Source organism: Cherax quadricarinatus, chromosome 35, assembly GCF_038502225.1.
Source record: "Cherax quadricarinatus isolate ZL_2023a chromosome 35, ASM3850222v1, whole genome shotgun sequence".
Taxonomy (NCBI): Eukaryota; Metazoa; Arthropoda; class Malacostraca; order Decapoda; family Parastacidae; genus Cherax; species Cherax quadricarinatus.
Genome location: NC_091326.1, coordinates 31820371 through 31964549, shown reverse-complemented (window position 1 = coordinate 31964549; position 144179 = coordinate 31820371). Strand labels below are relative to the sequence as shown.

General features: G+C 42.4%; 1 protein-coding gene across 3 annotated transcripts; it reads right to left on the bottom strand.

Annotated features, from left to right (window-relative positions):
* Positions 1–37343: 37343 nt before the first annotated feature.
* rogdi (rogdi atypical leucine zipper) lies at positions 37344–93129 on the bottom strand. 3 transcript variants are annotated; one of them, XM_070091488.1, is made up of 7 exons: positions 92973–93129; positions 85305–85376; positions 68824–68970; positions 58278–58435; positions 51732–51852; positions 47953–48162; positions 37344–38865 (listed from the first exon to the last, which is right to left on the bottom strand). In XM_070091488.1, exons 1-7 carry the CDS (start codon positions 93006–93008, stop codon positions 38695–38697), a joined length of 915 nt encoding a protein of 304 aa, XP_069947589.1. In that variant the 5' UTR covers positions 93009–93129; the 3' UTR covers positions 37344–38694. The 3 variants fall into 3 exon arrangements, with proteins under 3 accessions (XP_069947589.1, XP_069947590.1, XP_069947591.1); XM_070091490.1 differs by lacking the exon at positions 37344–38865 and adding an exon at positions 44500–44738 and having other exon boundaries at positions 92973–93125; XM_070091489.1 differs by lacking the exon at positions 85305–85376 and having other exon boundaries at positions 92973–93069.
* Between the last annotated feature and the right edge of the window lie 51050 nt (positions 93130–144179).

Below are 144179 nucleotides of genomic sequence, written 5' to 3'. Positions count from 1 at the left end.
AAACATGAGGAAATTAAATCTTCATCAGAGTACAAAACAAATTCTGGCCACAAAATAGAGCGAAACACCAACGTCAAAGACCTGGGAGTGATTATGTCGGAGGATCTCACCTTCAAGGACCATAACATTGTATCAATCGCATCTGCTAGAAAAATGACAGGATGGATAATGAGAACCTTCAAAACTAGGGAGGCCAAGCCCATGATGACACTCTTCAGGTCACTTGTTCTATCTAGGCTGGAATATTGCTGCACTCTAACAGCACCTTTCAAGGCAGGTGAAATTGCCGACCTAGAAAATGTACAGAGAACTTTCACGGCGCGCATAACGGAGATAAAACACCTCAATTACTGGGAGCGCTTGAGGTTTCTAAACCTGTATTCCCTGGAACGCAGGAGGGAGAGATACATGATTATATACACCTGGAAAATCCTAGAGGGACTAGTACCGAACTTGCACACGAAAATCACTCACTACGAAAGCAAAAGACTTGGCAGACGATGCACCATCCCCCCAATGAAAAGCAGGGGTGTCACTAGCACGTTAAGAGACCATACAATAAGTGTCAGGGGACCGAGACTGTTCAACTGCCTCCCAGCACACATAAGGGGGATTACCAACAGACCCCTGGCAGTCTTCAAGCTGGCACTGGACAAGCACCTAAAGGCAGTTCCTGATCAGCCGGGCTGTGGCTCGTACGTTGGTTTGCGTGCAGCCAGCAGCAACAGCCTGGTTGATCAGGCGCTGATCCACCAGGAGGCCTGGTCACAGACCGGGCCGCGGGGGCGTTGACCCCCGAAACTCTCTCCAGGTAAACTCCAGGTAAACTACATCCCACTGACACAGCTAACAAGATAAACGACTTCTTCTCAACCATAGGATCTAATCTCGCCAGTAAAATCCCACATACCAATGCCCATGCCGGGGACTACCTAGATGGGAATTTCCCTAATTCCTTCTATCTTGCACCAACTGAGCCCACGGAAGTCACTGAGATTATAAAGTCACTTAAAAATAACTCGGGGAATCTGTCTCATGTCCAACCATTACTGTACAAGCGAGCGGCCCATGTCCTCTCGCATGCTATTTCATTACTTTTTAGCAAGTCACTAGAGACTAGCACCTTCCCGAAACTACTCAAGATGGCAAGGGTTACACCAATACATAAAGGTGGTGACCCTACAGACTTAAACAACTATAGGCCAATATCTAACTTACCATTGCTATCCAAAATCTTTGAGAAACTCGTGCACAGGAGACTGTATTCATTTATAACGGCTCAAAACATACTCAACCCCTGCCAATTTGGATTCAGGAAAAATAAAAGCACTAATGATGCAATCATAAAAATGCTAGATCTGCTTTACACAGCATTGGAAAATAAGGAATATCCACTAGGAATTTTTATTGACCTAAGAAAAGCTTTTGACACAGTAGACCACGACATCCTACTCCACAAACTTGATCATTACGGTATAAGAGGCCACACGCTTGCTTATTTCAAATCTTACATTACTAATAGGTATCAGTACGTCACCATTAAAGACACAGCATCAGCAACACGGCCACTTGATACTGGAGTTCCGCAGGGAAGTGTCCTTGGTCCCCTGCTCTTCCTCATATACATCAATGACCTTCCAAACGTATCCCAACACCTGAAATCCATTCTCTTTGCTGATGACACGACTTATGTCATCTCTCACCCTAATCTTGCCACCCTCAACACCATTGTGAATGAGGAGCTGATTAAAATATCGACTTGGATGACAGCCAATAAACTTACGCTTAACACTGACAAAACCTACTATATTATGTTTGGTAGCAGAGCAGGAGATGCACAAATTAACATTAAGATTGACAACACTCTAATTACCAGAAATAATGGGGGCAAATTCCTAGGCTTATACCTTGACAACAACCTGAATTTCAGCACCCATATCCAGCATATAACCAAAAAAGTATCCAAAACGGTTGGGATCCTCTCCAAGATACGATACTACGTGCCGCAAAATGCCCTTCTCACACTATACCACTCACTTATTTATCCATACCTCACCTATGCTATTTGTGCTTGGGGATCAACTGCAGCAACACACCTAAAGCCAATAATAACCCTACAAAAAGCTGCAGTAAGAATAATCACTAAATCCCATCCCTGGCAACACACCCCCCCCCACTCTTCATAGACCTAAACTTACTCCCAGTTCAGTACATCCACACTTACTACTGTGCAATCTACATCTACAGGGCCTTAAACTCTAATATCAACCTTGACCTAAAACGCTTTCTTGATAGTTGTGACAGAACCCACAGGCATAACACCAGACACAAACATCTCTACGACATTCCCCGTGTCCGACTAAACCTTTACAAAAATTCAATGTATGTCAAAGGCCCTAAAATCTGGAATACCCTACCTGAGAACTCTAGAACTGCAGACACATTCATCACCTTCAAAACTACCATTAGAAAACATCTTATCTCCCTGATACATCCCATCAACTAACTACACGAATACCACCTGGTGGTTCACACTTACACTCACTCACTCATTTGACCATAAACAGAAATATTAATCTCAATCTTAAAATAATGAATCCTGTGATACTCCAATACTGAAACTATGTACTGTGCCAAAACAAAAGCATTCACATTGCTAAACTCACAAACTAGTATTTAGTCACTTAGCCATAATACCAACTTACCTCATAATTTGTAATATTTTACAATTAAGAATAAAACTATGTCTGCCCGAAATGCCTAGCCATGCTAAGCATTCTAGTGGTACACTCTGTAATCACAATTTTACTACATGTAAACCACACAATAACTAAATTTCTGTAAACTCAGCATTGTAATCCTTAAAGAGAATAAACTTTGAATTTGAATTTGACTTTGAATTTGAATGGAAAGATTCCTGTGAGAGTGGTGAAAAATAAGAAGGGGCAGAAGGTGGCACACCAGTGTCCGCCAAGGGTTTAGTCGGAGATAGCATCAAGTATCTCAGCAGACAAGGAAGATGCCGATACCATGACTTCATAGACAGGTGAGGTAGGGCAAGTAGAGATCGGGGAGACTATGGAGGGAACCAAAATGGGCTGAGAGGAGAGGGGAATATAAACCTGGGGAGATGCGCCAGTGGGGACAGAAGAGTCCTGTGGTGGAACAGGAAAGGATGGAGGCTGGAAGGGGACTGGGGGAGAAGTCTGGGGATGGGGGCACAGGAGAAGAGGAAACCACATGAGGGGGGGGTGAATCTCCACCTTCGTGTGAGAGTTAGAAAGGAAGTGAGAACTAGGCACCAAGGCCGAAAAGGAAAACTGCTGGGGAATTGTAAGCACAGGAGGAATGTGAAGAGACTTGGGCTTAGGAGACAGGTTCAACTTTGCAGGTGATAGGCACGAGGAAGATGCAGGTGTGAGTGGCCTCGCAGACTGAGAAACTAGTGGGTGAGAAGATGAAGTGTAGGTAGGAACAGGTAAGGAGGTGGGGGTTTCAGGGGGCAAAACCGCAAAAGAATTAGAGATGGGGGTGACTCCAGAAGGCACTGCACCGAAGAAGCTGGTAGGCGGGGACCCCGGCAAGGTTAGGGGGTCTCCTAGCTACTCGAGAATAAGGAACACGGGAAAGATTCCCTTGAAGGTGGAGTCGAGAAACAGCCATAGCATAGGTAAAGCCTTCGCTCTCCTTCAGACAACAGATTTCATGTTCATTAAGATAGACCAGACATCGGTGGGAAAAAGAAGGACAAGTTTGTAGGGACCACTTTGCGGACCTCTGGGCGATGTCCTGCGATATAAACAGAGGACAGCTCACGACAAAGGTTAAGCAGGCGATGTTACTGGGAAAACGCCTCTGCCCACAAGCGGGCAGGACACATGTATCCACTCTGAGAATTTGAAGGTCCTAAAGAGCTAATTGCTCTATAATATACACTTGGAAAATCCTAGAGGGATTGGTACCAAACTTACACACGAAAATCACTCCCTATGAAAGCAAAATACTCGGCAGGAGATGTAACATTTTACCAATGAAAAGCAGGGGTGCCACGACTACACTGAGAGACATCACAGCAAGTGTCAGGGGCCCAAGACTGTTCAACTGCAACCCAGCATACATTAGGGGGATTACCAATAGACCCCTGGCTGTCTTCAAGAAGGCACTGGACAGGCACCTAAAGTCAGTACCTGACCAGCCGGGCTGTGGTTCGTATGTCAGTTTGCGTGTGGCCAGCAATAACAGCTTGATTGATCAGACCCTGATCTACCACGAGGCCTGGTCTCAAATCGAGCCACCTGAGGTTGATCTCTGCTGAGAAAACGAAGATACTTAACAGGCGTCCTCCTCCACAGAGGCGCAGTCGGCAGGATCAATTGCATGAGAGGTCTCGGTTACGTTATATAACCTGACACAGGTATCTAGGCTTGGAAGTCCCACTATCTGGATTTGTTGTAACAAGGTTAGGTTAGGTAAGGTTTGTCAGGAAACAGAACAAGCGTTTCCTGGCGTGGGTCATAGTCATATGATGACCTGCCACTGGAGTTTTTGGTCATCTGACCGAGGCCTTCCATTGGCTTACCAGTCCACCCCTTTAAAAAAATTGTTGTAACAAGAATTTCACCAATACATAGAAAGGCTGCGAGCAGGTTTTCAACCCAGGCATGGTCCTTCTGTTAAAATTGTGAATTATTGTTACTATAATCAAAAAGAAGTGCTAAGCCACAAGGGCTATACAGCAGCAGTAGTAATAGTAGTATTATGGGGAGCGCTAAACCCGTAGGGATTATACAGCACCTGTTGGGGGATGAAAGGCATTTAGGCTTAATTCAGGGAATTGGAGAACAGATCCAATTCCCTAGATCAAGAGCCCCTCACCAGCATCAAGGAACCTCCCCTGGAGGGATTTGGCTAATATTAAATCATTGGTTATTATGCCGTGCCATTACCTGCTCTTGTGTCAGACTGGAAACTTGGAGGGCTGAAATACTGCAGGACCAAGTAATAAGGATCATTTTTGGATGCCCTCCTACTGCCAAAATTCTAAACATGCAGGAAAAAACTTGATATCCTAAGCATTAGAGATCGTGTCACTGAAAGAAATGTCCTCCTTGGAGTCAGTATGGTCAGGAAGTCCATTCAGACACTTGCACAGAAGACCTCCAAACCTTCTTCAGCACTGGTGTGGAAATTTATTTGGTCCCTAAAGTTCCACAGGACAGATCCAGCATGGCCGTGATGGAACGACTAAGCTGGATGGCCCTTATACCCCACCCAAACATAAAAGCATTCTCTCGAGTTGGCGGGGATTGTTGGTAAGCTTATTTAATTTATAGATTTACTCTTCAGGGAAGGAGTAGGTAGTTTTACTGTTAGTATATTAATATTAGGTTTACTAAGGCAACTGTAGATAATAATAATGTAGACCTAAGACCTTAACATAGGTAGTAATAGGCCGATAATGTAGGCAAACACTAGGATAAGTTAGCTAGGGAGAACTGGCAGCCCTAGTTTGAACGATGAGACGAGGGTATGGAAGAGAGACCAGCTCGTTCTTCTTAAGACAGACACCAACTGGACAAGACGTGCCGTGATCAGCAGACGGCGCCCCCTCCCCCCACGTGTCTTCACATTTGAGACCTGGGGAAATCTGGTAGAGGCACCTTGATGTACCGTAGATGACCTCCATCAGGCCCATACAGTAAGACAAGACCTCCACTTTATCTCATAGATTTCTGTCCAGTGTCTGGGAAGATTGTGAGTGAGTTGATCTGTGGGCCCAGTGTGCAACAGGCAGTGCATGCCCAGTAAGTACCAGTGTCTCAGGGCAGTCTGGAAGCTAGTGTCTGTGTCTGCATAGTTATACTAGGGGATACATACCCTCTTGGATATAGGAATTTCTGAGGTGCAGGCAGGACACTAATAACGATTGAATATTGCAGGAATTAAGGCTCCCGGTTGCACGTGGTTTCTGAGGGGAAGTCCAAAGGGGCTAAGGCTAAGCTTAGGGAAGTTGAAGATCAGGATATATGCTGCAACACCAAGTAAGTTAGTCCTTTATACGTGCGTGCAGGCGAGTTTTCTTGCAACATCAATCATTTGTGAAAATCTGTCCTATAAGCCACTTGTGAGGCTGAGGTACAAACCTCAGAGCTCGGTGTCAACAGAGTTTGCCAGGGTAGGTGACTCACTTGGAGGCAGTCCACACAAATTTTCACAACTGATCACCACTCCACCAGATGGATTATAAAAATTGGAACTGATCTCTACATGAACCAGATAATAATAATAATAATAATAATAATAATAATAATAATAATAATAATAATAATAATAATAATAATAATAAATAATAATTTAATTTCTACAAGTACATGTACAAGGTATACAGGCGTAGCTGACATCAATGATATTCTACTACTAGAAAGCCGCTTGTTATGGAAAACATTTCTGGCAAATTAGGTCAGTTTTGTCCCAGGATGCGACCCACACCAGTCCACTAACACCCAGGTACCCATTTTACTGATATATGATATACATTAAGTAAGGCAACAGTGATATTTCCTCGCTCCATGGAAAATTACTCCATTACAAACCACTTTCCATACTTTCCTTCCCCCCTTCCCCCCCCCAAAAAAAAAATGTTAAATCACAACAAAATTAAATCACAAGAAAAGCTTCGCCTTAAAGCAAGTAGGCTGCCCTAACGTTGCCGATGCCTTCGTCACTGCACACTTTCTCATAAATTATATATGTTGATGATTCTGCTCACCAATCCAATGGTGTAGCTGGTAGTGCTGCTGTTGTCACACACAGTAATTTCTCTCATAAAGAAATTGGAGCAGGCATCAATATTATTATAATCAAAACTAGCTGTTAAACCCACCAAGGTCACACAGCGCTGCACACATCAATAACTGCGCCTCTACCCTTGAAACTGAATTGTTTACCATACTCCTTGCACTTAAATGCGTCCATGTTGACACTGATTATAACTGATTTTTTCTCATCCTAGGGCTGTAGACAGTGGAGTCACATACACCATCTATGGATTCCATCTCACACTGGTTTTCAGATGCTTGACAGAAATGATGAATTGGCAAAGTCATATTATGCCTTCAGAGAGGGAGTAGATTACAATCTTGGGCTGTCAGCAAGCAGTATGAGAACTCCAGCTGATTATTATTATAATCAAAAAGAAGCGCTAAGCCACAAGGGCTATACAGCGCTGCAGGGTAGGGAAGGAAGCAAGGGAATTGGATGGCAGGAGGGAGGGGGGATGATCAGCAGGTTACAGAAAACAGCGGGGCAGGGGATAGTACGGGGGTAGAGGGTAGCAAGAGATACAAGTAGAAAGGGCTGAAAGTATCAGAATTTGTGAAGTAAGTCAGTCGTTGTCAAAAAGTCAATAAGAGAGTCCGGATGAAAGGTGGGTCCATCAGCGAGAAGGGAAGGTAAAGAGAGAGCAGCGGGGCGAAGACGACGACAGAGGTAAATTCTGCGTGCTCGTTGATAAAGTGGGCAGTCCAACAGAATGTGGCTGACTGATAATGGAGCTTGGCAATTCTCACAGAGAGGAGCAAGACGCCTCTCCATGAGATATCCATGAGTAAGACGAGTATGGCCAATGCGAAGACGGGAGAGAGTAGTCTCCCAACCTCGACACTGGTGATAAGAAGACGGCCAGTAACCTATACTCGGTTTAATAGACTGAAGTTTGTTGCCGAGCATAGTAGACCAACGTTGTTGCCAACGGGTGTGAAGGTGGGAAGATATTACAGCAAAATAGTCCGTACATGGAATACCTCTGTAAGAAACTGGTAGGTCATGTACTGCTGACCGCGCAGCAGTGTCTGCCTGTTCATTGCCCTGTACGTCAACATGACCAGGGACCCAACAAAAAACAATATCTTTATGCTTAGTAAAGATGCGGCGTAGCCAAAGTTGGATACGGAGGACTAAGGGGTGAGGTGTATCAAATTTTTGTATAGCCTGTAAAGCACTAAGGGAGTCTGAGACAACCACAAATGATGACACAGGCATAGATGCAATACGGATAAGTGCTGTAAGGATGGCATATAATTCAGCAGTAAAAATACTAGCTGAAGATAGTAAATGCCCTTGTACGACGCTGTCCGGAAACACTGCTGCGAATCCTACGCCGTCAGAAGACTTAGAGCCATCTGTGTACACAGCAATGGCATGAGAATGAGAGTGAAAGTGGTCAAGAAAAAGAGAGCGGGAAGCGACCGTAGACAGTTGGGCTTTCGAGCAAGGGAGGGAGAAAGAACAGACTCGAACAGCTGGGACCTCCCAGGGGGGTAGGGAAAAGTGAGATGCTACATGTACATAGAAAGGTGGTAGTTGAAGAGAAGACAAGAGCGAATGAAGGCGAAGAGAGAAGGGACGGAGTAAGCAGGGGCGGCGAACAAATAAAGAATGTCTACTAATATCAGTGACCATTCTATAAATGGAAGGATTGCGGAGATCATGAGAGCGTACATAGTAGCGCAGGCAATGGGCATCACGGCGATCGGATAAGGATGGAACGTTCGCTTCTGCATAGAGGCTTTCGACAGGGGAAGAGCGAAAAGCACCAAGGCATAAACGTAATCCTTGGTGATGAATGGGGTTAAGGCTAGAGAGAGTAGCAGGAGATGCCGCTGAATAGATCTGGTCACCATAATCAAGTTTCGATAAAATAAGGGTGGAATGTAGGTGAAGGAGGGTTCGACGATCAGCTCCCCACGAAAGATGAGCAAGGGTTTTAAGAAGGTTCAGCCGGCTGTGACAAGTTGCCTTCAGAGAGGTAATGTGAGGTTTCCAGGATAACCTACGATCAAAGAGGAGGCCCAGAAACTTGACTGTATCACGTTCAGGGATACGTGAGCCATAGAGGTACAAAGGATGATCAGAGATGACAGAGCGTCTAGTGAAAGTGATTTGGTGGGTTTTAGTGCTGGAAAATTTAAACCCATGTGTGGTGGCCCAATTGGAAACACGGTCGACTGCATGCTGGAGAGAAACTGTAAGGAGGTGACAGTCAGCGCCTGCACAGGCAATAGCAAAGTCATCAACATAGAGTGATGACCAAATATTTGATGGAAGACTAGAGGCCAAATCATTAATAGCAAGGAGAAAAAGTGTTGTGCTCAGAACACATCCCTGGGGGACACCTTCAGCTTGGACAAAGTCCGGGGAGAGCACATTATTAACCCGAACACGGAAATGCCTGTCAGTTAAAAAGTTCTTAAGGAAGGATGGTAGATTGCCTCGAAGGCCTAAGGAGTGGGCTTGGGCTAAAATATTATACCTCCAAGTTGTGTCATATGCCTTCTCAAGGTCAAAAAATATGGCAATAACTGAGTGGTTATTCGCAAAGGCATTACGAACATACGTATCCAAGCGCAGTAAGGGGTCTATGGTAGAACGTCCCTTACGAAAGCCATATTGACGAGTGGAGAGACTGTTGTGTGTCTCTAAATACCACACTAAACGTCTATTTACTAGACGTTCCATTACTTTGCAAACTGCACTGGTAAGAGCAATGGGACGATAGTGGGAGGTTTCATGTCCCGTAGTGCCTGGTTTGCGGAAAGGGAGAACAATGGCGGATTTCCACAGCTGTGGAAGAACTCCTTGTGACCAAATAAGATTGTAAAGGTGTAATAGGACTGCAAGGGCTGACTGATGTAAATGTTGTAGCATACGAATATGAATGTCGTCGGGCCCAGCTGCCGATGATCGACAAGCTGAGAGTGTTGCCTCCAGTTCTTGAAGTGTAAAAGGCACATTATACTGTTCTTCTCTGAGAGAAGAAAAGTCCAAGGGTGCTAACTCTCTGGCAGACTTTGAGGAAAGAAATGAGGGGCATAGATGGAGTCCCTGAGAAATACGGACCAGATGATTGCCAATTTCATTGGCAACATCTAGTGGGTTTGCTATATCAACACCGGCAACCCGCAGAACAGGAGCCGGGTCAGGAGAATATTTACCACTCAGTTTTCGTACTTTTTTCCAGACTGCACTCATAGAGGAAGCAGAGGTGATGGTGGAGACATAATCTCGCCAGCAAGTGCGTTTAGCGTCACGGATGACACGGCGAGCGATCGCACGCTTCTGTTTAAAATCAAGGAGTCGCTCTGTGGTTCTATTGTACCGGTACCTGCCCCATGCAGCGCGTTTCAAACGTACTGCACGAGCACAAGCAGGAGACCACCAAGGCACGCATTTCTGAGAATGCCTGCCCGAAGTTTGGGGTATAGAATGAGAAGCTGCGGTGAAAACGGAGGACGAGAAGAGGTGTAAAAGCTCATCGATGGAGGACGAAGAAGGAACCTCTTTAAAAACAGTCAGGTGTGAGTAAAGGTTCCAATTTGCCCGATTAAATTGCCAGCGTGGGGTGCGAAGAGGTGGCGAATATGAAGGGGAAGTAAGAATGATTGGGAAATGATCACTGTCATGTAAGTCCGGGAGAACAGACCAAGTAAAGTCTAATGCGGCGGAGGAAGAGCAAACTGAGAGATCGATGCAAGAGAGAGTATGAGTCCGAGGATCAAAATGGGTGTGAGTACCTGTATTTAAAACATGGAGGGGGTGGGTGGCAAGAAAAGCCTCTAACTGAATTCCACGGGAATCACAGTGAGACCCTCCCCAGAGGAAATGGTGGGCATTAAAATCACCAAGTAACAGAATCGGTGGCGGTAATGACGAAACAAGGAAGGCAAAATCCGGAATAGATAATGCCCGAGAAGGAGAGAGATATAAAGAACAGAGCGTATACCACCTATGTAAGTGGATACGGGCTGCTGTGTAATGCAGCGAAGTATGAACAAATAGCTGATGGTACGGAATATCAGTGCGGAGAAGAAGGGCACTTTCATTAAAGGTCCCATCAGGAAAAGGATCTGAAGAATACAATAAATTATAGCCTGAGATGTGAGAAATAACAGCAGAGTGTAATTTTGGTTCCTGTAAGCAAACACCAACAGGGGCAAACTGGGAGAGTAACATCTGAAGCTCACCCCGATTACCCCTGAGGCCGCGTATATTCCACTGTAAAAAGGCCATGATTGGCAATGATAAAGATACTTGAAATCCGCAGGTAAGGGTTCCTACGGACTAGAAGGGTTAGAAAAGTCCACATGCGGAGGCAGTGGAAAATGTTCAAGCAGCGAAGGAACGGTGCGCTGTGAAGAAAGGAGTTGCGCAGATGGAGCAGAGGAGAGAGGAAGAGCGGAAGGTGGATCAGTGTCCATTGATGGTTTGGTCTCTGCAATATATTCAGAGATTGCTTCAAGTGTTTCGGAATTCAGAGATGTCGTATGGGAGACAATATTGGGAATGGTAGGGGGAGGATGAGTAAAGATTGGAACTGTATTGGACTGTACCAAGGTAGGGGGGGGGCGAAAGGGTGGAGGGAACTGGAGAAGCGTGGCAGGGGACAGAAGAGACAGGAACCTGGGAGGTGGCAGAAGAGGAAGAAACTTGGGAGGGAACAGGGGAGGAAGGTACATTACGAGGAGGAGGGTGAACCTCTGCACTTGTAACTGAGCCAGTGAGAGGGGAAGAACTAGGGACAGAGACAGGGAGGGTAAAATGAGGAGGTGGAAGATGGGTAGGAGGTGTTACCGGACCTTTTTTTGACTTTTGAGAAGTAGAGGGACGATTGGGAAGAGGTGTCGTACGAGGTCTCGTCGATACTGAGGCTTGTAAGAGAGAACTCGAAGAAGCGAGATTAGACTGAGGCGTTGAAGTAGGGACGTCTGAGCCGAGGACAGCAAAAGGATTAGATACAGGAGTGATTATGGGAGAGGTAACCACAGAGGTGGGTGTAGAAGATGGGATACCAGAAGTGGGGGGACGTTTTGAAACACGGGAATAAGAAACACGTGGGAGTCTCCCTTGGAGGCGGAGATGAGAAACTGCCATGGCATAAGGGAGACCTTCTGTCTCTTTGAGGTAACGGATTTCCCGCTCGTTTAAATAGACCTGACAACGGCGAGAGTACGAAGGGTGAGCCTCATGACAGTTAAGGCAAGAGGGAGATCGATTGCAAGACGTATTAGAATGGTCATCGGCACCACAGACTGGGCATTCGGCGATAGATCTGCAATATTTCGCTGGATGGCCAAATCGCCAGCAATTTCTACACTGTTGTGGTGTAGGGATCACCTTTCGAACTTGTAACCGATGTCCTGCTATATAAACGGAGGATGGGAGTTCTCGGCTGTCAAAAGTTAAACGAGCCACATTGCTAGGGTATCGTCTCCGCCCACGGGCAGGAAGAACGTAAGTGTCTACCTTGAGGATTGGGAGATCTTGGAGTTCCAGCTGTTCTAGAATGTCGGTGCCACATGTCTGGAAATTTTGTTGAACTATGGTATGGGGCAGAATAACGGTACCACTACAAGAATTGAGGGAATGATGTTTTTCAAGGGTGACAGGAACAGTATCTATATGGGTAAGACGAGAGAGCTCACGAGCCTGGGTAGCATTCTGTACGGTAATGATGCGCGTACCGCTCTTAAGAGCATGAAAAGAAATATCTTTACCAACATGGCGTAGGAGTGCCTTGCCAATACTATGGTCAGAAAGATAGGCAGTAGAGGAAGTTGGTCGTAAAGTGAAGAATTTAGTCCACTGTTCAGTCTGAAACTGAGCGTGGAAAGGTAGTGAAGGACGTGTCGATCGTTTCTGAGAAGAACGAGAAGGTGAAGGTGGAGAAGTATCATCAGCAGGTAATTGTCGTTGACGTTTAGGCGTGGGACCAGAGTTGGTCCGACGTGGAACGGGTCGGCGATTTGAAAATTGCCGCACCGTAGAGGGAGAGGCCGGAAGCATAGTCAGAGGAGAGCGAAGGTCTGATAAATCGAAGGAGTCAGTCGAGGCCTCAGTACCTGAAGCGGGTGAGGAAACAGCACCGGCAATAGGTACAGAGGCATGAGGAATGTCTGAAGAGTGGTCCAAAGACGAGGCGGGGTCAGAACGGGGTGCGGTATCAAGAAGGGGCCCGGGGGTACCAGGTTCATGGACTAGGGCTGCCATGGTTAGGTTACTTCTTTCTTTTTGTTTTTAAGAAAAAAAAAGAAAGAAGAAAAGAAAATAAAAATAAAAAAAAGAAAAAAAAAGGGGGGACCGGGGAGGGATAGTTCCTAGGAGGGATGAAAGGGCCAGAAATCTCCCTCCGCGCCCAAGAGGACTCGACACCGCTAGTAGCGCAGATGCAGCATGGAACCCGTGCCATACCCTACCCTTCATGCCAGTAAACCAGCAATCTGGGATAGCAACCTCACATCTGCCGAGCTACCTCGGTGGACAAAAGAGAGGGCGGCCGGATATCCGCCACAAAGCATACCTCCTTCAGCCACCACCCCCGGAATCCGAAAGGTGGCTTCCAGAGCTACACCCGTCGCCCAAAAGACACCCAAAGCTACTCCGGGATACCGGAGAGGGATCGGGACATCCCTAGGCAATCCAGATTCCACGGCAAACTACGCCACCGCCAAGAAACCTCAACGGAATGGGATGGACCCCGGTGTCCTTTCTCCTACCTAGGAACTAGCGCGCCTGTGGGAGAAATCCCAAAGGACAAAAAGAGGAAGGGCAAAAGGGAGGAGTGGGGAGGAGGAGGAGGAAAGGAAAAAGGGGAGGATGGGGAGGATGGGATAGGGGAGGGGAGATTGGGGGGTAATTAGGTTCGGTCTGAGGAAGAAGACCGATAGGTCTAATTCCTCAGACCAAGAGCCTCTTCACCACGCCAAGGAGCCCCCCTTGAAGAGGAACTCCAGCTGAACTTCACTGACTTGAGACTGAGAGACACTTACATCAGTCAGCCCATCTATCATCATTCTATGATGCTGGAGCCACATGTCCATTATGCAACCAACAAATTATTATTATTATTATTATAATCAAGGGGGAAGCGCTAAACCCGGAGGATTATACAGTGCCTGGGGGGGGGGATGTGGAAGGCATTCAGGCTTAATTCGGGGAACTGGAGCACAGATCCAATTCCCTAAATCAAGAGCCCCTCACCAACATCAAGGAACCTTCCTTGAGGGGTATGCAACCAACAAAATAAGCAGACTTTTGGATGTCACTACCGCCCGGCTCTGGTTGGGTGTAGACCAAAGTAACTGTAAACTTTGCCATTTGGACAACTGTCACCCTTTGCATTACTGTGTGCTAGAATGCGATAAAATTAATGAATTCAGAGACAACTCACTCGGAAATGTTCAAGAAATGTTAAAATATTTGATCCACAGTGGTATATTTAAAACCAATCTGGATAAATACCCCGACTTGGCTCACTGTAAATAACGCATAACCTTCATTTTACAAGCGTTCCTTCCTAAAACATAAGGTAATATTTTTATAATATTTGTGATCTAATTCACATTTGCATAAATAAATCACTACGATTGTAACCAAATATAAACATGTAAATAGTTCATTACCACTGTACTATTATTATAATAAAAAAAAGCTCTAAACCATAAGGGCTATACAGCACTGCAGGGCAGGGAAGGAAGTGAGGGTATCGGGCGGCAGAAGGGGAGAGGGATGATTAGTAGGTTACAGAAAACAGCGGGGCAGGGGATAGTGCAGGGGTAGAGGGTAGCAAGAGATTGAGGTAGAAAGGGCTGAGGGGAGTGCTAAAGGTATCATCATCAGAATTTGTGGAGTAAATCAGTTGTTGTCAAAAAATCAATGAGAGAGTCCGGATTAAAGGTGGGTCCATCAGCAAGAAGGGAAGGTAAAGAGAGAGCAGCAGAGCGAAGACGACGACGGAGGTAAATTCTGCGTGCTTGTTGATAGAGTGGGCAGTCTAACAGAATGTGGCTGACCGATACTGGAACCTGACAATTCTCACAGAGAGGAGCAGGGCACCTCTCCACGAGATATCCATGAGTAAGACGAGTGTGGCCAATGTGAAGGCAGGAGAGAGTAGTCTCCCAACCTCAACACTGATGACAAGAAGACAGCCAGTAACCAACACTTGGTTTAATAGAACAAAGTTTGTTATTGAGCAAAGCAGACCAACGTTGTTGCCAACGGGTGTGAAGGTGGATAGCCATAACAGCAAAATAGTCCGTGAATGGAACACCTCTATATGAAACTGGAAGGTCGTGTACTGCTGACCGTGCAGCAGTGTCTGCCTGTTCATTGCCCTGTATGTCAACATGACCAGGGACCCAACAAAAAACAATATCTTTATGTTTGGTAGAGATACAGCGTAACCAAAGTTGGATACGGAGAACTAGGGGGTGAGGTGTATCAAATTTTTGTATAGCCTGTAAAGCACTAAGGGAGTCTGAGACAACCACAAATGATGACACAGGCAAAGATGCAATACGGATAAGTGCTGCAAGAATGGCATACAATTCAGCAGTAAAAATGCTAGCCAAAGACAATAAATGCCCTCGCACGATGCTGTCTGGAAACACTGCTGCGAATCCGACACGATCAGAGGACTTAGAGCCATCTGTGTACACTGCGATGGCATGAGAATGAGAGTGGAAGTGATCAAGAAAAAGAGAGCGGGAAGCTACCATAGGTAGTTGGGCTTTTGAGCAAGGGAGTGAGAAAGAACAGACTCAAACAGCTGGAACTTCCCAGGGGAGTAGGGAAAAGTGAGATGCTACATAAACATAGAAAGGTGGCAACTGAAGGGAAGACAAGAGTGAATGTAGGCAAAATGAAAAGGGATGGAGCAAACGGGGGTGGCGAACAAATAATGTCTACTAAAATCGGTGACTATTCTATAAATGGAAGGATTGTGGAGATCATGAGAGCATACATAGTAGCGAAGGCAATAGGCAATGGGCATAACGGCAATCGGACAAGGATGGAACATTCGTTTCTGCAAAGAGGCTCTCAACAGGGTAAGAGCGAAAAGCACCAAGGCATAAACATAATCCCTGATGATGGATGGAATTAAGGCTAGAGAGAGTAGCAGGAAAGGCCACTGAATAGATCTGGTCACCATAATCGAGTTCCGATAAAATGAGGACTGAATGTAGGCGAAGGAGAGTTCGACGATCAGCTCCCCATGAAAGATGAGCAAGGGTTTTAAGAAGGTTCAGCTGGCTGTGAAAAGTTGCCTTTAGAGAGGTAATGTGGGGTTTCCAGGATAACCTACAGTCAAAGAGAAGGCCTAGAAACCTGAGTGTATCACGTTCAGGGATACGTGTGCCACAAAGGTACAAAGGACGATCGGAAATGACAGAGTGTCTAGTGAAAGTAATTTGGCGAGTTTTGGTAATGGAAAATTTAAACCCATGTGTGGTGGCCCAATTAGAAACACGGTTGACCACATGCTGGAGAGAAACCGTAATGAGGTGACAGCGCCTGCACAAGCAATAGCGAAGTCATCAACATAGAGTGACAACTAGATATTGGATGGAAGATTAGAGGCCAAATCATTTATAGCAAGGAGAAAAAGTGTTGTCCTCAGAACACGTCCCTGGGGGACACCTTCAGCTTGGACAAAGTCCAGAGAGAGCACATTATTAACCCGAACATAGAAATGTCTGTCAGTTAAAAAGTTCTTAAGGAAGGATGGTAGATTGCCTCAGAGGCCTAAGGAGTGGGCTTGGGCCAAAATATTATACCTCCAAGTTGTGTCATATGCCTTCTCAAGGTCAAAAAACATGGCAATAACTGAGTGGTTATTCGCAAAGGCATTACGAACATACGTATCTAAGCGTAGTAAGGGGTCTATGGTAGAATGGCTCTTACAAAAGCCATGTTGACTAGTGGATAGACTGTGTGTCTCTAAATACCACATTAAACATTCCATCACTTTGCAAACTGCACTGGTAAGAGCAATGGGACAGTAGTGGGAGGCATCATGTCCCGTAGTACCCAGTTTGCAGAATGGGAGAACAATGGCAGATTTCCACGGCTGGGGAAGAACTCCTTGTGACCAAATAAGATTGAAAAGGTGTAAGAGGACTGCAAGTGCTGACTTATGTAAATGTTGTAATATCCAAATATGAATGTCGTCAGGCCCAGCTGCGGGCGATCGGCAAGTGGAGAGCGTCGCCTCCAGTTCCTGAAGTGTAAAAGGCACATTATACAGTTCTTCAATGTGAGAAGAAAAGTCCAAGGGTGCTAACTCTCTGGCAGACTTTGAGGAAAGAAACGAGGGGCATAGATGGAGCCCCTGAGAAATACGGACCAGATGATTGCCAATTTCAATGGCAACATCAAGAGGGTTTGCTATATAAACACCAGCAACCTGCAAAACAGGAGCCGGGTCAGGAGAGTATTTACCACTCAGTTTCCGTACTTTTTTCCAGACTGCACTTATAGAGGAAGCCGAGGTGATGGTGGAAACATAATCTCGCCAGCAAGTGTGTTTAGTGTCACGGATGACACGGCGAGCAACCGCTCACTTCTGCTTAAAATCAAGAAGTCTCTCTGTGGTTCTATTGTATTGGTACCTGCCCCATGCAGCGCATTTCAAATGTACTGGCCGAGCACAGGCAGGAGACCACCATGGCACACACTTCTGAGAATGCCTGCCTGAGGTTTGGGGGATAGAATGAGAAGCTGCGGTTAAAAGTGATGTCGAGAAGAGGTGTAAAAGTTCATCAATGGAGGATGAAGAAGGAACTTCACTAAAAGCAGTTAGTTGCGAGTAAAGGTCCCAATTTGCTCGATCAAATTGATAGCGAGGGCTACGAAAAGGTGGTGAATATGAAGGAGAAGTAAGAATGATTGGAAAGTGATCGCTGTCATGTAAGTCCAGTAGAACAGACCAGGCGAAGTCTAATGCAGTGGAGGAAGAGCAGACCGAGAGATCGATGCAAGAGAGAGTGTGAGTACGAGGATCAAAATGGGTGGGAGTACTTATATTTAAAACATGGAGGGGGTGAGAGGCGAGAAAAGCCTCCAACTGAATGCCATGTGAGTCACTATGAGACCCCCCAGAGGAAATGGTGGGCATTAAAATCGCCAAGTAACAGAAGTGGTGGTGGCAAGGATGAAACAAGAAAGGCAAAATCTGGGATAGATAATGAGAGAGATATAAAGAACATATTGTAAACCACTTATTCACGTGGATATGGGCTGCAGTGTAATGCAGTGAGGTATGGACAAATAGTTGACAGTATGGAATATCATTGTGTAGAAGAAGGGCACTTTCATTAAAGGTCCCATCTGAGAAAGGATCCGAAGAATACAATAAATTATAGCCTAAGATGGGTTGGAAAACAGCTGAGTGTAATTTTGGTTCCTGTAAGCAAACACCTACAGGGGAAAACCTGGAAAGCAACATCTGAAACTCACCCCGATTACCCCTGAGGCCGCAGATATTCCACTGTAAATAGGCCATGATTGGCAACGAGGAAAATACCAGGAATCCGCAGTTAAGGGCACCTACGGACTAGAGGGGTCAGAAAAGTCTACGTGCTGTGGCATCGGAAAACGTTCAAGCAGTGATGGAACGGAGCGTTGTGAAGAATAGAGTTGTGGAGATGGAGGAGAGGGAAGAGAAGGAACAGGAGGTGGATCAGTGTCCATTAAAGGTTTAGTCCCTGCAATATATTCTGAAATAGCGTCAAGTGTTTCTGAATTCAAAGACGCTGTATGGGAGACAATATTGGAGATAGAAGGAGGAGGATGAGTAAAGATTGGGACAGTAATGGACTGTACTAAAGTAGGGGGGGACAAAGGTGTGTTGGGAACCAGAGAAGTGTGGGAGGAGACAGAAGAGGCAGAAACCTGGGAGGCGGCAGAAGAGGGAAAGACTTGGGAGGGGACAGGGGAGGAAAGCACAGAACAAGGAGGGTGAACCTCCACACTTGTAATAGAGCCAGTGAGAGGGGAAGAACCAGGTACAGAGACTGGAAAGGTAAAAAGTGGGGGGCGGAAGAAGGGAAGGAGGAGGCAAAGAAGATTTGAGCAAAGAGGATTTTTTGGACTTCTGAGAAGTAGAGGGGTGATTGGTAGGTGTCGTATGAGATTTTGTCGATACCAGGGCTTGTGAGGGAGAACACAAAGATGTCAGAACAGACTGAGGTGTTGAAGTAGGGACGTCTGAGCCCAGTACAGCAAAAGAATTAGATACAAGATTGACTATGGGAGGGGTAACGACAAAGAAGGCTGCAGAAGATGGGACCCTAGAAGTGGGGGGACGTTTTGAAACACAAGAATAAGAAACATGGGGTAGTCTCCCTTGGAGGCTGAGATGAGAAACTGCCATAGCATAAGGGAGACCTTCTGCCTCTTTGAGGCAATGGATTTCACGCTCATTTAAGTAGACCTGGCAACGGCGAGAATATGAAGGGTGAGCCTCATGACAATTAAGGCAAGAGGGAAGTTGACTGCAAGACGTATTAGAATGGTCGTCGGCACCACAGACTGGGCATTCGGCTATAGATCTGCAATATTTCCCTGGGTGACCAAATCGCCAGCAATTTCTATGCTATTGCGGTGTAAGGATCACCTTTTGAACCTGTAACCGATGTCCTGCTACATAAACAGAGGATGGGAGTTCACGGCTGTCGAAAGTTAATCGAGCCACATTGCAAGGGTATTGTCTCCACCCGCGGGCAGGAAGGACATAAGTGTCTACCTTGAGAATTGGGAGATCTTGGAGTTTCAGCTGTTCAAGAATGTCATTGCCACATGCCTGAAAATTCTGTTGGACTATGGTATGGGGCAGAATGACAGTACCACTACAAGAATTGAGGGAATGATGTTTATCGATAGCGACAGGAATAGTATCGATATGTGAAAGAAGAGAAAGATCATGAGCTTGGGTAGCATTCTGAACAGTGATGATGCACATACTGTTCTTCAGAGCATGGAAGAAAATATCTCTACCAACATAGCGGAGGAGCGCCTTGCCAATACTATGGTCGGAAAGATAGGCAATAGAGGAAGTCTGTTGTAAAGAATTTAGTCCATTGTGCATTCTGAAACTGAGCATGGAAAGGGAGTGCTTGATGTGTTGATCTTTACTGAGAAGAACGTGGTGGTGGTGAAGCATCATCATCAGGCAATTGTCGTTGGCGTTTAGGAGTGGGACCGGAGTTGGTCTGACATGAAATGGGCTGGCGATTCAAAAATTGCCGCACCATAGAGGGAGAGGCCGGAAGCATAGTCAAAGGAGAGCAGAGGTCAGACAAATCGAAGGAGTCAGTCAAAACCCTGGTACCTGAAGCGGGTGAGGAAACAGCACCAGCAAGAGGTACAGGAGCAGCAGGAGTGTCCGAAGAGTGGTCAAAAAACGAGGCAGGGTCAGAATGAGGTGCAGTATCAAGAAGGGGCCTGGGGGTAGTAGGTTCATGGACTAGGTTCTCCATGGTTAGGTTACTTCTTTTCTTTTTGTTTTTAAGAAAAAACAGAAAGAAGAAAATAAAAATAAAAATAGAATAAAAAAAGGGGGAGCGGGGAGGAATAGTTTCTAGGAGGAATGAAATGGCCAGAAATCTCCCTCCGCACCCAAGAGGACCTCAGCACCGCAAGTAGCGCAGATGTAGCATGGAACCCGTGCCATACCCTACCCTTCATGCCAGTAAACCAGCAATCCGGGATAGCAACCTCACATCTGCCGAGCTACCTCGGTGGACAAGAGAGGGTGGCCGGATATCTGCCACAAAGCATACCTCCTTCGGCACCGCCCCTGGAATCTGAAAGGTCACCCGAAAGACACCCAAAGCCACCCTCCGGGATACCGGAGAGGGATCGGGACATCCCCAGGCGATCCAGATTCCACAGCAAACTACACCACAGCTAAGAACCTCAACAGAATGGGATGGACCCTGGTACCCTTTCCCCTACCCAGGAACTAGCGTGCCTGTGGGAAAAATCCCAAAGGCCAAAAAGAGGAAGGGCAAAAGGGAGGGGTGGGGAGGAGGAGGAGGAAAGGAAAAAGGGGAGGATGGGATAGGGAAGGGGGGATTGGGGGGTAATCAGGTTCGGTCTGAGGAAGGAGACCAACAGGTTTTATTCCTCAGACCAAGAGCCTCTTCACCGCGCTAAGGAGCCCCCCTTGAAGAGGTCATTACCACTGTAACTTGTTCAGCTATCAAAACTTTGTGTCCCAGTCCCTGGGACCCATTATGTACCTCTGTAATCTTTTGACTACTGCCTATAGGGTGGATATGTGGTGCATAATAAAGACATTGATGATTATTATTATAATCAAGGGGAAGAGCTAAACCCATAGGATTATACAGTGCCTGAGGGGGGGGGGAAATGTGGAAGGTATTCAGGTTTAATTCAGGGAACTGGAGGACAGATCCAATTTCCTAGATCAAGAGCCCCTCACCAGCATCAAAGAACCTTCCTTTAAGGGATAAAGACATTAAATTAACTGGTGTGAATGCGAGCACAGGATCCCTTATATAGGTCCTGGGTAAGGCTTTTCAACACATGTTAATGGTTTATGGTAAAGCTCCTCTGCCTGGGTATCAGACCAGCAACTCCGAGAACAGTAAAGTGGAAGGACAAAGAAGAGGCTTGAGGCAGCCATCACTTTTGCACATGTAGATGATTTAAACTTTGTGGCATTACTTTATTTTTATTTAGATAAGCCTGTATTGCTAGAAAAAATAGCCAGTCAATTACACAAAGGGTCATTAAAGGTATTCTTTAGGGGATATCTAATTAGGTATTTCCGAAGAGAGATATTTAAATAGTTGCCTTATTTTTTTTTCTCCCCTCCAACTTTTCGTTATTTTGCTCATGACTCGAGACCTTATTCGATCCGCTTCAGATTTTCATTGCATATGTATGGTAATTTGGGCGAGATTCTTTGAAAAACTGGAAGGTGAATGTACTCACCTAATTGTGGCTTCTGATGTCGAGACTCAGCTCCCGGCCCCGCCTCTTTACTGAGTGCTACTAGTTCCTCTCCCTCTCTGCTTCCTGAGCTTTGTCATACCTCGTTTTAAAGCTATGTATGGTTCCTGCCTCCACTACGTCACTTGCTAGGCTATTCCACTTCCTGACTACTCTATGACTGAAGAAATACTTCAGTGCTCTATGACCAGAGATGCTGAACCCATTCCCAGCATCCTGGAATGGCTTTGATAACTTTCCAAACCCTCAGGGACATTCATAAAAGTGCCTCCTAATTTGAAGATGGTGGGAGGAGAAACTCAAGCGTGTGGTGATTTTTTAAAAAGGGTAAATAAATTTCGTTGAAAATAAGAAAAAGTTTTGGAGTGAGATTAACAAGTTAAGGAAGCCTAGAGAACAAATGGATTTGTCAGTTAAAAATAGAAGAGGAGATTTATTAAATGGAGAGTTAGAGGTATTGGGAAGATGGAGGGAATATTTTGAGGAATTGTTAAATGTTGATGACGATAGGGAAGCTGTGATTTCGTGTATAGGGCAAGGAGGAATAACATCTTGTAGGAGTGAGGAAGAGCCAGTTGTGAGTGTGGGGGAAGTTCGTGAGGCAGTAGGTAAAATGAAAGGGGGTAAGGCAGCCAGGATTGATGGGATAAAGATAGAAATGTTAAAAGCAGATGTGGATATAGTTTTGGAGCGGTTGGTGCAATTATTTAATAAATGTATGGAAGAGGGTAAGGTACCTAGGGATTGGCAGAGAGCATGCATAGTTCCTTTGTATAGAGACAAAGGGGACAAAAGAGAGTGCAAAAATTATAGGGGGATAAGTCTGTTGAGTATACATGGTAAAGTGTATGGTAGAGTTATTATTGAAAGAATTAAGAGTAAGACGGAGAATAGGATAGCAGATGAACAAGGAGGCTTTAGGAAAGGTAGGGGGTGTGTGGACCAGGTGTTTACAGTGAAACATATAAGTGAACAGTATTTAGATAAGGCTAAAGAGGTCTTTGTGGCATTTATGGATTTGAAAAAGGCGTATGACAGGGTGGATAGGGGGGCAATGTGGCAGATGTTGCAGGTGTATGGTGTAGGAGGTAGGTTACTGAAAGCAGTGAAGAGTTTTTACGAGGATAGTGAGGCTCAAGTTAGAGTATGTAGGAAAGAGGGAAATTATTTCCAAGTAAAAGTAGGCCTTAGACAAGGATGTGTTATGTCACCATGGTTGTTTAATATATTTATAGATGGGGTTGTAAGAGAAGTAAATGCGAGGGTCTTGGCAAGAGGCGTGGAGTTAAAAGATAAAGAATCACACATAAAGTGGGAGTTGTCACAGTTGCTCTTTGCTGATGACACTGTGCTCTTGGGAGATTCTGAAGAGAAGCTGCAGAGATTGGTGGATGAATTTGGTAGGGTGTGCAAAAGAAGAAAATTAAAAGTGAATACAGGAAAGAGTAAGGTTATGAGGATAACAAAAAGATTAGGTGATGAAAGATTGGATATCAGATTGGAGGGAGAGAGTATGGAGGAGGTGAATGTATTCAGATATTTGGGAGTGGACGTGTCAGCGGATGGGTCTATGAAAGATGAGGTGAATCATAGAATTGATGAGGGGAAAAGGGTGAGTGGTGCACTTAGGAGTCTGTGGAGACAAAGAACTTTGTCATTGGAGGCAAAGAGGGGAATGTATGAGAGTATAGTTTTACCAACGCTCTTATATGGGTGTGAAGCATGGGTGATGAATGTTGCAGCGAGGAGAAGGCTGGAGGCAGTGGAGATGTCATGTCTGAGGGCAATGTGTGCTGTGAATATAATGCAGAGAATTCGTAGTTTGGAAGTTAGGAGGAGGTGCGGGATTACCAAAACTGTTGTCCAGAGGGCTGAGGAAGGGTTGTTGAGGTGGTTCGGACATGTAGAGAGAATGGAGCGAAACAGAGTGACTTCAAGAGTGTATCAGTCTGTAGTGGAAGGAAGGCGGGGTAGGGGTCGGCTTAGGAAAGGTTGGAGGGAGGGGGTAAAGGAGGTTTTGTGTGCGAGGGGCTTGGACTTCCAGCAGGCATGCGTGAGCATGTTTGATAGGAGTGAATGGAGACAAATGGTTTTTAATACTTGACGTGCTGTTGGAGTGTGAGCAAAGTAACATTTATGAAGGGGTTCAGGGAAACCGGCAGGCCGGACTTGAGTCCTGGAGATGGGAAGTACAGTGCCTGCACTCTGAAGGAGGGGTGTTAATGTTGCAGTTTAAAAACTGTAGTGTAAAGCACCCTTCTGGCAAGACAGTGATGGAGTGAATGATGGTGAAAGTTTTTCTTTTTCGGGCCACCCTGCCTTGGTGGGAATCGGCCAGTGTGATAATAAATAATAAAAAAAAAATTAGTTTACCTCCTTTGAACAGCTTCAATATTTAATGACTACTGCATCTTATAGCCAGGATAATGCCCATTTTCTGTCCTGCAGAAGCAAATTTGTTAATGTAGTGCAACAATTATAAGAAACCTAGAATCACTGGAATCTGTGCAAGTCCCAATTTATAAATAACAAAAAAGGCACAATACCGTGACTGGAACGATACACAAATAACCCGCACATAAAAGAGAGAAGCTTATGACAATGTTTTGGTCCGACTTGGACCATTTACAAAGTCACAATAACCAGAAGTGGAGCAGGACGGCTATATATAGGCAGGAAGAGGTGGTGGTAGTAGTAGTAGCAGTAGTACAAGAATGGTATATAACACCGACAAGATGAAATTAAGACACATACGCAACACCCGGGCATCTCCATCGTAGACGCTTTGCCATCCAGCCAGCCACTGGATGGCGAAACGTCCACAACAAAGACACCCAGACGCTGCACATGTGTCTCAATTTCATCAGAAGTAGTAGTAGTAGTAGTAGTAGTAGAAGAGGTAGTAGTAGTAGAAGAGGTAGTAGTAGTAGAAGAGGTAGTAGTAGTGGTAGTGGTAGTAGTGGGGAATAAGGAGGACGAGCCAGTCAAATACAAAGGAAGGGGAGCACTGCAAGGGAGCTAGGTGCCCGCAGAGGGAGAGCAAGCGCACAGAGGTGCGTGAAAGGGGAAGTGGTGAAATAAATGAAGAAGGAACAGAAACACGAGACAGAAGAGAGAAAGACAACCCAGAGGAGAAAAAGGAAAGAGGAAAGGGGAAGAGGGAGAAGAAGAAAAAGAAAAAGAAAAAATGAGGAGTCAGGTTAAGTCACAGGTGTTCTGAAGTTTGGAGCATTTTACAATGTAGTGGGAGAGGAAGGCATCTACAGAGACGAAGCCAGGGCTAAGATTCATACAAGGAAAGTTGTGTATTAGAGAGGATTCAACTAGACGGCGACTGTTCAAGTTGGAAGTAGGGAAGACAGTTTTAGCAGAAGACCAGTCAATAGGATGGCTATGATCTCTGACGTGACAGAAAAGAGCATTGTTAGTGTCAGCAAGCCTAACACTATTTTTGTGCTCCCTAAGTCTGTCAGAAAGAGATTGACCAGTTTCTCCAAAGTATTGAAGAGGACAGGAGGAGCAAGAAATAGAGTAGACACCAGGAACATCTGAAGAGGGAGGAGAGGTATGAACGAGATTAGTGCGAAGAGTGTTAGTCTGGCGGAAGGTAAGCTTGATGTCTAAGGGAAGGAGAGAATTGTTGAGATTAGAAAGACCGGAAATGTAGGGAAGGCAGAGGATAGAAGAGTTCCCATGAGTAGAGAGTTTGGGAGAGAAGAAATTACGTTTAGCACGTGAGAGGGCAGAGTCTATGAAATGGGAAGGGTAAGCAAGACGGGAAAACGAATTATGAAGAGTGGAAATTTCTGCTGGAAGGAACTGAGGATCACAGATGCGGAGGGCACGGAGAAAGAGGAAGATAAGAACACTTTCTTTGACAGGGGAAGCATGATAGGAAAAGTAGTGAATGTACATGCCACTGTGCATAGGTTTTCAGTAAACAGAAAAGGATAAACCTGTATCTGAGCGGTGGACATGGACATCAAGGAAAGGAAGTAAGGAATTAGATTCCCATTCAGCTTTGAACTTAATGGAAGGGGCAAGATTATTAAGAGCTTCAAGAAAAGGTTGGAAGAGACTGGAGTCATTAGGCCACAGAGCAAAGATGTCATCCACATAGCGGAGCCAAAGTGAAGGTTGCATATTGAGGGTAGGATGAAGAACAGTCTCAAAGTATTCCGTGTAAAGATTAGCAAGGACAGGAGAGAGAGGAGAGCCCATAGCAACACTGAAGATTTGAGAATAATATTTCCCTTGGAAGGAAAAAGAATTAGAGTCCACACAGAGGTGGATAAGATCAAGAAAGACATCAGTAGGTATAGGGAGATGTAGAAGCCCTTCATGGGCCTTCTCTCTAAGGAAATCAAGGACATCATCAAGAGGGACATTGGTGAAGAGGGACTCAACGTCAAGACTAAGCATCTTACAGGTTGGGAGAGAGCGAACCAAGAAAGTACCAAGAAAGGGAGTGAGGGTTTTGGCCAGACAAGAAGCAAGAGATTAAGAGACAGAACCTCTAGAGGATATGATAGGACGAAGAGGAATATCAGGTTTATGAGTTTTGGGAAGGCCATAGAAATAGGGAAGAGAGGGACAGATGACATGAAACCGTTGAACAAGGTCAAAGTCAGGAGGACAGAGGTCGGAGAGAGTCCTTAGTTTCTTGTTGAAAGTTCTCTTGATGCGATCAAGAGGGTTGGAAACGATTACGGGAGCGAGATTGACGAAAGGAATCAAAAGAGCTAATCAGGGCAATACCAGCACAAGGAGTAGGCGAAGTGGCAAAGGAAAGGCCAAAACCAAGAAGTTCAAGCTCATACTGAGAGAGTGAGACAGAAGACAGGTTAGTAACACAGTCAGTGAGGGAGAATTTAGACCAAGGGCTAGCTGAGATGAGACGTTGAAGTTTATTCTGTAGTTTGGAAGAATGAATTTGTGTATTCAGGCAAGCAGTGTCAAAGGCAATGATAGAGAGAAGGTTACAGAGATCCTGTGGTAGAGCCTCAAAGAGAGCACGTTGACGTTGACGGAAAGTAAAGAAGGCATCTTCAACCTGTGATTTAGCAGAAAGAATGAGCTGTTGAAGTAGGAGACGGGCATGATCAGGAAAGGGAGTGCCCAGTGGGTTGGTTTTCAGGAAGTGGGAGAAGGAAGGGGGCAGAATTTGTTCAGCAAGACAGTCACGTAGGAAGTGAAGCTGATTCTTACGATGCCTGGCAGCAATAAGAGCAGCCTCATAAGATCGAAAGAGGGGTTTAAAAGAGGGAAGAACATTAAAAAAGTTGGAGAGAATATGACGCTTAACTGCAGGGTCCATAAATAACAAAAAAGGCACAATACCGTGACTGGAACGATACACAAATAATCCGCACATAAAAAAAAAAATAAAAGAGAGAAGCTTACGACGACGTTTCGGTCTGACTTGGACCATTTACAAAGTCACACTAACCAGAAGTGGAGCAGGACGGCTATATATAGGCAGGAAGAGGTGGTGGTGGTAGTAGTGGTAGTAGTACAAGAATGGTATATAATACTGACAAGATGAAATTAAGACACATGCGCAACACCCGGGCATCGCCATCGTAGACGCTTCGCCACCCAGGGATGGCGAAACGTCCACAACAAAGACACCCAGATGCCGCACATGTGTCTCAATTTCATCAGAAGTAGAAGTAGTAGTAGTAGTAGTAGTAGTAGTAGTAGTAGTAGTAGTAGTAGTAGTAGTAGTAGTAGTAGTAGTAGTAGTATAGTAGTAGTATAGTAGTAGTATAGTAGTAGTAGTAGTAGTAGTAGTAGTAGTAGTATAGTAGTATAGTAGTAGTAGTATAGTAGTAGTATAGTAGTAGTATAGTAGTAGTAGTAGTAGTATAGTAGTAGTAGTAGTAGTATAGTAGTAGTAGTAGTATAGTAGTAGTAGTAGTAGTAGTGTAGACAGCCTGTACTGTCTGCACAGACAGCCCATGCTGTCTGCCAGCTTAGTTCATATTTCGCGCTATGCTGGTGCTGCCACCTAGGCCTTGCCACTTCAGTATGCCCAGACTTGCCTCGCCCTCACTCACACAGCGGCCTGGCATCAACACACAAGTACTCCCAGCTCTCTCTCGTGGCATGGCCCTGCCCGGGCCATGGGCACAAACACACAAGCCTGTGTAACCCACAACGACTTAACAATAAAGTAAGAAGCCTCTGAAGACGTTTATCATTTAACTACCCGCTCTACAGCTACCAAACAAGTCGTTTATATTGGTACCAGCGGTGGTCGCAGCGTTGTGTTTACCCTGGAGAGAGGAAGGAGAGGTATGAAGTCACCTTCACTTCATCACCCTACATAAGAAGCATCCGTCTCTCAACGAGTTATCCTGATGTCGTGTCTGCACGTTTGAGCATCCAGACACAGGTACAAGCAGGATCCAGCCGAAATTTGCCGAATTTCTTCGAGAATTGTGAGTGGCGTCACAGTGACCCCACGCTACAGCGTCCCAGTGACTCCACGCCACAGCGTCCCACGCTGTTTCTCAAGTCACGTGTTCAGCGTCACTTGTATGTTGCTGTTGTTGTTCAGCTCAGCACAGCTGTTTCAGCAAGCCAGAGGTGAGTTTTGTGGTGATTTCTGCGTCCAGTGTGAGCTTCTCCACGTGTTTGTGGGTGGAGGAGGAGGAGGAATGGCTAGATGCTCGCCCTGCCATACACTCACCCACGCTCCTCGCCACCACACTACCATACACTCACCACTGCCTACTCCCTCTGCTGTTTTTCGTGTGAATTCTTTGCCAGTGCTGTGTATCCGAGTGCCCAAGGCCACTCGAAGCTACGTGGATTACGACGTCACGTGGGTGTGGGCGATCACGTAGACCTACAAAGCCACGTGAGTTACCAGATATCCCAGGCCTCATGCTGTGGTCTGCTGCCCGCATCACATCGACGCCACCCACGATGCTGCCCGACTTCATGACGTCACGATGTCTGCTGACGTCACCTCGAGATGTCTGCTGACGTCACCCACGATGCTGCCCGACTTCATGACGTCACGATGTCTGCCTGACGTCACCTCGAGATGTCTGCCTGACGTCACCTCACGATGTCTGCCTGACGTCACCTCACGATGTCTGCTGACGTCACCTCACGATGTCTGCTGACGTCACGTCACGATGTCTGTTGACGTCACCTCACGATGTCTGCCTGACGTCACCTCGAGATGTCTGTTGACGTCACTGCTGCTGACGTCACCTTGCGACATCACGCCTGACATCACATGATGTCACATCGAGTGTTCTAGTAATTATTTCAGTACAGTGGACCCCCGGTTAACGATTTTAATCCGTGCAAGAGGGCTCATCGTTATGCGAAATAATCGTTATGCGAATCAATTTTCCCCATAAGAAATAATGGAAATAAAATTAATCCGTGCAAGACGCCCAAAAGTATGAAAAAAAATTTTTTTTACCACATGAAATGTTAATTTTAATACACACAAACTGAAAAAGGCATGCACAATTAAATGACACTTACTTTTATTGAAGATCTGGTGATGATTGATGGGATGGGAGGAGGGGAGAGCAATATCTTCTTACTGTTTAGAAGGGGAATCCCCTTCCATTAGGACTTGAGGTAGTAAGTCCTTTTCTGGGGTTACTTCCCTTCTTCTTTTAATGCCACTAGGACCAGCTTCAGAGTCACTGGACTTCTTTCGCACAAGATATCTGTCCATAGTGGCCTGTACCTCTCGTTCCTTTATGACTTGCCTAAAGTGTTTCACAACATTGTCAGTGTAATAATCACCAGCACGGCTTGCAATAGCTGTGTGAGGGTGATTTTCATCCATGAAGGTTTGCACTTCAAGCCACTTAGCACAGATTTCCTTAATCTTTGAAGTAGGCAACTTCTTCAATTTCTCTCTCCCCTCCTCCGAAGCAATTTCCTCAGGTGTGGCCTCTTGCTGTTGAAGTTGATCTAGCAGCTCATCAGTGGTTAGTTCTTCATTGTCCTCCTCCACCAACTCTTCCACATCCTCCCCACTAACCTCCAACCCCAAGGACTTTCCCAATGCCACAATGGATTCCTCAACTGGCACAGGATTCTCAGGGTTAGCCTCAAACCCTTCAAAATCCCTTTTGTCTACACATTCTGGCCACAGTTTCTTCCAAGCAGAGTTCAAGGTCCTCTTTGTCACTTCCTCCCAAGCCTTACCTATAAGGTTTACACAATTGAGGATGTTAAAGTGATCTCTCCAAAACTCTCTTAGAGTCAGTTGAGTTTCTGAGGTCATTACAAAGCACCTTTCAAACAGAGCTTTTGTGTACAGTTTCTTGAAGTTGGAAATAACCTGCTGGTCCATGGGCTGCAGGAGAGGAGTGGTATTAGGAGGCAAAAACTTCACCTTAATGAAGCTCATGTCCCCATAAAGTCGCTCTGACACGTCTGTAGGATGACCAGGGGCATTGTCTAACACCAGGAGGCACTTAAGTTCTAATTTCTTTTCAGTTAGGTAATTTTTCACATTGGGGGCAAATGCATGGTGTAACCAGTTATAGAAAAATTCCCTAGTGACCCATGCCTTACTGTTTGCCCTCCACAGCACACACAAATTATCCTTGAGGACATTCTTTTGCCTGAACGCTCTGGGAGTTTCAGAGTGATACACTAATAAAGGCTTCACTTTGCAATCACCAGTAGCATTGGCACACATCAACAAAGTAAGCCTGTCTTTCATAGGCTTATGTCCTGGGAGTGCCTTTTCCTCCTGAGTAATGTAGGTCCTGCTTGGCATTTTCTTCCAGAACAGGCCTGTTTCATCACAATTAAACACTTGTTCAGGTTTCAGTCCTTCAGTTTCTATGTACTCCTTGAATTCCTGCACATATTTTTCAGCCGCTTTGTGGTCCGAACTGGCAGCCTCACCATGCCTTATCACACTATGGATGCCACTACGCTTCTTAAATCTCTCAAACCAACCTTTGCTGGCCTTAAATTCACTCACATCATCACTAGTTGCAGGCATTTTTTTAATTAAATCGTCATGCAACTTCCTAGCCTTTTCACATATGATCGCTTGAGAGACGCTATCTCCTGCTATCTGTTTTTCATTTATCCACACCAATAAGAGTCTCTCAACATCTTCCATCAATTGCGATCTTTGTTTCGAAAACACAGTTGAACCTTTGGCAAGAACAGCTTCCTTGATTGTCTTTCTGGTGCCCACAATAGTAGCGATGGTTGATTGGGGTTTCTTGTACAGCTTGACTAGGTCGGCTATACGCACTCCACTTTCATACTTATCAATTATCTCTTTCTTCATCTCTATAGTAATTCTTACCCTTTGAGGTGTAGGGTTGGCACTAGAAGCTTTCTTGGGGCCCATGGTCACTTATTTTCCAGAAACAGCACCGAAAATACTGTAATAATACGAAATATTCCGAGTGTATGCTTGGATGTTACCGCGGAGGCTGGCTGGTAAACAATGGGACGGAGCGGCACATGTGAGGCTGGCTGAGGGCACATTGGACGCGTCTCGGACGAAAATCGGTATGCGGGTTTTTAATCGGTATGCGGGGCAAAAATTTTCCGATAAAAGTAATCGTTATGCGGAAAAATCGCTATGCGATGCCATCGTTATGCGGGGGTCCACTGTATTGTCGAGAAGATTGAGAGAAGATATATGTCGTGTGTTAATTAATTCCTCTCAGTCAGTGTTCTCACATTTTAATATGTCTTAGTGTCAGTTTTATGCACAGAAAAGCATCTTTTGCTAGTTCAAGCCATGTTGTACCGTATGTATAGCGGTGTGTTTGTAAGTTTTCCGTGTGTCCAGTGAGGTCTGTGGTCAGACCCTTGAGTTGCACCAGTGCTGTCACCCGCGTGACCAGTGTGTTTGACAGCTGATTACTCAGCCCTGAGCGTACGAGCCCTCTTGTACAGAAAGCTTTTATGCTCGTCGCTCGTGATGTTCTGTAGAATCGTACCTGCTACGATTCCCATCGAGATTTGTTTCACTTCACCTCCAGACCTTCAGAGTGCAGTTATATGTAGAGAAACAAGTCTGGGGACGCTTAGACTAACATCTGCTATAACTCCACCTGTCGAGAGATGATACTCGTCAAGCCGCAGCCAGGCCTGTCGGCAGGCGCTGTGTCAGCCTCGTGTCACAAGCTTCAGTGAGCAGCCTGCACAAAGATGTCGTCACTTTGACTGCTAGCTCTCACTGCAGTCTGGTGTATGATACGACTCCCAGATGTTTCGCCCAGTCGTCTCTGCCACGACTCGCTCCACGCTCGCCGGCAGTGACAGCCCAGCGACAGTACCAGTCGAGAAGTGTCCTCCTGAGTCGCTTGCCAGAAGTCCTGCCCAGTTGCCGAGTTTTGTCGACGCCTCACTCGAGGGCACCAGCATGTCGTGCCCCAGGTTGAGTGAAAACCTGCAGCGACTCCTACGATGTCTGCTTCACCGTTCCAGAGGAGACCGTACCCTGTTACGTCACAGCTCAGCCGCAGCGATGTCTCCCGTGTTGCAGTATCTGTCCAGACGCAGGAAGGCGTGCAGTGATGCACTTCGATGCTCACTGCCTATGACCACGATGTTTAGCACACCACACATGTTTTTTCTTTCCTCCCTGTAGGAAGTTTTTTTTTCTATGTCCATATGTATATATATGTTTTTATTTTGTGTTCTGTGCCCTGTTCCTACGAAAGAGAGAGACCGAGTTTCTTTTACTACCAGTATTGTCGCGTCGGGACGACGCGCGGTAGGTGGCCGAGCGTATGTAGACAGCCTGTACTGTCTGCACAGACAGCCCATGCTGTCTGCCAGCTTAGTTCATATTTCGCGCTATGCTGGTGCTGCCACCTAGGCCTTGCCACTTCAGTATGCCCAGACTTGCCTCGCCCTCACTCACACAGCGGCCTGGCATCAACACACAAGTACTCCCAGCTCTCTCTCGTGGCATGGCCCTGCCCGGGCCATGGGCACAAACACACAAGCCTGTGTAACCCACAACGACTTAACAATAAAGTAAGAAGCCTCTGAAGACGTTTATCATTTAACTACCCGCTCTACAGCTACCAAACAAGTCGTTTATAGTAGTAGTATAGTAGTAGTAGTAGTAGTAGTAGTGGAAGAGGTAGTAGTAGTGGAAGAGGTAGTAGTAGTGGAAGAGGTAGTAGTAGTGGAAGAGGTAGTAGTAGTGGAAGAGGTAGTAGTAGTGGAAGAGGTAGTAGTAGTGGTCCCCTTATTCCCCACTACTACCACTACCACTACTACTACCTCTTCTACTACTACTACTACTTCTGATGAAATTGAGACACATGTGCAGCGTCTGGGTGTCTTTGTTGTGGACGCTTCGCCATCCAGTGGCTGGCTGGGTGGCGAAGCGTCTACGATGGTGATGCCCGGGTGTTGCGCATGTGTCTTAATTTCATCTTGTCGGTATTATATACCATTCTTGTACTACTACTACTACTACTACCACCACCTCTTCCTGCCTATATATAGCCGTCCTGCTCCACTTCTGGTTAGTGTGACTTTGTAAATGGTCCAAGTCGAACCGAAACGTCGTCGTAAGCTTCTCTCTTTTATGTGCGGATTATTTGTGCAAAGTCCCAATTTGCTAATTTCATTGAATGGTGATTTACATTTATATTTAAAAACTATTGAATGTTTCCAATCGGCTTCAGAATTTCCTAATTGTATTAAACTAATTGTTTCCCATGTAATAACTAGAGAATGAATCCTCTGATCAGCTTCAAACTCTAATCACTAGTGCATCTTAATTGGAAATATTTTTGGCACTGAGTTTGGGTTATGGGAGATGGTACTTTGCCATTTTAAAGGACTCTTGTCAAACGGTGTGTTAGTAAAAATAAAAATATTCTTCAAACAAGATTGTAAAGAATTTGAAATATGAGAAAAGAAAATTGAAAATAAAACTTTGCGGTTTTGGGGCATTTCCCAATCTAAAGAGGATAAACTTTCCTATTTTTGAAACATTCTTAGCAAAATTTTTTTGTGCTTTCTCCAAAATTACCACTTATAAATCAATAACATCTTGCTTAATCAACTTCAAATTTTCAGTGTTGGTGTATTGTATTTAGTGTAGGATTCATGGGATTATTTTTAAGCATGGGTGGACAATGTCACATAGGTCTTTCAAGATTTTGTTTCCATGTGATAACTGGAGAAAACCTTGCATTGGCTTCAAAATCTGAACATTGATGTATTATAATCAAAGCTAAGTGCTAAACCCACCAGAGCCACACAGCACTGTAGGGTAGGGTATGGGAAGTGTGTAATATGCTTGATCTGAAACTAGCAAGGGTGGAGAGTATAACCGAGGTAGGGTTTGTAAGGGCAGTGAGGAGTGCTATAGGAAGTATAATCAAATGTTGTTGTCAAAAAGTCTAAGAGGGAGTATGAGTCAAAAGTTGGCCATCAGTAAGGAGGGAAGAGAAAGTAAGGGTGATAGAGCAATGACAACGTTGGAGGTAAATTCTGCTTGCTCGCTAATAGACAGGACAGTCCAATAGAATATGGCAAACTGAAATTGGATCCTGACAATTTGCACAGAGTGGAATTGGGTGCCTCTCCATGAGATACCCATGAGTAACATGTGTGCCCCATGCGAAGATGGGAAGGTATAGCCTCCCAACCATGATGTCGATGATAAGACCAGGATCCTAAACGAGGACAATAAATGGTGTCCTGAAAGATGATTTCCAATTTCTGTGGCAGCTTCAAGAGGGCTTGCAATGCTGACACCAGCAACCCTAAGAATGGGAGCCGGGTCTGGAGAATACTTGCCACTCAGTTTCCGTACTTTTTTTCCAGACTGCATTCATAGAGGAAGCTGAAATGACTGTAGAAATATAATCCCGCCAGCGAGTGCGTTTAGTTTCCTGGATGACACATTAGGCAACGGCCCTTGCTTGTTTAAAATCAAGGAGAAGCTCTGTGGTCTATTGTAACGATATTGGCCCCATGCAGCAGGTTTCAAAAGCAATGCACGAGCACAAGTAGGAGACCACAAAGGCACGCATTTCTGATAGTGCCTACCTGAGGTTTGAGGGACTGTATTACAAGCTGTGGTTAAAACTGAGGACAAAAATAGTTATAATAGCTCAGCAGTTGAGAGTAAAGGAGAAGGCTCTTCACTAAAAAGTTTGACATGCGTAATGGCCTAATTTGCCCATTCAAACTGCCAATGTGGGCTATTAGGATATCAAGAATATGTATGAGAAGTAGGATAGGAAAATGATTGCTGTCATGTAAATCAGGGAGCACAGACCAGATAAAGTCGAGTGCAGTTGAGGAGGAGCAAATTGAGAGATCTATGCAAGAGAGAGTTTGAGTGTGAGAGTTGAAATTAGTGGGAGTACCTGTATTTAATTTTTTTTTTTTTATTATCACACTGGCCGATTCCCACCAAGGCAGGGTGGCCCGAAAAAGAAAAACTTTCACCATCATTCACTCCATCACTGTCTTGCCAGAAGGGTGCTTTACACTACAGTTTTTAAACTGCAACATTAACACCCCTCCTTCAGAGTGCAGGCACTGTACTTCCCATCTCCAGGACTCAAGTCCAGCCTGCCGGTTTCCCTGAACCCCTTCATAAATGTTACTTTGCTCACACTCCAACAGCACGTCAAGTATTAAAAACCATTTGTCTCCATTCACTCCTATCAAACACGCTCATGCATGCCTGCTGGAAGTCCAAGCCCCTCGCACACAAAACCTCCTTTACCCCCTCCCTTCAACCTTTCCTAGGCCGACCCCTACCCCGCCTTCCTTCCACTACAGACTGATACACTCTTGAAGTCACTCTGTTTCGCTCCATTCTCTCTACATGTCCAAACCACCTCAACAACCCTTCCTCAGCCCTCTGGACAACAGTTTTGGTAATCCCGCACCTCCTCCTAACTTCCAAACTACGAATTCTCTGCATTATATTCACACCACACATTGCCCTCAGACATGACATCTCCACTGCCTCCAGCCTTCTCCTCGCTGCAACATTCATCACCCATGCTTCACACCCATATAAGAGCATTGGTAAAACTATACTCTCACACATTCCCCTCTTTGCCTCCAAGGACAAAGTTCTTTGTCTCCACAGACTCCTAAGTGTACCACTCATCCTTTTCCCCTCATCAATCCTATGATTCACCTCATCTTTCATAGACCCATCCGCTGACACGTCCACTCCCAAATATCTGAATACATTCACCTCCTCCATACTCTCTCCCTCCAATCTGATATCCAATCTTTCATCACCTAATCTTTTTATCCTCATTACCTTACTCTTTCCTGTATTCACTTTTAATTTTCTTCTTTTGCACACCCTACCAAATTCATCCACCAATCTCTGCAGCTTCTCTTCAGAATCTCCCAAGAACACAGTGTCATCAGCAAAGAGCAACTGTGACAACTCCCACTTTATGTGTGATTCTTTATCTTTTAACTCCACGCCTCTTGCCAAGACCCTCGCATTTACTTCTCTTACAACCCCATCTATAAATATATTTAAAATATGGAGGGGAAAAGAAGTGAGAAAAGCCTCTGATTGTCACGAGAGTCACAGTGAGACCCTCCCAAGAGGAAATGATGAGCAGAAATATATAATATATGATTTCATAACAAAGTTAACCCAAGTTAGCTTGGTTTCAGGCCAGGACAGAGTACCAATGATGCAATAAAAATGTTCAGCTCAACCTACTCCTCTCTTGAAAATGCTGAATATCTAACGAGTCTATTTTACAATCTAAACAAAGCCTTCGATACTGTACACACAACATTCTTAAAACTGCTTAAATTAAAACATTATATCACATAATATGCTGCCTCATAACATAAAATATTACCTGAGTAACAGACACAAACATGTGACCATTAATTAATGACTGTTCCTCAGCAGCCTGATCAATCAACACAGTGGTTCCATAAGATAGTGTCTTGAGTCCTCTTCTATTCCTTTTGTACCTGGAGTTTACCTGGAGAGAGTTCTGGGGGTCAATGCCCCCCATGGCCCAGTCTGTGACCAGGCCTCATGGTGGATCAGAGCCTGATCAACCAGGCTGTTACTGCTGGCCTCACGCAAACCAACGTACGAACCACAGTCTGGCTGGTCAGATACCAACTTTAGGTGCCTGTCTAAGCCCTATCCTAGGGGTCTATTGGTATTCCCCCTCATGTATGCTGGGAGGCAGTTGAACAGTCTTGGGCCCAAGACACTTACTGTGTTATCTGTTAATGTGCTAGTGGCACCCCTGCTTTTCATTGGGGGATGTTGCATCATCTGACATGTCTTTTGCTTTCATAGGGAGTGATTTTCGTGTGCAAGTTTGGTCTGGTTTGGTACATCAGTGACCTTTCTATTGGTTAACAAGAACTTAAACCAATCCTGTTTGTGGACAGCACAACTTTTGTCATTTCAAGTGCAAATCCAGCTGCACTTAACAGAGTAAATGCAGAACTTGCCTAAATATCTACCTGAATCATAACCAAGAAACTTACACTCAATGATGATAAATTAGACACATGTGCAACTTTTGGGTATCTTTATTGAGGAAACATTTTGCCACACAGTGGCTTCATCAGTCCATACAATGAGAATCTTGAAGAACAGGAGGAGAATGAGGTAATCAGTCCCTCAACCTTGAGTCGATGTGGTCAGTCCATCAACAGGCAGTGAACTAGTAATCTTAATTTTCAATAAACCCTATAAATTACCATATTTCGTGGCTTATTAGACACATTTTTTCCATAAAGTGTCTCCCAAAACCACCCTGTGTCCTATAAGCTGAAGGCCAGTGACAGGAGCTATAAATCTTATAAGCTGCGAAATATGCTACTCAAATATTATTGTGCTTTAAAGAATATCAAGATTCCTTCTATATATGGCTCGATAAGCCACTAGGAATACATCAAGGTACAATACTGAACACAGTTTTTTTTTTCAACAAACTGGCCGTATCCCACTGAGGCAGGGTGGCCCAAAAAGAAAAACAAAAGTTTCTCTTTTCAAATTTAGTAATTTATACAGGAGAAGGGGTTACTAGCCCCTTGCTCCCGGCATTTTAGTTGCCTCTTACAACATGTATGGCTTACGGAGGAAGAATTCTGTTCCACTTCCCCATGGAGATAAGAGGAAATAAACAAGAACAAGAACTAGAGAGAAAATAGCAGAAAACCCAGTGGGGTGTGTATACATACACTTGTACATGTATGTGTAGTGTGACCTAAGTGTAAGTAGAAGTAGCAAGATGTATCTGAAACCTTGCATGTTTATGAGACAGAAAAATGGACACGAGCAATCCTACCATCATATAAAACAATTACAGGCTTTCGTTTTGCACTCACTTGGCAGGACGGTAGTACCTCCCTGGGCGGTTGCTGTCTACCAACCTACTACCTAGAATTCATATAAATATTACCAATAAAAGAAATACCATCATTGATATTAGTGAACTTTTTATTAATCAACAGGTAGTGAACTAGTAATCTTAATTTTCAATAAACCCTATAAATTACCATATTTCGTGGCTTATTAGACACATTTTTTTCCATAAAGTGTCTCCTAAAACCACCCTGTGTCCTATAAGCTGAAGGTCAGTAACAGAAGCTATAAATCTTATAAGCTGCGAAATATGCTACTCAAATATTATTGTGCTTTAAAGAATATCAAGAATCCTTCTATATATGGCTCAATAAGCCACTAGGAATACATCAAGGTACAATACTGAACATAATTGTTGATACTATTTTGCAAGGTACATGTTGACAACATTCTAATTTTTTCAGAAAAAGTTAAAGCAACACTAGAGTGACCTACTGCTTCTTGAGGTCAAAATCAGTGTGTCACTAAATTATGCATTTTTACACATATGATTTCTTTCAGTAATACATATTTTCGCTGGAGATATGAGGGTGGCATGGGCAGGCCACTCCCACCAATTCTTTCCAACTTTCACATGAAGTACTATACTTTGAGAGCAATAAATTACCAAAAACCAAGCCATGGGACATAGTACCACAGTACAGATGTGGTGATGTTATTTGTACAATCTGGAAAAAGGAGTGAAGATCACTTGATAACTTTCTGGAAAGCTAAAAATCTACTTCTCAGCACTGTATATAAAGTAGATTGGGAGAAAGTAGATAAATTACCCTTCCTTGATATACAGTACTTAAAATCAGAGGGAATCCAACATTAGAATGCACTCCTAATCATGAACTTAAACTATTTTTTGTTTTTAACAAGTTGGCAGTCTCCCACCGAGGCAGGGTGACCCAAAAGAAAGAAAATCCCCAAAATGAAAATACTTTCATCATCATTCAACACTTTCACCTCACTTACACATAGTCACTGTTTTGCAAAGGTGTTCAGAATACAACAGTTTAGAAGCATATACGTACAAAGATGCACAACATATCTCTCCAAACTGCCAATATCCCAAACCCCTCCTTTAAAGTCATAAGGATGTTAGGAATTATTTATTCAGCCTTAGGAAGTGGAATGAAATGAAAACTGAAGTGGAAGAGGGAGGATCCATACATAGTTTAAAAAAGGGGAAAATAAGGCTCTTGAAGCCAGGACAGAGTGAATCTAGTAGCGACCAGAGATGAGGCGAGACCAGGAGCTAAAACTCAACCCCTGCAACCACATATAGGTCATTACATACTAATGTACATACATGCATGCAAGTACACACACACACACTTTCTTGGAATGTGAATGTACACAACATGTACAAGTAATACCAAGAGAGAAGGTAAAACCATCAACAATTACTGAATGTGTAATTACATTACACACACACTACTAATGTACTATTATTAACCTGAACACTACTACTACTACTATTAACCTGAACACTACTATTACTACTAGTACTATTAACCTGAACACTACTACTACTATTAACCCAACCCAACCATCTACTGTAGTTGTATTTACAATAACCTGCTAACACTAATTTCTTTTAACACGTTCTTTCAATACACTGAAAGATACCGAAGATACATTCCTTCATTTCACTAAAAGATACCGAAGATACCACATTCTTTCAATGCACTGAAAGATACCGAAGATACCACATTCTTTCAATGTGCTGAAAGATGCCTAAGATACCACAGCCTTTCAATGCACTGAAAGATACCGAAGACACCACATTCTTTCAGTGCACTGAAAGATACCGAAGATACCACATTCTTTCAATGCACTGAAAGATACCGAAGATACCACATTCTTTCAGTGCACTGAAAGATACCGAAGATGCAACATTCTTTCAGTGCACTGAAAGATACCGAAGATACCACATTCTTTCAGTGCACTGAAAGATACCGAAGATACCACATTCTTTCAATGTGCTGAAAGATGCCTAAGATACCACAGCCTTTCAATGCACTGAAAGATACCGAAGACACCACATTCTTTCAGTGCACTGAAAGATACCGAAGATACCACATTCTTTCAATGCACTGAAAGATACCGAAGATACCACATTCTTTCAGTGCACTGAAAGATACCGAAGATGCAACATTCTTTCAGTGCACTGAAAGATACCGAAGATACCACATTCTTTCAGTGCACTGAAAGATACCGAAGATACCACATTCTTTCAGTGCACTGAAAGATACTAAAGATACCACATTCTTTCAATGCACTGAAAGATACCGAAGATACCATATTCTTTCAGTGCACTGAAAGATACCGAAGATGCAACATTCTTTCAGTGCACTGAAAGATACCGAAGATACCACATTCTTTCAATGCACTGAAAGATACCGAAGATACCACATTCTTTCAGTGCACTGAAAGATACCGAAGATACCACATTCTTTCAGTGCACTGAAAGATACCGAAGATACCACATTCTTTCAATGCACTGAAAGATACCGAAGATACCATATTCTTTCAGTGCACTGAAAGATACCGAAGATACCACATTCTTTCAATGCACTGAAAGATACCGAAGATACCACATTCTTTCAATGCACTGAAAGATACCGAAGATACCACATTCTTTCAGTGCACTGAAAGATACCGAAGATACCACATTCTTTCAATGCACTGAAAGATACCGAAGATACCACATTCTTTCAGTGCACTGAAAGATACCGAAGATACCACATTCATTTTCTTAATGCAGGAAAACCTCTCAGTAACAAATTTTGGAAATAACGAACAAAAAATATTGGCAAGACAAACACTCTAATTTTGTTTTAAACACAGCAGCCGTCTCCCACCAAGATATTTGACAAAATTGTTTAAACATAAATGAATTTGGAAAAGAATTTCAGGGTCATAAGCCATAGCTTAGCAAAACAAATTACTAGTGGAACAACACATCTTTAATTTGAATGATCTTTGGCATGAGGTTTGCCAATTACATTTAGAGTAATTTATCAACATTACCTTAGGGTTAACTACGAACAAGTAATAACATACATTAACCCCTTCAGGGTCCAAGGCCAAAATCTGAAGTGGTGCCCCAGTGTCCAAGAATTTAAAAAAAAAATTGTTATTTTTTCTTATGAAATGGTAGAGAATCTTTTTGTGAAGGTAATAAAACAAAAAGTACGAAATTTGATGGAAAACTGACGAAATTATGCTCTCGCTAATTTTGATGTGTCAGCGATATTTACGAATCGGTGATTTTGCTGACTTTGACTCCCATTTTAGGCCAATTACATTATTCCAGTCGACCAAATTCTTAGCTATTTCACTAGTATTACTTCTATTCTATCGATCAAGCACAAGAAATCGCCAAGTCAACTGTTTCAACTACAAAACAAAGTGATCGGAAATTGGTAATTTGGCCAATTTAACACAAAGTTCAAAATATTCCAATTTCAAAATAGGGTCCAGAATAAACAATGTAGGTATTCCTGGCACTAAACTAACATTTCCTCTGTTCATTAGTTATGTTTTGAGGCTTTACAAATAAATTCCATTTTGATTTTTTATTCACATAATGAATTTTTATTCACACCAAAAATTAGAAGATTTACTGTTATGCAATATTGTAATAATTGTATAAATATCATCACCACATTTGTGAATGTATATTAGACCCACCAGCTGATGTGTATTAGACGTGTGAGGTCGTTTGTTTACTCTTGAACATTGGCAAAAATTTAACATTTCCGCTACTTTGAGCTCAGTTTCAAGCCATTTCCAGTGCTAAAACCAATCAAAATCATCTCTATTTCTGTAATATGTCTTCCATTCTATCAAATGAGACCAAGAAATCGCAAATACAACTATAAAAAACATACGAAAAAACACTGCAAAGTCGCTGTTTTAATCGAAAATCATGTGCTGCAGGATTTGTTTTATGTGGTGCACACATACCACATAGATGTATTCTCTCATATCTAGGCCCAAATGTACCACTCACAGTTTATCAGAGTGAGCTGAGCTCATGGCGTAGATCTACGATTTGGACCCTGAACGTAAAGCCGTAGATCTATGGGACGGACCCTGAAAGGGTTAAATATGATTCGACATTTAACCCTTTCAGGGTCCGTCCCGTAGATCTATGGCTTTACGTTCAGGGTCCAAACCGTAGATCTACGCAATGAGCTCAGCTCACTCTGATAAACTGTGAGTGGTACATTTGGGCCTAGATATGAGAGAATACATCTATGTGGTATGTGTGCACCACATAAAACAGATCCTGCAGCACACTGTGTATAATGAGAGAAAAAAATGAAATCATGATTTTTCGATTAAAACAGCAACTTTGCAGTGTTTTTTCGTATGTTTTTTATAGTTGTATTTGCGATTTCTTGGTCTCATTTGATAGAATGGAAGACATATTACAGAAATAGAGATGATTTTGATTGGTTTTAGCATTGGAAATGGCTTGAAACTGAGCTCAAAGTAGCGGAAATGTTAAATTTTTGCCGATATTCAAGAGTAAACAAACGACCTCACACATCTAATACACGTCAGCTGGTGGGTCTAATATACATTCACAAATATGGTGATGATATTTATACAATTATTACAGTATTGCATAACAGTAAATCTTCTATTTTTTGGTGTGAATAAAAATTCATTATGTGAATAAAAAATCAAAATGGAATTTATTTGTAAAGCCTCAAAACATAACTAATGAACAGAGGAAATGTTAGTTTAGTGCCAGGAATGCCTACATTGTTCATTCTGGACCCTATTTTGAAATTGGAATATTTTGAACTTTGTGTTAAATTGGCCAAATTAACAATTTCCGATCACTTTATTTTGTAGTTGAAACAGTTGACTTGGCGATTTCTTGTGCTCAATCGATAGAATAGAAGTAATACTAGTGAAATAGCTAAGAATTTGGTTGATTGGAATAATGTAATTGGCCTAAAATGGGAGTCAAAGTCAGCAAAATCGCCGATTCGTAAATATCGCTGACACATCCAAATTCGTGAGAGCATAATTTCGTCAATTTTCCACCAAATTTCGTACTTTTTGTTTTATTACCTTCACAAAAAGATTCTCTACGATTTCATAAGAAAAAATAACAAATTTTTTTTTTTTAAATTCTTGGACACTGGTGCGTGACTCCAGATTTGGGCCTTGGACCCTGAAAGGGTTAATATTTACACATACACTAATGAAGCAAACTGGCATTATTCCTAGCCAGTAATGTTATATATAATTAAAGTACAGTATTCTGAGGTTCAATGAAATTAAAATAGTAATATTTAAATAGCAAATAATAAAAATCCTTACTACTGAAGAAAATAATTGTTTCTGAAGATTAATACAGCATTTTAACTTCTCAGTATTGACTAACTACCATATAAATAAAAAAACAAATCCCTTAAATAAAATAAAATATGAAAGAATTTACATTCTTATAATTTCTTCAGAGATTATTATATTGTGTGGAAGCAATTTCAGCAGCATACCGGAGGTCCCCAAGTTACAAACATCCACAGTGGCAAACTGAGTACAGTGGACCCCCGGTTAACGATATTTTTTCACTCCATAAGTATGTTCAGGTGCCAGTACTGACCGAATTTATTCCCATAAGGAATATTGTGAAGTAGATTAGTCCATTTCAGACCCCCAAACATACACGTACAAACGCACTTACATAAATACACTAACATAATTGGTCGCATTCGGAGGTAATCGTTATGCGGGGGTCCACTGTACTTTACAACCAATTACATTTGTACAATGGACAATCTGCAGTACCAATATGAGTGAAACATAACTTTTTGCTGTACTATTGTTTCCTATATAAACAAATCATTTATGCAGAAACAAAGAACACACCTCGTTTTTAAGTTGGGGACTGCCTGTATATCAATCAAAAACAGTTACAATACTGTAAAACAGTACTAAAATATAAAACTGACTAATGAGTGATTCACAGAGTCTTTTAATATTCAGTTCTAAGAGCTAATAGTTACTGCCAACAAATTATCAAGCACTGAAAGAATACACGAGTTTACTGTTATATAAGCCAATTGCTTCAGATTATGGAAAAAATGTTAAGCTAGTGCTCTTTATAATTTATGGCAGATTCTGATGATAGTATTCTAGTTACCTTAAACCCAACCAACTAAACCACACTACTTCCTGACTACAAGACAGTGTATATACACCAAAAGGTGTATTTCATAGTAAATATACATGATTTACTCTAATCCATATTTTTGGGATCAGAATACAGTATTTTTCACTGGTGGTCATGTCAAAAGGCTTTAAACCTTACACATAAATATCTCTCTAAAAAAATTAAATAACTACAGTACTGTACACAATGCTAAAACAATATACTATAATGTTTACACAAAGTAACTAAAAACCTCTATTTACACCAGAGTGACATGTATGCTAATAATACAATTATACTGGTTTAACAGGACACTGTTGATACACTGCACGAGTCAGGAGTGAAATCTTTAAACTGCGAGAACACAGAAATCTGAAAATGCAGTTTTATGAGAGCTGGAAATATCCATTATTTAGTTATCATCTATAACTACTGTACAGTTTATGCAATAATGGCTCTCAAAAGCATGAGATTATAATTTGTAAATTTGATAAATGATATGATATGTTCAAAGTGTTCAAAGTAATAGATATTGATAATGGAAAATGAGAAAAAATTATTCATTTAACCCTTAAACTGTCCAAACGTAGATCTACGTTCACTCGCGTGGTGCTCCGAATATTTTGAAAAATAAAAAAATTGTTTTTCTCTTTAAAAATGAAGAGCACATTTTTCTACATGTTATAAGATAAAAAAAAAATTAGGGTCAGTATTTACCGAGATATAAGACCATGAAGTTGGCTCTGGATGCTCACCTGACGGCAACATCGTCTCCTGCCGCTTGCAGAATTGTTGCCGATATACCTTTTTTTCTCATTTTTATTTTAATTTACATATTTTTTTTATGTTCTGATAATTACAATTTATAATAGTTCTTGTGATTTCATAGCCAATCTTTGTTCTGACACTAATATTAGATACTGAAATAGTGCTCAAATAGTCACAATCACATTGACAGGTGAACATTTACACCTGCCTGGGTTATTTACTATTGCCTAGAAATATATATGAAGTATTTATAGGTCCCAGCAATGTTTTAGATACCCTGGCGTATAACTTGAAGCATGGTGTTATGAAAGGCATCCCTATGCTGTTGACAGCCCAGTGACATTCGATAAATGTGAACTGCTCCAGCTAACCCTCCTTGTATTTGTTATTACTGTTACACACAAACATGTCTTGTCTGTCTATCTGTCTGTCTATCTATCTGCCTGTCTCTCTATTTGTCTATCTATCTGTCTCTATCTGTCTGTCTCTGCTTATCTGTCTTTCTGTCTGCCTGGAGTATACGTATATCAAACTCCTTGAAGAATGGTGTTATTACAACTAAGTGACATTTGATAAATGGGTGCTCGGGGAACTCTAGCTTTATTTGTTTTCACTGATACACACAAACATATTTGTCCGTCCATCTATCTATCTGTCTATCTATCTTTGCCTGGAATTTTTGGGTTATCCTAGGTAATTTACACTATGTATAATTGTACTTATGTGTGCATGTGAGAGAGAGACAGAGAGACAGAGATATAGACAGATACAGAAATACAGACAGAGACACAGCAAAAGCCAGCCAGCCAGCCTGCCAAATATATAAGAACATAAGAAAGAAGGAACACTGCAGCAGGCCTACTGGCCCATGCAAGGCAGGTCCATGTCCTCCCCCCCCCCCTCCCAGTTTAGACCAATGACCCACCTAGTCAGGTCACATCCACTGAAGGAAGGAGCATGACATCAAACCTAGTAACACAAGCTAGTCAGGTCCAACTCACACCCACCCACACTCATTCATGTATTTAACTAATCCTTGCTGTATTTGTTATCACTGTTACACACAAACATGTCTGTCTGTCTATCTGTCTGTCTGTCTGTCTATTTGTCTATCTATCTATTTGTCTCTGTCTCTGCTTATCTGTCTTTCTGTCTTCCTGGAGTATATCAAACTCCTTGAAGAATGGTGTTATGGCAATTGTTCACAGCTCAGTGACATTTGATAAATGGGCGCTCGGGGAACCCTGGCTTTTTTGTTTTCACTGATACATACAAACATGTTTCTCTGTCTGTCTATCTATCTGTCTGTCTGTCTATCTTTGCCTGGAATTTTTGGGTTATCCTAGGTAATTTACACTATGTATAATAACTGTATTTATAAATAACAAAAAGGCACAATACCGTGACTGGAACGATACATTGGACCATTGACTTTGTCAATGGTCCAAGTCGGACCGAAACGTCGTCGTAAGCTTCTCTCTTTTATGTGCAGGTTATTTGTGTAACTGTATTTATGTGTACATGCGAGATAGAGATATAGACAGAGATATAGATAGACAGAGATATAGATAGACAGAGATATAGACAGAGACATAGATAGACAGAGATATACATAGACAAATAGAGATATAGACAGAGAGACAGCCAGAGGCAGCCAAAGCAAGCCAGTCAGCTGGTCAGCCTGCCAGCTGGCTGGCTGGCCCATGCAAGGCAGGTCCATGTCACCCCCCCTTAGACCAATGACCCACCTAGTCAGGTCACATCCATTGAAGGAAGGAGCACAAGCTAGTCAGGTCCAACTCACGCCCACCCACACTCACTCATGTATTTATCTAACCTATTCTTGCTCTCCTCTTAAAATGGGAGTGTTAATGCAACATGGCATTAGTGAATCCCTGGTGTTTGCCATGTTATTTGCTCTAGCTGGCGCTCAATTGAACTGGTGCTCCCACAAGGTACTAAGTGCTCCCAGATTTTTTTAATACTGCACACACTGAGTGCACAGACCCATTCTTTCATGTCTAGGCGACTCAAGCCTATTGTGCCAAATTTGAAGGAATGAAAAATAAAACGTTGATCTACGTTCGGAGCGCTACGCGTGCAAACGTAGATCTATGTTTGAACAGTTTAAGGGTTAATATTAAGGAACAAAGACAGTAGAGTTTTATGTCAATAAGTATATGATCATTGGTCTTGAATTCCTATTAAGACTACATCATTAAATATTCAACATGCTATAAAAATATTTGTACACATCCAGGTATCATCTCAAAGGCCATTACACAGCAAATCTGGGAGAAAATTTAAGGACTTTTGCTGAATAACTGCAAATGATTCAAGATAAGTTGCTTCTCAAGCGAGAACATAATAAAAAGGTGGACAGGAAGATAAAAATAAACAAAATTAGTCAGGAGCAAAATACCAACTGTGTCCACTGGCCTGTGAGGTTTAGAAACTCCCATGCCATGGGTTCAAGTCTCACCTAATCTGTGATTTGATTTACTTATGTCAAGGTTTTTAACTAAAGAATAAACTAACAACATTCTTCCTGAATCCCACACAAAAAAAAAGCAACATGAGCACTTGCTATGCTGGCAAACATTGTAATGCAATTCAAAATCAGGGTGTCTATGGAAAAACAGGTTTGGAGTTCTAAACAATTGACTAAAGTTGAATTTTCAGAAACACATTAAACATTTTGAATGAGAGACCCACTGTATTACTAAATTAAATCAAGGTGCTAAACCAGTACAGATCACACAGTACTGACATATTTATGATATGAGAAAAGTGTCTGTTGTGAGAAGCAAACACTAACCTTATCTCTGAGCTGGTGAGTAAGATGCAGAGCTGTAGTAAAACAGACAAGCACTGGACTCAGCCATGGAACAGCACAGTCAGCCTGAACACTCTCAAATTTCATGGTGCCAGCAGAGTTAGACAAGTGATAGACAGCCAGGACTAACTTATGAGCTTGCAGATAGAAGCTGACTGCGATGTCTCCAGGTAAAGGCGGTGTTAATGATTTCTGGAAATAAATATAAACTTTAATATATTTATTTAACATAATTTATAGATGGGTTGTAAAAGAAATAAATGCTAGGGTGTTGGGGAGAGGGGTGGGATCAAATAATGGGGAATCAAATACAAAACGGGAGTTGATAAAGTTACTGTTTTGCTGATGAATGTGTGCTTTTGGGAGTCGAAAGAGAAGTTGGAAAGGTTAGTGGACGAGTTTGGGAGGATGTGTAAAGGAAGAAAGTTGAAAACGAACATAGATAAGAGTAAAGTGACGAGGGTATCAAATAAGTTAGGTAAAGAAAAAATGGATATCATACTGGAGAGAGGTAGTATGGAAGAAGTGAATGCTTTCAGATATTTGGGAGTAGACTTGTCAGTGGATGAGTTTATGAAGGGTGAGGTAAACCATAGATTTGATGAAAGAAAAAAGGTACATGGAGTACTGAGGTATTTGTGGAGACAAAGAACATTATCCATGGAGGCAAAGAAGGGAATGTATGAGAATATAGTGGTAACAACACTCTTACGTGGGTGTGAAGCATGGGATGTAAATGCTGTAGCAAGGAGGCTGGAGGCAGTGGAGATGTCATGTCTAAGGACAACGTGTGGTGTAAATATTATTAGGAGGAGGTGTGGAGTTACTAAAAGTATTATTCAGAGGGCTGAGGAGGGGTTGTTGAGGTGGTTTGGTCATTTAGAGAGGATGAAGCAAAACAGGATCACTTAGAGGGGTATAAATCAGTAGTGGAGGGGAGGAGGGGTAGGGGTTGTCCTAGAAAAGGATGGAGGGACGGGGTAAAAGAGGTTTTGTGTGCAAGGGGCTTTGACATACAGCAAGCATGTTTGAGCGTGTTAGATAAAAGTGAATGGAGATGAATAGCTTTTGGGACTTGGCAAGCTGTTGGAGTGTAAGCAGGGTAATATTTTGTGAAAGAATTCAGGGAGACCAGTTAGCTGAACTTGAGTCCTGGAGGTGGAAAATACAATGCCTGCAATTTAACCCTTTGAGGGTTGGTCAAGTACAAGTACGTCATTGCAGCCAGGGTCGGTCATGTACTTGTACACCTAAATTCTAGCGCCTTCAAATCTGGTGGAAGAAAGCTGGCAGGCCTACATATGAAAGAATGGGTCTGTGTGGTCAGTGTGTGCAGTATAAAAAAAATCCTGACACACGCTGTGCAAAATGAGAAAAAAAACTTTGTGTTTTTGGTTTAAAACAGCGACTTTCTAGTGTATTTTCGTATGGTCTCATTTGATAGAATGGAAGATATATTACAGAATTAGAGATGATTTTAATTGGTTTCACAATGACAAGTACCTTGATATTGAGCTCAAAGTATCGAAAATGATCGATTTTTGCCGATGTTCAAGAGTAAACAAATCAAGCCATGCATCCAATACACATCAAATGGTGAGTCTAATACACCTACCATCCGACTTACGACCTGCTCGACTTACGACCACTCGACTTACGACCGTGTTTTTTATGCCAAATTTCTGGGAAATAAACAACTATTTGTGTTGTACAAAGTGTTTATTCTGAACCTTACAGTATAAAATACAGTACTAACAGCATAAAAAGTAAAGTAAAATGTGAAATACCAAAATAAAACAATAAAATAAAGTCATTACAAAAATGTTTTGTTGATATTCAGTAGTAAAGTTCGACTTACGGCCATTTCGACTTACGACCGGTTTCTCGGAAACGAACTCGGTCGTAAGTCGGATGGTAGGTGCATTCTTTCACAAGTACGCTTATATCATTTATACCGTTTTTACAATGATGCAGTAGTATACATAACAGAAAACCTTCTATTTTCTGAGAATAAAAATTAAAAATAGAAAGCAAAAGTAATGTAAGAGGGGCCTAGAGACATGACTAATGAACAGATAAAATGTTATTTTAGTGCCATGAATGTCTGTCTTGTTTATTCTGAACCCTATTTCAAAATTAGCATCTTTTGAAATTTGTGTGAAATTGCCCAAATTGCCAATTTCTGACCACTTTATTGGGTAGTTGAAATCGATAAACTGGCGGATTCTTGTATTCAATTGATAGAACAAATGGAGTTCTAGGGAAATAGCTATGATTTTAGTCAACTGCAACATTGGAATTGACCAAAAATAGGGCTCAAAGTGGGCGAAATCATCAACTTTGAGACCAGTAACTTTGCGAGAGCATAATTCCGTAAGTTTTCCATCAAATTTCATACTTTTGGTGTCAGTATGACCGGAAAAAGATTCTCTATCATTTCATAAGAAAAAAATAATTTTTTTTTTTTTTTCAAAAATTTTTCGACCCTGAGAATGAGTTTGGGAGAGGGCCTCTCGACCCTCAAAGGGTTAAAGGAGGGGTTTGGGATACTGAATGTTTAGAGTGACAAATGAACTGTTGTATCTGGGCACCTCTGCAAAGACACTGATTATGTGTGAATGATGGTGAAAGTGTATCTTTCTTTTTTGGGGTCACTTGCCTCAGTTGGAGACAGATGACGTGTTGAAAAAAGAATACATGTATAAACTTTTGGGGAAAAAAAATTATATTGCATTTAATGAATAGTTGTCCATCAAGTGAGTTGAAGATTCACTGCATACTACTGACCAAAAATCTACTCATCACATAGCTAAAAGTTATGTGATGAGCTCCATCATGGATGTTACAATTCAATTTCCTGTACATCATTATTGTACACTGTCCGCAAAATGGAATTGTGAAAATGAACAAAAAGAATGGATTTCAAACTGAAAGAAGTATGTAGTAAGTGACTATTTCAATACTTGGAAGAGGATATTAACAGATTGGTTTATGAATGGGAAAATGAATCATAGGATAGACAAAGATTAGAAAGTAAAAAAGGGAAATATACCAGAGTATAGCAGTGTCAACACTATATATGGGTTTGAGGCACGATCTTTAAACATTCTAGTGAGGAAAAGGCTTTGTGTAGTGTAGAAGTTGCATTGGAGCTCAGTATGTGTAGTGAATATTATGCAAAGTACAAAGGGTGTAGAAGTCAGAATACAGTGTTGTGGCACGAAAGTTGTTCAGATGGTTTAGTCATTTAGAAAGAATACAGATAGAGTGACTAAGAGGATGTAAAAATTTGTGGTAGATACAGGTGTGGGGAACATTCCAGGATGGATCAGGAGTGAGGCTTGAAGTGGTAGGGACTTGACAAGCCAGCAGGCAAGTGAGAGTATTTTAAGACTGAAGAATGTGAAAATAAATTTTTTTTTTCAGAAATGATTTACTGTTTGTCTCTAAATAAGGTAACACTTCTGAAGGAACTCGAGGAAACTGGTAAACTGAACTCGAGCTCTGAAGAAGGGAAGTGTAGGGCCCACACTCTGAATGATGGGTCAATATGACATGGTTCAGCAGACTGTGGGAAATGTGTCTTTGCTCTGTTGAAAAGACAGCTAGGGAATGATTGATGAAGAATGTGTTTCTCATCTTTGGGTCACCCAAACTAGGTGGGAAAAAAGCAACTTTTTTGTTTTTAATTTACTACCTAAGTATTGGAGTGTGTCTATGCCCCTGGAAGATTTACACTAAAATAGTAATTTGGAACTTACCATGTTCTTACTGGACAAAAGTTCATCAATGGTCTTTTTCCGAGGAATTAGAAGGCTGCTGCGACCCTTCTGAAGTAACTTAATCAGTTGTCCCAACACATTGAGAACTTCACTACTTGTTCTGTAAATACGTCAACATTATCATGTGTCATCCATGAATTGCTCTTACACTGACTTATATATAACATTAAATCTTTTCTTTCTTTCAACACTCTGGCTGTATCCCACTGAGGCAGGGTGGCCCAAAAGGAAAAACGAAAGTTTCTCCTTTTACATTTAGTAATATATACAGGAGAAGGGGTTACTAGACCCTTGCTCTTGGCATTTTAGTCGCCTCTTACAACACGCATGGCTTACGGAGGAAGAATTCTGTTCCACTTCCCCATGGAGGTAAGAGGAAATAAACAAGAACAAGAACTAGTAAGAAAATAGAAGAAAACCCAGAGGGGTGTGTATATATATGCTTGTACATGTATGTGTAGTGTGACCTAAGTGTAAGTAGAAGTAGCAAGATGTACCTGAAACCTTGCATGTTTATGAGACAGAAAAATGGACACCAGCAATCCTACCATCATGTAAAACAATTACAGGCTTTCGTTTTACACTCACTTGGCAGGATGGTAGTACCTCCCTGGGTGGTTGCTGTCTACCAACCTACTACCTATATAACATTAAATGTTAATAATAATATCTTTATTTCTACAAGTACATGTACAAGGTATACAGGCTTAGCTGACATCAATGACATTCTACTACATAGAAAGCCACTTGTTATGCAAAGCAGTTCAAGCAAATTAGGTCAGCTTTGTCCCAGGATGCAACTTACACCAGTTGACTATCACCCAGGTACCCGTTTTACCGATGGGGAACATAGACAACCGGTGTAAAGAAACACGCACAATGTTTCTACCCCTGCCGGGAATTGAACCCAGACCCTCATCATGTGAAGTGAGAGTTATAGCCACCCCATGGCGTGGTGGCCACTGACTTACTGTATCAGTAATATTAAATTGCTCTTACATTGACTTTTATTTTTAACAGACAAGCCATCTCCTACCAAGGCAGGTGGGAGACGGCCGAAAAAGAAGAAATGAGTTTTTTCTTCATTTTACACTTAGTAATGTTATTTTTATTATTTTTATTATCACACTGGCCGATTCCCACCAAGGCAGGGTGGCCCGAAAAAGAAAAACTTTCACCATCATTCACTCCATCACTGTCTTGCCAGAAGGGTGCTTTACACTACAGTTTTTAAACTGCAACATTAACACCCCTCCTTCAGAGTGCAGGCACTGTACTTCCCATCTCCAGGACTCAAGTCCGGCCTGCCGGTTTCCCTGAACCCCTTCATAAATGTTACTTTGCTCACACTCCAACAGCACGTCAAGTATTAAAAACCATTTGTCTCCATTCACTCCTATCAAACACGCTCATGCATACCTGCTGGAAGTCCAAGCCCCTCGCACACAAAACCTCCTTTACCCCCTCTCTCCAACCTTTCCTAGGCCGACCCCTACCCCGCCTTCCTTCCACTACAGACTGATACACTCTTGAAGTCATTCTGTTTCGCTCCATTCTCTCTACATGTCCGAACCACCTCAACAACCCTTCCTCAGCCCTCTGGACAACAGTTTTGGTAATCCCGCACCTCCTCCTAACTTCCAAACTACGAATTCTCTGCATTATATTCACACCACACATTGCCCTCAGACATGACATCTCCACTGCCTCCAGCCTTCTCCTCGCTGCAACATTCATCACCCATGCTTCACACCCATATAAGAGCGTTGGTAAAACTATACTCTCATACATTCCCCTCTTTGCCTCCAAGGACAAAGTTCTTTGTCTCCACAGACTCCTAAGTGCACCACTCACTCTTTTTCCCTCATCAATTCTATGATTCACCTCATCTTTCATAGACCCATCCACTGACACGTCCACTCCCAAATATCTGAATACATTCACCTCCTCCATACTCTCTCCCTCCAATCTGATATTCAATCTTTCATCACCTAATCTTTTTGTTATCCTCATAACCTTACTCTTTCCTGTATTCACCTTTAATTTTCTTCTTTTGTACACCCTACCAAATTCATCCACCAATCTCTGCAACTTCTCTTCAGAATCTCCCAAGAGCACAGTGTCATCAGCAAAGAGCAGCTGTGACAACTCCCACTTTGTGTGTGATTCTTTATCTTTTAACTCCACGCCTCTTGTCAAGACCCTCGCATTTACTTCTCTTACAACCTCATCTATAAATATATTAAACAACCACGGTGACATCACACATCCTTGTCTAAGGCCTACTTTTACTGGGAAATAATTTTCCTCTTTCCTACATACTCTAACTTGAGCCTCACTATCCTCGTAAAAACTCTTCACTGCTTTCAGTAACCTACCTCCTACACCATACACTTGCAACATCTGCCACATTGCCCCCCTATCCACCCTGTCATACGCCTTTTCCAAATCCATAAATGCCACAAAGACCTCTTTAGCCTTATCTAAATACTGTTCACTTATATGTTTCACTGTAAACACCTGGTCCACACACCCCCTACCTTTCCTAAAGCCTCCTTGTTCATCTGCTATCCTATTCTCCATCTTGCTCTTAATTCTTTCAATAATAACTCTACCATACACTTTACCAGGTATACTCAGCAGACTTATCCCCCTATAATTTTTGCACTCTCTTTTATCCCCTTTGCCTTTATACAAAGGAACTATGCATGCTCTCTGCCAATCCCTAGGTACCTTACCCTCTTCCATACGTTTATTAAATAATTGCACCAACCACTCCAAAACTATATCCCCACCTGCTTTTAACATTTCTATCTTTATCCCATCAATCCCGGCTGCCTTACCCCCTTTCATTTTACCTACTGCCTCACGAACTTCCACCACACTCACAACTGGCTCTTCCTCACTCCTACAAGATGTTATTCCTCCTTGCCCTATACACGAAATCACAGCTTCCCTATCTTCATCAACATTTAACAATTCCTCAAAATATTCCCTCCATCTTCCCAATACCTCTAACTCTCCATTTAATAACTCTCCTCTCCTATTTTTAACTGACAAATCCATTTGTTCTCTAGGCTTTCTTAACTTGTTAATCTCACTCCAAAACTTTTTCTTATTTTCAACAAAATTTGTTGATAACATCTCACCCACTCTCTCATTTGCTCTCTTTTTACATTGCTTCACCACTCTCTTAACCTCTCTCTTTTTCTCCATATACTCTTCCCTCCTTGCATCACTTCTACTTTGTAAAAACTTCTCATATGCTAACTTTTTCTCCCTTACTACTCTCTTTACATCATCATTCCACCAATCGCTCCTCTTCCCTCCCGCACCCACTTTCCTGTAACCACAAACTTCTGCTGAACACTCTAACACTACATTTTTAAACCTACCCCATACCTCTTCGACCCCATTGCCTATGCTCTCATTAGCCCATCTATCCTCCAATAGCTGTTTATATCTTACCCTAACTGCCTCCTCTTTTAGTTTATAAACCTTCACCTCTCTCTTCCCTGATGCTTCTATTCTCCTTGTATCCCATCTACCTTTTACTCTCAGTGTAGCTACAACTAGAAAGTGATCTGATATATCTGTGGCCCCTCTATAAACATGTACATCCTGAAGTCTACTCAACAGTCTTTTATCTACCAATACATAATCCAACAAACTACTGTCATTTCGCCCTACATCATATCTTGTATACTTATTTATCCTCTTTTTCTTAAAATATGTATTACCTATAACTAAACCCCTTTCTATACAAAGTTCAATCAAAGGGCTCCCATTATCATTTACACCTGGCACCCCAAACTTACCTACCACACCCTCTCTAAAAGTTTCTCCTACTTTAGCATTCAGGTCCCCTACCACAATTACTCTCTCACTTGGTTCAAAGGCTCCTATACATTCACTTAACATCTTCCAAAATCTCTCTCTCTCCTCTGCATTCCTCTCTTCTCCAGGTGCATACACGCTTATTATGACCCACTTCTCGCATCCAACCTTTACTTTAATCCACATAATTCTTGAATTTACACATTCATATTCTCTTTTCTCCTTCCATAACTGATCATTTAACATTACTGCTATCCCCTTGCTCTTGGCATTTTAGTCACCTCTTACTGCATGCATGGCTTACAGAGGAAGAATTCTTCTTCACTCTCCCATGACGTTACACTGACTTATTAAATATTATGTTGTCGTTTCACTGACTTACTACACTAATAAATACAGCCTCTCCTCACTTAATGACAGAGTTCCACTTCTAAGACCATTTCAGTAAACGAATTTGTCACTAAGCAAGGAGCATACTATAATACTATAATGGTAGTGGGTTTGTGTCATCCATCTTTGATATTGTGCATCAGTCTTCCCGCAGCTGTCGCTTAGTGCAAAACTCTGCTGAACTAGTGATAGTCAGGCAGGACTAGTGATCAAGTAATAAGAGTTAAATACATTTCAAGGCAGTAGAAATTAAAGTATCTCAACACACTTCCCTCTTGGGATGAAAAAGTAACATGAACTACACTAGACCAACTGGCACAAGCTACTTAAGAAAAGAAGCAAGAGAAAGTAAGGAAGCAAAAAAAAAAAAAAAAGTAGTCAGAAAGCAGAAAATGCAAAACTAAGGCAGAAGATATGTCAAAAGGAAAGGAGAGGAGAGCAAGGATCACATGAAGTCATAAGTCTTTTGACAATCAGATCATTTATCAATGTACTGAGAGAGACAGGCATAGATCTACAGAAGCAGCGATGAAGGTTCATATTAGGAAAGTTGTTGTGTATAAGTATTGAATCGACAAGAATGTGTGTATGAAAGTTGAACAGTTTTAAGATGACTGTGATCTTTGATGTGACAAAAAAGAGCATTGGTGGTGTCAGCAAGATGGACACACCTTGTGTGCCCTTGAAGTGTCAGAAAGGGAGTGGCCAGTTGTGACTTGACAATGGTCCAGGATGGACAAAAACATCATCGAAAGGTTCCTCTCCTAAGTACAGGTTTTTGGTGAAATAAGAAAAGAAATACTAAACTAATAAAATTAATTTCTAGTGGTAGTTGATACCTCAAATGTACCCCTGATGCCATACACATACTACAGTCTTATTACACAAGTCTAAAATGAAAGACTTAAATGTTTTGGAGTATGAAAAGGGATGGCAGTCTTCTCTTTCAATCTCCTAAACAAGTAAGATGACCAGTAAATCTTACAAATATCTATATACATTTAGTATATACTTATTTTTATTTTCCAGTGAGTTTGTTAATAGTTCTTCTTCCTGAGATATTTCCTTGCTAACTTAGGAGGCCTAGTCTGAGACCAAACTGCAGGGACAATTCAAAATATATGAACACATACTAATTACAATACCAGATATCAAAAGTGTGAGAAAAGGTCAGAGAGGGAAGGAGACAAGAGGAACTGTAAACATTTCTGTTGCAGCTGTTGCCACAGAGAAACAAAACACTTTATCTAAAGCATTTGTCTTAACAATTAATGAGATAGACTCAACCTGAAAGTTGAAATATGAACTCTTGTGAGGTCACCTGATTGCTGTGTCTGAGGTAGGTGGGGTGATGCACACTGAAGAATTGTGTAGGACAATGTGACAGATATGATGTAGCTCCTTCTATTTTGAATGTCAGCATTTGTTACCAATCTCTAGGCAATGAAAGACTGGATATCAGATTAAAGAGAGAGAGTATGGAGGAAGCAAATGTGTTCATATATTGAAGAGTAGACTTGTCAGCAGATGGGCATATGAAAGATTAGGTGAATCATAGAAGGTAAAAAGGCTGGCAATGCACTGAAAAATCTGTGAAGACTAAAGAACTTAGTCCATGGATGCAAAATAGGAAATGTCACAGAAAACAGTGGTACCAACTCTGTTGTATGGATGTGAAGCTTGGACTTTAGATGATGCAGCAAAGAAGGGACTGGAGGTAGTAGAGATGTCATGTTTGAGGACACGTGTGGTCTGAATATTATGCAGAGAATTTGAAAATTGAAAATTAGAAGATGTGGGATTGCAAAAAGTATTATTCATAGAACTGAGGAGGAGTTGCTAAGGTGGTCTGGATATTTAGAGAGGATGGAGAAAAACAGTACAAGGAGGCAGGAGTCATTCAAAGAAAGGTTGAAGGGTAAAGGAAGTTTTGAGTGCTAGGGGATGAACATCCAATAAGTTGTGTGAACAATTTAGATTGGAGTGAGTGGAGGCAAGTTGCTTTCGTGATCTGATGTGCTGTAGGAATGTGATCAAGGTAACATCCATAAAGAGATTCAGGAAAACCAGATAGCTGGACTTGAACTCTAGAAGTGGAAAGTACAAAGCCTGTAGTCTAGAGAAGAGGTGGGAATGTTACAGTTCAAAGGGTCAATTGAACTGTGATGTCAGTATGCTTCTAGCAAGACAATGATTTTAGTAGGGTGACCCAATGATTTGGGTCACCCTACCTTGATGTAAGATGACCAGTGTAAAAAAAAAAAAAAGTACACTGTAGTAATACATCTGAAAACCTACCTGAAGGAGGTACTTGCTCCATGGCCTTGCAAAAACTGAATGGCTAACTGGAGGAAGTTGCCAGCATCCTGTATCTGCTGTATACGCCAAGGTGCATCAGGGGTCACACTAGTGCGATGAACTTGGTTCTGATGTTTGGCTGCCTTCATGTTAATATCCTGCAACAATACACACACAGTAGAAAGCATGTGGGAAAGAACAACAATTGTTCGTAAATAAATTACAGAAAATGTGTTTTTTAAATAAGAGATAAGATAAGATTTCGTTTGGATTTTTAACCCCGGAGGGTTAGCCACCCAGGATAACCCAAGAAAGTCAGTGTGTCATCGAGGACTGTCTAACTTATTTCCATTGGGGTTCTTAATCTTGTCCCCCAGGATGCGACCCACACCAGTCGACTAACACCCAGGTACCTATTTGCTGCTAGGTGAACAGGACAATAGGTGTAAGGAAACGTGTCGAAATGTTTCCACCAGCCGGGAATCGAACCCAGGCCCTCCGTGTGTGAAGCGGGAGCTTTAGCCACCAGGCCACCGGGCCTGTGCAGCTACCCTGATTGACATGACATTTAACCCTTTTGCTGTCTTTTACATATATCTGTCCAGTACAAGCTGCATCCAGGACTTGTCTGTTTTAGTTGTTCCTGGGTGAGTGCTATTAATAATGACCTCAAAATTTAGCAGAAGCATGTGAATCTTAGCATGTTAAGCAGAAACTTGAATTAATAAGAAAGGTAGGGTCTAGAAACTCAGCAGCTCAGGTGCGAGAAGTATGGTGTTGCAAAACAGTACCTGACATATGTAAAAGCAAGAACAAACTTACAGCATGTGCTATATAGTACAGTGTAGAGGCAAACCAAATAAGGTTTCTCAGTTGTTTTTGGCAAGTGTATCAAAAAGGCCCGAGGGTTGAAGCAGTGTGCCGCTGGTGTTAGTATTCATTCTGTTGAGCTTTGCGCTGCTGCTAAGAAGCTAGCAAGTATAGAATTTGGGGCAAGTGATGGTTGGCTTTGGCATTTTCATAAATGCTATGGATTAATTAACACAAAAACTTACGGTGAGGTTGGTATTACACTTACAGTCAAAAGTGAATCATTTACCTTATTGTTAAATGATCTGATAGTGTAAAGGGATCCACCTATCTCAGCTGTATAATACCTTCCCACACACAAGCCTTTCAGCATGAAGAAAGAACAACAGACTTTATGCTCAGCAAAGGCCACCTCTCAGTATTATGCTGCTCTAATACTGAAGGCTTTCACTGCTTTAAACTGATGGTCACAGGCAAATCAGCTTTGAAGGCTTGTATACATGGAAGGTGTTCCAGGGTCAATGCCCCTGCATCCCAGTCCATAACCAGGCCTCATGGTGGATCAGGACCTGATCAACCAGGCTGTTATTGCTGGCCACACACAAACCAACATACGAACCACAGCCCGTCTGGTTAAGTACTCACCTTAGGTGCCTGTCCAGGTCCCTCTTGCAGACAGTATGCCGGGAGGCAGTTGAACAGTTGTGTGCCCCTGACATTTATGTCATCTTAGTGCATTCATGGCACCCTTGCTTTTCATTGGGGGAATGTTACACTGCCTAACGACTGTTTTGCTTTCGTATAATCTTGATCTTGTCAACAACCTATACCAGACTCTAGTGCAATTGCAAGTACCATTTCAAATTGTATTTTTATATTATAAGTTTATATTATAATTCCTACCATCTGCCCATTTAACTTTGCTTACCATTACTTAATTTTAGTCCCTTATATGTTTTCTCCTTTATTTTAGCTTTATATAACTATCCTAGTTTATATATTCACAATTGTTAAAATAATCAAGGTGCTATTCTTAGGTGCTAAAGTAGAATAAGTTCACAATTTTGCCATTATATTCCAAAGCTCATTTTTTTGATTACCACTTTATTGGTCACCACAACCTATATTAGTCCCTTTTATATTATAATTTTATACTATAATTCTAACTTTAAAAAATTACCTTTATAGTACTACCTACTATCATATTCCCAAGCTCCACTATTTGATCATCACTTTATTTGTATTAGTCCCTTAGCTCATTATTTTACATTTGTTAAATAATCCAGGTGCTATTTTTTAGCTTAAGACTATTTACTTTGTTTTATACTTAATTCAAACTATAGATTCACTACAAATCTTATGATTACAAGCATTGATCCTGATACCAACCTCTTATTTAATGACTTAAATGAATCAAACAGTAACTGTAATTACTACACTGCAGAACAATCAAAGGCACTTCTCAGTGCCAACAACAACATAACTATATTTAACTACAATATCAGATCTTTAAGCAAGCATTACGATGACCTCATAGCATTACTAAATTCCTTACATGCCAATATGTCCATCATTACACTAACTGAAACCTGGCTAAAGCCTGATAGTACAGATGTCTATGCCATTCCTGGTTACACAGCCATACACAACTGTAGGCCAGATCAACAAGGGGGTGGCACAGCCATATACTACTCAGACCAACTAGAATGTATCACTAATACTTGCACAAGGGATGAACATGGGGAATATATAATAGCTAAATTCAAATCAAAGTACCTACAAAAACCTCTCACATTGATAAACATCTACAGAGTTCCACAGTCAAACATTAGCCAATTTAGTCAAAATCTAGGAAGTATGATAACTGATGCACGCATGAACAAAGATCACTTACTACTCTCAGGTGACTTCAATATAAATCTCCTGCAAGACCAGGACCCACACGTTACTGAATTCACAAACACAATGAGTAACTGTATGTTACTACCAACAGTAACAAAACCTACAAGAGTTACAGAGACTAGTGTTTCCCTACTTGACCACATCTGGACCAACACCATATCCCCTTTAAAATCAGGCATAATTACAGATAATACCACAGACCACTACCCTACTTTCCTCATAACAACTCTTGGTAAACTACCCCAAGACACTACTAAAGTCACCTTCAGACTTCACAATGAGGCAGCCATTAATAACTTCACAACAGCAATAGCAAACATTGATTGGCACACTGAGCTAGAAACCTATACAGATATTGACGAATGTATTAATAATTTTCTAAAAAAAAACCAATACCTCTATAACAAGCACTGCCCTAAAAAAACTAAACAGATGACAGCAAAGAGACTGAACAGTCCCTGGCTAACACCCAGCATTCTCAAATCCATAAATACAAAACACCAATATGAAAAACAGTACAGAATGGGTCACGTAACCAGAGACCAAACAAAACGTTACTCGTCAATCCTAACCAGCCTGATAAGAAGGGCAAAAAAATTGTATTATGAGAACAGATTATCCAACTTACGAGGTGATATAAAAAAGACCTGGAAAACCCTATCAGAAATTCTGGGAACAAAAAAGATATCACGAAATAGCGAAATAAAATTAGCAAAAACAGATGAACCCCAACTCCCACCAACAGAAACAGCAAACAGACTCAATGATTTCTTCTCCACTATAGGACAAAACCTTGCCAATAAAATCCCAAGCTCAGATACCCCACCAAATGACTACCTCACCGGCAACTACCCGAACACACTGTTCCTAGCTCCGACTAACCCATACGAAGTCTCCCTTATTATCAACGCACTAAAAAACAAGGCAGGAGATTTAAATACCTTACCACCCCTTATATACAAAAAAGTGTCACAAGTGCTATCACCAATCATTGCAACACTCTTTAACAAATCCATTGAATCCTCCACCTTCCCTACAGTACTCAAAATAGCAAGGGTCACCCCGATCCACAAAGGAGGAGACCAAACAGAGTTGAATAACTATAGGCCAATATCCAACTTACACCCTCTCTCAAAAATCTTCGAAAAATTAATTCATAAACGAATCTACTCCTACCTTATCTCCCAAAACATACTCAACCCCTGCCAATTTGGATTCAGGCCTAATAAAAATACTAATGATGCTATTATACACATGCTAGAACATATATACACTGCAATAGAGAAAAAAGAAGTCCCACTGGGGATCTTCATTGACTTACGTAAAGCTTTTGATACAGTTGACCATGACTTGCTCCACGTAAAATTGTCACACTATGGTATAAGAGGGCACTCCCTCAACTACCTCAAGTCTTACCTCAGCAACAGAAGCCAATATGTGTACGCAAATGGGGCAAACTCTTCTGCACAACCAATTACAGTTGGTGTCCCACAGGGAAGTGTCCTTGGCCCTCTTCTCTTTCTCCTATACATAAATGACCTTCCAAATGCTTCGCAATTACTCAAACCCACACTATTTGCAGATGACACTACATACGTCTTCTCTCACCCGAGCCCAGTCACGCTAGCCAATACTGTAAATACCGAATTACAGAAAATATCTACCTGGATGAGGACTAACAAACTTACACTAAACATTGACAAAACCTACTTCATTCAGTTTGGTAACAGAGCTACAGATGTCCCTCTTAACATAATGATAAATGGATCACCTATCACAAAACTAACAGAGGGAAAATTCTTAGGAATCCACCTTGATAATAGACTCAAATTTCATACACATATACATCAAATTTCTAAGAAAATTTCCAAGACTGTAGGCATACTATCGAAGATACGGTACTATGTTCCACAGTCAGCCCTCCTGGCCCTATATCACTCTCTTATTTACCCCTATCTCACCTATGGAATTTGTGCATGGGGCTCAACAACAATTAACCATCTCAGACCACTAATTACCCAACAAAAGGCTGCAGTTAGAATGATAACAAATTCTCACTACAGGCAGCACACTCCACCAATATTCAGTGGTCAGTCGTCACGTGAGGTCACAGACCCTGAGCTGCTTTGGGGATTAGCGTGGACGGTTACAAAGCATGGCTTGCTTCTGCAGTGTTTTAAAAACTGAGGTTGGAGAGTTGAAGGAGGAGGTCTTGCTTCTCCAGGAGGAGATTAGGAGGCTGAAGGTCCACCTCAATGGGCCTGGGAGAGAGTGTGAGGTGGTTGGAGATGTGGGGAATGAGGCTTCTAGCAGTGAGGTGCAGTCTGTCTCTCACTGTGAGGAGGCTGTAGGTGGGGAGGTAGCAACGGCTACCAGCAGTGAGGTGCAGCCCAGCACCTGCTACAAGTGGCGAGTTGTTCACAGTAATGGGAGGCGCATCAGAGTAAGGAAAGTTAAGAGTGAAGATCTGAAGGTAGGAAATCGCTTCTCTGTTCTCCAGGATGAATGTACTTCAGTGGCCAGTGAAGGTAAGGGTACTACTGCCCCTGCTAATGAAGGTAAGCGCATTCTTGTGGTTGGTGACTCTCAGGTAAGATATGTTGACCGTGCTTTTTGTAATAGGAATAAGAAGATGAGAGATAGAGTGTGCTTCCCTGGAGCTGGTGTTGGGGACATTGTCAACAGACTGGATAATATCATGTCAGGTAATGGGAACAAGCCCATTATCTGTCTCAGTGCTGGTGGAAATGATATTGGGAAGGGTAGGAGAGAAGAGCTGCTAGATAAGTACAGGTCAGCTATAGAGTTCATTAAGTCTAAGGGAGGGATCCCAATCATATGTAGCATCTTGCCTAGAAGGGGAGTAGGAAATGAATGGTTGTCTAGGGCAATTGGTGTAAATTGCTGGCTAGACAGATACTGCAAGGAACTTGCAATCCCATTCATTGACAACTGGAACAACTTTTATGGCAAACATGATATGTATGCAAGGGATGGGGTTCATCTCTCTGGGGCAGGGGTGGTAGCACTTGCAGACTCGATTGAGAAGGCCATTGGTGAAATGCCTATGATTTTAAACTGATGGAAGATAGAGGTATGGGTGTGTGTGGGAAACAAGCAGGTTGCAACACTAGGGTTGGAAACAGTAAATGTATAAAAGGCATTCAGCATGAAGTTATAAATAAAGACAATAGAACAGGTCAGCAAACAAAGGGGGACAGCAGAGGGCAGCAAGGGACTAGCTCCCTTAAGGTTTACTATACTAATAGCAGGAGTGTTAGAAATAAGATAGATGAGCTAAGATTAATTGCAAGTGCAGGAAACATAGATATTATTGCTATAACAGAGACCTGGCTCAATCTGAAAGATAGAGAGATGCCCTCTGAATGTCACATACAAGGCTATAAATTATTCCACACTGACAGGGTCAACAGGAAAGGTGGCGGAGTAGCGATGTATGTCAGAGACAATTTAAATTGTTGTGTTAGACAAGATATTAAATTAGAAGCGTCAGCCACTGAATCTGTTTGGTTACAGCTTCTCGAGGGCCGAGAAAAACTGATTTTGGGTGTGATTTACAGGGCCCCAAATCTTGATAGGGAGTGCAGTAAACTTCTATGGGACGAAATTCGTAAGGCATCTACATACGAAAATGTTGTGCTAATGGGAGATTTCAACTATAGACAGATTGACTGGAGCAATTTGACAGGAAATTTAGAGTCGGGTGACTTTCTTGATACGATCCAGGATTGTTTTTTAAAACAGTTTGTGACAGAGCCAACTAGGGAAAATAACCTCCTTGACTTGGTTCTTGCCAGTAGGGAAACACTAATTAATAATCTTGAGGTTAATGATGAGCTTGGGGAGAGTGATCACAAATCACTCAGTTTTAATATATCATGGAATTCCCCTAATAATGGCAATCAAGTCTCCGTCCCTGACTTTCGCTTGGCTGATTTCATAGGACTGAAAAATTACTTAGGTGGGCTGAACTGGAATGACCTGACTAGGGGTCAGGTAGGTGGTGATGGTTGCCGATATGATGCTTTCCAGGGCATAGTTCTAGCTGCTCAGTCAAATTATGTTCCAAATAGGGAAATCAGATCAAACAAAAATGATCCTAAATGGATGAACAATAGATTAAAATATCTGATTGGTCAAAAGAGAGGCATATATAGGCAAATCAAAAGAGGAGAGGGGCAATTAAGAAATCGATATATTCAGTTAAAGAGAGAAATAAAAAAGGGAATTAGAAAAGCAAAAAGAGATTATGAGGTTAAAGTTGCAAGAGAATCGAAGACTAACCCAAAAGGATTCTTTCAGGTATACAGAAGTAAGATCAGGGACAAGATAGGCCCACTCAAAAGTTCCTCGGGTCAGCTCACTGACAGTGATAAGGAAATGTGTAGAATTTTTAACACATACTTCCTCTCAGTTTTTACACAGGAGGATACCAGCGATATTCCAGTAATGATAAATTATGTAGAACAGGACGATAATAAACTGTGCACTATTAGGGTCACAAGTGACATGGTCCTTAGGCAAATAGATAAATTAAAACCTAACAAATCCCCAGGCCCTGATGAACTGTATGCAAGGGTTCTAAAGGAATGTAAAGAGGAGCTTAGCACACCTTTGGCTAATCTTTTCAACATATCACTACAAACTGGCATGGTGCCAGATAAGTGGAAAATGGCAAATGTGATACCTATTTTCAAAACAGGTGACAGGTCCTTAGCTTCGAACTATAGACCAATAAGCCTAACCTCCATAGTGGGAAAATTTATGGAATCAATAATTGCCGAGGCAGTTCGTAGCCACCTTGAAAAGCATAAATTAATCAACGAATCTCAGCATGGTTTTACAAAGGGGCGTTCCTGCCTTACGAATTTATTAACTTTTTTCACTAAGGTATTTGAGGAGGTAGATCATGGTAATGAATATGATATTGTGTATATGGACTTCAGTAAGGCTTTTGACAGGGTCCCACATCAGAGACTATTGAGGAAAATTAAAGCACATGGAATAGGAGGAGAAATTTTTTCCTGGATAGAGGCATGGTTGACAAATAGGCAGCAGAGAGTTTGCATAAATGGGGAGAAATCAGAGTGGGGAAGCGTCACGAGCGGTGTTCCACAGGGGTCAGTGTTGGGCCCCCTGCTGTTCACAATCTACATAAACGACATAGATGAGGGCATAAAGAGCGACATCGGCAAGTTTGCCGATGACACCAAAATAGGCCGTCGAATTCATTCTGACGAGGACATTCGAGCACTCCAGGAAGATTTGAATAGACTGACGCAGTGGTCGGAGAAGTGGCAGATGCAGTTTAATATAGACAAATGCAAAGTTCTAAATGTTGGACAGGACAATAACCATGCCACATATAAACTAAATAATGTAGATCTTAATATTACGGATTGCGAAAAAGATTTAGGAGTTCTGGTTAGCAGTAATCTGAAACCAAGACAACAGTGCATAAGTGTTCGCAATAAAGCTAATAGAATCCTTGGCTTCATATCAAGAAGCATAAATAATAGGAGTCCTCAGGTTGTTCTTCAACTCTATACATCCTTGGTTAGGCCTCATTTAGATTATGCTGCACAGTTTTGGTCACCGTATTACAGAATGGATATAAATTCTCTGGAAAATGTACAAAGGAGGATGACAAAGATGATCCCATGTATCAGAAACCTTCCCTATGAGGATAGACTAAGGGCCCTGAAACTGCACTCTCTAGAAAGACGTAGAATTAGGGGGGATATGATTGAGGTTTATAAGTGGAAGACAGGAATAAATAAAGGGGATGTAAATAGTGTGCTGAAAATATCTAGCCTAGACAGGACTCGCAGCAATGGTTTTAAGTTGGAAAAATTCAGATTCAGGAGGGATATAGGAAAGTACTGGTTTGGTAATAGAGTTGTGGATGAGTGGAACAAACTCCCAAGTACCGTTATAGAGGCCAGAACGTTGTGTAGCTTTAAAAATAGGTTGGATAAATACATGAGTAGATGTGGGTGGGTGTGAGTTAGACCTGATAGCTTGTGCTAACAGGTCGGTTGCCGTGTTCCTCCCTTAAGTCAATGTGACCTGACCTGACTAGGTTGGGTGCATTGGCTTAAGCCGGTAGGGACTTGGACCTGCCTCGCATGGGCCAGTAGGCCTTCTGCAGTGTTCCTTCGTTCTTATGTTCTTATGTTCTACTCACCATACAAAACATCCATACTTATTACTGCACCTATTACATACATAGAACACTTAACTCTGATATTAACCCTCCCCTCAAACATCTCCTTGCCAACCTCAACAGAACACATGACCATAACACAAGGCACAGATCACTCTTTGATGTTCCTCGTGTCCATCTCACACTATGCAAAAACTCAATGCACATAAAAGGCCCTAAAATCTGGAATTCATTACCTGTAAATATAAAAGAAACACAACCTGTTTATAAATTCAAGTCTCTTCTCAAAGATTACTTACTCACCCAAAACCAAATAAATACTGAATAACTGAACATTATAAATTGTATATCTTAAATGTTTCTCACAATTATATCACATAAATGTTAAACCTAAAACCCAATCTAACTTTATTATTTTTTAAATACACTACCTAACAGAATCACTACCTAACTGAATGCAACCATATGACCTGTCTTTGTAATACTCACTTGTGCTTTATAGTTATCTGTTTACATTAATGTTTTATCACTGATTTCATCATTGCTTAGTAGCAGCGCTGTATAGTCCTTGTGGCTTAGCGCTTCTTTTTGATTATAATAATAATAATAATCATTGCTTAGTTAATCTTAAGTTAATTTTAAGCCAGCCCGTAATGCTATGCATAGTATAAGTGGCTTTGGCATACTACTCTTATCTGTATTTTTTTTGTACCTCTGTATGTGTGCACAAATTGGAAATAAATAAAATAAATAAATAAATAACTAAATAAATAAATAAGGAGTGATTTCCATGTGTATTAAAGAGTTGCCTATCAATTATTACAAGGGTATAAAAGGCTGGTATTTCCTGACTGGTATTTTACACATTTCATCCCTGACATGTGCAAACACCAGCTAGAGAAACAAACCTGAACCCAATGAATTCAAGGTTCTTCTATGACTTGATAACAGACCAGTTCACCCAACGTCTGAAAAATTAATCAGTAGTGATGGTAAAATTAAGGAAATGTTTTTACCCCCTAATACCATCTCTGATCAACCTATGGATCAGGGAGTTATTGCAGCCTGCAAGAGCTTAAACCAGTCTAGATACTAAAATGAGGTACTGGTAATAATTGAGGAGGATGAAGATTTGAAAAAAGATACCAGAGGACAAATTACACTGGAAATCTAGCAAAAAATATAACTTGAACTCTGCCATCTTCAACTTTGCAGTCATGAAAGAAACTGAATAAGACGAACATTAACTAACTGTTGAAATTTTTTTTTAAATAATGTTGATAACTGAGCTAGATTTTGAGAGGTTTGAGGTCATTTATTTTTACTAAACCTCTCAGAGAGTGAGAGAAACAGGCATTACAGAGGAAGATATGATTGAATATTTGGAAGAAAAAGATGGTGATCCTGGTTACTGTACGTTGAGTGATGGAGGCAACTGGTACCTCCAGAGATGACCAGTATAGTGATGACTATGAAGAGAGAAGATTGTGAGGGGCTACCAAAACTGCCAACCGTATGAAATGTGACTGATATTCTAATCACATACACTGACCACTAAGACAAGAGAAAAGTGCAGATATATTATCCCAACTTTCACACTCTTATGGAATTTGCTTTATACAGCCTTGATGGGTAGAGTGTACTTACTGCCTGAGTGATTGTGTCTCCTGTCACTGTCACAACACACTTCACTTGGTCCTGTGTACTGTGTGCAGCAGTGGACATTATAAATTTCTCTTGTTTGACTGCTGTATCACTCCCACACAGAGGTACAGGGAAGTGTGTGCAGCACTCCTGCAAAATTGATCAATGTTACACAGTACAGAAATTTATTAACGATTTTGAAGATCATCACTGGAAAGGTCTGGATTCAGACCAAACCCTCTGACCATAAAGGAAACACAGTATGTATTACAGGAATAAGAACTATTGAGAAGCACAGAGGAAAGTAAAGTTGGGTATATTACATTAAATAAGAACATAAGAACATAAGAATGTAGGAACACTGCAGAAGGCCTACTGGCCCATATGAGGCAGGTCCTTATCAAAACGACATCTACCTAAAGCTACTCAAGAAACAACTTAAATGTAAGTAAAAGTTTCATCAGAGTTACCCTACATTTTACATGTTAAAGGGGAGAGAGAGGAGAGACTAACAATCCTGCAAAAGATTTAAAAAACTTCCATTTCACATTCATATGATAGTACAGTAACATCTCTCTCTCTCTGGACAGTTACTATCTATAATTCAGCCACACAAATTCTATGTGAATTTCTCGCAAATGGTTTCAGCAAATTTCTCAATCAATATTATTTGTTAGGTGAGATTATGTTAAGCTGCGTCAGGCTAATTAGGCTAGACTGTCATCCATCAATAAAAATAAAATAATTACAGCATGCGACAACAGAAAATTAAATAAAAGATAGATGTTAAAAGGTGTTGTTGTATAAACAGAAAATGGAGACCCACCATGCCTAATAAAAAAAAGTCAGTTAACCATTCTTAAACCCTTTTACTGTCTCCCATGTAGATCTACATCATGGACCCCTAACACTGCTAATGTATACCTCTGATATACCTTTGAAGAATTTCAAGAGTATATCTACTCTCTGAGCCCGGCCATAGGCCAGGCTCGTCTGGTGCTCGCCTGGTCAACCGGGCTGTTGCTGCTGGAGGCCCGCTGCCCCACATATCCATCACAGCCTGGTTGATCTGGCACCTGGTGAAGATACTTGTCTAGTTTCCTCTTGAAGGCTTCAACACTTGTTTCAGCAGTGTTTCGGATATCTTCTGGTAAGATGTTGAAAAGTCTGGGACCCCAGATGTTGATACAGTGTTCCCTTATTGTCCCCACTGCACCCCTGCTCCTCACTGGAATTATTTTACACTTCCTCCCATATCTCTCACTCCAGTATGTTGTTATGGCAGTGTGCAGATTTGGGACCAAGCCCTTGAGTACCTTCCAGGTACAGTGGTCCCTCAATTATCGTCCTTAATCCGTTCCTGGAAGTGGGACTATTGTCGAAATAGACGATTTTCGAATCAATTTTCCCCATAAGAAATAATGTAAATCCAATTAATTCGTTCCAGACACCCAGAAGTATCAACAAAAATTTTTTTTTTTTACCTAAAAGATAGATTTACATGCACAAAAGAATGAACATTCAACATGACAGTTACCTTTATTGAAGGCTATTGTTGATGAATGGAAGACAGGGAGGAGGAGAGAGGGAAGAGAGGTTATTGTTTGGAAGGGGAATCCCCCTCCATAAGGACTCTAGGTCACTTCAGGGGTCACTTCCCTAGCATAAATATAGATTTACATGCAGAAAAAAAATGCCAAATAAATGTAAAGCACTAATAAAATGTATAAATGAACATTGGTAATAGGGATAGTTGATGAATGGAACGGTCTGCCTAGTAGGGTGATCGAAGCTAAAACATTGGGTAGTTTCAAATTTAGGTTGGATAAATACACGAGTGAGAGGGGTTGGATTTGAGTCGGACTTGCACCTGAGCTTATTGCTTGGGTAGCATTTGTTCTGTTAGTGGGTTGGATTTGTAAAGGACCGGCCTAGTATGGGCCAACAGGTTTATTACAGTGTTCCTCCTTTCTTATGTTCTAAAAGCTATGGCTTGGGTAGTTTCAAATTTAGGTTGGATAAATACACGAGTGAAAGGGGTTGGATTTGAGTTGGACTTGCACCTGAGTTTATTGCTTGGGTAGCATTTGTTCTGTTAGTGGGTTGGATTTGTGAAGGACCGGCCTAGTATGGGCCAGCAGGCCTGTTCCAGTGTTCCTACTTTCTTAAGTTCTTATTTAACATCACACTTACCAGTAGGGTGATCGAGGCTAGGACCTTGGGTAGCTTTAAGAAGAGACTGAACAAATATATGAGTTGGAGGAGCTGAGTTTGATTTGCGTCATTGGGTACGGGAGTAAATTCTTGGGTAGCTTTGGGTAGAGGTCATTTTGATAAGGATCTGCCTTGTATGGGCCAGTAGACCTGCAGTGTTCTTCCATTGTTATGTTCTTAGTGGGAAGGATTGTAAAGGACCTGCCTAGTATGGGCCAGCAGGCCTACTGCAGTGTTCCTCCTTTCTTATGTTCTTATTGGCGATTTGTTTGTGTGAGGGAGGGATGGCAAGTTTATTGTTGGAGAATATGACACTAATATCAACTCTATGGCTTATTTATCTATCACAATTCAACTAATATGACATAATAAACAATATTAATAACATAGAAACATGGAATATACTCTTGAATGAATAAAATAAGTCATTACGTATGTCACGAGAGGTGTTGTGTTGTGTTGTTGTTGGGTATATAAGGGCCACTGAGAGTAAGCCGTCCATAATGGTGGTGAAGCAGCAGCTGAGGCGGTGGTGTTTTCTGTAGACCTATATAACTCCAACAACATTGGAGGATTGGTAGGTAAGACACATAGGCAACAGTTAGGCAACTTTATTCCGAAACATTTCGCCTACACAGTAGGCTTCTTCAGTCGAATACAGAAAGTAGGCAGGAACAGTAGAGATGTGAAGACGATGTAATCAGTCCATCACCCTTGAAGTCGTTGAATTTTGATGTTCAACACTGGAGTTGGTAGAATCGCTGAATCACTAAAGAAGGAACCCTCTACCACCATCACTACGACCTTCTACCACTATTACAACTGTTATCACCATCACTACTACCTTCTACCACCATCAACCACTATCACAACTGCTTCCACTCTACCACCACCATCTTTGTATTTTTCTACAAACTTTTTGATAAATTATGTGTTTCTCATATTCTTTACCAAAGGGCTGGCACTAGAAGCTTTCTTTGGAGCCATGGTAGCTTATTTAGCACTTGCAAGCACTAAAATTAATAGAATATTATGAAATATTTCGTAGGAGCATGTGAAGGGACCGTCACTCACTGGTAAACAATGGCACACTGGCTGGGAAGGCAGGCCCAGGTGGCTCAGAGCGTGAGTACCCGTCCCGGACGAAGGACGATTAGCAAGTTAATGGACCATTTGCGAGCCAATGTTTAGACGAAATAACAGGACTATTTCCGAAATGGACGACTTTCAGGCCGGACGATTATTGAGGGACCACTGTATATATTATCATGTACCTCTCTCTCCTCCGCTCCAGTGAGTACATGTTCAAGACTTACAGGCGTTCCCAGTAGTTTAGGTGCTTTACTGGCTCAATGTGAGCCGTAAACGATCTCTGTATTTGTTCCAGCTCCGATATTTCTCCTGCCCTGAACGGGGTCATCAGCACTGAGCAATATTCTAGTTGAGGGAGCACTAGCGATTTGAAGAGTGTCACCATCGGCATTGTTTCCCTTGTTTTCAAAGTTCTCAATACCCACTCAGTCATCTTCCTGACTGTTGTGATCTTTGTCTTGTTATGGTCTTTAACCCTTTGACTGTCGCAGGCCCCTTTCTGAAACTCATTCTATGTCGCAAAATATTTGAAAAAAAAAAAAATATTTTTTCTTATGAAAATGTTAGGACTATTTTTCTGAGTGTTTTAATCCTAAAAAAAAAAATTGCCATCAGTACTTACCGAGATATAGAGCCGCAAAGTTTGCAGAAAGTGAGGTGCGTACGGCAACAGCGGCGACTGCCGCCCACCTGGTATTCTTTTATTTACTCTAATTCAAAAGTTTCTTGTATTTTCCAATATTTTTCTTTTCCAAGTAACTTATGTGGCCTGTGAGACCAATGTAAGGTGCGTTGTTCAAATATACACTCATTGTTTACAACACAATAACTGAACAAACTTTATCACTATTAGTTTGTGTATACACTTTGTTTACACAAACAAACAATACAAAACAATGTTTATTACTATTGTTCCATAATATATATACATATATACAGTCACTGAACATGTTCCTAGAACTGCTGCAGCTTGTGGAACTCTTTGAAACATGGGTATATGAAGAGTGGCACTTGACACTCCTCACACATAAAACAAGTGTCTCTGCATGTTTGTGGGCGTTTTGTGGTATGTGTACATACATAACACCTCTTCTGAGCATTTTTCTTGGCAGTAGTAGGAGGCAGTTGTATGGGGTAGTGATCACCAGGCCTGAAACGAGATGGCGTGTGTTGGTAATTTCATGGGCGCTGGTCTATTGCAGGTGTTTCTCCTTGGTACTTTGCAATTATTTGTCTGATTACTGACAAGCAAAATTCACCATATTTTGGTGTTTTGTTGGTCTTCAACTTGTATATGTTATAAGCATTTAGCATGGAGATATCAACAAGATGGAAAAAAAGTTTTATATACCACTTATAACTCTTGCGTACACAATCTGCAAACCCAATCTGAGGTTGTAGTCCATGACAGCTGCAGGCTTTAGAATGGGTTCATTGATCTCTCTGTTGTGCCTGCCACTGTGTGCCATTTCGTTTGGGTGAACTGATGTCAACAATGTGACATCACGTTTGTCATGCCACCGAAATGCCATGATGTCATTGGCAGCAAAGGCTTGCACCTCACCTCTGCGAGTGCCAGCGTTGAACCTTGGCGTATGTTTACGATTACTACGCACTGTGCCACACACGTCTGTCAAGTTCACTTGCAAGAAATCACTGAGTAAGGGGCTTGTGTACCAGTTATCAGTAAATAACATATGCCCCTTACCAAGATATGGTTCCATCATTGTTCTAACCACATCACCAGAGATACCCAATAACTTCATGGTATCTCTCAAAGTAATACTGCCAGTGTACACAATGATATCCAAAACTAGACCACTTCTGCAATCACACAGTACAAATAACTTTATACCAAAGCGTTTCCTCTTGCTTGGTATATATTGCTTGAATGAGAGTCTTCCTTTGAATAAAATCAAAGACTCGTCAATAACAAGCTTCCTGAAGGGATAAGAATACATGCAGCACCTTTGTTTCATGTACATAAACACATTTCTGATCTTATATAACCTGTCGGTTCTGTCAGGCCTGGTTTTGTCTGAAAAGTGTAACATACGTAACAGTATCAGGAAACGATTGACACCTGTAATGTCACTAAAACCTGGAGTTGAAATCAGGCATTCTGTTGCCCAGTATGTGGTGACAGTGTGCTTATACACATGTGGCATAAGCATAATTGTGGCAAAAAACAGGTACATCTCTGCCACAGTTGTCTCCTTCCACTGGTGTAGCTGTGATCTTGGTGAGAGAACTGTATTTGCCATGGTGTATTCATAGTATGTGTTGGTTTCCCTGACAATGATGTCCATCAGGGGTTCATCGAAGAATAACTCAAAGCATTCCAGTTCACTAGCATTGTTCCCAAGTGGACATGATGGCTTTATTCCACTTTGTGTTTCATCAAAGTCATGGGGACTGGGAACAAACTCGTCACCTTCCTGCCAATCCCAGATGCAGTCTGCTGGTGGGTTCTGGATATTGTAATGTGGTTGTGGTTGTGCAGGTTGTGGCTGTGCAGGTTGTGGTTGTGTAGGTTGTGGGAGTGTGGGGTCTGGTGAGGCTGGTTGTTGTTGTGCAGTCAGCAGCATGGGTAGTAGCATGGCCCGCTGCTGGTGCCACATGGGTCGTGCCACCATCACTATCACCACCACTGCCTGCTCCCTCACTCACATCATTCATACCCATCGTAACAATATCGTTATCTTCACTATCAGGTCGTGGTGTAGGGCCACGGGATGTGCTCCCAGAGTTTCTCCTTCCCCTTGGAACAGCATATGAAACACTACCAGACTGCATGCTACGTCGTACATACTGCCGCTTCACTGGGGAATATTCACCCTCACTGTCACAACTAGAACTGCTTTCAATGACCTTGAAATCACTATCACTATCACATTCACTGCTAACATCTGGGTGTTGTACACAGCCAAATAGTTTCCTCTTTTGTCCTGGTACAGGCGAACGTGAACGTGAACAAGCCGGCCCAGCACCAGAGGTGGAAGGTTGTGGGTCATCTGGGTTTTCATCACTAATTATGTTATCCTGGGCACTTTTTTCGGTCACACTCACTTCAAAACCCTGGAATTCACTGTCACTGACATTTTCATCGCTGTTAGAGCTATCACTTGGGAACAAAAGACCTCCAATCCGCCGAGGAGTGAGGAACTTCTTACCACAAGGCATGGTGAAAATGGACTACCAAGATGGCGTTCCCACAATGCACCGCTGAGTCCCAGATTTTTTTCACAGGGTGCACACCGACCACTGAGACCCATTCTCTCTCATGTAGGCCTACCAGGCCCTTGCCGCTTGATTTGAAGCCGCTAGAATTTATGCGTATAAATACGTCAGAAACAGTGGCGAGTAAGACGTATTTATCTGGCGTAAACAGTCAAAGGGTTAAAAGAAAGGTCCACTGACACAATTATGCCTAGGTCTTTTACGTGTTCCTTATGTTCTATTTGGTGACCCTCTTAAGTTTTGTATATAGTGCTCCTTTTGAGTTCTTCATTCTTTCCATACCTAAGCAGCTGGAACTTATCACCATTGAACGTCATGTTGTTTTCCACTGCCCACTGGAAAACCCTGTTAATGTCTTCCTGTACTTTTTCAGTGTCCTCTACCATACTGACTTTCATGCTTATTTTAGTGTCATCTGCAAATGATGATACAAAAGTGTGCTGGGTGTTTTTGTCTATGTCTGCTATGAGGATGAGGAACAGCAGAGGTGCCAGGACAGTGTCTTGGGGCACTGAGCTTTTGACCTCGCTGATGCTGGATCTTGCCCTGTTCACTATTACTTTTTGTGTTCTGTGTGTTAGGAAACCGAAAATCCATCTGTCTATCTTCCCCGTAATGCCCATGGCCTTCATTTTGTGCGCTATCACTCCATGATCGCATTTGTCAAACGCCTTTGCAAAATCTGTGTAAATCACATCTGCGTTTTGGTTGTCTTCCAGTGCCTCTGTAATTCTGCCATAATGGTTCAGCAGCTGTGACAGACATGATCGTCCAGCTCTAAAACCATGCTGATTCGGGTTGTGTTGGTTGTGCTGGTCCATGAAATTTGTAACCTGCTGTCTCATCACTCTTTCGAAGATTTTTATGATGTGAGAGGTTAGGGCTACTGGTCTGTATTTTTTAGCTAGTGCTCTACTACCTCCCTTGTGCAAAGGAGCTATGTCTGCATTCTTTAAGGCCTCCAGTATTTCACCTAGATCTAAGCTCTTTCTCCAAAGAATGCTGAGGGCTTGTGCTAGTGGTACTTTGCACTTCTTTGTAAATAGAACATTCCATGAATCTGGTCCAGGTGCTGAGTGAGTGGGCATGTTTTCCATTTCTTTTTCGAAATCTATTGGATTTGTACTAATGTCAGTTAGTTGGTCTGTGCGGCCTTCTTCTGGAGTGAAAAATATTTCTGCATTTTCTTCCTTACTGACATTTAGTGGGTTGCTGAACACCGACTTATACTGTTCTTTTAGGATTTCACTCATTTCCTGTTCATCATCAGTATACGAGTCTCCTCTTAGTAGTGGTCCAATTCTACAGGTAGTTCTTAGCTTGGATTTTGCATAGGAATAGAAATATTTTGGGTTTCTTGCAATATCCTGTATGTCCCTTTGTTCCCTTTGTACTTCTGTGAGGTATGACATTCTAAGCTTTTGCTCTAATTCAGTGATCTCTCTGCTAAGTCTTTCTTCTGTTGTAGCATATTTGTGTTTTTAAGCAGTTCAGTAACCCGTTTTCTTCTTCTGTACCATCTCCTACGCTCTCTCTCTATATCTGATCTTCCTCTGGGTTTCCTCAATGGCACATGTTTCATACATACTTTGTATGCTTCTGTATTCAGCTTCTCTAGTCACTGGTGGTGATTTAGGTCGCTCTTGTCTGATTCCCAGGGTATGTCTGATAGCTCTTGGTTTATTTTTTCCCAGTTAATTCTATGGTTGTTAAAATTAAACTTACTGAACATCCCGTCTCTAACTTTAGCGATGCAGTTTCCTACCCCTGAGTTAATACTAGTTTGAACCTCTATGATGTTATGATCAGAGTAAATAGTTTTGGAAACTGTTATGTCTCTGATCAGTTCCTTGTTGTTTGTGAATATCAAATCCAGGGTATTTTCATTTCAAGTAGGATCAATTACCTGTTGGTTTAAAGAGTACTGTTCACAAAACCTCATTATTTCCCTGGTATGTACCTGTTGAGCCAGGGTGCTTCCCGGGGATATTTCTGGTATAACATTATTGTGAGGGAAAAGTTCAATAGATAGGAGTAGCGAGGGAGTATATAGTAACAATAGTTTCATTGCCGGCTACTTGTTAAGGTAGGGTAAGTCTAGCTCCCGCTATTCCCCCCCTTTTTCCCCCTCCCCGAAAGTGATAGTTTGATTGCTGGCTACTTGTTAAGGTAGGGTCAGTCTAGCGCCCGCTATCCCTTCCCCTCCCCCTTTCCCCCCCCCCCAAAAGGTGACGTGTGGGGCTCCGGCCAAACAGTAATCACTCAACTCACAGCTCCCAGCACTACTGTAAGTACATGCCTGCTCATATTCTAGTGGACTTATTGGTTGAAAGCTTCACTTTTGACCAATAATAAACTTAGTCCTTTCAGTCTTGCTCTATGTTAAATGTCTTAATAATCACCACGTCTTTTAGGTATTGTACTTATCATGGAGAGTGATTTCTTAAGCAGTGGGTAACCTGTCTCTCTTTCCAGCTTGGAATGACAGAATGGGTCACCTGCCAACCAACGAGTAGAATTGAAGGAGACGGACTAACGTCCTGAGACGTCCCATGTTATATCTACTTGCCTGTGCACATGTATGAAGAATCAGGACATAACCTCTCATCATTGCAGCGGTAAAGAACCTGCTTTCCTGTCATCTGGATAGATTATTTTACGGCTATAGACTGTGTAAAGAACGAGCCGGTGGGTTGTCACCAACACCTGCGCCCCCCTCACCCACATCCTCAGCAACGGCTACGATTTCAACAACACGCAGTGTCACCAACACCAGACACCCAAGTTTTATATATACAGTGGACCCCAGGTTAACGATATTTTTTCACTCCAGAAGTATGTTCAGGTGCCAGTACTGACCGAATTTGTTCCCATAAGGAATATTGTGAAGTAGATTAGTCCATATCAGACCCCCAAACATACACGTACAAACGCACTTACATAAATAAGCTTACATAATTGGTCACATTCTGAGGTATTCGTTATGCGGGGGTCCACTGTATTAGCGTTGAATTCAGATATCATTTATATTTTTCATTTTTCATTTTCTTTAATGTAGGATCAATATTTCATATTTAAGTGTTTTATATTTTATATTTTCTAAATAATAAAATGTTTATGTTTGTCAGTTTTTGTTCTTTTTCTATGCATTAATTTTCCTGAGGAGGAGCCAGCCTTAGTAATACTGACTGAAGTTGTTACAGGGCTGAGTAAGCCTTCACAAGTGGCGACCTTGCCAGGATCAACTCGACTGAATCAAGATTCAACTCCATCTCGAATCTACCATTGGAACTTCAACGCCGTATACCACAGACGGTTACCACCAGCCATGAGTAATCATTCTCTATGGTAGGACTACGGTACATGTATTTAAAAGATTTGGTGATTGTTATAGTCTCAATTTATTGTAAGTCAAGTCAGGCAGGATATAATAGTTAATTCTGCCACCTTTTTTCGAGCTTGAAACACTTTGGAGGATTAGACTCTAGGGACCCGAGATTTTCCAGTGACAATTTGTTTCATTGAGCTCTTTATTATATCAAGGGAACTGTCATAGGACACTCTTGATTTGTTGGTGAGAAGATTGGATGGTCAAGGGACCCCATTCTACTTACTGTTTGCTCGGTGCCGACATAGAACCCTTCGTTTTCATTAATACATATTGTTTAATTGAAGTAGGGATCGAGCCCTCTGGTTTATTTACAGTTTGAGCGGAGCAGGAATTGAACCCTCCGTTTTCTTTGATACCCGTTTCATTTTCCCCTGGTAGTTTAAGTTATTCTTGCAAATATGGAGGAATACCTGTTTTGGATGAATGCTGGAAGTAAGCTAGGAATAACAGGGAAAAATTTAGAATCTTTCATTAGTGCTAAAATCCAGGAAAGAATTGAAAAGGAGAGAGAGAGAATCAAAAGAGAAGAGGAAAAGGAGAGATTGAGAATTGAAAGAGAAGACAAAAAGGAGAAAGAGAACCTTGAAAGACAGGAGAAAAAGGAGAGAGAGAGAATTGAAAGAGAAAGCCAAAAAAGACAGTTAGAAAGAGAGCACGAAGACAAAAAAGAGCGTGATAGACTTGATTGTGAGGAGAGAGCTAGAGTATGCGAGGAACAAGTTAAATTAAGAGAACTTGAGGAAAGAGCAAAGGATAGAGAAGTTGAGGAAAAAGCTAGAGAACTTGAGTTAAGAGAGAAAAAGATCGCGAGCTCGAAAAAACTCGCCTTGAATTAGAGAATAAAAAGTTAACTTTTACACAACAACAATTAGAGGAAGGAGTAATTGAACATCATGCAGCTAGTGCACATATTCCAACACCTAATTTACCTCCCTTCACAGAGGGTGAAGACATTACTTCATACATTATCAGGTTTGAAAATACTGCTACCCTCTGTGAATGGCCTGCTGACACCTGGGCTACCAGGTTAGGAATGTTATTTTCTGGTACAGCCTTGAATATCTATGCAACTTTGTCGCAGGATATCATATGTAATTATAACATACTGAAGAAGGCAATCCTTAAAGCATATCAAAAAACCACTAATTCTTACAGGAAAGATTTCAGGTATGCCACCTTACAGCCTGGCCAGAACTTTCAGCAGTTACAGGTAACACTCTTTCGTTTGTTCGACTTTTGGATAGAGAGTTCAGGAATTGATCACAGTTATGAATCTCTTAGACTTCATGGTTGCTGACCAGTTCCTGACAGCTCTTCCTCACCAGATACGAACATTCATTAGAGAACGTAACCTGATTAAAGCTGAGGAAGTTGCTGAGGGCGCTGACTTGTATGCTGAGGCTCACAATTCCTATAAAGACCAAAAGGGATCGAACCTTAAGGGCAATGGTTCACCTGAACCAAAGATTAAGAAGCAAAGTCACCAGCTATTATACCAACATGTCATCGGTGTGGTGGTATCAGACATAAATGTCCAGATTGTCCTTCCAAGAAAATAAAGAAAGTTGGAAGATGTTTTGTTGACGGTAATGACCAAGCACCCTTCTGTTCAGGAGCAGTTAATGGTATAAAAGTCTCAGATATATTACGTGACACTGGATGTATGTGCATCATAATTTCGGACAAACTGTTCCCTTACTTTAAAACCTCTCGTGTGTCCTCTATTCTTTCAGATTACTTGGGTCGTGAAAATACTTTCCCTACAATACATTGTTACTCGAAAACTAAATGGTTCACTGGTTGGACTAATGCAGTACTAGCCCCAATTACTTGTTCTATAATAGTGGGTAACATTAAAGGTGCCGTTCTTCCTTCAGAGGCGGATCTTTCGTCACCACCCGTGGATCTAAGTTTTCCAGCTCTTCCTCCTTGCAAGTTAAATAAGCCCCTTAACAATTCCACACCGGAAGCTGCATTGTCTCGTACTGTTCATTTGGGGGTGGAAACAGATGATACTGCTCTCGATAGTGAGGTAGCAAAATCACCTGTCCACTCGTCGGGTGAAAGTAAAGGTATTGCCTCCGGCACTCTCAATGTCTTGACTTGGGCTCAGACCATAACCCCGGCTTCTCCTACCTCTTCTCCCACCGCAAGTCCTTTTATTTTCCCAGATTTTATGTCCAAGGATGACTTTGTCAATATACAGCGCAATTGCCCTTCACTTCGGGATTGTCATAATCAAGCTTTTAACAACAAAGTTATCCATGGGAGATACGTATCTCATAAGTTTGAATATATTAATGGTATCCTATATAAATCTATATTTAAATCTCATTCTTCAGTGATAGATTATTCTCTCCTTGTTGTTCCTAAACCATGTTGAGAGACTGTTCTTCAAATGGCTCATGATTTGCCAGTGACCAAACACTTGGCCCATCGTAAGACATGGCATAAGCTCAAGCACACTTATTTTTGGCCAAGCATGTATTCTCAGGTTACAGAGAAGTATAGTTCTTGCAATAGGTGTCAGGTGCTTACTGCACAAAATACACACTCCTAGATCCTGTATATTTATTAAATCTAAAACTTCCCTCCTGCAGAAACGGTTACTCCACCATAGAAAAGGAATGTTTGGCCCTTGTATGGTGTATCTCCAAGCTTAAATTTTATCTACTGGGAAAAGAATTCATTTTAGAAACAGATCACAAACCTTTGATATACCTAGAAACTTTTAAGGGAACCAACAGTCGCCTTCTGAGGTGGACATTGGCTCTCCAAGCTTTTAAGTTCCATATAGTGTATATCAATGGTTCATCCAATTATTTCTGACTGGTTAAGTCGTGACAGCCAGTACAAGATTTGTTGTCTTACGCGACTTCCACATGTTAGAACTTTTTCCTCGCCTATTCTTCTTATACTCCTTGACTATAAGTCTTGGTATGGGGGAGTGTGAGGGAAAAGTTCAATAGATAGGAGTAGCGAGGGAGTATATAGTAACAATAGCTTCATTGCCGGCTACTTGTTAAGGTAGGGTAAGTCCAGCTCCCGCTATCCCTTCCCCTCCCCCTTCCCCCCCCCGAAAGGTGACGTGTGGGGCTCTGGCCAAACAGTAATCACTCGACTCACAGCTCCCAGCACTACTGTAAGTACATGCCTGCTCATATTCTAGTGGACTTATTGGTTGAAAGCTTCACTTTTGACCAATAATAAACTTAGTCCTTTCAGTCTTGCTCTATGTTAAATGTCTTAATAATCACCACGTCTTTTAGGTATTGTACTTATCATGGAGAGTGGTTTCTTAAGCAGTGGGTAACCTGTCTCTCTTTCCAGCTTGGAATGACAGAATGGGTCACCTGCCAACCAACGAGTAGAACTGAAGGAGACGGACTAACGTCCTGAGACATCCCATGTTTTATCTACTTGCCTGTGCACATGTATGAAGAATCAGGACGTAACCTCTCATCATTGCAGTGGTAAAGAACCTGCTTTCCTGTCATCTGGATAGATTATTTTACGGCTATAGACTCTGTGAAGAACGAGCCGGTGGGTTGTCACCAACACCTGCAACCCCCCACCGCACATCCTCAGCAACGGTTACGATTTCAACAACACGCAGTGTCACCAACACCAGACACCCAAGTTTTATATATAGTAGCGTTGAATTCAGATATCATTTATATTTTTCATTTTTCATTTTCTTTAATGTAGGATCAATATTTCATATTTAAGTGTTTTATATTTTATATTTTCTAAATAATAAAATGTTTATGTTTGTCAGTTTTTGTTCTTTTTCTATGCATTAATTTTCCTGAGGAGGAGCCAGCCTTAGTAATACTGACTGAAGTTGTGCCATCTTCCATTTTACATGAGGGAGATTAAAATCTCCAAGTAGTAAAATATTTGGTGTAGGACTTTCTAGCCAATCCAGATAGCTATCTATCTTACTTAACTGATCTGTGAATTCCTCAGCAGTTGCCGATGGTAGTTTGTATACTAGGATAATTACCAAATTCCTATTTTCAACTTTAATGTCTAGAATTTCTACTATCTCATTCGTAGAATTCAGCACTTCTGTGCAACAGAAAGTATCCTTTACATAGATTCCTACTCCTCCCTGTAGCCTATTGATTCTATCACATCTATACATGTTGTAGTTTTCTATCTTTATCTCTCAATCCAAAACATCCCTTGTATGTGTTTCTGTAAATGCTCCGAATATGGCATTTGCTTCTGTCAGGAGCCCACTGACATAACTAACTTTGTCATTTTTATTTGATTTTAAACCCTGTATATTTGCAAATATGAAGCAGGAATTACCAAGTGAGATGTTTTGTCTCGCTTTGTGTTTCATTAGTACCACTGGTGGTGTATTACCTGGTATGTCCCCTGGTGTGCACTCCCCTGGTTTCTCCAGTACTGGCTTCGCGTTTGTTTGCTTATTCAGCCTTGACGGGCTGATGCCTGGTTTGGTACGCCCCATTTTACTGCCCACCTGTCCTCTCTGTACCATTCCCCCTGTTTGTCTCTTCCTTTGTTTTGATCTTTTCTCTTTTTGTCTAAAAAAGAATGCTGTTCAATTTCCCTTTCTCTGCTAACTCTGTAGTGCCGAGTTCCTTTTACATGATGGTCTGGGCAGCTCAGGTCATAACATTCTCTGGACCGCGTTGAAGCTTTACACATTACTGGATGGAGGTACCTGCACTCTTTGTTGAAACGACACTTTTCCTTCCTCAACATGTTCGCATTTTTTTCTGATGTGTTTATTCCAACAATCTCCACCATATAGGCACATACCTTTAGCATAGTAACTGCAAATATTCTGACTACCTATATTTAGTGATTCTGTGTCGTTCCTAAGTTTTGCCACCTGATCTGAGTTCCCTTGTTCACTTTCTTCCAGGCTAATTTCTTCCCTTTGCTCGTTTTCGTTTGTTCCAGCTCTAGTTTTCTCATCCTCCCTTCCCCTTTCCGCTATGTTATGTATCCCTGTTTCCTTTTCCAACTTGCTCTGTATGACGTTTTCTACTCTTGCTCTTACTTTCACTCCTTGATTTTCACCTCAATTTGCATTTTCCTCCTTGTTCCTTTTCCCTTTTTTTCCACTCTTTGATGGGAAAAGAAAAGCTGTGACCTTGTAATTGGTTGATTTTTATGGTGATTTATATGGTTTCTTATTACCAATTGATAGAATGGAAAATGTAATAGTAGTGAAATTGAGATTTTTATGGTGATTTTTATTGTTTTATTGGCCATTTCTTGGTACCAACTGATAGATTGGAAAATGTAAGTCGTGAAATTGAGATGATTTTGGTCAGATCAGAAGTAGCTCAAAACTGAGCTTAAGTGGTGGAAATATCTGACTTTTGGCAATTTACCTGAGGAGGGGTAGGGCCTTCCTAGCCCCCAGTCTGTTTTATGAGATTTTACTAGGCCTGTTTCAGTCACTGGGATGGTCTAAACCATGATCAATTATTCCTGGATATATGTAAAGTAAAAGGACACAAGTGCAACTAATGTGACACTTTACTGTGGCAACGTTTCGCTCTCCAGAAGCTTTGTCAAAGCTCCTGGAGAGTGAAACGTTGCCACAATAAAATGTCACATTAGTTGCACTTGTGTCCTTTTACTTTACATATTGTCGGTAATTCTACCAACATTATTATATTCCTGGATAGAGTTTATTATCTAAGAAATGTTAAAATTTCAATTTTTTTTTTTTTTTTGTCTGTGTGTGTGTGTGTGATGGATTCAAATTGGAGGGCACATGATGAATGAACAGAGGGAAGGTTGCTTTAGTGGCTGGAGCCTACAGTGTTTATTTTGGACTCTGGTTTTTAAACTGTAATTATTTTAATTGTATACCTGACTTATATGTACTGACTTATGTAATTTGGCAGTTTCTTGTTCTCAATCAACAGAGTGGAAGGCATACTAGAAAAATCGTTAGGATTTGGGTCAAACTGAGTGCTAGAATTGGCTTAAAATCACCGGGCCGGTGGCCTGGTGGCTAAAGCTCCCGCTTCACACACGGAGGGCCCGGGTTCGATTCCCGGCGGGTGCAAACATTTCGACACGTTTCCTTACACCTGTTGTCCTGTTCACCTAGCAGCAAATAGGTACCTGGGTGTTAGTCGACTGGTGTGGATCGCATCCTGGGGGACAAGATTAAGGACCCCAATGGAAATAAGTTAGACAGTCCTCGATGACGCACTGAATTTTCTTGGGTTATCCTGGGTGGCTAACCCTCCGGGGTTAAAAATCCGAACGAAATCTCTTATCTCTTACAGCATTATAGTTTACACAGTATTAACATCTGATTACTAACCAAATCTTCCTCATTTAAAGGCAAAAAAAAAAAATGTAAATTTGCATCAAAATTTTTTTTTAATGTAGTCTGAGTGACATGTTACTGACAATCATAGAATTTTTGTAAGTTGTAATTAAGAATGAAGAAATGTTGTAACTAATTATCTACAAATACAGAAAATGAAAACTTAGATATAACAAATTACAGTGTATAAGCATTTTTATTTCCCCCCCCCCTTACCTGGAGAACTATCATTACTTGAGTGAAGACACGTGGCACTTCCTCACTTAAAACCCAGTCCAGCTCCTGCTGCTATAGAAAAGAAGCATGAATGAACATTATTATCAGTATACATGTTCAGTATTCATGGAATTCACTATACCAATATGAGTTACTCAGTGTTGCATGGCAAGGGTGAGAGAGATAGTAAAGGGAGAGGTAAAGGTGGGGAGGGAGGGAGAGGCATAAAATTAACAAACGATAAAGTCAATAAGCATAAACAATAAACGCCAGCCCTCCCACCACTCAGTGTGGTGAGTGTTTTGTTTGTTCATTATTTGCTATTAAACTACAGTATAAATAATGTAAACCCATTCATGACTGCATATTGGAATGGCTATTCGGACAGGTATTAGACGGTGACATCATGTGTTTACTCTTGAACACAGCAAAGAACCAAACATTTCTCTACTGCTAATAATAACAATAGTAATAATAATAATTATAACAATAATAATAATAATAATAATAATAATAAATACGATATAATTGAAGAAGGAAGTTGTACAAAAATACGAGGGAGTGGTTGACACATCGTCAGCGTGGCTTTGTTTATGCTGGAGTAAGCATTAGTCTCCATGCTCTTCCAAACATTTCACAATAATTCATTGTGTTTGGTGCTTGTAGATTGAGTGCGACTGGAGTGGTAGAGGCAGTGGTTGAGGCAGCGATTGAGGCAGCTGTTGAGGCAGCAATTGAGGCAGTGGTTGAGGCAGCTGTTGAGGCAGCTGTTGACTCAGCTGTTGAGGCAGCTGTTGAGGCAGCAATTGAGGCAGTGGTTGAGGCAGCGATTGAGGCAGTGGGTAAGGCAGCTGTTGAGGCTGCTGTTGAGGCAGCGATTGAGGCAGTGGTTGAGGCAACTGTTGAGGCAGTGGGTGAGGCAGCTGTTGAGGCAGCGATTGAGGCAGTGGTTGAGGCAGCTGTTGAGGCAGCAATTGAGGCAGTGGTTGAGGCAGCTGTTGAGGCAGCGATTGAGGCAGTGGTTGAGGCAGCTGTTGAGGCAGTAGTATTTAATAACATACATGTTATTAATAATAATAATACATGTTATTAATAATATGTACTATTATTATTTATAACATACATGTTATTAAATACCACTGCCTCAACTGCTGAATTATTGTGAAATGTTTGGAACAGCAGGGAGACTAATGCTCACTCCAGCATAAACAAAGTCACACTGACGATGTGTCAACCACTCCCTCGTATTTTTGTACAATTTCCTTCTTCAATTATATCATATTATTATTATTATTATTACCTGTATTTTTTTGTACCTCTGTATGTATGCTCAAATTACTAAATAAATAAATAAATAAATTACCATTGTTATTATTAGCAGTAGCAGAAATGTTTGATTCTTTGCTGTGTTCAAGAGTAAACACATGATGTCACCGTCCAATGCCTGTCCGAATAGCCATTCCAATATGCAGTCATGAATGGGTTTACATTATTTATACTGTAGTTTAATAGCAAATAATGAACAAACAAAACACTCACCACACTGAGTGGTGGGAGGGCTGGCTGCCAGTTGCGGGGGTCGGTGGGAGGGTAGTAGGGACTCGCAGTGGTTGAGGAAGTGGTGGAGGCATTGGTGGAGGCAGTGGTGGAGTCTGTGGTATTTAATAACATACATGTTATTAAAGCATAACATGTATATATTTAGTACAATTTACTACGTTTTCGTGTATTTTATGATTGTTCATGGTTCAACAAGTTAAGGAAGCAGTATTGTATTATATTTCCCTACAATATATTGGGGCACCAAACATTCATGGTTTTTCAACATTCGCGAGGCTCTTGATCCCCTAACCCTCGTGAATGTTGAGAGAGACCTGTATTGTTCCAGTCGCGGTATTGTGCCTTTTTGTTATTTACAATTCCTTATATCAAAAGCACCTGACAAGCATCAAGGCAACCGTCCCTTGATGGAACAAGATAGACACTAAGTGTGAATACTATTAGAGCCACCATAGTAGTATTCATTGGCTTTAAGCATAAAGTGACGAGCTGTCTGAAGATACTTTAGCTATTGAGGTTTGAATGACTGCTTGTTTGGTTCATAAACATAATTAGGTCCAGATAAAATTTACAATTCAGACGAGACAGCACTATACTGCAAAGATGCAACAAAACATGATGGCGTGTAGAGGTAACGAATGTGCATCTAAGGTGAAAGATATCTAGAGAAAGAATAAATGTGTTCATGCTGCTAGAACATATAAGTGTAAATTACAGACTTTGACATTTAGAAAAGTGCTTTCCACTAACATCAATGGATTTACTACTGCATCAGTTTGCAGTTCATTATATTCATGGAATGGGCTAAGTCTGTAAGGGTCATACATCAGTTACCTATTTGCTATTATAATGCAGAGATGAAAGAGACAGTAGAAGTGGTGGCATTGAGAGATGTTCCGAGAAGAGAAGAGAAGGGTCACAGTTGATGTAGTAAATTAGTGTCAGTAAAGAAATCATAGCAAGTCTGCATTAGAGGTACGAAGATAACTTAAGCATATCAGGGCACTGAAGAAGATATCCAAAATGCAGTTGGTATGCTCTCTGAGTAGAACAATCGATAAAGAGATGCTGGACCATCAGGACAACCCAGGTGCTCACAGAATGGCACCAGACACCCACCAGGTTAATAGTGGACTAATATGCAAGCACAAGCTACATAAAACATAACAAGTGACTGCCTAAAGAGCCATTTTATTTTTTTATCAGAGGTCAGATCTCACTCCAACATGGTTTGAATGGTGGACAACAATGCATGCAATACAATTTGTACAATATTTCAAAATTAATATTTATAGCATAGCAAAATTGATATTGTAACATTTCAAGTAATTAACACTGTTTGATGTAGACATATTTAGATGCAAGCTGCATCTAAATATGCATCTACAATTAGTGCACATTTCACAGTATTATTATTCTAATTATTATTATTATTATTATTATTATTAAATTTGTGGGGAGTAACTAAATTCTAGGGATAGTAGCTACACTGCCTGGGGAACAGGAGGTAATCGGATTTAATTCACGAAATGGCAGGACAGCTTCAATTCCTTTGATCAAGAGCACATCACTAGCACCGAGGCTCTTACCAAGAAGGGTGTATATCAATGCAACACATCACCAAGTTTGATAATAGTCTACACATACTCAGTGAAACACCCATAAAGCCTGGCACTACAGCAACATCATCATCATGAGCTTTGTAAGAAACGTTCATTTGGGGTGCAACACAAAATGTTTTTGGGTTAAGAGAGACAGGGACACCCACAACTGTCTATTTGTAGACACAGTAGCAGAACTCTGCTTGTGGTATCCTTTCTTGAACCATATGGGAAGCTGTTTACATTTCCTCACCCTCCCCTCACACCCTTCCCCAGCTAAGACAACAGAGTGTCTTTATGTGTTGTGAGAGGTCTGAGGCTTACCTGCCCAGGCACTCCTTAATAGAAATGTACACCACCAATGGAAATGAATTCTGCTCTGGCACTCCTTACGGAAAGCCAAACCACCAATGAAAATTAATTCTCTTCCTGTGTGCCTTAACACCCTTTGGCTGTCAGTGTCGTATATACACGTCTTACGAGCCAGTGTTTTTGACGTATTAATACACCAAAATTCTAGCGGCTTCAAATCAAGCGGAAGAAAGCTGGTAGGCCCACATGTGAGAGAATGGGTCTGTGTTTACCTGGAGTTTACCTGGAGAGAGTTCCAGGGGTCAAGGACCCCACAGCCCGGTCTGTGACCAGGCCTCCAGGTGGATCAGAGCCTGATCAACCAGACTGTTACTGCTGGCTGCATGCAATCCAATGTACGAGCCACAGCCCGGCTGGTCAGGTACTGACTTTAGGTGCTTGTCCAGTGCCAGCTTGAAGACATCCAGGCGTCTATTGGTAATCCCCCTTATGTATGCTGGGAGGCAGTTGAACAGTTTCGGGCCCCTGATACTTATTGTATTGTCTCTTAACATGCTAGTGACACCCCTGCTTTTCATTGGGGGGATTTTGCATCATCTGTCGAGTCTTTTGCTTTCGTTGTGAGTGATTTTCACATGCAAGTTCGGTACTAGTCCCTCTAGGATTTTCCAGGTGTATATAATCACGTATCTCTCCCGCCTGCATTCCAGGGAGTACAGGTTCAGGAACTTCAAGCGTTCCCAGTACATTTTCTAGGTCAGCAATTTCACCTGCCTTGAAAGGTGTTGTTAGTGTGCAGCAATATTCCAGCCTAGAAAGAACAAGCAACCTGAAGAGTGTCATCATGGGCTTGGCATCTCTAGTTTTGAAGGCTCTCATTATCCATCCTGTCATTTTTTCTAGCAGATGCGATTGATACAATGTTATGGTCCTTGAAGGTGAGATCCTCCAACATGATCACTCCCAGGTCTTTGATGTTGGTTTTTCGCTCTATTTTGTGGAAGGAAAATAGAGCGAAAAACCAACATCAAAGACCTGGGAGTGATCATGTCGGAGGATCTCACCTTCCACAAAATAGAGTGAAAAACCAACATCAAAGACCTGGGAGTGATCATGTCGGAGGATCTCACCTTCAAGGACCATAACATTGTATCAATCGCATCTGCTAGAAAAATGACAGGATGGATAATGAGAACCTTCAAAACTAGAGATGCCAAGCCCATGATGACACTCTTCAGGTCACTTGTTCTATCTAGGCTGGAATATTGCTGCACACTAACAGCACCTTTCAAGGCAGGTGAAATTGCTGACCTAGAAAATGTACAGAGAACCTTCACGGAGTGGGTGAAATCATTGATGCGTATATATCTCCAAGATTGCTAACTTTGTGAGAGCATAATTCTGTAAGTTTTCCATCAAATTTCATACTTTTGGCGTCATTACCATCGGGAAAAGATTCTTTATCATTTCAAGATAAAAAATAATTTTTTTTCGAATATTTTGTGACGCAGAGAGACACTTCAGGATTTAGGGTCTTGACAGAGGTTCCTTCAGTCCAATACAGAGAAGATTGGTAGAAGATGAGGAAGAGTTTGAAGTAATCAGTACCCCAGCGTACTGTACTTTGTTCCTTTTGTATCTCCTTTTACTGTAACTAATTTTCACACAATTGAGTTACTTAACTTAAAAAATTAAAACAACTATGGATAACTAAAGTGTAATGAACACTCATCAATGCTCAATAATAATTCACATGAAGACAAACTCAGGAGGTTGACTGATCTGTATATTTTGATCCCCTTCTGGGGTCCTCTTCAGCAGATACACAAGTGAAGGAAGAAAATGAATTTATAGAAAAGTTACTTTCACCATGTGGAGGAGTGGGGAATGGCAGGTCGGCGTGGTTATAATTACGAATGACTTCTACTGTAGCTTAATGCTAAGATTTAAATAATAAGATATTACAAGGACCCCAATGGAAATGTCACTTCGTCTGAATTTTTTGGGTTATCCTGGGTAATCTACACATACATTAAACTAGTATGTACAATAAGTACAGTTCTGTTAGATAAGACATGAATGCAACAGTTAGGTATCTTTATATCGAAACGTTACGCCTACACAGTACACTTCTTCAGTCAAGTACAGAAAAGTTGATAGATGAGACATGAAGACGATGTAATCAGTCCAACACCCTTGAAGTTTTGAGGTGGTCAAGGGTGATGGACTGATTACATCGTCTTCTCGTCTTTTCTATCAACTTTTCTGTACTCGACTGAAGAAGCCAACTGTGTAGGCGAAACGTTTCAAAATAAAGATACCTAACTGTTGCATACTATTGGATCACTACGACAAGGTCCTAGATGCACTAGAAGACAAAAAGAATGCAGATGTAATATATACAGACTTTGCAAAAGCCTTCGACAAGTGTGACCATGGCGTAATAGCGCACAAAATGCGTGCTAAAGGAATAACAGGAAAAGTCGGTCGATGGATCTATAATTTCCTAACAGAACACAGAGAGTAGTCGTCAACAGAGTAAAGTCCGAGGCAGCTACAGTGAAAAGCTCTGTTCGACAAGGCACAGTACTCGCTCCCATCTTGTTCCTCATCCTCATATCCGACATAGACAAGGATGTCAGCCACAGCACCGTGTCTTCCTTTGCAGATGACACCCGAATCTGCATGACAGTGTCTTCCATTGCAGACACTGCAAGGCTCCAGGCGGACATCAACCAAATCTTTCAGTGGGCCGCAGAAAACAATATGAAGTTCAACGATGAGAAATTTCAATTACTCAGATATGGTAAACACGAGGAAATTAAATTTTCATCAGAGTACAAAACAAATTCTGGCCACAAAATAGAGCGAAACACCAACGTCAAAGACCTGGGAGTGATCATGTCGGAGGATCTCACCTTCAAGGACCATAACATTGTATCAATCGCATCTGCTAGAAAAATGACAGGATGGATAATGAGAACCTTCAAAACTAGGGAGGCCAAGCCCATGATGACACTCTTCAGGTCACTTGTTCTATCTAGGCTGGAATATTGCTGCACACTAACAGCACCTTTCAAGGCAGGTGAAATTGCTGACCTAGAAAATGTACAGAGAACTTTCACGGTGCGCATAACGGAGATAAAACACCTCAATTACTGGGAGCGCTTGAGGTTCCTAAAACTGTATTCCCTGGAACGCAGGCGGGAGAGATACATGATTATATACACCTGGAAAATCCTAGAGGGACTAGTACCGAACTTGCACACGAAAATCACTCACTATGAAAGCAAAAGACTTAGCAGACGATGTAACATCCCCCCAATGAAAAGCAGGGGTGTCACTAGCACGTTAAGATACCATACAATAAGTGTCAGGGGCCCGAGACTGTTCAACTGCCTCCCAGCACACATAAGGGGGATTACCAACAGACCCCTGGCTGTCTTCAAGCTGGCACTGGACAAGCACCTAAAGTCGGTTCCTGACCAGCCGGGCTGTGGCTCATACGTTGGTTTGCGTGCAGCAAGCAGCAACAGCCTGGTTGATCAGGCTCTGATCCACCAGGAGGCCTGGTCACAGACCGGGCCGCGGGGGCGTTGAACCCCGGAACTCTCTCCAGGTAAACTCCAGATATACATGGCTTATCTAACAACCTATCGGTATTTTATGCGATTTTAATATTTAAGTACAGTTCTATGTACATGTACGTAAATAATCTCACTTAGCCTCAAACTCCTCATTTTCCACAGTTTTTCTCTGTATTGGACTGAAGGAGCCACTGACTGGCGAAACATTTCTGGAATAATGATTCACAAATGTTGCAACATTATTATTATTATAATCATGGGGGAGCGCTAAACCCACAGGAATTATACAGCGTCTGTGGGGAAAGCGGGGTGATAGAAGGCGTTTAGGAAATTGGAGGAGATCCAATTCCCTGGATCACAAGCCCCTCACCAGCATCAAGGAACCTTCCCTGAGGGGAAACATTGTCTCATTTATTAACATCAGTTTTCTAAACCATTTATTCAAATTGGGTAAATTTTACCAAGATAAACTTAACATTGACCCAGAGTACAATATTAACTTTACTTTCCACGCCTCGTACTTCCAGACAATGTAGTCTAGACACCGAGTGTCAGTAACTATACGTCAAACTGTCACTTAGGTGCCAATTACACTTGAAAATACTTACCAAAATAGCCAGTTCTCCCCTGTCAGCGTCAGTCATCTTGTTGTTGTTGTTGGGATGTAAGGGCTACTGACACCTTACAGTCTTCACCCCGGCCTTCCTGCTATGTATGTAAGTAAGTTTATTAAGGTATACACAAATACAGTTACATAGATGTACCCTTTAACAAATCCACTATACCACAACTAAACAAGAAATGTAAAGCTAGGCTAAATGCTCTCAAAGCTGTTGCTGGCTACAATCCCAACTATGGTGCAAATGTGAGAATCGTGAGAATGATGTACATAGCCTATGTTAGGTCCTTAATTGATTATGCTGCTCCCATGTTGATATTAGCTAGAGAAAGTTCTCTCCGACCCTTGGAGTTAATGCAAAATGAAGCTCTCAGGATTATTCTTGGCTGTCCCAGATCTACAAAAGTTCTTAACATGAGGAAGGAGCTTGGTATTTCTAGTATCAGTGATAGGATTGTTGAAATTAACACTGTACTCGGTATTAGAATGTTGAGAAACGAACCAGACACTGTCACAGTGAATCTTACCAAGTGTCTAGAGGTAAATACACACAGATCTAAATGGATTGTGAAAACGTGCAATTGCATTAAGTTTTATAACCTGCATGACCTGTATCACTGTAGGCAACAAGAGCATTTCACCCCTCCATGGAAGATGTGTTCATTTAATATCACATACCTACAAGTCCCTCCCAAGAAGCTCATTGCTAGTAATCCCTTCCTTAAATCTCTTGTTAGAGCAACTGCTCAAGAAGAAATTTCTCACCTAGCTGGTAGTAACAAGTTATCACAAGTTATATACACTGATGGATCTAAACAGAAGTCTTCTGGCAGGGCTGCATCTGCTCTTGTTGCCACCTCCCTAGTTAAGAACGATAATAAATTTGTTGAGTTAGGCATAAGAATTAACAACTGGGCGTCTACACTGCAAACTGAATTGTTTGCAATCCTAATGGCGCTAAAGCTAACCTATGACACTGAGCTTGACTCTATCATCATTACTGATTCTATGTCATCATTGAAGGCTCTTGGCTCATATAATGACTCCAACAACATGCTCATTGGGGAAGCCAGGTATAGATACTCAAAAATTAGGGACAAAGGAATTAATGTACAATTGCTATGGATCCCATCACACATTGGATTACTCCTTCATGATAAAGTTGATATGTTAGCCAAGAAGAGTACCCAGAAGGAGAATGTAGAATATAACTTTGGTATAACTGTGTCTAGCATTAGGAATAATATTAGGAGAGAAGTAAATAATGAAAATGATTGTTATAGGAATGCAGTTAGAAGCCTGAGTAGATCTATAACCCACTATGATAACATGAACGTAGATAAGTATGTTTATGGAGCAACTTGCAATGTGAACAGACTGACTGATGTTGTAGTGGCCAGGCTTAGGCTTGGTTACAAGTACTTCTGGCAGTTTGGGAGACACACAGATGATGATCAAACTAAATGTAAATTATGTGATCAGGCATATGGTCACTCTCTTGAACATTATGTGCTTAATTGTCCACTTATTGAGGAATACAGAGACAGACAGTATAATAACCTATGTGACATGTCAAGATATCTTATTAATGAAAATAAGATACCAGATATACTAAGCAAATTTCCTAAATTTGCTTGTAACAGATAAGTGAACTATAGATATGTAGATATAAATCCATATGTATTCCTGTTAACCCTTTGGGGCCTAGTTCCTAGGCCTTTTGTGTATCCATATGCTCTCGCGCTACCGTCCACAGGATGGATATGGGGTGCACAATAAACTAGCCACTTCGGTGGCAAAATCTAAAAAAATCTAAATCAGTTACATAGATTATCATACATAGCAGCATATGTGTAGAGAACCTAGGATAACCCAAAAAAGTCAGTCCGAGTGACTTATTTCCATTGGGGTCCTTTTACCTTATTATTATAATATAAAGGTTATAATATCTTATTATTATTCTATAATGAAGATAACATCTTATTATCATAATAAAAAGACTATCTACTACACGAGGGTCATTAAGACTATCTACAATACGAGGGTCATTACTAGGAATAAGGCAAAATTACATGTGTGTTAGCTAAAAAATAAAAATCATTCCCCTCACTTTCTGTAGCTACATTCATCAGACACCTTTTGGCACTCTTCTTGAACTGGTTCATGCTATGACTGGATTTGACATGTGCAGGCAGTCTGTTCCATTCCCTTACTGCTGTACAATAAAAGGTGTTTGAAGACTGGCCAATGACTGTGGGTACTACAAAGTTGTGTTCTCTCCCCCTAGTACTATGATTGCTTTGGTTCACAACCTTGACAAAATTGACAGCAAGATATTCTGGACACTGTTTGTGAGCAATTTTATAAGCATGATTTAGCTTCAGTTGTTTTACTATGTCTTCAACATTCAGCATATCCAACTGCAGTAATTCATTCTGGCCTACATGCTCTCTTGGTCCCAGCCCCAGGATGAAACTTACAATTTTGTTCTGGGTGATTTGCAATCTATCTTTCAGTTTTTTTTGTAAAGGCAGAGTACCATGAAGAGCAAGCGTAATCCATATGGCATTGTATAAGGGCTAGACATAGGGTCCTGCGAGCCTCAGTAGGTAGACACTGTGCTTGTCTATACAGGAACTTCAGTCTGGCATTCGCTTTCTTTACTACACTGTTCCCTATCAATTCTCCTGACATGCATGGGTCAAAGGGGATTCCCATATATTTTACTGAGGAAACTGAAGTGATGGGCTCCCAGTTACACTGGACATTAAAATTATTTACCCTTCTCAGTTTATGTTTCGTGCCAAAGAGAATGGCTTCAGTTATCCCGAGGTGTAATGATAGTTTGTTGTCTACTAATCATTTGCTGGAGGACTCCAATTCCAGTGTTAAAACATTAGCTATATCTTGTGGGTCTTTACCTGACACTAACAGAGCACTGTCATCTGCATACAGTAGGAGTTTGCACTTGACAATGATGGCATGTCATTTACATAGCATAAGAATAATAAGGGACCCAGAATACTACCTTGGAGAAATCCACATGCTATCGGCAGGGGTTCTGATTCCGTTTTGTTGATTTTGACAATTTGTCTCCTGTTGCTAAGGTAGGACTTAAACAAGTCTACAGAACCTATACCGATAGCTTGAAGTTTCTTACATAATATATTGTAGTTGACAGTATCGAAGACCTTTTGCATGTCTAAGGTTACCATACCTATGAGTGTGGAAATTTATTTGGTCCCTAAAGTTCCACAGGACAGATCCGGCATGGCCGTGATGGAACGGCTGAGCTGGATGGCCCTTATACCCCACCCAAACATAAACGCATTCTCTCGAGTTGGCGGGATTGTTGGTAAGCTTATTTAATTTATAGATTTACTCTTCAGGGAAGGAGTAGGTAGTTTTACTGGTAGTACACTAATATTAGGATAATTGAGGCAACTGTAGATAATAATAATGTAGACCTAAGACCTTAACATAGGTAGTAATAGGCCGATAATGTAGGCAAACACTAGGATAAGTTAGCTAGGGAGAACTGGCAGCCCTAGTTTGAACGAAGAGATGAGGGTCTGGAAGAGAGACCAGCTCCTTCTTAAGACAGACACCAACTGTATTTGTAGATGAACGGTTCAGAGAACCGACATGTTGATAAATTAGACACATGTGCAGCTCTTGGGTATCTTTATTGAGGAAACGTTTCGCCACACAGTGGCTTCATCAGTCCATACGTAGGAGAAACTTGAAGAACAGGAGGAGAATGAGGTAATCAGTCCCTCAACCTTGAGTCGATGTGTTCAGTCCATCAATCTTGAATAGAATACGGCATGTGAGTGGAGAAGCAGCTTATAAGCCGTATGGCATGAGAGGTGCAACAGTCATAGGTGGTATGGAAAATTTTCTAGGGTGCTTACCTGTATGTACCTCAACATTATATACATACCAGTAATCTCATTGGGAGACAATCATATTGTTTACCGTAGTCACCCCGTGTAGACATGTGAGAAAACTTAACCACCCCTGGTCGCACCAAGTGGTCCCCTCGACCTCACAATCTTATCCATATCTATCCGAGACCAGTATGGATTGGGTAGCACCCACAAGTACGGTGCTACTAATTAATTGTGGACTGTATAGAGTATATTAGTTTAACTGAATGAAGGGGGGGGGGTAGGACACACATGGATACATCCGTCAAGGAAAACATTTGTACATAATCCCACTACTTACCAGATGTTCTCTGGTGGTCACTTGATGTAGCTGGATCACTCGTAACCTATCTAATTATAACATACCACTACTGGCCAGTCTAAGGTTGCTATAACTAGAAGGGTTACTTAACTGTGGGTGATTGATATTCCTCATTTCTTGATTCACCATCTCATTTTCGATGTCCTGCTACACCGACACGATTCTCATTCCAGCAGGACGAGGTATCCGCTGGTTTGTCCTGCTTTAGACGTCGTGACTCAAGGAGTTTCCCTTTCCTCGTCTCGTTAACAACGAGGTCTAGCGTGTTCACTCGGAGCAAACGACTTATTTCACTTCACATATTCTCTTAACTTAGCGTTATTATCATTAATTACATTACAATTCACAAGCCGATTTAACGTCTCATAACTATTATACAAACTAGAGGTCACTCCATTAAGATCTGAGACCGATGAGTGATGATTAATCCAAGGGTAATTTTCCCCAGGACACAGTCCATTGTGGCGCGTCAGTCACCCGCTCCTTCTCTTATCACACTTTTACCACTCTATTACTGTGGTCCCGTAAATCCCGTTCCCTCACTCTCCACCAGGAACAATTACGACACTTCTTATTATGAAATGAGGCCTATATTAATCCTTAGGCCACCGTGAACGTCAATTTCGTGGTTCCATGTTTTCTCAGCTTCCTCACCACCATTCAAAACAATACGCGCCCTCCCCCCCGCACATCCGCGCATGCGCAAAGGGAACTCTTGGTTCTACTCTTATTTTCAAATACATTTTTGACCCATATAGACACATTAAACACCTATTAGGCACTATAGTTTCGGAAAATCAAAAAATTTTCCACACTGCGGCCGGGCGGAGGTCGTTGCTAGACGACTTACATAATGTGGAGTACAATTTTCCCATCTTCACTGGCCACCCATATTTATTGAACTCTCAAAATGGACTAATTGGTGTTCCATTCTCTCAGGGGCATAAGCCTATGCTCCCTGGATTAAGTTATTGGGCATACTGGAATTTTGAGACTTTACCAATAACAAGTCTCTCAGTATCCCAAGTCAGCCCCAGCACATTACTGCATATAGGCACCAACTCCATGGCCATCCATATTTATTGAACCCTCAAAATGGACTAATTGGTGTTCCATTCTCTCAGGGGCATAAGCCTATGCTCCCTGGATTAAGTTATTGGGCATACTGGAATTTTGAGACTTTACCAATAACAAGTCTCTCAGTATCCCAAGTCAGCCCCAGCACATTACTGCATATAGGCACCAACTCCATGGCCATCCATATTTATTGAACCCTCAAAATGGACTAATTAGTGTTCCATTCTCTCAGGGGCATAAGCCTATGCTCCCTGGATTAATTTATTGGGCATACTGGAATTTTGAGACTTTAACAATAACAAGTCTCTCAGTATCCCAAGTCAGCCCCAGCACATTACTGCATATAGGCACCAACTCCATGGCCATCTGTATTTATTGATCCCTCAAAATGGACTAATTAGTGTTCCATTCTCTCAGGGGCATAAGCCTATGCTCCCTGGATTAATTTATTGGGCATACTGGAATTTTGAGACTTTAACAATAACAAGTCTCTCAGTATCCCAAGTCAGTCCCAGCACATTTCTTCATTATTTCATTAACCCCTTCACATATCCTCATTAGTTCCTCTTCAGTTGACGTCACACCCGGAAATTGTCCACATAAGATTATTTACCCAATTACTTCGCTCAGTGGACCGCCTGTGCATTTAAGGTGTGCATTTATCGTCGCCTGAAGTAAGAACAATTTATTATTTAACTGCTTATTAATTATATCATTATAAGCAGTCAACAATTTTGGTGTCTTGCTCAGTTCGCAGAGCTGGGCCCTTTAACTGTCCATACGCCATCCTATAATTAGTAGGTAATTCTGGACGGTCAAGCTTCCACGGAAGTCGCACCCAGTAATGTCCAGATTCACATTTAACATCCTTCAGGTATTGTTCCTGAGTAAAGGAATCATTTGGACTTTCCTCATTTACATTAATCCCTATGCTGTCCAGCTCCCACAAATTAGACTGGTTCAACATCATTCTCGATAGAAGAATACTTGTACTGGGTTGACCTTTCATGAGTAAGACACCGTGACCGTATTCACTACTTCCTCTAGTCATTATTACTAGGCGGTAGTCTGCCATATATTACATGGCCCGTACCAGTGTTGAGGAGAGTGACACCGTATGGTTTTGGGTTTATGCCCTTTATCCTGAATTTTTACATCCAACACCGGCAAGGCTACCTCAGCTAGGCCATCATTATTGCCATTAGCTGCAACCTTTACATCAGTCACTGTAGTGTCAGGGTTATTAACATTATCATTATTGTCACCATTATTATAAGAATCACATACAACCCTGCACATAACTGTATGGTGCTTTCCCTTGTTGCATTGATAGCAACTGTTCAATTTGGTATGACAATCCTTTACATTATGATTGTCTAGACATCTGATAAATCTGTCAAGTTCTTTCATTCTTTCCACTTTAATATCCCATGAATTACAGGCATTACAATTTTTAGTGAAATGAGTACCCTGGCAGAAGAGGCAGTCTCTCTTTTCCTTGCCTGACCTCTTATTAACTGGGTTACACTTACTGAGGTACTTATTCCTCTTACCTTGATGTGAGGAACCACTATTACTGATTCCTGACTTGATATGTGCCTATTTAACTCTTAACTATGATTATTACCACTGGGATTATTTTCCCTTTTGAGACTTGACAGATACTTCAGCGTCATTATGTGTTATATCCTTAGAACTGTTTGGCTGGCTGGTCTGCAATTGAACAATTAATTCCTGCCGACCTAGTGTGATTTCCTCCAGACCGTACTATGGAGGTTTTGGCAAACCCACCCTTTGCATTAATAGGTTGATCAACTGCCTGGCTTACACCCTTTAATTTATTCAAAGCCTTACTTTTACAAGACAGTTTTTCTTCCAATTCGTAATGTTGATTAATTAAAACATTCATTTCCATTCTATCTGCACAATTCTCCAGCAGATCTCTTTCACAGTCTTTAAACCACAATTTGTACCAATCAAATCTACTCTCTAAAGCATCTAAATATAACTTTAATTCATTAGGGTTCACGGTTCTTTGATTCACTAAATCAAATGCCTTCGTCACATGGCTTTTAATAGCCTGTAATGATGCTTTCATTACTCTAAAATTCACGGACTTGTCAGCCACATTAACTCCATTAGATCCAGTCATGGTTAGAGAATTATTAATCACTGATTATACAACTTAAGTAGGCGCCTTATAAGAGTAATTCTTGCACTTTACTCTTGTATATATCCTAGCCACACATGTGCTAGCAATTAATTGGGCTAATTGTCATCCATCACACGATCGATTAAACTTGTGCACCCTACACCCACTTCCTTCAATCAGTCACTTAATTATTAAGTAATTAATTCAATTAATTTTTTCACTGATTGCATCCGTTCTCGAAGGACCAACGGGCAGATATGGAAAATTTTCTAGGGTGCTTACCTGTATGTACCTCAACATTATATACATACCAGTAATCTCATTGGGAGACAATCATATTGTTTACCGTAGTCACCCCGTGTAGACATGTGAGAAAACTTAACCACCCCTGGTCGCACCAAGTGGTCCCCTCGACCTCACAATCTTATCCATATCTATCCGAGACCAGTATGGATTGGGTAGCACCCACAAGTACGGTGCTACTAATTAATTGTGGACTGTATAGAGTATATTAGTTTAACTGAATGAAGGGGGGGGGGTAGGACACACATGGATACATCCGTCAAGGAAAACATTTGTACATAATCCCACTACTTACCAGATGTTCTCTGGTGGTCACTTGATGTAGCTGGATCACTCGTAACCTATCTAATTATAACATACCACTACTGGCCAGTCTAAGGTTGCTATAACTAGAAGGGTTACTTAACTGTGGGTGATTGATATTCCTCATTTCTTGATTCACCATCTCATTTTCGATGTCCTGCTACACCGACACGATTCTCATTCCAGCAGGACGAGGTATCCGCTGGTTTGTCCTGCTTTAGACGTCGTGACTCAAGGAGTTTCCCTTTCCTCGTCTCGTTAACAACGAGGTCTAGCGTGTTCACTCGGAGCAAACGACTTATTTCACTTCACATATTCTCTTAACTTAGCGTTATTATCATTAATTACATTACAATTCACAAGCCGATTTAACGTCTCATAACTATTATACAAACTAGAGGTCACTCCATTCAGATCTGAGACCGATGAGTGATGATTAATCCAAGGGTAATTTTCCCCAGGACACAGTCCATTGTGGCGCGTCAGTCACCCGCTCCTTCTCTTATCACACTTTTACCACTCTATTACTGTGGTCCCGTAAATCCCGTTCCCTCACTCTCCACCAGGAACAATTACGACACTTCTTATTATGAAATGAGGCCTATATTAATCCTTAGGCCACCGTGAACGTCAATTTCGTGGTTCCATGTTTTCTCAGCTTCCTCACCACCATTCAAAACAATACGCACCCTCCCCCCCGCACATCCGCGCATGCGCAAAGGGAACTCTTACCTGGAGTTTACCTGGAGAGAGTTTCGGGGGTCAACGCCCCCGCGGCCCGGTCTGTGACCAGGCCTCCTGGTGGATCAGCGCCTGATCAACCAGGCTGTTGCTGCTGGCTGCACGCAAACCAACGTACGAGCCACAGCCCGGCTGATCAGGAACTGCCTTTAGGTGCTTGTCCAGTGCCAGCTTGAAGACTGCCAGGGGTCTGTTGGTAATCCCCCTTATGTGTGCTGGGAGGCAGTTGAACAGTCTCGGTCCCCTGACACTTATTGTATGGTCTCTTAACGTGCTAGTGACACCCCTGCTTTTCATTGGGGGGATGGTGCATCGTCTGCCAAGTCTTTTGCTTTCGTAGTGAGTGATTTTCGTGTGCAAGTTCGGTACTAGTCCCTCTAGGATTTTCCAGGTGTATATAATCATGTATCTCTCCCTCCTGCGTTCCAGGGAATACAGGTTTAGAAACCTCAAGCGCTCCCAGTAATTGAGGTGTTTTATCTCCGTTATGCGCGCCGTGAAAGTTCTCTGTACATTTTCTAGGTCGGCAATTTCACCTGCCTTGAAAGGTGCTGTTAGAGTGCAGCAATATTCCAGCCTAGATAGAACAAGTGACCTGAAGAGTGTCATCATGGGCTTGGCCTCCCTAGTTTTGAAGGTTCTCATTATCCATCCTGTCATTTTTCTAGCAGATGCGATTGATACAATGTTATGGTCCTTGAAGGTGAGATCCTCCGACATAATCACTCCCAGGTCTTTGACGTTGGTGTTTCGCTCTATTTTGTGGCCAGAATTTGTTTTGTACTCTGATGAAGATTTAATTTCCTCATGTTTACCATATCTGAGTAATTGAAATTTCTCATCGTTGAACTTCATATTGTTTTCTGCAGCCCACTGAAAGATTTGGTTGATGTCCGCCTGGAGCCTTGCAGTGTCTGCAATGGAAGACACTGTCATGCAGATTCGGGTGTCATCTGCAAAGGAAGACACGGTGCTGTGGCTGACATCCTTGTCTATGTCGGATATGAGGATGAGGAACAAGATGGGAGCTAGTACTGTGCCTTGTGGAACAGAGCTTTTCACCGTAGCTGCCTCGGACTTTACTCTGTTGACGACTACTCTCTGTGTTCTGTTAGTGAGGAAATTATAGATCCATCGACCAACTTTTCCTGTTATTCCTTTAGCGCGCATTTTGTGCGCTATTACGCCATGGTCACACTTGTCGAAGGCTTTTGCAAAGTCTGTATATATTACATCTGCATTCTTTTTGTCTTCTAGTGCATTTAGGACCTTGTCGTAGTGATCCAGTAGTTGAGACAGACAGGAGCGACCTGTTCTAAACCCATGTTGCCCTGGGTTGTGTAACTGATGGGTTTCTAGATGGGTGGTGATCTTGCTTCTTAGGACCCTTTCAAAGATTTTTATGATATGGGATGTTAGTGCTATTGGTCTGTAGTTCTTTGCTGTTGCTTTACTGCCCCCTTTGTGGAGTGGGGCTATGTCTGTTGTTTTTAGTAACTGAGGGACGACCCCCGTGTCCATGCTCCCTCTCCATAGGATGGAAAAGGCTCGTGATAGGGGCTTCTTGCAGTTCTTGATGAACACAGAGTTCCATGAGTCTGGCCCTGGGGCAGAGTGCATGGGCATGTCATTTATCGCCTGTTCGAAGTCATTTGGCGTCAGGATAACATCGGATAGGCTTGTGTTAATCAAATTTTGTGGCTCTCTCATAAAAAATTCATTTTGATCTTCGACTCTCAGTCTGGTTAGCGGCTTGCTAAAAACTGAGTCATATTGGGACTTGAGTAGCTCACTCATTTCCTTGCTGTCATCTGTGTAGGACCCATCTTGTTTAAGTAGGGGCCCAATACTGGACGTTGTTCTCGATTTTGATTTGGCATAGGAGAAGAAATACTTTGGGTTTCTTTCGATTTCATTTATGGCTTTTAGTTCTTCCCGCGATTCCTGACTCCTAAAGGATTCTTTTAGCTTAAGTTCGATGCTTGCTATTTCTCTGACCAGTGTCTCCCTGCGCATTTCTGATATATTGACCTCTTTTAGCCGCTCTGTTATTCTTTTCCGTCGCCTGTAAAGGGAGCGCCTGTCTCTTTCTATTTTACATCTACTCCTCCTTTTTCTTAGAGGAATAAGCCTTGTGCATACATCGAGTGCCACCGAGTTAATCTGTTCTAGGCATAAGTTTGGGTCTGTGTTGCTTAGTATATCTTCCCAGCTTATATCGGTTAGGACTTGGTTTACTTGGTCCCACTTTATGTTTTTGTTATTGAAGTTGAATTTGGTGAATGCTCCCTCGTGACTAGTCTCATTTTGTCGGTCTGAGGCTCCACGCATACATGTCTGAACCTCAATTATGTTGTGATCTGAGTATATTGTTTTTGATATGGTGACATTTCTTATCAGATCATCATTGTTAGTGAAGATGAGGTCTAGTGTATTCTCCAGTCTAGTAGGCTCTATTATTTGCTGGTTTAAATTGAATTTTGTGCAGAGATTTAAAAGCTCGTGTGAGTGTGAGTTTTCATCAGAGCTGCCTCCTGGTGTTATTACTGCAACAATATTATTTGCTATATTCCTCCATTTTAGGTGCCTTAAGTTGAAATCCCCCAGGAGCAAGATGTTGGGTGCAGGAGCTGGAAGATTTTCCAGACAGTGGTCAATTTTTAACAGCTGTTCCTGGAATTGCTGGGATGTTGCATCCGGAGGCTTGTAGACTACCACAATGACTAGGTTTTGGTTCTCGACCTTTACTGCTAAAACTTCCACTACGTCATTTGAGGCATTAAGCAGTTCTGTGCAAACAAGTGACTCTGCAATGTACAGGCCAACCCCCCCCTTTTGCCTGTTCACTCTGTCACATCTGTATAGGTTGTAACCTGGGATCCATATTTCGTTGTCCAAGTGATCCTTTATGTGGGTCTCAGTGAAAGCCGCGAACATTGCCTTTGCCTCTGCAAGCAGTCCACGGATGAAAGGTATTTTGTTGTTTATTGCTGGCTTTAGACCCTGTATATTTGCAAAGAAGAATGTTATCGGACTGGTGGTATTGTTGGTACTGGGGGGGGGATTTTTTTTCCGGCATTAGTATCTGTATCTGTTGGTTTGGAGTGGAGGCCATCGACTGTGGTTCCACTCCAGGAATGACTGGATTTGGTGTACGATTTCTGCCATTTCCTGCCAGTTTTTTTTCCTTCCTGGCACTAAAAAACCTCTCCCTCTTGAGTGGCTGTGGCTACCCAGGTTTTCCCATGGCCTGGATGTTTTGTATCTTTTTGTCCCCTTTAGATGGTATGCCTGGCAATTTAAGTTATAGCACAGTCTTTCCTGTACTGAAGAGGTACACATTTCAGGGTGAAAAAGCTTACAGGAAGGGAGTTTGCATTTTCCTGTTGTCATATGGGCATGACATTTTCTAGGGTGGTCATAGTTGCATGTCCCATCTGTTTTTCCAGATTTCCCATGCCAGCAGATACCAAGTGCATAGTATGTGCACAGGCTTGGTTTCCGTTTGCCTTGGGTTTCTGTGACTGTATTCCCTGTTGGTGCATGTTTCCCTGTCTTATTCCTATCCTCCTTAGCACCAACAATGGAGCTCCCACCAGTTGTTTTTGGTAATTTATCCTCACTATTGCTATTGGAGTCCTCTTGTTTGCTATTTCCTGCGGTATTTCTGGTTTGCAATATTGGTTTTATCTTATCTTTGACTACACTTGTTTCCCTACTATGGCTCCTGTCCTCTATGAGGTCATTTATATGTATTCCTTCCTGCGTATAATTCCCGACTACCTGGACAAAATCTCCAGCTTCACCATTACTGTCTACCAGGACAGTATCTCCAGCTTCACCATTTCTGTCTCCCAGGACAGCACCTCCAGCTTCACCATTACTGTCTCCCAGGACAGTATCTCCAGCTTCACCATTACTGTCTCCCAGGACAGCACCTCCAGCTTCACCATTACTGTCTCCCAGGACAGCACTATCAGCCCTACATTTACTGACTACCAGGACATCACCTCCAGCCTTACAGTTTGTGACTACATGGCCAGTATCAAGGGCAGTACCATTCAGCCCGGACTTTTTATGTTCCCATCTGTTGTAGAAAGCTTCCAGGTTTTCTATGAAAGCAGCTTTGATGTTATCCTCTTTTAATACCCTTGTGATTTTAGTCCACAGATTTTCCTCATTTGGGCATACCCAAAAACACTTCTCTGTTTTAATACTGCTTGTAGCTAGTTCTGGGATATCTGCACAAGGAGCGTGACACCAATTTCCACAAAAATGACAATTTATCCATGTGGTAGCCCGTTTGTTTGACTGACCACAGACTACACACAGCTTCATAATGATTTGAATGGTTGATTTACTGCAAGTCTACTAGCAACCTCTTGAATATTATATTAATAACCTTAAATGAAGCTCTAGCTATTTGTATTTCTGTTTCTAACTCTTTTTGTATATTGGACAGCTTACCGTCACGTTCCTGATTTTTAATGTTTGTGTTTATAAGGGCGCCTACAAACCCATCCGTTTACAGTCTGCTTTATTGTCCAACGAAACTGTTTGAAACCAGTCCCGGGTTCGGACCAGTCAAGGGTTCGGACCAGTCAAGGGTTCGGACCAGTCGATCTGCTCTGATCAGTGGGTCACTTATTTAAAACATACTGGTCGGTGATTTGAGCTAACACATGAAGGATCTACTGGAAATTATCTACCCGAGTAATATGTGATTTGACTGATACAAAAGTATAACTTGCGTGTTGAAGAGCCGGTGATATCTGGCAGCTCCTACAATGACGTACAGTCGACCTCTTTGTTTATCAATCGCTGTATCTGGCTTTTCTATTTTTGTTTTTCCGTCTCCACCACAATAAATGCTATATTATCACTATAGTTGACTGGTGCAAATTTTGGAGGAAGGACGCTTTTTCTGTAGTAATAATTGCTTCTCGTTGTGTATATTGCGACCGCTGGTAACTACAGGTTATATGAAATTCACAGTAACGTCTCGTATTTCAAGAAAATGAAACTAATGAAAGTCACTCCACTCCACTAAGTACCATTATAATACTGGTTAGTTGCTACTACAACACTGTATTCTGCTATTCACTGGTATCACTAGATTATATGCGAGTACACTAGCAGGCCAGGAAGATTATTAAAAACAGCTGACCTGTGGTAAGTTTCTGGCGACTTCTGGCACCTGCCTCTATAGGCTTATCACTTCATTTACAAATTCACCTGTTTTCAAATGACACTTTAGCCTTTATCATCAATATACTAGGGAGCCACTGTAGTATACACTATACACTATGTATACTCAATGCTTTCAGGGAGACTTTCTTTCCTCTGACACAACGTTCAATTATTATTATTTTTTTCACACGGGAAACAGGCCTATGATTCCCCTCTGGCAGTAAACTCTGCTAGGTAATGCACACTAATTCTCCTTTTTTGACTCAGTATATAATGTTTTCCGCCCAAGATTGGTTCCAGGCGCTAGAGGGATGTATCGTATTTTTGACCCATATAGACACATTAAACACCTATTAGGCACTATAGTTTCGGAAAATCAAAAAATTTTCCACAGGTGGTGTCACATTTGTTCAATGTGGAAGTAGGTCGTGCCCAAGAATTAGGCAAGCGAAGAATTCCTAAGTATTAAGATCCCAAGAAGTTGCAGTGTCTGACAGGTTTGTAGATGAATGGTTCAGAGAACCGACATGTTGATAAATTAGACACATGTGCAACTCTTGGGTATCTTTATTAAGGAAACGTTTCGCCACACAGTGGCTTCATCAGTCCATACGTAGGAGAAACTTGAAGAACAGGAGGAGAATGAGGTAATCAGTCCCTCAACCTCAGCTCATATGCCACATTCTATTCAAGATTGATGGACTGAACACATCGACTCAAGGTTGAGGGACTGATTACCTCATTCTCCTCCTGTTCTTCAAGTTTCTCCTACGTATGGACTGATGAAGCCACTGTGTGGTGAAACGTTTCCTCAATAAAGATACCCAAGAGTTGCACATGTGTCTAATTTATCAACATGTCGGTTCTCTGAACCATTCATCTACAAACCTGTCAGACACTGCAACTTCCTGGGATCTTAATACTTAGGAATTCTTCACTTGCCTAATTCTTGGGCACGACCTACTTCCACATTGAACAAATGTGACACCACCTATGACTGCTGCACCTCTCATGCCATATGGCTTATAAGCTGCTTCTCCGCTCATATGCCGTATTCTATTCAAGATTGATGGACTGAACACATCGACTCAAGGTTGAGGGACTGATTACCTCATTCTCCTCCTGTTCTTCAAGTTTCTCCTACGTATGGACTGATGAAGCCACCGTGTGGCGAAACGTTTCCTCAATAAAGATACCCAAGAGTTGCACATGTGTCTAATTTATCAACATGTCGGTTCTTTGAACCATTCATCTACAAACCTGTCAGACACTGCAACTTCTTGGGATCTTAATACTTAGGAATTCATCGCTTGCCTAATTCTTGGGCATGACCTACTTCCACATTGAACAAATGTGACACCACCTATGACTGCTGCACCTCTCATGCCATATGGCTTATAAGCTGCTTCTCCACTCATATGCCGTATTCTATTCAAGATTGATGGACTGAACACATCGACTCAAGGTTGAGGGACTGATTACCTCATTCTCCTCCTGTTCTTCAAGTTTCTCCTACATATGGACTGATGAAGCCACTGTGTGGCAAAACGTTTCCTCAATAAAGATACCCAAGAGTTGCACATGTGTCTAATTTATCAGACACCAACTGGACAAGACGTGCCGTGATCAGCAGACGGCGCCCCCCCCCCCCCCCCGTGTCTTCACATTTGAGACCTGGGGAAATCTGGTAGAGGCACCTCGATGTACCGTAGATGACCTCCGTCGGGCCCATACAGTAAGACAAGACCTCCACTATATCTCGTAGATTTCTGGCCAGTGTCTGGGGAGATTGTGAGTGAGTTGATCTGTGGGTCCGGTGTGCAACAGGCAGTGCATGCCCAGTAAGTACCAGTGTCTCAGGACAGTCTGGAAGCTAGTGTCCGTGTCTGCATAGTTGTACTAGGGGATACATACCCTCTTGGATATAGGAATTTCTGAGGTGCAGGCAGGACACTAATAACGATTGAATATTGCAGGAATTAAGGCTCCCGGTTGCACGTGGTTTCTGAGGGGAAGTCCAAAGGGGCTAAGGCTAAGCTTAGGGAGGTTGAAGATCAGGATATATGCTGCAACACCAAGTGAGTTAGTCCTTTATACGTGCATGCAGGCGAGTTTCTTGCAACATCAATCATTTGTGAAAATCTGTCCTATAAGCCACTTGTGAGGCTGAGGTACCCACCTCAGAGCTCGGTGTCAACAGAGTTTGCCAGGGTAGGCGACTCACTTGGAGGCAGTCCACACAAATTTTCTCAATGAAGTTCCCCATTGACATTTCAGTTCTCAAGTAATCCATCAGATTAATTAGGGAAGTGTCGGTTGAGTAAGATCTTCTAAAGCCCGACTGATAGCTATGGAGAATGTTGTTGTCATTAAGGTACTTAACTACTTGACAGTACACCGCCCTCTCTAGAATTTTGGATATTATACTGAGTATACTAACAGGCCTATAGTTACTTACATCAGACCTACTATTTTTCTTGAAGATAGGAGTAACTCTGGCCTCCTTGAACCCCTCCGGTATGGTATTAGTGGTGATGGACAAATTTATTATGTGAGCAATAGGGATTGACAGTTCAGAAGCACCATCTTTTAGGAACTTAGACGGGATGTTATCAGGGCCAGTACTCTTAGTTGGGTTTAACCTGCTTAGTTCTTCTTACACGAAGTCATGAGATACACTTACTAGTTGACAACTGTTTGGGGTTGCTCCTTTATTGGTATAGTATGTTTGAAACTTATCAGAGTCTGAGTTAAAGGTATTTGATACAGCTGGTAGTTTACTTACTAGTGTTGATGCAACAGATGTGTAGTAGGGATTAAAACAATTTGCCACCTTAGATGTTTCGTGGCATACCTCGTTATCGATAGTGAGTACTATGTTAGACCTATCTACTGGTTTATGGCTATACCCTAACTGTTTTAGTTGTTGCCAGAGCTTTCTGGGGTTATGCTTATACTCTTCAATTTTTGAGCAATAGTGCTTTGCCTTTGCTCCTTTTATAAGTCTCTGCACTCTGTTCCTCACCCGTTGGAATTCATTTACTGCTGCAATGTCCTGTCTGTTTTAACACTTTTTAGCAACTGATCTTTGAATTTCATAATATCTAATATCTCAGTAGTCATCCAGGGTTCAGTTCTTCGTTTAATCCTAACCTCTTTAACTGGTGCAATATTATTAAGAATGGTAGTGAACATTGTTTTGAATTTTTCCCAGGCATCGTTTACGTCCGTGCAACTTGTTATCTCTGTCCAGTCACAATTGTGTAGCCTATTTACCAGTGTTTCTTTACTGTAGTTTCTAGTTGACCTCATTTTTATTGTCCTGTGTAGGCCTATCCTATCCCTAGTGATTTTCCTGGTGCAGTAAATGTTGAAATGATCACTAAGACCTGTGGTAATGACACCTGACTGACTAATGTTCTCAGAGCAGTTACAAAGTATGTGGTCAATTAGGGTGGCTGAGAACTGTGTGATCCGGGTTGGAGTATTAATTAGTTGAGTGTAACTATTTAAACCTAGAATTTTCTTATACCTTTTGCATAGCCCGTTATTTTGCTGCTGAAAACAGATACTGAAGTCGCCCAGTTTTATTGTCTCGCAATTGTTTTCAAGTCTGGACAAGAGTCCTGGAGTTTACCTGGAGAGAGTTCCAGGGGTCAACGCCCCCGCGGCCCGGCCTGTGACCAGGCCTCCTGGTGGATCATAGCCTGATCAACCAGGCTGTTACTGTTGGCTGCACGCAAACCAACGTACGAGCCACAGCCCGGCTGGTCAGGAACCGACTTTAGGTGCTTGTCCAGTGCCAGCTTGAAGACTGCCAGGGGTCTGTTGGTAATCCCCCTTATGTATGCAGGGAGGCAGTTCAACAGTCTCGGGCCCCTGACACTTATTGTATGGTCCCTTAACTTGCTAGTGACACCCCTGCTTTTCATTGGGGGGATGTTGCATTGTCTGCCAAGTCTTTTGCTTTCGTAGTGAGTGATTTTCGTGTGCAAGTTCGGTACTAGTCCCTCTAGGATTTTCCAGGTGTATATAATCATGTATCTCTCCTGCCTGCATTCCAGCGAATACAGGTTTAGGAACCTCAAGCGCTCCCAGTAATTGAGGTGTTTTATCTCTGCTATGCGGGCCGTGAAGGTTCTCTGTACATTTTCTAGGTCAGCAATTTCACCTGCGTTGAAAGGTGCTGTTAGTGTGCAGCAATATTCCAGCCTAGATAGAACAAGTGACCTGAAGAGTGTCATCTAAGAACTGGTCCTGGGTGGGAGGGTGGTAACTAGTTCCTACTAAGATGGGTTTGGTCTTGGGAAGCAGCACTTCAAACCATATAATCTCCAGTTTATTGTTATTAAAATCAGGTCTAGGGTTGTAAGCTAAGTCATTTCTAATGAACATTCTTCATCGTCAGAGAATCGACTTAGAAGAATTTCGTACAGTCGTGACTGAAATAGAAAACAAAGTCAACAACAGACCTCTTACTTATGTTACCGATGATCTGGACAGTTTAGAAGTGTTAAGTGTATCTCATTTACTCCATGGCAGAAGGCTCGAACCTGTTCCTCCCACGAATGATAAAGAACAGAGGATCCTGCTTATTTCGAACCTGAGCAACTCATACGTAAATTCAAACACCTTAGTAAAGTGATTACCTGGAGTTTACCTGGACAGGGTATCGGGTGTCAACGCCCCCCGCGGCCCGGCCTGAGACCAGGCCTCATGGTGGATCAGGGTCTGATCAACCAGGCTCTTGCTGCTGGCCGCACGCAACCTGGAGTTTACTTGGAGAGAGTTCCGGGGGTCAACGCCCCCGCGGCCCGGTCTGTGACCAGGCCACCTGGTGGATCAGAGCCTGATCAACCAGGCTGTTGCTGCTGGCTGCACGCAAACCAACGTACGAGCCACAGCCCTGCTGGTCAAGAACCGACTTTAGGTGCTTGTCCAGTGCCAGCTTGAAGACTGCCAGGTGTCTGTTGGTAATCCCCCTTATGTATGCTGGGAGGCAGTTGAACAGTCTCGGGCCCCTGACACTTATTGTATGGTCTCTTAACGTGCTAGTGACACCCCTGCTTTTCATTGGGGGGATGTTGCATCGTTTGCCAAGTCTTTTGCTTTCATAGTGAGTGATTTTCGTGTGCAAGTTCGGTACTAGTCCCTCTAGGATTTTCCAGGCGTATATAATCATGTATCTCTCCCGCCTGCATTCCAGGGAATACAGTTTTAGGAACCTCAAGCGCTCCCAGTAATTGAGGTGTTTTATCTCCGTTATGCGCGCCATGAAGGTTCTCTGTACATTTTCTAGGTTAGCAATTTCACCTGCCTTGAAAGGTGCTGTTAGTGTGCAGCAATATTCCAGCCTAGATAGAACAAGTGACCTGAAGAGTGTCATCATGGGCTTGGCCTCCCTAGTTTTGAAGGTTCTCATTATCTATCCTGTCATTTTTCTAGCAGATGCGATTGATACAATGTTATGGTCCTTGAAGGTGAGATCCTCCGACATGATCACTCCCAGGTCTTTGACGTTGGTGTTTCGCTCTATTTTGTGGCCAGAATTTGTTTTGTACTCTGATGAAGATTTAATTTCCTCGTGTTTACCATATCTGAGTAATTGAAATTTCTCATCGTTGAACTTCATATTGTTTTCTGCAGCCCACTGAAAGATTTGGTTGATGTCCGCCTGGAGCCTTGCAGTGTCTGCAATGGAAGACACTGTCATGCAGATTCGGGTGTCATCTGCAAAGGAAGACACGGTGCTGTGGCTGACATCCTTGTCTATGTCGGATATGAGGATGAGGAACAAGATGGGAGCGAGTACTGTGCCTTGTGGAACAGAGCTTTTCACCATAGCTGCCTCGGACTTTACTCTGTTGACGACTACTCTCTGTGTTCTGTTAGTGAGGAAATTATAGATCCATCGACCGACTTTTCCTGTTATTCCTTTAGCACGCATTTTGTGCGCTATTACGCAAGCTGACGTTCGAACCACGGCCTGGTTGGTCAGGTACTGACTTTAGGTGTCTATCCAGTGCCGTCTTGAGGACAGCCAGGGGTCTATTGGTAATCCCCCTTATGTATGCTGGGAGGCAATTGAACAGTCTTGGGCCCCGGACACTTATTGTGTTGTCTCTCAGTGTTCTCGTGGCGCCCCTGCTTTTTATAGAGGGGATGTTGCATCTCCTGCCGAGTCTTTTGCTTTCATAGGGAGTGATTTTCGTGTGCAGGTTTGGTACCAATCCCTCCCGGACCTTCCAAGTATATATTACCATGTATCTCTCTCTCTTGCGTTCGAGGGAATACAGATCAAGAACCTTCAACCATTCCCAGTAGTTAGGTGCCTTATCGCACTTATGTGTGCCGTCAAAGTTCTTTGTACACTCTCCAGGTCAGCAATGTCGTCAGCCTTGAAGGGGGCAGTTAGTGTATAGCAGTATTCCAGCCTTGAGAGCACAAGCAATTTGAAGAGAATCATCATGGGCTTGGCATCCCTAGTTTTGCAGGTTCTCATTATCCATCCTATCACTTTCCTAACAGATGAGATAGATACATTGTTGTGGTCTTTGAAGGCGAGATCCTCTGACATTATCACTCCCAGGTCATTCACATTACTTTTTTGCTCTATTGTATAGTTAGAATTTGTCATATACCCTGAGTAGTTGAAATTTCTCCTCGTTGAACTTCACATTGTTTTGAGTGGCCCATTCGAAGATTTGGTTGATGTCCTCTTGGAGTCTTGCGGTGTCTTCGATGGAGGTCACTGCCATGGTAATCCGGGTGTCATCCGCAAAGGAAGACACGGAGCTATGGCTTACATCTCTGCCTATGCCAGAAATGAGAATGAGGAATAGAATGGGAGCGAGAAGTGTGCCTTGTGGAACATAGCTTTTTACCATGGCTGCCTGGGACTTTACTCTGTTTACTATTACTCTTTGTGCTTTATTTGTCAGGAAGTTGTAGATCCATCTACCAACTTTTCCTGTTATTCCTTTATCACTCATTTTGTGTGCTATTACACCATGGTCACACTTGTCGAAAGCTTTTGCAAAGTTTGTGCATACTACATCTGTATTTTGTTGATCCTCTACAGCATCCAGGACCTTGTCATAGTGGTCCAGTAGCTGGGACATGCAGGAGCGACCTGCTCTAAATCCGTGTTGCCCTGGGTTGTGTAATTGATGGGTACCTAGGTGGTTGGCTATCTTGCTTCTTAGAACCCTCTCAAAGATTTTTATGATATGGGATGTTAATGCTATCGGTCTGTAGTTTTTTGTAATTGCTTTACTGCCACCTTTGTGGAATGGGGCTATGTTTGTTGTTTTTTGTGTGAGTGGGATGACCCCTGTGTCCATGCTCCCTATCCATACAATGCTGAAGGCACGTGATAGGGGCTTCTAGCAATTCTTGATGAACACGGAGTTTCATGAGTCTGGGCCTGGGGCAGAGTGCATGGGCACGCCATTAATTGCCTCTTCAGAGTCTTGTAGAGTTAGAGTAATATCCGAGATTTTAGGGATGACCAAATTTTGGGATTCATTCATAAAGAATTCATTTGGATTGTCGACCCTTAGTCTGGCAGCGGCTCGCTGAACACTGAGTCATATTGGGACTTTAGTATCTCACTCATTTCTTGGCTATCATCAGTGTATGTCCCATCCTGCCTAAGCAGAGGCCCAATACTGGATGTTGTTTTTCCCTTAGATTTGGCATAAGAGAAGAAGTATTTACATAGTACAGTATTTACATTGCAATTATGCTTTCTAGGATTTATTGTAGCTGCGTTCGCTGCTGGTGCATTTATTTTTCCTGTTTCCTCCCTGTCTTTCACCCCTGTATGGACGTCAGTGCTTCCACCAGGTTTTGCTGGTAGTGTGTCGACACTATCCCCTTGGGTTGTCTTTCTTCTGTCCTGTGTATTTGTTCCTTCTTTATTTATTTATTTATCCCCCCCCCTTCTGTGTTCTTGTTCTTACCCTCTGTGGGCACCTAGCTCCCTTACAGTGCTCCTCTTTCTTGGTATTTGACTGGCCCCTCCTCCTCTTACTACCGCTGCCAATATTTACCCATCCTGCTCCTCTTTTCGTTAGTGTGACTTTGTAAATAATCCATGTCGGACCGAAATGTCGTCGTAAGCTCCTCTCTTCTATGTGTGGGTTATTTGTGTAGCATCATCCCATTTTCATCCATCTCCAGCAGTATCTATATTTTGAACCTCTGTGGACTGAATAACGTTGTCTTTAGTGTCCTCCAGGACAACACTAGTACTATGGAAAATTTATAAGGGGTTACCTGTATGTACCTTAACATTTCATTCATACAAGTAATCTCATTGGGAGGCGACAACAATATATTGTTTACAGTAGTTACCCCATGTAGATGTGTGAGAAAACTTAAGCCACCCCTGGTCGCTGCAAGTGGCCCCTTCGAACACATTCGCTGCCTGACTGTGGTGGAGCGCGGTTGTGCTCTGCACCCCTCTGCTGTTTTCAGGAGAGCTCTCATAGCAACAACATGGCACTGAGTGTCCGGCGTAGAGTGAATACTGTCGGCATTGAGCTGCTTCGTGGGGCGATTTTCCCTCTACGGCGCAGGTGTTGCTTCCGACGATCATAAGAGAGACATATGGAATACAGGATGATGAGGTATATGGTGTGGCCCTGAATGGGGCCTATCGGATCTTTGTCAAGTTAAATTCGATGGCTGTGTATGAGTTGTTGGTGAAGAAATTCGAGCATGTGAGTATAGATGCAACCCCAGCTGTCAGAGTGCGTCTCATAGACGTCTCTCACCACTATACGTAGGTGAAGTTGCGCAACGTCCCCTTCGAGGCTGACGAGGAAGGCTTAAGGAACGTGTTTGAAGCATTTGGTACCATGCATCTGGCAACCCAAGGCAAGTGGGCGGCAGGTGCATACATGGGACGTCCGGAGGGTACTTTCTCCCTCAAAATGACTCTGAGGCATCCGATCCCATCCTACGTTGTGATGACAGAGTTCCGGACCCAAATTCTTGTGTCTTATGCTGGGCAGCGACGTACATGCAGGCTGTGTGGGGAGTACGATCACATGGCGGCGACGTGTGTGCAACAGAGGAGGGGGATGGCGCAGACTGGTGGAACACCAGTTACAGGTGTGGATGCCGTAGTGGAGAGTTCCAAGGGCAACCGAGGAGGTGGCCGTCTGTGGATTGAAATTGTTGAGGAGTCCATTGTGGTGAATGATGGGCGAGCCATAAGTTGTGTTGAGCCAGAAATGGCCCATTTGCCGGTGACAGGGGTGGAAGTGCTAGTCCAGCAGGAGGTGCTGGCGCTGGAGGAAGAGCTCGATGAGGTTTTGAAACTTTACCTCCATCTTGGGAGGATGACGCCCTTGTCCGGGAGACCGTTCCTGAGTTGCAAGGAGAGAGTGTCGGGACAGGCAAAGGAAGGAAGGAGGAAATCAGCAGGCACAGAGAGGAGTCACCGTGCTCTGTGCAACATGAAACAGTAGCGGTTGAAGTTCACTGTGAGGAATCATCGGAAGACAGCATGGTGGTGGAGGGCATCACGAGGAAGAGAGCGGCAGCGTCAGACTCAGATGACGTCCTGACGCCAGCGCAGAGGTCTGGGAGGAAGGATGAATATTCTCGAGGTAGCCAGGATAAGCGGCATCGAAAGAAGGGGGGTGGGGTGGATGGTGCGAAATCATGTGTTGACCCTGGGGCAGGAGGCCCTGGGAAGGTTGAGAGGAGGAAGGGTTGGAAGCTTTAGGAAGGCCTTAGGTGTATGACTGGGAATGTGAATGGACTGTGTAATGGAGTGAAGAGGGAATGTTTTCGTATGCTCTTACGTAAATATAGAGTGGACATCGTTTTTCTACATGAGCATAATTTCAGGGAGGGTAGAGTGCTTGAGGTGGCAGGGTTTAAGGTTTTGACTCTGCCATCTGCATGTTTGAAAGGTGGTGTGGGTTTATTGATAAAGGAGGTGAGTCCATTTGTGTTGCAATGAAGTGAGGGGGGAGGGTGTTGCGTGTGGATGGGTGGTGGATGGGGCAGAGGGTAACCTTTGTAAGTGTGTATGTGCCAGCAGAAAACGATATGAAAGTAAAGAGGGATTTTGTGTGTGATGATCTAGTTTTCGCCTTACGTGGTTTACCTGCATTGGCCATCGTTGGTGGGGACTGGAATTGTGTCATCAGGAGAGCTGATGTGGAACCACGAGGGGGGGGGGCACATGTTGGCAGCCTTACGAAATCTCTTGGTGGATGTTCAGTTGAGGGATGTGGTAGGTGGGGGCGCATGGGAGGTAGAGCACACTTTCGTGAGGAGAGGTTATGCAGCTAGGTTAGATAGGTTGTACATATCTCACAAGGTATTGTCAAAGTCTGTCTGTACAATTGAAGTAGCTTTTTCCGATCATTGGGCGGTAGTGGCAGAGGTCGAGTGGGATTCATTAGCTAGTATCTCTAGGGGATACTGGAAGTTAAATATGAGTGTATTAGAAGATGAGGAGGGGTTGGAGGGTTTTACAGCACTGTGGGAGGGGTTAACTGAGGAGGTAAAAGGGGTAGAGGATGTGGTGACGTGGTTGGATGGTGTGGCTAAGGAACAGATTCGGCATTATTATATGCGGGAAGGGAAAAGGATCAATTCTTTAAAATATGGGCTTATTAATTATTTGGAGGACAGGTTAAGGGGTTGTTATGTACGGGGAGCGGTGGAGGGTACCTATCCTATGGACAACATTATGGTACTTAAAGAGAGGCTGCGGAAAATCCAGGACGAGAGGTTCCAAGCGGTGAGAGTAATGGCGAGGGTGGAGGAGGTGTTATGGGGAGATAGGCCGTCGTCGTGTGTGTTGCGCAGGCAAAAACGTCAGCAGGCAACAGCTATTCCATGGTTGGAGGTTCATGAGTTGGTGGGTGGGTATAGGGTGGGTCAGGTTATACAAACTACAGATGGGATGGGGTTGTTTGCGGATAAGTGGTATGAGAAGTATTGGCAAGAGGAAGGGGTAGGAGTTGGGGATTTAGAACAGGTGTGTGGAAGTGTGACATGTTGGTTGGGAAACAGTGATAGGGAAGCACTGGGTGGGGAAATAACTGAGGAGGAACTATGGAGAGCTTTAAGTGAAATGCGTAAGGGCAAAGCGCCGGGAATCGATGGACTACTGGCAGAGTTTTATCGACAGCATTGGGAGCTAATAAAGGGTTTTTTGGTGAGGTTATTAAACTTGAAGGAGAGGGGCACGTTGGGAGAAAAGCAGGCAACAGCTGTAGTAGTCTTGGTACCGAAGGGTAACGGACAGCATTCGCTTAGGGACTACCGGGCAATATCGTTGTTATGCGCGGATTATAAGTTGTTTGCTAAGATTTTAGGAAATAGGATTAAGTGTGTTGTAGGGCGGGTTGTATCGGAAACCCAGTTTGGGTTGCCAGGTAGGTCTATGGGGAAGGGGCATGGGTTACTATGGGATTTTGTGGAAGAAAAAGGGGGGGAAAGGGGGGAGAATGGTTGCTCTAGACTGGCAAGGAGCATATGATAGAGTGGAGTGAGAAGCATTGAGAGCTATCCTTAGGAGACAGGGTTTTGGGGAAGAAATAGTGGGATGGGTAGATGTGTTATATCATGGGGCAATGGCGAGAGTACAAATTAATGGAAGATTAGGGGGGAGGAATGTAATGGGTAGGGGATTTAGACAGGGGTGTCCTATGTCACAGCTTTTATTTGCATGCATACAGGACCCCTTTTATAGAATGGTGGAGCAGCAAATGGGCATTAGTGAGGGGGAAGGGAGTGGAGTTGGGAGGGTTTGGCCAGTTCTAATAGGGTATGTAGATGATACTACTGTTCTGGTTAGGGAGGCGATGCCAATGAACTCCGTAGATGGGGTAGTCGACACGTTTGCACGTGCAACTGGTATGAGAGTGAATTCAGAGAAGTCCATGGTCATGGGGTTAGGAGCTTGGGCAGGGAGGGTTGAGTGGGGTAGTGCAGTTGTGACGAAGCAAGCGGGTGACTTCGTTAAAAATTTGTGATCTTATCTATGCAGATGATCTGGATGTTGCACGTGCGGAAAACTCGGTCAGGTTGGTAGACAGGATTCTGGGTCGCTTGGGAGCATTGCGGCCTTATCATTTGACCCTTGTGCAGCATGCCATTGTTATTAACGTCTTATTGTATAGTAAGGTTTGGCACGTGGCAGCCGTGTTCCCTTTAACTGGGACGGCAATTGCAAATATACTTAGACGGGTTTTTAAATTCTTGTGGGGTTCGGGCTGTGATTGGCTTAAAAGGGATGTGGTAATGTTACCTGTGCGTCAGGGACGGGTTGGGTTTAATGAATTTAAAGCGGAGGGTCAAATGTATCTTCATTAAGAGGGAGGTGATGAGGGAGGGTGTGGGTGGGGGGGGGTCAAGATACACAGTAGATTGAAACAAATGTTTTCTGGAGTAGAGTTGCGTGAGTGTGAAACTATTTTGAGGGCAGTGGTGTTGGTTAGGGATCTGGGTAAGGTAAAAATAAGTAGGCTGTGTAGGATGTTAGTGGAGAGGGTTGTGGCACTGGTGGAGGGGATTTTCCCCATGTATGACTGGGGAAGTATATGGAGAAGGTTCAGTAGGTTAAGGTTACAACCCCATGGGCGTGAGGTGATGTATCGTTTTTTGCATGGGATTTTACCATCAGGTGTGGTTTTACGGGCTAGACGGGTGGTTGAGGGGGTGGTCTGTGGAATATGTGGAGGGGAGGATTCTGCATTCCACGTAGTGTATTTTTGTGAGGGGATGGGGAGCGTCAGGGGTTGGTTGAGCAGGGTGCTGAATAGGATAAGAGGTAAAAACATTTCTGTTCTGCAGGCATTAAGTCTTGACATGGGGGGTATGGATGAGAGTATTATTAGGGCTGTGGAGTACATTATGGTAGATTATGTGTACATAACGTGGGGAATGAGGGAGAAAGGGGTCAGTGAGGTGAAGAGGTGGGTATTGGCAGTTACATTTTATAAAACGTTGTGCCGTAACAGAGAAATTTATGGGAGAAGGTGGGAGCGGGCTTTCTCAGAGGGATATAGAGAACTAACATTAGAGGTTTTATTAAATTTGTAAATTAGGTGGGAGGGGCAGGGTAGGGATGGTAAATGCTAATGTAGGATGGGCTGTCAGGGGTAGAAACGAGGTCGTCTCCTTGCATAATGTAACGGGCGAATGTGTATGAACCTGTGCATATGATGTGTAATCACAGTCTGGAGAGTGTAATACCACTGTAATGTGTTTGACTTGGCCATGTTTCCCTTATGTTAATATTTTTATTCATTGTACTGTGTCTTTGGTGTTATTGTTTCACCAATACTTATATAATTACCACTTAGTTTATTCATATATGTCAAGTTCGGATGTTAAAGTTACCATGTTGGTGATAACGATCATATCCATTCGGGGTGAAGGGGGAGGGGGTAATTAATGTGTAATGAGTTTAAGTCATTACTAGTAATACCAACTTTATTGGTAGTTGTATACATGTGTTTGGCATGTAATATTTCACATTATGTTAGTATTATTTAAGGTCTTGTGACATTTTAGTATACTTATCTTCAATTGTATTTGTAGCAATGTTTTATATTTTGTGGTGATGTTTCATTGGTAAATAAACATGTGCATAGGTAGCCTTTGAGCTTTGTTGAACTTCAGTGTTACATTATTCTATGTAATATTAATCTTTTGCATGTATTTAGACGACCTGGTTGAGGTGTCACTGTGTTGGATTCTTGTGTATTAATCTGTTCTGTGTTTTATATCAACTTGTATTTGCATTGCTTTAAATAAAATATATATATATAAAAAAAGAATTAGTTGTGGACTGTATGGATTATATTATTGACTGAAGGAAAAGGTGAGATGGGGTTACACGTGAACATAACGAGACTACCACTTACCAGTTTTTCTCTGGTGGTCACTTGATGTAGCTGGATCACCCACAGCCTATCATATTATAACATACCTAACTGGCCAGTACCAGTTTGCTATAACTAGAAAGGCTACTTAACTGTGGGTGGTTGATGCTCTTTATTTCCTCCATCCACCATCTCATTTCGATGTCCTGCTACACCGATACGGTTCTTATTCCAGCAGGACGAGGTATCCGTTTCTTTGTCAATGTTTAGGAGCCATGACTCCCTAAAACCTCCACGATCCCTGGGACCAGAATTACGAGGTTAACATGTACTCACTCACTCACAGTTCACCATACGACTTAACGTCTCAAATCAAATCAAATCAAATCAAATCAAATCAAATCAAATCAAATCAAATCAAATCAAATCAAATCAAATCAAGGTTTATTCTCGGTAAGGATTACAATGCGGGTTTACAGATTTTGGTTGTGGTTTACATGTAATAAAATACTAATTACAGAGGGGGCCACTAGAGCACCTAGCATGGCTAGGCATTTCGGGCAAACTTAGATTAATTCTTAACCCTAAATTATTACAAATTGTGGAGTAAGTTGACTAAATACTAGTTTGTGTGTTTAGCAATGTGAATGCTTTTGTTTTGGCACAATACATGGTTTCTATATTGGAGTATCACAGGCAAACTTGTGACTAGTTAGGAATCATTATTTTAAGATTAAGATACGTATTTCTGTGCTTATAGTCAAATGGGTGAGTGCAAGTGTGAACCACCAGGTGGTTTTTATGTAGTTAGTTGTCGGGGTGTATCAGGGAGATAAGATGTTTTCTAATGGTAGTTTTGAAGGTGATGAATGTGTCTGCAGTTCTAGAATTTTCATGTAGGGTGTTCCAGATTTTAGGGCCTTTGACATGCATTGAATTTTTGTAAAGGTTTATTCGGAAACGGGGAATGTCGTAGAGATGTTTGTGTCTGGTGTTTTGCCTGTGGGTCCTGTCACAACTATCAAGAAAGCATTTTAGGTCAAGGTTAATATTGGATACTAAGGTCCTGTATATGTAGATTGCACAGTAGTAAGTGTGGATGTTCTGAACAGGAAGTAAGTTTAGATCTATGAAGAGTGGGGGGGGGGTGTTGCCAGGGATGGGATTTAGTAATTATTCTTACTGCGGCTTTTTGTTGAGTTGTTATTGGCTTTAGGTGTATTGCTGCAGTTGATTCCCAAGCACAAATAGCATTGGTGAGGTATGGATAAATAAGTGAATGGTATAGTGTGAGAAGGGCATTTTGCGGCATGTAGTATCGTATCTTGGAGAGGATCCCAACTGTTTTGGATACTTTTTTTGATATGTGTTGGATATGGGTGCTGAAATTCAGGTTGTTGTCGAGGTATAGGCCAAGGAATTTGCCCTCATTATGTCTGGCAATTAGAGTGTTGTCGATCTTAATGATTAGTTGCGCAGCATCTGCTCTGCTACCAAACATAATATAGTAGGTTTTGTCAGTGTAAAGTGTAAGTTTATTGGCTGTCATCCAAGTCGATATTTTGAGCAGCTCCTCATTCACAGTGGTGTTGAGGGTGGCAAGATTAGGGTGAGAGATGACATAAGTCGTGTCGTCAGCAAAGTTTCAGTTTAATATGTTTATTATGCACCCCATACCCATCCTGTGGGCGGTAGTCAAAAGATTACAGAGGTACATAATTGGTCCAGGGACTGGACTCCAAAGTTTTGATAGCTGAGCAAGTTACAAAGGTAATGAACTAGATCTGGTCATAATCATGACCAAGTTACAAAGGTAATGAGCTCCAGGTAGAGCTGGTCACACTCATGAATAATTGCAAAGGTAATGAATCATAAACACATTAATCATGAGAATTTACAAAGGTAATGAGCTCCAGGTAGAGCTGGTCAAGATCATGACAAGTTTCAAAGGTAATGAATGATAAACACGTTATCACATGATTACAATCATAGACAAATTACAGAGTAATGAGCAGTTAACAAACATAGCAGGGAATTCATCCATTGCCCCAACAACAGATGTTGCTAGGTGCCTGTCTCTCCTTGGCAGACAGCCATTGCAAACAGCAGCAAGTTGCCCCGGGATCTGCTGCTTGCACGAGCACCATCGACCCTCCCCAAGAGGTCCAAGAAGCCAGTGGCTCCGTTAGCAGCCCGATGGAGAGCTGTCCAAGGGACATGGCAACGTCCTGCTGGACGCCAAGTTGACTGAAGATCCCAGGCCCTCGTGTGCACGGATGTTGAAGCTTGAGGAACTGAGTACACACTGCCTGTGGCACACCTGACAGCTGCCTCGCGGTCGAACTCCACGATGCTGTCCCTGTAGTGGAAGTTCCTGTGAGCCCGGCACTCCCTGCAGTGCCATCGCTGACATCGTGGGTTAGGGGAGAAGTACCCTCTATAGATGGGGTGGCGCTGGGAGTTGGGTGGGTGAGGCGGGGGAGACGGGCAGGGGCGAGGCGTTATGAGAGGGTCACTGTTTACTACACACGCCCTTCCCCTCCCCCCCAGCGGAGAGGGGGGGAGGCGCTGACTGGTCCTGACTCAACAACACCAAACCTTCTGCACAACACTTCAACTATTTACACTGAAACGATGCACTGGGAAGTCCGTTCGCTGCTCTGGTATCTTCTCAAAGCATTCACACTGAGTTCTGTTAAGTAGGGACCTGGTCAGCCTCTTTGACCAAGAGCTATCCTTGAAAATCCCGCAGCTAGCCCGCTACACAACCTGCCGTGTCGGCCATGTTAGGGAGGGAGGGTCGTCAGCAAAGAGAATGGATTTCAGGTGTTGGGATACTTTTGGAAGATCATTGATGTAAATGAGGAAGAGCAGGGGTCCAAGGACACTTCCCTGCGAAACTCCAGTATCAAGTGGCCGTGTTGATGATGCTGTGTCTTTAATGGTGACATTACACACGTTAGAAGTCGATACATTAAGATTTGAGACCAATAAGTGATGATTAAATCATGGGTAATTTCCCTTGAACACTCTCCATGGCGTCGTGCTATTTCCCCGCTTGGCATCCCTCACTCTTTACTAATTTTACCACCTGGTTATAGTGGTCCTGCAAATTACGTTCCTTCACTCTTCATTAGGAACAGTTACGACACTTCCTTTTGTGAAGTGGGACCACTAATCACGTTTCGACCATCAGAGCCGCCAATTTCCTGGTTCCATGTTAACTAGCACACTCTCCCAGGCCTATATCCCCAACAAGACTCCTGATGCCCCGTCTCAACCTCCCCTCTGCCCCAGCGCATGCGCAGCTTCTCTGTTGGTTCTCCTCTTCAAAATACACTTTGGAGCAACAGTAATGCATTAATCATGTATATTTACATTATAAAATATACAATATAATTTTGGGAAATTATTTTCCACACTGCGACCGGGCGGAGGTCGTTGTTAGTACAATTTTCCTATCTTCTCTGGCCACCTGGCTTGGGGACTCCAAAAATGGTATTTACCTAATCACCAGTTGATTCTTTCCACCTGTTTATCCGTTCCACAGCCATCGGTCAAAACCAAAATCGGTCAAAACCAAACTCGGTCAAAACCAAAATCGGCCAAAACCAAAATCGGTCAAAACCAAAATCGGCCAAAACCAAAATCGGTCAAAACCAAAATCAGCCAAAACCAAAACCATTTTTCCCATAAGAAATAATGTAAATTGATTTTTTATATATTTTTATTTAGACTTCATATACAATACAAAAGAAAACGGTGTTAAAAAGTACAAAAGCGAAGGATAACTAAAATAAAATAACATAAACAACACAACCGCCCATGCGGAACAAATCTCAAAAGTCAATTAAACAAAGAATAAAACCCCTAACAGCCCACACGCAAGCTGAGGTTAACTTATGCAGAAAACTGTAAAACAAAGAAAAAAACAACAGGTTGCTAACATAAATGATTTAAACCATAAACCCTAACAGTATGACAACCTACCAATCATCGACACAATGCCCAGCTATTCTAGGGCAGGGTAGGTGCCTGAGCCAGAGCTTGCAGCTCACAAGACTACCATTCTCATTAGCCCCCTTGGGGCAGGGATGGCAGACCAGAGAGGCCTAGCTTGTGGCTAGGCCTGGGGACAGTTGGTCCCAAAGATGAGGAGGTATTTGTACCTCCTCCCATGGCAGACTTAGGTCTCAGACACTCCCAAGACAGGAGCCAAGGCCGGGCCACCACTTGGAAAAGGCCCGGACCGGGAGAATACCGGCGAATCTTTAATAATAATAATAAATATTGATTGTATCAACATACTGCCAGACTTATGAACTATTTCTCTGTGCAAGACAGGTATACAATACCGACAAGATGAAAGTTAAGACACTTGTGCAACATCTGGTAATCTTTATTGTAAACGTTTCGCCATCCAGTGGCTTTATCAATACAAATTCTTGGACATAATTAGAAAACAGAAGAACTATATACAAAAGATGAGGTAATCAGTCCCTCAGCCTTGGAGGTGGTGTTTACAACACCGTGGTTGTAGAGATTCTGAAGCACAGGTAAGGAGACTGGCGCTTATATAGGAGTCAGTGAAGAGGCGTGTAGCAGACCCATCAATCTGGGAAGGACCTACTTCCACTGGGGAATCCCGCCTACCAGTGACTATGCCCTCGTCTGCTACACGTCTCTCTTCACTGACGCCTATATAAGCGCCAGTCTCCTTACCTGTGCTTCAGTTACCCTCCAGCCGGAGGGCCCAAGAAAGAAGACAGAAGAAAGAAGAAGATGAACGACACCCCCAACCGGGGGCCACAGCCGGGTCACCATATGGAGAGACCCGGGCCGGAAGTACCGGCGAACCTCTAATGAATGAATGAATGAACCTGTGCTTCAGAATCTCTACAACCACGGTGTTGTAAACACCACCTCCAAGGCTGAGGGACTGATTACCTCATCTTTTGTATATAGTTCTTCTGTTTTCTAATTATGTCCAAGAATTTGTATTGATAAAGCCACTGGATGGCGAAACGTTTACAATAAAGATTACCAGATGTTGCACAAGTGTCTTAACTTTCAACTATTTCTCTATAAGAAAACATTTTCAACATTTTTTTTACAATTTTTTTTTGTCCAGAAAATCCATCCTGTCATTTTTGTAGCAGATGCGAATGATACAATGTTATGGTCCTTGAAGGTGAGATCCTCCGACATGATCACTCAGTAAGAAACATGCATCTCAAGGTATAATTATTATGTGATAAGCACCTTGGTGTTAACCACCTTACATGTGCTGTCTCTGTTCACATAGCAGTAAATAGGTACTTGAGTGTTAGTCATCTTACACTTGCTGTCTATCATTACCTTGAGGTAAGTAGGTACCTGGGTGTTAGTCACCTTACATCTGTTGGCCCTACTTACCTACCAGTAAGTACGTACCTAGGTGTGTGACACCTGCTATCCCTTTTCGCTTAGCAGTAACTAGGTACCTGGGTATAAATCACCTTACACCTGCTCTCTCTCTCTTCACCTAGCAGTAAGTAGGTGCCTGGGTGTTAGTCATCATCCAACTGCAGTAACTCTTCATCTAGCAGTACGTAGGTACCTTGGTGCTAGTCACTGGTGTGGGTGGCATCCTGGGAACAAAATTAACCTAAATTGCGGGAAATCCATCCTGTTATCCTTAATCAGGATATTCCATTAGAATGGAGACATAATGTGTTGGATCATTGCTATAATAAACTCAGAACAATTTGTAATAATCTCAAAAACAAACTACAGAGAATATTAGACATTTTAATTGAAAACTGCGACTGGACAAGCATATTAATAGAAATTTTGTAATTAACTTATCAGATGAAATATTTGATAAAAATACAACTGCTGCTCAAGGTTTTGATCTAAGTTTTACAACTTGAAAAAACTTGATAATGTTTAAATTGCTAAAGCCTTTTCTAACTTAGAAAAATCCTCTGAGTTGCCCACTGATGAAATTAATATTAGTATGGGATGGTATATAGTGTTATCTTGTATACCTGGAGAGAGTTCCAGGGGTCAACGCCCCCGCGGCCCGGTCTGTGACTAGGTCTCATGGTGGATCAGGGCCTGATCAATCAAGCTGTTACTGCTGGCTGCACGTAATCCAATGTGCGAACCACAATCCGCCTGGTCAGGTACTGACTTTAGGTACCTGTCCAGTGCCTGTTTGAAGACTGCCAGGGGTCTATTGTTAATCCCCCTGATGTATGCTAGGAGGCAGCTGAACAGTCTTGGGCCCCTGACACTTATTGTGTTATCTCTTATCGTGCTAGTGACACCCCTGCTTTTCATTGAGGGGATGTTGCATCGTCTGCCAAGTCTTTTGCTTTCGTAGGGAGTGATTTTCGTGTGCAAGTTTGGTACTAGCCCCTCTAGGATTTTCCAGGTGTATATAATCATGTATCTCTCCCTCCTGTTTTCTAGTGAGTACAAGTTTAGGAACTTCAAGTGTTCCCAGTAGGTGAGGTGGTTTATCGTAGTTATGTGTGCCGTGAAGGTTCTCTGTACATTTTCTATGTCAGCAATTTCACCTGCCTTGAGAGGTGCTGTTAGTGTGCAGCAGTATTCCAGCCTATATAGAACAAGCGACTTGAAGAGTGTCATCATGGGCTTGGCATCCCTGGTTTTGAAGGTTCTCATTATCCATCCTGTCATTTTTTCTAGCAGAGGCGAGTAATTGGAATTTCTCATCACTGAACTTCATATTGTTTTCTGCAGCCCATTTAAAGATTTGGTTGATGTCCACCTGGAGTCTTGCAGTGTCTTCATTGTTACTGTACACCTAGCAGTAAGTATGTACCTGTGCATTAGTCACCTTGCACCTGCTGTTACTGTATACCTAGCCGTAAGTATGTACCTGTGTGTTCGTTACCTTGTACCTGCTGTTACTGTACACCTAGCAGTATGTACCTGTGTGGTAGTCACCTTGTACCTGCCGTTACTGTACACCTAGTAGTAAATATGTACCTGTGTGTTAGTCACCTTGTACCTGCTGTTACTGTTCACCTAGAAGTATGTACCTGTACTCACCTAATTGTGGTTGCAGGGGTCGAGACTCAGCACCTGGCCCTGCCTCATCACTGCGTGTTAGTCACCTTGTACCAGCTGTTACTGTTCAACTAGCAGTACTCACCTAATTGTGGTTGTAGGGGTCGAGACTCGGCTAATGGCCCCGGCTCTTCACTGATCGCTACTAGGTCCTTTCTTTCTCTGCTTCCAGAGCTTTGTCATACCTCGTCTTAAAGCTATGTATAATTCCTGCCTCCACTACATCACTTGTTAGGCTATTCCACTTCCTGACGACTCTATGACTGAAGAAATACTTCCTAACATCCCTCTGACTCGTCTGAGTCTTCAGTTTCCAATTGTGATCCCTTGTTTCTGTGTCCCCTCTCTGGAACAACCTGTCTCTGTCTACCTTATCTATTCCACGCAGTATTTTGTATGTCGTTATCATGTCTTCCCTGACCCGCTTGTCCTCCAATGTCGTCTGTCCGATTTCCCTCAACCTTTCTTTGTAGGACATACCCCTGAGCTCCGGAACTAGCCTTGTTGCAAACCTTTTTGAACTTTCTCTAATTTCTTGGCGTGTTTGACCAGGTGTGGGTTCCAAACTGGTGCTGCATACTCCAGTATGGGCCTGATGTACACAGTGTACAATGTCTTGAACGATTCCTTACTAAGGTATCGGAACGCTATTCTCAGGTTTGCCAGGCGCCCGTATGCTGCAGCAGTTATCTGGTTGATGTGTGCCTCCGGAGACATGCTCGGTGTTATGGTCACCCCAAGATCTTTCTCTTTGAGCGAGGTTTGCAGTCCTTGGCCACCTATACTCTGTCTGCGGTCTTCTTTGCCCTTTTCCGAACTTCATGACTTTGCATTTGGCAGGGTTGAATTCAAGAAGCCAGCTGCTGGACCACGTGTCCAGCCTGTCCAGGTCGCTTTGAAGTCCTGCCTGATCCTCATATGATTTAATTCTCCTCATTAACTTCACATCATCTGCGAACAGGGACACCTCTGAGTCTATCCCTTCCACCATATCTTTCACATATACCAGGAATAGCACTGGTCCTAGGACTGACCCCTGTGGGACCCCGCTCGTCACAGGTGCCACTGTGATACCGCATCCTGTACCATGACTCCTTGTTGCCTCCGTGTCAGGTATTCCCTGATCCATTGCAGTGCCCTCCCTGTTATGCGCGCCTGATTCTCTACTTTCTGCACTAGTCGCTCGTGAGGAACTGTGTCGAAGGCCTTCTTGCAGTCCAAGAAAATGCAATCAACCTACCCCTCTCTCTCGTGTCGCACTTCCGTAACTTTGTGATAGTAGGTATGTACCTGTGTGTTAGTCACTGTATACCTTCTGTCAATGTTCAATACAATACAAGGACTTAATCAGAATAATGTTGAACTATATACAAAAGATGAGTTAAACAGTCCCTCAGTCTTGGAGTTAGTGAAGAGGATCGTAGTGTTGATGGATCTGATGCACAGTTAGGTTAGGTTAAGTCTGTCAGGAAACAGGACATTGCACCTCACTCTGAGTCTTTATATACCCTCTGTCCATGTATTGAAAGTTAAGACACATGTGCAACATCTGGATATCTTTATTGTAGACGTTTCGCCATCCAGTGGCTTTATCAATACAGATTCTAGGACATAATAGGAAGACAGTAGAACTATATACAAAAGATGAGGTAATCAGTCCCTCGGCCTTGGAGTTAGTGTTCACAGCATCGTATTGTTTGTAACGGCTTGACAAAGCTCCTGGAGAGCGAAACGTTGCCACAATAAATGTCACATTAGTTGCACTTGTGTCCTTTTACTTTACATATTGTCGGTAATTCTACCAACTTTATTACAGGACAACTGTTTCCTGACCTGTGTCTTAGTCATGTGATGACTCACAGCTGCAGCTTTTGGTCATCTGACCGAGAACTTCTGCTGGCTTACTCCTCCACTTTAAAACTTAATGGTTAATAAAATTTCTTTCCTAATAACAATTGATGGTTTTTGTTACATTATTATAAATAATATTTGTTTTTATTGTTATAATAATAATATAAATAAAATAATGATAACACCCAGGTACCTACTTACTGTTAGGTTAAGACTTACTGTGGTTGTAAGGTGACTAACACCAGGTACCTACTTACTGTTAGGTTAAGACTTACTGTGGTTGTAAGGTGACTAACACCAGGTACCTACTTACTGTTAGGTTAAAACTTACTGTGGTTGTAAGGTGACTAACACCAGGTACCTCCTTACTGTTAGGTTAAGACTTACTGTGGTTGTAAGGTGACTAACACCAGGTACCTACTTACTGTTAGGTTAAGACTTACTGTGGTTGTAAGGTGACTAACACCAGGTACCTCCTTACTGTTAGGTTAAGACTTACTGTGGTTGTAAGGTGACTAACACCAGGTACCTACTTACTGTTAGGTTAAGACTTACTGTGGTTGTAAGGTGACTAACACCAGGTACCTACTTACTGTTAGGTTAAAACTTACTGTGGTTGTAAGGTGACTAACACCAGGTACCTCCTTACTGTTAGGTTAAGACTTACTGTGGTTGTAAGGTGACTAACACCAGGTACCTACTTACTGTTAGGTTAAGACTTACTGTGGTTGTAAGGTGACTAACACCAGGTACCTCCTTACTGTTAGGTTAAGACTTACTGTGGTTGTAAGGTGACTAACACCAGGTACCTACTTACTGTTACGTTAAGACTTACTGTGGTTGTAAGGTGACTAACACCAGGTACCTACTTACTGTTAGGTTAAGACTTACTGTGGTTGTAAGGTGACTAACACCAGGTACCTACTTACTGTTAGGTTAAGACTTACTGTGGTTGTAAGGTGACTAACACCAGGTACCTACTTACTGTTAGGTTAAGACTTACTGTGGTTGTAAGGTGACTAACACCAGGTACCTACTTACTGTTAGGTTAAGACTTACTGTGGTTGTAAGGTGACTAACACCAGGTACCTACTTACTGTTAGGTTAAGACTTACTGTGGTTGTAAGGTGACTAACACCAGGTACCTCCTTACTGTTAGGTTAAGACTTACTGTGGTTGTAAGGTGACTAACACCAGGTACCTACTTACTGTTAGGTTAAGACTTACTGTGGTTGTAAGGTGACTAACACCAGGTACCTCCTTACTGTTAGGTTAAGACTTACTGTGGTTGTAAGGTGACTAACACCAGGTACCTCCTTACTGTTAGGTTAAGATTTACTGTGGTTGTAAGGTGACTAACACCAGGTACCTACTTACTGTTAGGTTAAGACTTACTGTGGTTGTAAGGTGACTAACACCAGGTACCTACTTACTGTTAGGTTAAGACTTACTGTGGTTGTAAGGTGACTAACACCAGGTACCTACTTACTGTTAGGTTAAGACTTACTGTGGTTGTAAGGTGACTAACACCAGGTCAGGAATCAGTCAGGAGTCAGGAATCGCGGGAAGAACTAAAAGCCATAAATGAAATCGAAAGAAACCCAAAGTATTTCTTCTCCTATGCCAAATCAAAATCGAGAACAACGTCCAGTATTGGGCCCCTACTTAAACAAGATGGGTCCTACACAGATGACAGCAAGGAAATGAGTGAGCTACTCAAGTCCCAATATGACTCAGTTTTTAGCAAGCCGCTAACCAGACTGAGAGTCGAAGATCAAAATGAATTTTTTATGAGAGAGCCACAAAATTTGATTAACACAAGCCTATCCGATGTTATCCTGACGCCAAATGACTTCGAACAGGCGATAAATGACATGCCCATGCACTCTGCCCCAGGGCCAGACTCATGGAACTCTGTGTTCATCAAGAACTGCAAGAAGCCCCTATCACGAGCCTTTTCCATCCTATGGAGAGGGAGCATGGACACGGGGGTCGTCCCTCAGTTACTAAAAACAACAGACATAGCCCCACTCCACAAAGGGGGCAGTAAAGCAACAGCAAAGAACTACAGACCAATAGCACTAACATCCCATATCATAAAAATCTTTGAAAGGGTCCTAAGAAGCAAGATCACCACCCATCTAGAAACCCATCAGTTACACAACCCAGGGCAACATGGGTTTAGAACAGGTCGCTCCTGTCTGTCTCAACTACTGGATCACTACGACAAGGTCCTAAATGCACTAGAAGACAAAAAGAATGCAGATGTAATATATACAGACTTTGCAAAAGCCTTCGACAAGTGTGACCATGGCGTAATAGCGCACAAAATGCGCGCTAAAGGAATAACAGGAAAAGTTGGTCGATGGATCTATAATTTCCTCACTAACAGAACACAGAGAGTAGTCGTCAACAGAGTAAAGTCCGAGGCAGCTACGGTGAAAAGCTCTGTTCCACAAGGCACAGTACTAGCTCCCATCTTGTTCCTCATCCTCATATCCGACATAGACAAGGATGTCAGCCACAGCACCGTGTCTTCCTTTGCAGATGACACCCGAATCTGCATGACAGTGTCTTCCATTGCAGACACTGCAAGGCTCCAGGCGGACATCAACCAAATCTTTCAGTGGGCTGCAGAAAACAATATGAAGTTCAACGATGAGAAATTTCAATTACTCAGATATGGTAAACATGAGGAAATTAAATCTTCATCAGAGTACAAAACAAATTCTGGCCACAAAATAGAGCGAAACACCAACGTCAAAGACCTGGGAGTGATTATGTCGGAGGATCTCACCTTCAAGGACCATAACATTGTATCAATCGCATCTGCTAGAAAAATGACAGGATGGATAATGAGAACCTTCAAAACTAGGGAGGCCAAGCCCATGATGACACTCTTCAGGTCACTTGTTCTATCTAGGCTGGAATATTGCTGCACTCTAACAGCACCTTTCAAGGCAGGTGAAATTGCCGACCTAGAAAATGTACAGAGAACTTTCACGGCGCGCATAACGGAGATAAAACACCTCAATTACTGGGAGCGCTTGAGGTTTCTAAACCTGTATTCCCTGGAACGCAGGAGGGAGAGATACATGATTATATACACCTGGAAAATCCTAGAGGGACTAGTACCGAACTTGCACACGAAAATCACTCACTACGAAAGCAAAAGACTTGGCAGACGATGCACCATCCCCCCAATGAAAAGCAGGGGTGTCACTAGCACGTTAAGAGACCATACAATAAGTGTCAGGGGACCGAGACTGTTCAACTGCCTCCCAGCACACATAAGGGGGATTACCAACAGACCCCTGGCAGTCTTCAAGCTGGCACTGGACAAGCACCTAAAGGCAGTTCCTGATCAGCCGGGCTGTGGCTCGTACGTTGGTTTGCGTGCAGCCAGCAGCAACAGCCTGGTTGATCAGGCGCTGATCCACCAGGAGGCCTGGTCACAGACCGGGCCGCGGGGGCGTTGACCCCCGAAACTCTCTCCAGGTAAACTCCAGGTACCTACTTACTGTTAGGTTAAGACTTACTGTGGTTGTAAGGTGACTAACACCAGGTACCTACTTACTGTTAGGTTAAGACTTACTGTGGTTGTAAGGTGACTAACACCAGGTACCTACTTACTGTTAGGTTAAGACTTACTGTGGTTGTAAGGTGACTAACACCAGGTACCTACTTACTGTTAGGTTAAGACTTACTGTGGTTGTAAGGTGACTAACACCAGGTACCTACTTACTGTTAGGTTAAGACTTACTGTGGTTGTAAGGTGACTAACACCAAATACCTACTTACTGTTAGGTTAAGACTTACTGTGGTTGTAAGGTGACTAACACCAGGTACCTACTTACTGTTAGGTTAAGACTTACTGTGGTTGTAAGGTGACTAACACCAGGTACCTACTTACTGTTAGGTTAAGACTTACTGTGGTTGTAAGGTGACTAACACCAGGTACCTACTTACTGTTAGGTTAAGACTTACTGTGGTTGTAAGGTGACTAACACCAGGTACCTACTTACTGTTAGGTTAAGACTTACTGTGGTTGTAAGGTGACTAACACCAGGTACCTACTTACTGTTAGGTTAAGACTTACTGTGGTTGTAAGGTGACTAACACCAGGTACCTACTTACTGTTAGGTTAAGACTTACTGTGGTTGTAAGGTGACTAACACCAGGTACCTACTTACTGTTAGGTTAAGACTTACTGTGGTTGTAAGGTGACTAACACCAGGTACCTACTTACTGTTAGGTTAAGACTTACTGTGGTTGTAAGGTGACTAACACCAGGTACCTACTTACTGTTAGGTTAAGACTTACTGTGGTTGTAAGGTGACTAACACCAGGTACCTACTTACTGTTAGGTTAAGACTTACTTTGGTTGTAAGGTGACTAACACCAGGTACCTACTTACTGTTAGGTTAAGACTTACTGTGGTTGTAAGGTGACTAACACCAGGTACCTACTTACTGTTAGGTTAAGACTTACTGTGGTTGTAAGGTGACTAACACCAGGTACCTACTTACTGTTACGTTAAGACTTACTGGAGTTTACCTGGAGAGAGTTCCGGGGGTCAACGCCCCCGCGGCCCGGTCTGAGACCAGGCCTCCTGGTGGATCAGCCCCTGATCAACCAGGCTGTTGCTGCTGGCTGCATGCAAACCAACGTACGAGCCACAGCCCGGCTGATCAGGAACTGACTTTAGGTGCTTGTCCAGTGCCAGCTTGAAGACTGCCAGGGGTCTGTTGGTAATCCCCCTTATGTGTGCTGGGAGGCAGTTGAACAGTCTCGGGCCCCTGACACTTATTGTATGGTCTCTTAACGTGCTAGTGACACCCCTGCTTTTCATTGGGGGGATGGTGCATCGTCTGCCAAGTCTTTTGCTTTCGTAGTGGGTGATTTTCGTGTGCAAGTTCGGTACTAGTCCCGCTAGGATTTTCCAGGTGTATATAATCATGTATCTCTCCCTCCTGCGTTCCAGGGAATACAGGTTTAGGAACCTCAAGCGCTCCCAATAATTGAGGTGTTTTATCTCCGTTATGCGCGCCGTGAAAGTTCTCTGTACATTTTCTAGGTCGGCAATTTCACCTGCCTTGAAAGGTGCTGTTAGTGTGCAGCAATATTCCAGCCTAGATAGAACAAGTGACCTGAAGAGTGTCATCATGGGCTTGGCCTCCCTAGTTTTGAAGGTTCTCATTATCCATCCTGTCATTTTTCTAGCAGATGCGATTGATACAATGTTATGGTCCTTGAAGGTGAGATCCTCCGACATGATCACTCCCAGGTCTTTGACGTTGGTGTTTCGCTCTATTTTGTGGCCAGAATTTGTTTTGTACTCTGATGAAGATTTAATTTCCTCATGTTTACCATATCTGAGTAATTGAAATTTCTCATCGTTGAACTTCATATTGTTTTCTGCAGCCCACTGAAAGATTTGGTTGATGTCTGCCTGGAGCTTTGCAGTGTCTGCAATGGAAGACACTGTCATGCAGATTCGGGTGTCATCTGCAAAGGAAGACACGGTGCTGTGGCTGACATCCTTGTCTATGTCGGATATAAGGATGAGGAACAAGATGGGAGCGAGTACTGTGCCTTGTGGAACAGAGCTTTTCACCGTAGCTGCCTCGGACTTTACTCTGTTGACGACTACTCTCTGTGTTCTGTTAGTGAGGAAATTATAGATCCATCGACCGACTTTTCCTGTTATTCCTTTAGCACGCATTTTGTGCGCTATTACGCCATGGTCACACTTGTCGAAGGCTTTTGCAAAGTCTGTATATATTACATCTGCATTCTTTTTGTCTTCTAGTGCATTTAGGACCTTGTCGTAGTGGTCCAATAGTTGAGACAGACAGGAGCGACCTGTTCTAAACCCATGTTGCCCTGGGTTGTGTAACTGATGGGTTTCTAGATGCGTGGTGATCTTGCTTCTTAGGACCCTTTCAAAGATTTTTATGATATGGGATGTTAGTGCTATTGGTCTGTAGTTCTTTGCTGTTGCTTTACTGCCCCCTTTGTGGAGTGGGGCTATGTCTGTTGTTTTTAGTAACTGTGGGACGACCCCCGTGTCCATGCTCCCTCTCCATAGGATGGAAAAGGCTCGTGATAGGGGCTTCTTGCAGTTCTTGATGAACACAGAGTTCCATGAGTCTGGCCCTGGGGCAGAGTGCATGGGCATGTCATTTATCGCCTGTTCGAAGTCATTTGGCGTCAGGATAACATCGGATAGGCTTGTGTTAATCAAATTTTGTGGCTCTCTCATAAAAAATTCATTTTGATCTTCGACTCTCAGTCTGGTTAGCGGCTTGCTAAAAACTGAGTCATATTGGGACTTGAGTAGCTCACTCATTTCCTTGTTGTCATCTGTGTAGGACCCATCTTGTTTAAGTAGGGGCCCAATACTGGACGTTGTTCTCGATTTTGATTTGGCATAGGAGAAGAAATACTTTGGGTTTCTTTCGATTTCATTTATGGCTTTTAGTTCTTCCCGCGATTCCTGACTCCTAAAGGATTCTTTTAGCTTAAGTTCGATGCTTGCTATTTCTCTGACCAGTGTCTCCCTACGCATTTCAGATATATTGACCTCTTTTAGCCGCTCTGTTATTCTTTTCCGTCGCCTGTAAAGGGAGTGCCTGTCTCTTTCTGTTTTACATCTACTCCTCCTTTTTCTTAGAGGAATAAGCCTTGTGCATACATCGAGTGCTACCGAGTTAATCTGTTCTAGGCATAAGTTGGGGTCTGTGTTGCTTAGTATATCTTCCCAGCTTATATCGGTTAGGACTTGGTTTACTTGGTCCCACTTTATGTTTTTGTTATTGAAGTTGAATTTGGTGAATGCTCCCTCGTGACTAATCTCATTATGTCGGTCTGGGGCTCCGCGCATACATGACTGAACCTCAATTATGTTGTGATCTGAGTATATTGTTTTTGATATGGTGATATTTCTTATCAGATCATCATTGTTAGTGAAGATGAGGTCTAGTGCATTCTCCAGTCTAGTAGGCTCTATTATTTGCTGGTTTAAATTGAATTTTGTGCAGAGATTTAAAAGCTCGCGTGAGTGTGAGTTTTCATCAGAGCTGCCTCCTGGTGTTATTACTGCAACAATATTATTTGCTATATTCCTCCATTTTAGGTGCCTTAAGTTGAAATCCCCCTGGAGCAAGATGTTGGGTGCAGGAGCTGGAAGGTTTTCCAGACAGTGGTCAAATTTTTAACAGCTGTTCCTGGAATTGCTGGGATGTTGCATCCGGAGGCTTGTAGACTATCACAATGACTAGGTTTTGGTTCTCGACCTTTACTGCTAAAACTTCCACTACATCATTTGAGGCATTTAACAGTTCTGTGCAAACAAGTGACTCTGCAATGTACAGGCCAACCCCCCCCTTTTGCCTGTTCACTCTGTCACATCTGTATAGGTTGTAACCTGGGATCCATATTACTGTGGTTGTAAGGTGACTAACACCAGGTACCTACTTACTGTTACGTTAAGACTTACTGTGGTTGTAAGGTGACTAACACCAGGTACCTACTTACTGTTAGGTTAAGACTTACTGTGGTTGTAAGGTGACTAACACCAGGTACCTACTTTCTGTTAGGTTAAGACTTACTGTGGTTGTAAGGCGACTAACACCAGGTACCTACTTACTGTTAGGTTAAGACTTACTGTGGTTGTAAGGTGACTAACACCAGGTACCTACTTACTGTTAGGTTAAGACTTACTGTGGTTGTAAGGTGACTAACACCAGGTAGCTACTTACTGTTACGTTAAGACTTACTGTGGTTGTAAGGTGACTAACACCAGGTACCTACTTACTGTTAGGTTAAGACTTACTGTGGTTGTAAGGTGACTAACACCAGGTACCTACTTACTGTTAGGTTAAGACTTACTGTGGTTGTAAGGTGACTAACACCAGGTACCTACTTACTGTTAGGTTAAGACTTACTGTGGTTGTAAGGTGACTAACACCAGGTACCTACTTACTGTTAGGTTAAGACTTACTGTGGTTGTAAGGTGACTAACATCAGGTACCTACTTACTGTTAGGTTAAGACTTACTGTGGTTGTAAGGTGACTAACACCAGGTACCTACTTACTGTTAGGTTAAGACTTACTGTGGTTGTAAGGTGACTAACACCAGGTACCTACTTACTGTTAGGTTAAGACTTACTGTGGTTGTAAGGTGACTAACACCAGGTACCTACTTACTGTTAGGTTAAGACTTACTGTGGTTGTAAGGTGACTAACACCAGGTACCTACTTACTGTTAGGTTAAGACTTACTGTGGTTGTAAGGTGACTAACACCAGGTACCTACTTACTGTTAGGTTAAGACTTACTGTGGTTGTAAGGTGACTAACACCAGGTACCTACTTACTGTTAGGTTAAGACTTACTGTGGTTGTAAGGTGACTAACACCAGGTACCTACTTACTGTTAGGTTAAGACTTACTGTGGTTGTAAGGTGACTAACACCAGGTACCTACTTACTGTTAGGTTAAGACTTACTGTGGTTGTAAGGTGACTAACACCAGGTACCTACTTACTGTTAGGTTAAGACTTACTGTGGTTGTAAGGTGACTAACACCAGGTACCTACTTACTGTTAGGTTAAGACTTACTGTGGTTGTAAGGTGACTAACACCAGGTACCTACTTACTGTTAGGTTAAGACTTTCTGTGGTTGTAAGGTGACTAACACCAGGTACCTACTTACTGTTAGGTTAAGACTTACTGTGGTTGTAAGGTGACTAACACCAGGTACCTACTTACTGTTAGGTTAAGACTTACTGTGGTTGTAAGGTGACTAACACCAGGTACCTACTTACTGTTAGGTTAAGACTTACTGTGGTTGTAAGGTGACTAACACCAGGTACCTACTTACTGTTAGGTTAAGACTTACTGTGGTTGTAAGGTGACTAACACCAGGTACCTACTTACTGTTAGGTTAAGACTTACTGTGGTTGTAAGGTGACTAACACCAGGTACCTACTTACTGTTAGGTTAAGACTTACTGTGGTTGTAAGGTGACTAACACCAGGTACCTACTTACTGTTAGGTTAAGACTTACTGTGGTTGTAAGGTGACTAACACCAGGTACCTACTTACTGTTAGGTTAAGACTTACTGTGGTTGTAAGGTGACTAACACCCAGGTACCTACTTACTGTTAGGTTAAGACTTACTGTGGTTGTAAGGTGACTAACACCAGGTACCTACTTACTGTTAGGTTAAGACTTTCTGTGGTTGTAAGGTGACTAACACCAGGTACCTACTTACTGTTATGTTAAGACTTACTGTGGTTGTAAGGTGACTAACACCAGGTACCTACTTACTGTTAGGTTAAGACTTACTGTGGTTGTAAGGTGACTAACACCAAGTACCTACTTACTGTTAGGTTAAGACTTACTGTGGTTGTAAGGTGACTAACACCAGGTACCTACTTACTGTTAGGTTAAGACTTACTGTGGTTGTAAGGTGACTAACACCAGGTACCTACTTACTGTTAGGTTAAGACTTACTGTGGTTGTAAGGTGACTAACACCAGGTACCTACTTACTTTTAGGTTAAGACTTACTGTGGTTGTAAGGTGACTAACACCAGGTACCTACTTACTGTTAGATGAAGATTGACAGCAAGTAACTAACACCCAGATACCTACTTCTAGGTGTAGAGTAACAGCAGGTAACTAACACCCAGGTACCTACTTACTGCTAGATGAAGATTGACAGCAGGTAACTAACACCCAGGTACCTACTTACTTCTAGGTGTAGAGTAACAGCAGGTAACTAACACCCAGGTACCTACTTACTGCTAGATGAAGATTGACAGCAAGTAACTAACACCCAGGTACCTACTTACTTCTAGGTGTAGAGTAACAGCAGGTAACTAACACCCAGGTACCTGCTTACTGCTAGATGAAGATTGACAGCAAGTAACTAACACCCAGGTACCTACCTACTTCTAGGTGCAGAGTAACAGCAGGTAACTAACACTCAGGTGCCTGCTTACTGCTAGATAAAGATTGACAGCAGGTAACTAACACCCATGTACCTACTCACTTCTAGGTGTAGAGTAACAGCAGGTAACTAACACCCAGGTACCTACTTACTGCTAGATGAAGATTGACAGCAGGTAACTAACACCCAGGTACCTACTTACTTCTAGGTGTAGAGTAACAGCAGGTAACTAACACCCAGGTACCTACTTACTGCTAGATGAAGATTGACAGCAAGTAACTAACACCCAGGTACCTACTTACTTCTAGGTGTAGAGTAACAGCAGGTAACTAACACTCAGGTACCTGCTTACTGCTAGATGAAGATTGACAGCAAGTAACTAACACCCAGGTACCTACCTACTTCTAGGTGCAGAGTAACAGCAGGTAACTAACACTCAGGTGCCTGCTTACTGCTAGATAAAGATTGACAGCAGGTAACTAACACCCAGGTACCTACTCACTTCTAGGTGTAGAGTAACAGCAGGTAACTAACACCCAGGTACCTACTTACTGCTAGATGAAGATTGACAGCAAGTAACTAACACCCAGGTACCTACTCACTTCTAGGTGTAGAGTAACAGCAGGTAACTAACACCCAGGTACCTACTTACTGCTAGATGAAGATTGACAGCAAGTAACTAACACCCAGGTACCTACTTACTTCTAGGTGCAGAGTAACAGCAGGTAACTAACACCCAGGTACCTACTTACTGCTAGATGAAGATTGACAGCAAGTAACTAACACCCAGGTACCTACTTACTTCTAGGTGCAGAATAACAGCAGGTAACTAACACCCAGGTACCTGCTTACTGCTAGATAAAGATTGACAGCAGGTAACTAACACCCAGGTACCTACTTACTTCTAGGTGCATAGTAACAGCAGGTAACTAACACCCAGGTACCTACTTACTGCTAGATGAAGATTGACAGCAGGTAACTAACACCCAGGTACCTACTTCTAGGTGCAGAGTAACAGCAGGTAACTAACACCCAGGTGCCTGCTTACTGCTAGATAAAGAATGACAGCAGATAACTAACACCCAGGTACCTACTTACTTCTAGGTGCATAGTAACAGCAGGTAACTAACACCCAGGTACCTACTTACTGCTAGATGAAGATTGACAGCAGGTAACTAACACCCAGATACCTACTTCTAGGTGCAGAGTAACAGCAGGTAACTAACACCCAGGTACCTGCTTACTGCTAGATAAAGACTGACAGCAGGTAACTAACACCCAGGTACCTACTCACTTCTAGGTGTAGAGTAACAGCAGGTAACTAACACCCAGGTACCTACTTACTGCTAGATGAAGATTGACAGCACTTAACTAACACCCAGATACCTACTTCTAGGTGCAGAGTAACAGCAGGTAACTAACACCCAGGTGCCTGCTTACTGCTAGATAAAGATTGACAGCAGGTAACTAACACCCAGGTACCTACTCACTTCTAGGTGTAGAGTAACAGCAGGTAACTAACACCCAGGTACCTGCTTACTGCTAGAAAAGATTGACAGCAGGTAACTAACACCCAGGTACCTACTTCTAGGTGCAGAGTTACAGCAGGTAACTAACACCCAGATACCTACTTACTGTTAGATGATGATTAACAGCAGGTAACTAACACCCAGGTACCTACTTACTTCTAACTGCAGAGTTACAGCAGGTAACTAACACCCAGGTACCTACTTACTGCTAGATGATTATTGACAGCAGGTAACTAACACCCAGGTACCTACTTACTTCTAGGCGCAGAGTTACAGCAGATAACTAACACCCAGGTACCTACTTCCAGGTGCAGAGTAACAGTAGGTAACTAACACCCAGGTTCCTACTTACTTCTAGGTGCAGAGTAATAGCAGGTAACTAACACCCAGGTACCTACTTACTGTTAGATGATGATTGACAGCAGGTAACTAACACCCAGGTACCTACTTACTTCTAGGTGCAGAGTTACAGCAGATAACTAACACCCACGTACCTACTTGCTGCTAGATGAAGATTGACAGCAGGTAACTAACACCCAGGTACCTACTTACTGCTAGGTGAAGAGCGACATTAGGTAACTAACATACAAATACCTCCTTACCGACATTTGAAATGTGACGTACAGGTACCTACTTACTACTAGGTAGAGTGACAGCAGTTAACTAACTCTCAGGTACCTACTTCCTGCTACGTGAAGGTAACTTCCTGCTACGTGCAGGTAACTAAGACATAGGTAGCCACCCACTGCTAGGTGAATATTGACACCAGTTAAAACACAGGTACATACTTACCACTAGGTGAAGATTGACAGCAGGTAACTAACACCAAGTTACCTACTTACTACCAGGTAAAGATTGACAGTAGATAACTAACACCCAGGTACCTAGTTACTGCTAGATGAAGACTGACAGCAAACAACTAACACGGGGATCCATACATAGCTTTAAGCAGAAGTATGATAAAGCTCACGGTTCAGGGAGAGTGACCTAGTAGCGACCAGTGAAGAGGCGGAGCCAGGAGCTCGGACTCGACCCCTGTAACCTCAACTAGGTGAGTACAACTAGGTGAGTACATAGGTAGCGACTTACTGCTAGGTGAAGATTGAAACACATGTACCTATTTACTACTAGGTGAAGAGTGACAGCAGATAACTAACGCTAAGGTACCTACTTACTGATAGGTGAAGAGTGACAGCAGGTAACTAACACATAGGTAGCGACTTACTGATAGGCGAAGAGTGACAGCAGGTAACTAACACCCAGGTACCTACTTACTGCTAGGTGAAGAGTGACAGCAGGTAACTAACACCCAGGTACCTACTTACTGCTAGGTGAAGTGACATTAGGTAACTAACATACAAATACCTCCTTACCGATATTTGAAAAGTGATGCCTGGACCTGCAGTTACCTGGAGAGAGTTCCGGGGGTCAACGCCCCCGCGGCCCAGTCTGTGACCAGGCCTCCTGGTGGATCAAAGCCTGATCAACCAGGCTGTTACTGCTGGCTGCACGCAAACCAACGTACGAGCCACAGCCAGGCTGGTCAGGTACCGACTTTAGGTGCTTGTCCAGTGCCAGCTTGAAGACTGCCAGGGGTCTGTTGGTAATCCCCCTTATGTATGCTGGGAGGCAGTTGAACAGTCTCGGTAACCTGACACTTATTGTATGGTCTCTTAACGTGCTAGTGACACCCCTGCTTTTCATTGGGGGGATGTTGCATCGTCTGCCAAGTCTTTTGCTTTCGTAGTGAGTGATTTTCGTGTGCAAGTTCGGCACTAGTCCCTCTAGGATTTTCCAGGTGTATATAATCATGTATCTCTCCCGCCTGCGTTCCAATGAATACAGTTTTAGGAACCTCAAGCGCTCCCAGTAATTGAGGTGTTTTATCTCCGTTATGCGTGCCGTGAAGGTTCTCTGTACATTTTCTAGGTCAGCAATTTCACCTGCCTTGAAAGGTGCTGTTAGTGTGCAGCAATATTCCAGCCTAGATAGAACAAGTGACCTGAAGAGTGTCATCATGGGCTTGGCCTCCCTAGTTTTGAAGGTTCTCATTATCCATCCTGTCATTTTTCTAGCAGATGCGATTGATACAATGTTATGGTCCTTGAAGGTGAGATCCTCCGACATGATCACTCCCAGGTCTTTGACGTTGGTGTTTCGCTCTATTTTGTGGCCAGAATTTGTTTTGTACTCTGATGAAGATTTAATTTCCTCGTGTTTACCATATCTGAGTAATTGAAATTTCTCATCGTTGAACTTCATATTGTTTTCTGCAGCCCACTGAAAGATTTGGTTGATGTCCGCCTGGAGCCTTGCAGTGCCTGCAATGGAAGACACTGTCATGCAGATTCGGGTGTCATCTGCAAAGGAAGACACGGTGCTGTGGCTGACATCCTTGTCTATGTCGGATATGAGGATGAGGAACAAGATGGGAGTGAGAACTGTGCATTGTAGAACAGAGCTTTTCACCGTAGCTGCCTCGGACTTTACTCTGTTGACGACTACTCTCTGTGTTCTGTTAGTGAGGAAATTATAGATCCATTGACCAACTTTTCCTGTTATTCCTTTAGCACGCATTTTGTGCGCTATTACGCCATGGTCACATTTGTCGAAGGCTTTTGCAAAGTCTGTATATATTACATCTGCATTCTTTTTGTCTTCTAGTGCATTTAGGACCTTGTCGTAGTGATCCAATAGTTGAGACAGACAGGAGCGACCTGTTCTAAACCCATGTTGCCCTGGGTTGTGTAACTGATGGGTTTCTAGATGGGTGGTGATCTTGCTTCTTAGGACCCTTTCAAAGATTTTTATGATATGGGATGTTAGTGCTATCGGTCTGTAGTTCTTTGCTGTTGCTTTACTGCCCCCTTTGTGTAGTGGGGCTATGTCTGTTGTTTTTAG

Coding starts and splice junctions, on each gene's coding strand:
- rogdi (XM_070091488.1), bottom strand. CDS start 93,008: ATGACTGACGCTGACAGGGGAGAACTGGCTATTTTG. Junction 85,377..92,972: donor GGGGAGAACTGGCTATTTTG/GTAAGTATTTTC, acceptor TCTTTTCTATAG/CAGCAGGAGCTGGACTGGGT. Junction 48,163..51,731: donor TTTTGTCCAGTAAGAACATG/GTAAGTTCCAAA, acceptor ATTTATTTCCAG/AAATCATTAACACCGCCTTT.